Source organism: Anas acuta, chromosome 5 (assembly GCF_963932015.1).
Source record: "Anas acuta chromosome 5, bAnaAcu1.1, whole genome shotgun sequence".
In the NCBI taxonomy this organism is placed as follows: Eukaryota; Metazoa; Chordata; class Aves; order Anseriformes; family Anatidae; genus Anas; species Anas acuta.
In genome coordinates this window covers 8763276-8886216 of record NC_088983.1, presented here as the reverse complement: position 1 = coordinate 8886216, position 122941 = coordinate 8763276, and the positions used below count along the sequence as shown (strand labels likewise).

The 122941-nt window shown below is 45.2% G+C and overlaps 2 protein-coding genes across 9 annotated transcripts; both read right to left on the bottom strand.

The window, feature by feature from the left end:
• Positions 1–5315: 5315 nt before the first annotated feature.
• On the bottom strand, positions 5316–13613 carry CDCA4 (cell division cycle associated 4). Of its 7 annotated transcripts, none has more exons than XM_068682580.1 (4): positions 13102–13613; positions 9633–9713; positions 7440–7730; positions 5316–7305 (listed from the first exon to the last, which is right to left on the bottom strand). In XM_068682580.1, exons 2-4 carry the CDS (start codon positions 9669–9671, stop codon positions 6550–6552), a joined length of 1086 nt encoding a protein of 361 aa, XP_068538681.1. In that variant the 5' UTR covers positions 9672–9713; positions 13102–13613; the 3' UTR covers positions 5316–6549. The 7 variants fall into 7 exon arrangements, with proteins under 7 accessions (XP_068538681.1, XP_068538683.1, XP_068538684.1 ...); XM_068682582.1 differs by having other exon boundaries at positions 7440–7633; positions 13102–13146; XM_068682583.1 differs by having other exon boundaries at positions 7440–7630; positions 13102–13118.
• A 12771-nt stretch (positions 13614–26384) lies between these two features.
• Positions 26385–109414, bottom strand: GPR132 (G protein-coupled receptor 132). 2 transcript variants are annotated; one of them, XM_068682562.1, is made up of 2 exons: positions 109032–109414; positions 26385–28721 (listed from the first exon to the last, which is right to left on the bottom strand). In XM_068682562.1, exon 2 carries the CDS (start codon positions 28693–28695, stop codon positions 27589–27591), a length of 1107 nt encoding a protein of 368 aa, XP_068538663.1. In that variant the 5' UTR covers positions 28696–28721; positions 109032–109414; the 3' UTR covers positions 26385–27588. The 2 variants fall into 2 exon arrangements, with proteins under 2 accessions (XP_068538663.1, XP_068538662.1); XM_068682561.1 differs by lacking the exon at positions 109032–109414 and adding an exon at positions 43190–43642.
• Positions 109415–122941: the final 13527 nt, after the last annotated feature.

Here is a 122941-nt window from a genome sequence, read left to right as displayed (position 1 = left end):
GCGCACTTTTACCCCTTTTTCTTTACCCCCCCCCCCCCTTCGTGCCCTGCTGCCCCCGCTCCCCCTGAAGCTCTCGGCCCTGTGGGGTCAGTTTTGTCACCCATTTCGGGTTTTTTTCACCACAAAAGGGCACTCGTGCCTCCTCCAGCTGTGTTTTTTGGGGAAAGTCAGTTCGGTCTCGTAGGCGCCCTGAGGAGGCTGACATGGCCTGGGTCCAGCCCGTGGCTCTGGGTTTACAGCCCCCAACCTCCACAGAAGCGACAGCGGTTGTTGGCAGAGGTTTCTGTCACTTTTTCCGCTTGTGTGAAATGTCAACAGGAGGATTCACGCAAGAGCACTGGAACCCAGCTCGGTGACTGCTCCATCCCACACAACTCGTGCCCCGAGCCAGAGCACGGTGCTGCCTCACCGGCTCCCAGAAACCGGAGCTTTTGCCTCAAATTGTAGAGCTTGCTTGAGAAAACCCTTACTTCCTCAAGAGATACCATGCTCTACCAGTCCTTAATGCTCTCCCACATCTTCTAACAGTCCTAAATGCTCTCCCATTTTGCTTTAAACTAACCTAGAGGCAAACAGGAGACCCAGCGATATGAATTTTTTATGATTAAAACACGGTCTTTCAGTCTGACTCGCAGTCACCATCGCACGCCAGGATACCATCCTCACACACAGCGTTTTTGCTTTTGCAGCGAATTTCGCATGAACCAGAAAAAACACACCCAGGATCTCTATATAACTCATCCGAAAGGACTACTGGGGGTCTGCTGCTTCTACTTACCTTAGCACCAGGCAGCTAGACAAGACAACAGTTCCAGGAACACAGGAACTACTGAAGACTGGTTTCTTATGGATTTATGTCTGTGATTAATTGACTCTGTGTCTAAGGTACTTAAAAAATGTCTCTCTGCCTTATCTGGATTACTGGATGTCAGTACAGTACACGATTTCTTGTGCTCTTTCACGTGCGCACTTGTAAAAAATAGTTTTCTAAACATACAGCAAAATCCAGTTTAATTAGCTATTCTGAAGCTGAACGGCAGAACAATCATGCTATGTCACACTCCCACAGGAAAATGGGGAAGAAGAGTGCCTTGTTAGTTTTACCACCTCCTTTGAAGCCTCTATGAACTAGTAACTAATCCTACACTTACTCAAAATTAAAAAAAAAAAAAAAAAAAACATGATCCCAGATAGAAATTTTTGTTTGAAAACACATTATTGAAAATTTGTCTGAGTTTTAAGTTAACCATTATTCTGTTTTGCCACAAGAAGCCTGATTAACAACAAAAGGTGCTTTCTCTCCATACCTTTCAAAGCAACCAGAGGCACAGAAGCAAACCACATTACTGGGCTTCAATTAAAAACATAACCATTCAAAAATTTAATCCTAAACTTCAGTCAACTCACAGTAAATAAATAATTAAATCCACCTGGTACTCGTCTCACATTTCTCTCAAACACACAGAAGTGAATTTGTTGTAAGCACTGCTTTTCTCCTCTGAGCGTTAAACTCTTTTGGTGTTTCTTCAAACAAGATAACCTACTCTTCCTTAGAGTCTCATTTTGGAAATTTGCACAACCGGAGACCAAAATTACATTTTCTTGATCTCCAAAACTTGTCTGTCAGGGGCACATGAGAATTACAATGCACGGTTCCCTTCTCGTAACACTTTACTGCTGCAGTACTTCCTTGCCACTTCTCACATGCTCCTAGGGGACTTCCAAATAGAGCAGACATGTGGATACAATTTCTTTTTAATTCTGTTTTTGCAAGAAGTCATGTAATCACCTGTATCTTCAATTATTCTTCCCTAAAAAGATGACAGTTGAAATTACTGAATGTTTTCCCTGCAGTGGGAAGTTGCCCCTAGCTATATATTTTCTTGTTGACAAGTTGGTCTTGCATCAACATTTACCACAATAATTCTTCAGATCATAAAACACTCATTTTTAGGAGAATCTTAGTTAAGTAAAGGAGTAGCTGTATTTTTTTTATTATTTTTTTTTTTTAAAAAACCTACCATACGAACTTAACAAAATCATGTCAAATAATGAAATTTTAGTATTTTTCACCATCCATAAAAAAGAGACAAGTCACTACATGCAACTTAAGTATATCTTCTTTGACAACTTGAATTATTAATGGATTTCATCTCTTCATGGAACGTTCTTGACAAAATAACAAAAAATTATTTTAATTGTCAGTTTTGCAAGAGACACCAAAAGGAGTTGGGATAATCCTTGCAAGACCTTGTTGTTGAATGAACCAAAGTGACAAAAATACATTTATTTGGTGTTTAAAATGTATATATTTCTTTGCTATGGAGTCTTAAAGCTAATTTGTTTTTGTACTTTTAGTATTAATCATGTTTCACATAGTGCGAAATCACACTCATTTAGGAATTGATGAGTAATCAAAAGTTGTCATCATCGGTAATGTTTTTTTTGCATATGGGACTATACATCCTAGTCCTGAGCCATAAACATACTTTCACTTTGAACAGAACTCACTTTTGAAAGCGTTTCTGTCTCATGCTGTTGTCAGCAAATAAAAGGATTTTTTTTTTTTCACACTGGCTTTTGCAAAGGTTGTTTGGTTATATGGGAATATAAATTAAGCTGCAAAACTGTAAAGCAGTCATACACTCCAATCAATACCCTGAGACACGAGACATCCGTAATGGACTGATAATTACAGTATGAAACTGTATCATCAGTCAATTTACAATAATGTTTTTTAAAATGTCTGCTACACCAGTCCAGACATACCTGAGACTTCAAAAATCGACCAAGGACAGCCTCAAGCACAGGTAAAAAGCAGACTCCTGTGAGAATCCCCAACCTGCTAAAGGATGAAAGCCAGTCACAACCCCTCATTGCGGTACCTTTGAGACAGTTTGGAAAGGTGTTTTTCATCCAAATAAATGATTCCCTCCTTGTTTAACAGATTTATCCTTTATGCAAATACGGCTACATTCATAGCGCTAGGCAACATCTTGCGCTACAAAAACTCACATAGAGCTGTGGATGAGAAAAGGGTTCAAATAAAAATCAATATATTAAAAGGAAAGCAATAAGCAGACATGCCTTCAAGTACACAAGCCATCCTTAACTCAGCCTGGATTCACACTTTTGCCTTTGCTGAATGCCCAAACTCCAGAGCCCCCATCCACGTGTTCTGGACTTTACTGCAAAAGAAGAGAAACAAAACCACAGGCACAGAAGCAGAGGGGACAGATATTCAAGGTTACCTGAGAACGAAGCAGACTGGGGGTTAGCTGTGTTTGAAGGTACTTTCTTCTGTGCGAATCTAAAGCTGAGTTATGTCATTCAGACCAACAGCTTAGTTTCAGATGCAGTGCTGACTGCTGTACAAGTTCTGTGACTCTCTTCCCCAGGAACACATAAAAGAGGCCACAAGAAATGGTAGCAGAACCTTATAGAAGCTGTAACAGAGGTTAATTTTTTTTCCCTTTACGTGCCAAAATTCAGAAAATTGCCATCAGCAAATACCGTACATCCCCGTTTCACAATTCACACACACAAAAAAAATCAACACCTTACAGGCACTATCCTTTCTAATCTCTCTCTGTATCACAGAGGAACATAGAAGGGAATAATATTGTATTAACCTTTAACTGATGCATATTCAACTATGACCTCTTTGGACTAGCAAAGGAATGACAATACAAGCTAGAAAGTTATTTTTTATAGAAGTGAAGCTACCCCAAACGAGCAGCAGAATTTGTGTGAGGCACTGCAAAAAAGCAGCAGGGAGATATGCAGGTTGTACGCTGACTTGCAGTCAGAGCAGCTCCGCGTACACATCTGCAGAGTGACTGTGCAAGTTTCAGCAATACAAATTCTTATACCTGCTGAACACTTGAGCCAAGACATCAGACGTGTAAGAGCACATACGTTTTGGCACAAGTTTTAAGAACATAATAAAACAGGATATATATTCCTGTTTAAATACTTAACTACATAAATGCATACTTGCCTAATACCCTTCCAGTTAAGCCAAGTAGTCTCTACAAATTATTCTGAGCTGGGCATGGCTTCCCCAGTAAAGGAATGTTCCTGTCTAGATGTTTGGTGTGATCACGCACACACATACACAGTGCAACAGTTATGAACGAATTGTAGTAACTCCTACCTTTAACAGGAAGGCTGAAGCACACTGAGGAGCATCTTAAATATCTACACTTGAAGCTTCCCATTTAACAAAAATGTGAGGGGGAAGGGGAACACTCAGTTGTTCAAACCTAGGGGTTTTGAACCATCACTGTTCAGAGCAGCTTTTGGGCAATTTCCCAGAGGTACAGAAGGTATTTGTTCCACTCACCACTAATGTTCCATTTAGAAGACTTGGAAACTGCCTGGCTACTTTACCCTAAGGCAGCTGCTGTCCATTTCAATGCATCTATCCACACACAAAAAAGCATCAGGCAAATTTTCCTGCTGACTTATAACTTCGGAAGGAATCTCTGACACTAACACTGCCAGATAAAACAGACTATTATTTCACCATGAGGTATGACAGTTTGCATCCTCCTGAATTATGACAGGGTACTAGCACACCTTCCAGCAATTGGTGATGTCCTATTGTTTTCCAGTAATACTTTGTGTTTCTTTGGTCTAGCCATATTATAAGGACTGAAATTGCAAGTGTCTATATAGTGTTTCACACTCTAATACAGTTAGTTAATCAACTATCAAGGAAGCAATTCTTAACTACTACAGCAAATATGGATTAATATGTATTCAACTATCAAGTTTAAGTAATTTATCAAAATAATGTTGCTTTTCCCCAGATCAGATGCTTCTGAAGCACTTTTGAAATCATAAGCTCAGCGTTTGCCTTTTGTGGAGGTGATGCTGGAACATCCTTAACATCTCCCCAGAAGGGGAGGAGTGTTTGAGAACCTGGAAGAGGTGGTGTGTAGTAATTAAAGTCACTTGCAGGAAAGCACTGTCTGTCGGACACAGAAACGTACTCTTTTCATGTTCAGTGACTTGCTTGATTCAAGTCTATGGAAAACAAAGTTACTGGAGGCTATCTTCCCCTCACGCAGCCAACACTAAAACATTCCAGAAACCAAGCAATCTTCCCCCTGCCTACCTCCCTGCTAGCTCAGGCCTCTTCCCCAGCATGAGCTTGGAGGTACATTTTTTTGGGGGGTGTAACATCATCATACACTGTACTTCTTCTACCCTCCCTCCCACTCCCCCCCAAAAAAAAAAGTCTCATAGGAATACACTTAATTATACACACTCCAGAATAAATGTGAGTACTTGAAGAAAAGAACACCATCCCATGTTGTATTATCTTTTGTTATTAAAAAAAAGGCAAGAGGAAACCCTTGGTAAGAGTGGAGCATACTAATTATGACAAGACATCAAGACATACCAGTTGAGATTTGAAGGCCGCTAGTAACACTTTTTGTAGTAATTAGTGCAAGATAGTTATCCCATATAAACAAATATTTGATGGTAGACTTCAGTGATAAACAATTCACTTGATGACATTTACATATAAATACACATAAATAAAAACCTAGGTAATTTAGGTTTGCAGTTAACAAAAAATACGGTCTGAAATGAATTAAATTTAATTGTATCTAGTTGGATCAGAGCTCTTCCTCTAATGATACTCAAGTATATGGGGTATAAAAAGCGTAATTGTACAATTCTCAATTTAGTAAAGTACTACTCTATAAAAACAGATTCATGAAAACAGCTCTTACATTTTAATGTAAAGTATAAAATCGTATATTTACATTTACATACACTTTACTGAACTACATTGGGTAGCTCACAGTAAAAAAGCATCCCTTTTTGAAAACCTTTTAAAAAATACATCAACTGCAGTTATGATCAAAAGTTGCTAAGTTAGCAGCTGACATAACATCTGTAGTAAAAATATATTTTAGGAAAATACCTGGAAAAATCTAAACACCAATAAACACTTTAAAACTATTTTTAAAGTAAAAATTGTAGCAAAACCCAGAATAAGCTAGCTAGAATAACAAGAACCATTGCATACTGCTCTTTAAGAGCCATGTAGCAACTTAGATCAGAAGCAGCAGATATAGTAGGAGTTATGTCCTGTAACAAAGTAGAAACTAGAGGAGAATAGGAAAACAGCTGACCAACTTCTCTCTCTATTTATTACCATTTTCACTGGGAGAAGGGTAAGAAGGAGGGATTCTCTCATCTCTCCTTTCAGTGAGCATGTCCTCCATCAAAGGCTAAAGCAAATTGGTAAAAGGAACCCAATTTTGAAAGCCTTGGACCCCATACTTAACCATTTACTGTATGTACTTACAGTTCAGTGGACAAGAAATTGGATTATTACACTACAAGTTGCAGGTTAACTTTAAGAGTTAACACTATTTTGCAATATGAAGTGCTTTTTTAATATATATATCTATATAATATATAGATATTTGTAAAATACACGTGCAGATTTGATAGAGCAAACTATGGAAATAGCTTTCCTTGAGTCTTTTTTCCATTAACACATTTCTCTCTCCTACACAAGGAGTTTCAGGATTCAACAAGGATTTCCACAATATGATCAAGCTCGTTAAGATCAGATTTACAATTAGAGCTAGAAGTTGTAGTTGTTGGAGAAGAAAATGATTCTAGCCCATCACAGTGTCCCATTTTCGTGTTGCTCATCATGCCTGTTAACATAGTATCAAGATCATAGTAAGAGTTGTCAACTTCTGAAAAGAGGTCTTCCACCGAATTAGGAGTTTTGTTCTCCAGTGTCTCAAATATTTGATCTAATGATTTTTGAAAGTTTCCTTTGTTTTCCTGTGGATTCTCCATTTCCCACACATTACTTGGCAGGTTTCTCGGAGCTTGCACTGAAGAGGCTGTTGACATCGTTTCTGAACTATCTTGTGCCTGGTCGCCCTCAAAGTCTTTACTGAAAGTACTGTAACCTGGAACATGCTTTCCCTCAGCTTGTTCCCTAGATGAGCGACAGAGGATATCTGTTGAAACAAGACGATCCACAGATGCCTGGCCTGTGCTCTGCGTATTTATCATCTGCCAAGTCCCATCTTGGGTCATTTCCTCTTGGATCTGGCGTACCGTGTTGGCTATAAGTACCGAACGACAAAGGTTAGGTTCAACCAGCATGTGACACAGCTGAAGTTTAACCAAGGACATATCTAAAAGTGACTGTCGCTGAAGATTGTATGAAGGAATAGCCTTAATACCAGCCAGAGTTCCTTCAATATCTTCTTCGCCATCGAAACATTTTCTCTTTAATCCTCGCACAAACATTGTGTCCTGTTAAAATAAATAAATAAAAAACCCGTTGTACAACATAAACAGCTCAAAAGGAGGAAAAAAGAGACTTAAAACAGAAAACTGAAATTCGAACAGCAAGTTCTTTGAAGATATAAACATCAGAATTGTCATACCAGGTTATAGAATGGCCAGTGTGGTACAACAGGGGTCAGGAACATATGGACTGGATCCCAAAGACGATATTCGGGAACCAGGGGTGAGCAGGTCCACGAGTCATGGCTTCGGAGAGTGGCATCTGAGAGAGGCAGAGGCTCCCAGCTCCTGGTTCCCATTAAGTTCCAAACTTGATGGAAGTCAGGAGCCACTGCTTCGCACAGAAGCGAACATCTCAACGGCTGTTTTTCACCTAGCAGAGAGGCAGCTTCTCCTCGCTCCTCCTGAGTTTCTACTGGCATGATTAACCTCTAATTTTGGAAATAAAAATACAACCTGGCACACCATCTTTGAAAGATTTGACCCCTGGAGAACACCAACATGCCTAACAGCAACATTTAAAAGAAAAAACATATATCATGGACAGCATATTTGAAAAGGTTAGGTTACTTTGGCTACTTGGAGTGTAACATCTCCATTTGTTCCATATAACTTCAGACATTCAACTGAGGTGTCTATAGCAGTCTTTCAGGTTCCCTTACTTGAGTGAGTAACTGAACAGTGCAATTCCAATGCGAATTGTGCAATTCCAGTAAAGACAGGCAGAGTCATCCTCCGTATGGGATGTACTTCTTTCCCAGCTGACTAACAGAAAACAAAACTCCTGTATTCCTATTTTAGGTTCACCAGCTAAAAGTAAGTGGGGTGCATGAAGGCTTCGGATTATTTCCACCCAAAAAAATCACTTGCTGAATTAGCCAAGGTATGAATCTCAAGCACTAGCCTCCGGATCTTCATCTGAATTGCATTCACTTTTACAATAGTGCCCCACGCGAGTGAAGTATTACAGCTGATCTCTTGAAATACCTTTCTTTTTTTTTGTAAATACAATGGATGTTGTTTCTTTTATTCTTATAAAAGCTAGGATGCAAATGAAAGCTAATACCTAATCTTTACATTTATGCACATTTTATGTCCTTTCCAAGTCTTCTGCCCTTATGGTTCCTCTTTTTGGGGATTTTTAATGTAGTGACCTGATCAGAATGACGTTTTTCAGCTCAAAGCCGATAAAGCCCAATTAGTATTGCAATGTCTTTTATTCCACTTCTCTTGGTAAGCCCAAACCTCTGTCTCACTTTTTTGGTTGCTACTGAATGGTTCCCATATTTTCAGAGAGATCTCTTTCAGAGTCAGTAAAAATCCAAAGTGCAACTACATTATTCCTTTCATCCTACATTACAAAGTTATCTGCCCTGAAAACCTGGGAATAACACTGTAGCTACATAAACACTGACCCTGTATCACACTTCTTACACTGCTGTCTGTATCTGTGAATTAACCTTGTGTTGGATTTGATGACTCTGAGAAACTTCTTTCCACTGAAGGTACAAAATTCTGTATTATGATTTCTCCAGAGACTATAACACAGAATATAGGAACTTCATCTTAAGGCCATGTTTAACTGATTTCTTAAAAGCTATTAGAGGACTATCAATACATTAAATGTTTTTGAAGCTCTTTGCAAAAAATGTTTCCTATAACTTAACATAGCTGCATTATTCCCATTAAAAACAACCCAAGTTTCTACTTTTAGATATTCCTTCAAACCTTTAGACTTTTAGATATTCCTTCAAACTTCACAGCTGGGGATACACCACTTAATTTTTCATACACATTTGTATGTACACATACACACCCTATGTGAAACAACCTCCAGGAGACATCTTTGGGAACCGACATTCACACAGGGTTAATTATGTTATTAAGCTTTACACATTCTGTGCAGAGTTTAAAGCTTCTTTTTATTTGAACTTCTTCTCTTGTAAAGAATAATTAGAACTTCAATGGAACATTAACCTGGTTTTCAACCATATACTGTTTGGCATTTAGATACCTTCTAAGGCAATTCTAAGGTTATTCAATAGAATAACTGAATATATCACAAAACTTGAAAACATAGATATATCACACACACATGCACTCAAGTGGAGAAGACAAAGCAAAAAGAGAAAAAAACTTACATGGATTCTTAAATATTTCACGGATTTCATTGTAACGTTCCTTTTTAAAAATAAATAAATAAATAAATAAAGTATTTACTTCTAGTCAGTATCTTACACCATAAAAACCAGGTTCTTTGTCACCCTATTTCTGAGTCCACTCAGAATACTAGAGGATTACTGTTTCACGTTAAGGAGCAAAAAGCTACGTACCAGTAATTGTGCTTGATGTAGTCCTTCCTCTTCTCCCATGCTACTGAGCAAGAGTCCATACAGTAACAGTTAGGGCAGCACCTACCAAGTACCAGGAAGCAAGGCGTCAGGCAAGTACAGAAGATGCACAGCCAAACAGTTCCCCATGTCAGAAACTTGCACACCCCATCTTTCAATTGCTTCAGTATCTCTATCCTCACGGTATTTCTAGAAATTTGGATTAAATGCAATTTACAGGCAGAGTACAAAGGTGATCTGTGAACAATACATGCAAAATCTGCGACAGGAGAAGGAAACTGCCAATTTAAGTCCAAGTCCTAGGCTATCATCCCGACCTTTGGACCAGCCTCTCCCTTATCCCTGTACCGATGCCATTGAAAGAGCAAACAATATCTTCAGCCATCATCTAAAAGCTTAAGCGTTCAGAAAAACTGGAAGAAAGTTTATAACAAAAGCATACAGTTTACACATTTGTTGTAGAAAACCATACATCTCTTTAGCAGCTACAGAAAAAGAGTATGTGAGCACAAACATAAAACTGAAACACAGCAAAGAAGGTAGGATTTTCCTTTAGCAGTAACACAGAAACTTTATGACTCAGATTTACTTTGTAAGATGACAATAATGAAAGCAATTACAGTAATGAAATTATTTGAGCTATAAAGGCTGAGTTTTCAAAAGACATCCAAGGCAAAACAAGTTCCGATATACCAAATACAACTATCAAGTACGTGCAATAATTCCTTTAATTACTAAAACCAAAAAGAATGTTGTTTCAATCGGCTACAAAAACCCTGTAAGACAAAATATGAATACAACTCAGATACTCTTCTAGACATGTCTGTACTGCACAAGACACTTCAGTGTCTGCAGCTGAAGTACATACCTAGAAAAAAATAAGTTAACTGGACGCATATGCACGTCTTTCTTTGTTTTCTGTTGTGGTTGGTAATTAAAGGTTTTAGAAAACCACTTGCTCTGAAAATTGGGGAGAGGGGAGATGGTTGACAAAGGCCTTTTTCTGGCAGAAAAAAAGCATTTATTTTTCTCCAGAAACTGCATACTTATTAAAACACCACATCAAAAAAGCCACCTTAAACACTCTCGAGCCAAAACCTTTTGACTCAATCCCAAAATATTCAGACTAAAATGCTGTCCTGCCATACAAACTGTATTTCAACCAACTAATTCTCTTTCACAGACTGAGCTCACACCAACAGCCAAGACAGGGTCATGAGGCATCTCAACTACCACTCCAGTGACAGAGATTGAGTAAGTATTCCTTATTTCTACCAAACACCTGATTATGCTATTAAAGTTCTGAAGTTTTTGCTCCCGGGGTATACTCTCAGCCCTTTCTATAAAAGAAGTACACTAAGAGCCTGTGAGCATTTGAATCCCTAAACCCCTGCCAGACACACTTTTGGCTCACGGTAGGTGACATGGGTGTAAACTTTCTTACAGAACAACAAACGTGCAGGTAAAGATGATGCAGTCATGGGAACAATAAACAAAGGAGGTTTTCCAGAGCTATTTTGGATACGTGACAATTTTTAAGGAAGCACCTTTCTCCGTTTGCCTCTCAGAATAGTAGACTGACCCAGGGGGAGACTGCTGATGGGAGCACACAAGTAAAAGAACCATTATCATCATATCCACAAACTAAAAGACACGGGAGACGCTGGCAGACCAGTCCAGTCTGTAATCTATTAACATACTGAAGAAGGAAGGAGTTTTCCCATGCAACGTGAGTGTGTGATTCTAGGTTCTTCCCTAGAGCAATAAACAAACCACGTGGAACTTCTGTTAGCATAAAAATATTAACGAATTTGGCCATCAAAGCAACTGTTTCTTCAGATTCTATTAACTTGTCATATCAGTGTGTCTCAGAACAATAAAATAAAGAAATACTTTTACAGCCATTATCAGATTCAATTAAAACATTACAAATAAACGACCTCTCCCAGACTTCTCTGGGCAATCACCAACAACTACTCATCTCAAGAGAACGCTAACTTTAAAACCTAATTAATACAAATGTTAAGCATGTTTCTCTCTGTTAATTTATTTATTAATGTACTCAAAAGGTTCAAGCTGCTGTGTAAAACTTCTTGGTACATGACTGCAAGATTGCTGCTGCTTTTGAGGCAAAGCATTCAAAATCCCCCACTAATTTTAAGCAGCCTTTGCCTCTGTCCAAGAGGCAGTACCTGGACTAGCTGTATCGTCTCCCTTCTGCTGCTGCTAACCGAGTGCCACGAGCCCAAACCTAGCGTGTCAAAACCTTAACTGTTGTTTGAAACAGCTGCATGAAAGAAGTTGTCAAGGAGACAACAGCTATCCGTAAAATAACAGTCTGAAAACAAGGGGATTTGCATGGGATTCTTTTTCTTTTTTGGAATAGTAGCACGGTATTATGCAATTCACTAAAAATGTTGCTTCGGAGATTATGACAAATTCCTGGTCTGTTTTACAAATAAGGTGCCTGAAATTTGATCCAGCTCCTACTAGAGCATCAGCTTACATACTCCAGATCCACATTCTATTCAAATTCAGGTAGCAAATGCTGCAAAACACATATTCAGGTGGTTAAAAACGAGGCATTTGGTTAAAAAAAAAAAAAGGCGTTTGCTAACAGTTGGGCTTACAGAGAAGATATGAAGGAGATCCTAGCGCTGCTTGTCCGTGGGTGGAAGCAGACTAGGACTAGCTAAGCCAAGTGCTGGAGGTTTAAGCAAGGCAATTTTTTTTTTCCCTTTTTTTTTTTACTGATACGAAGATAGGCATTGTACCTTCCCCTTGGCACCAAATTTTAGGATTCAGTCCCCCGAATTCAAAACCGCCCTTCGCCAACAGCCGTGGCAAGGCACCAAAACCGCGCATAAAGCTGAGGAGCAGAAGAAAAGCCAAGCTCCGGCCTCCCCGGGGCGCAGATGGCGGCGCCTGGCTCTGAGGGAGGGCTGCCAGGGCCAGCACCGGGGACAAAGACCCGAGCACGGCAGCCCCCGGAGGGCTCGGGGGGCAGCTCGCCAGCCCCCGGGGGGCTGCGGGAAGGGAGGCGAGGAGAAGCCAGGAGGCTGAGGGAAGGAGGGAGGGAGAGGGAGGGAAGGAGGAGGCAGGGGGCTGGCACCGGCGGCGAGAGGCGGGACCGGCGGGGCGGGGAGCGAGCCCCGGGCTGAGGCAGGGGCCGGGCGGAGGAGGGGGGAAGCGGGCACCGCGCGGCTCCTCAGGGCCCGGCCCGGTCCCGGTCGCGGTTCGCTCCCCGCCCGTCACCGAGCGGCCGCCAACGGCCGTTCCCGCCCGCCCCGCGCAGCCGCCATTTTGAAGCGGCTCCGTCCCCCGCCGCCTCCCGCCCACAGCGGCTCCGCGCACAGGGCTCGGCCCCCAGCGGAGCCCCCTGAGGGAAGCTCAGGCAGCCCTACGGCCCCACAGCCCGGTTCAGCTCGGTTCCCCACACACACACACTCACCACCCCGCCGCCGGTGCCGTGACCGCCGCCTTCCAGCGCAGGAAGCCCGGCTCCCGCCTCAGCCACGGCTCCGCGCTGGAGGGAGCGGGCGGAGCCCAACACGGAGCCCAGCCCCGCCCCCCTCCCGCCCGCCATCTTAGTGTCGGAGCCCACAAAGGCGCCCGGGGCGGGCCTGCCCCCCCCTCCATCCACCCCCGTTGCCATGGCGGCCGGCCCTCAGAGGGGTGGCGGCGGAGGAGCCCCCCTCAGGGTCGCGGGGGTGCCCCGAGCCCGCTGGCTCCGTGAGCAAGGCTCGTGGCATTTCCTGCCCGGGCTGTGAGGCCGCTTCCTTTGGGGGTTTAAGGAGGGGATAAAAAGTCCCCGCTGCCCCCAAAAGCTGCGGCCTCCGCCCCGAGCCCGCCGGGCTTGGCCGCCTCAGCTCGGCGCTGCCTCACAGCTGCAAGCACTTAGCGTGTCCCCAGCGCTGCGGGGCGGCTGGCGGGGGGGAGGCCGGCTGGTCCCGGCTCCAGCTGCTGCCTCCGGCACACACACAGCCCCTGCTGGCCCCGGGGTGGAAGCAGGAGAGCGGGGGGGGAGCGCAAACTGAGCCCGGAGGGCAAGGCTGGGAGACAACAGAGGGCTGGAGCCGCATATGAGACAGCCACAGCAAATAGGGTTTGCATAGCGAAGTGAGATCAGGTTTTGGGGTGAGACAACCGACTTTTTCTAGATTAGCTGCAATGAATTCAAATAGGTAATCTCACAGCAAATCCTGCACGAACCCTGAGCCTCTCTGGAGTTCCTGCAGGATCAGTGCTAGGAAAGTACTACAGAGGCAATAGCATCATCTATATAGTAAGGTCCACAAGTCCCCTCTCCTTACTTTCTTTTTCCCTCTTAGCTACAGTCTTGACATTCTTTTCCCCCATAAACTATTCAGTGAAACACATGAAGAAGCAGTGAAACGAAATGAGGTTGCTCAAGAACACTACAATCATTACAGTTTCTGATTGACCTGTTGTTTAATCAGAAAATTGTTAAGGGTTCTCAACACTGTCTTTGAAAAAAAAAAAAATTGAAAAAAAATGAGAAAACTGGGTTCTTAGTCGGGGTATGACAAGACTTGATTATTCTCAGGAGAAAAAAAAAAAAACAACTCTCACATCTCATGTATGTGAGAAACAAAACTTGACAAGTCAAAATTGAAAAATCTGGACAAACTGATGTAAAACAACACAGCCCAAAGTATTTACTAGAAAGCAAACAATCTCTGATGGGGCTTAAATAACGTTATAAAGAAAATAATTGAATTATAACCACAATGTGATAAAGGGAATGATCAAATTTTAACTACATGCTCAGGTTTTCATCCACCTACTGTTTTCAGTAAATGAAATTTTAACACCAGGCTGAAGAAGAACAGGTGAAAAGATGTTTCCTAAACAGGCATTTATATCTTGAGAAATTTATCCCAGCACATGAAACCTTTGCAGATAAGGTAATCTGCAAGCAAAAGCAGAACTGATGCCTAAGTTATGAGTTCTGGAGACAAAGCACAGAGCAAAACCAGAAGAGAAATGTCTGCAGAGCAATCTGGTAGGGGAAACTGGAATTAGAACAACAACTGCATTAAAAAAAAAAAAAAAAAAAGGAGGGGGAGAATTATTTTACAGGTCTGGAATGGCAGGAGACTTTAAAATCAAAAGGTATTTAGCATATGTGCTCAAAGCTGCTGGAGAAATGAGATGTTGCACCTGGTGAGAGGCTGCAGAGCGACCTGCTTGCTGGTGTGATGACTAACGCAGACGACAGGGAGGAAAATGATGCAAACCAGCTCAGCAGATCTCTTCTAGGAAGGTGGATTGGCAGCCGGCAGAAACTTTGGAGTGGTGGTCATGGGGGGGTGTAAAAGCACCGGCAGACTAATGGAAGTGTAACCACCACAGAGGAAATGATGGAATGGGGACGGTGCTCTTTTTGTGTGAAAGCAGCAGGTTTGACAGGAGCAGGCATCGCCTCAGACTCTCCCAGCAGGGCCTAGGTGCAGATCTGGCCTTAGCATGGCTGTTTTTTTTATTTTAGTTTGGGATTGCCTGCCTGAGAGCAGGAGGGCTGGCTCACAAGGAGCTGCTACCCTGACCCCCTTCCCTTAGCAGGGCATCAAGTAGTTGTGCTCAGCACGTATGGGGGACAGACCCGGCTTCCCTCTGCGTGAGCTGCGTGCGTGCACAGGCTCCAGCCATGCCTCTGCCCCCGTGGCCGAGCAGCTGCGGCTGCCAGAGAGCCCTGCTGGCAACTGGCCCTGGCTCTCCCCAGCCTGCCAGCTCTGTCGGAGAGCCGGCTCTCCCGGGAGCCGCCAGCCTGCCTCTTCCTCTGGCGCTGGCTGGTACCGGGTGGCGTGACCTGCGTGCCACGCTCGCTCGTCTGGAGGCAGCCGCTACCCGCTGCCTCCCTCCCAGCCCCCTTCCTTCCTCCCCTCCTGGAGCAAGCCCGTGCTGGGCTGCGCTTGATGCCTCCGAGCTCTGCTGCTCCTTTCTGAGAGCCACCCAGCCCCTGCTGAGCTGGCCAGACTTTCACACGTCGGCGGTGACGGGAAGGCTGGTTTAGGGTTGGACAGTGTTTATAAAACCGCAGAAATTAATAGGAACTCCATGGCTGAGAGCAGGGCTGAAACTGTGCTTTTCAAAGACAAAAAAAAAAAAAAAAAAAAAAAAAAAAAAAAAAAAAAAAAAAAAAAAAAAAAGCTTGATTCCCAGCTTATTTGTGCAGTTTTGAGCTGTGTAAAGGATCTCAGTCCACGATATTTCCACATCACGAACACATATAAAAAAGGTGGTTTTAAAAGAGTTTTAAAGGGCCGATGCAGTTAACAATTACGTAGGTGATTAAGAAACAGAAATATATGTAGGGTGAAGGTCCTTGCTGGCTGTCGGGTCACCGCACCAGCATTATTTCTAGCCCATGGAAAGGCCCCCCCGAGGGACTGTTTCATCTGCTCTGATAGGCACTGTCCCTCACTAGGTGTTTGTACGAGGCTTAGCACTGGGTTTCTCAACCAGCTGGTTGCAAGCCCTCAGATAAAGAGGTTAGGAAAATTAGTCAGGAGGTTGCTTAAGCTCTGAAACAAATAGTTTCAGAGAGATAGGACTGAGCACTGCCTCAGCACCGATTCTGCACTGACAACAAGGCATTTTCCACTACGCTCTGCTGCGTGTCTGCGGCGTTTTCTGTCTCTCTTTGAGGGCCCCGGGGGCTCTGAAGCTGGGCGAATAGTTTAGAGCAGGAAAATGTGTGCTCGCGCTGTGCTGCCACTGCCGTGAGCCAAGCAGACGTGAGTCAGCCCTGGCCTGGAAGCCGCGTGGCTGTCGTCAGAGCAGCGCTGTGCTCCGGCTAGCGAGTGCTGTGGAGAGGCAAGGTGTGGGAGCTCAAGCTCCGTGCTGTACCGGCACGGCCGCGTGTTTGGGGAGAGTTTTGGCTGTGATCCGGCTGCTTCAGAGCAGGGACGGCGCCTGCTTGCCTCTGCCTGCTGAAGACGATGTGGACGTGCTCCGAGCCTGTATTGTTTTTCTCGTAATTAGCGTTTGATTAAAGCACCTAAGTTATGTTTGTCTTTTTAATTTGGCTCGGGAGCAGGGCAGGAGGCCCAGCTGTAATGTGCCATTTCCTTTAAGTCCAACCTGGCAGATTCTGTCCACCTTTGAAATGAGCAGCGTTATGAAACAGTCCTGAGTGCTTCTGCAGACGAGCACATTCCTGCAGCAGAGCACTGCCTAAAAATCCAGGAGCAGATGGAAGGAAGGCTAAAGGAGGTAATTAAGTGTGGCTGCTCCCTAAGAAGTAAGCCTGTTGTAGCAGCTCAGCTGGGCCCTGCAAGCCAGAGACAGGATGCAACCTCGTCACACGCAGCCTGCAGTCACAGCACACGGAATTTAGGAGAAAGTGTTTTTGTATTAATGCAGCGTGTTAACGTGCAGACCACAAAGTGTCGCTGAAAGTTCAGCAAGGACGAGCTTCTTCAGGGCCCTGAGCCTGGGAAGGCTGTTAGCCCTAGTTGTAGGGGGGGTAGAACAAAGGGCAGCAGGCATCTGGTGCCTGTAAAACAAACCACCGAGTTCACAGGGAGTGAGGAGGAGGAGGAGGAGGAGAATATTCCTGAGCTGTGCATTTGTGGGCTAAACGTGGCTTCATGCTGGATGGCAGGGACACTGGCTTCAAGTGTTAGCGGCTCACAAGATGAGAAGAGCAGTCAGCACTCATCACACCCGCTGATGCACGCACCAGCTCATGAACGTCTGAATGTGGCAGCAGTTTTCTGACAGCGTTGGCTCAGCTGTTGAGTGACTGAAGAGCTGGAGTAGACAGGTGACGGGAGGGAGGGTGCACTGGCAGTGCTAGCGAAAGCCATTCCGAGGCAGAAGTTTGTCTGCCTCAGGTCACCAGCTTCAGGCCTTTGGTTTTAGGGCTGTAGGTATCAGATCTATCTGCTAGGAGGCCACTAGGGATTAGGGGTGATTTGAGCTAAGAAGTGAGCAGAGAATGAACATGTTCTGGCTGAGAAACCCCATGTGCTAAAACCACCACCACAGTTTATCAGCTAGTAGCTTTATGGAACTGATAATAAACTGGTAAGAAGAGGAATTAATATGTTTAGACTGCAGGAAGTGTAGTAGAGATACAGGACACAGGAAAGCAGATGGGCTTGTACTAGTCTGCAGACCCTTTTAGCCTGCTTTGCTAACTTGTGTTGGAGTCAAGGACCCTTCAGACACAACTATAGGAGTTACAGATCATCAGTTTCCTCTGCTGGTCAAAAAGGCCTGAAAGAACAAGTGCCTTCGTATTACAGTATCCGCCAGTGGTCCTCAGCCACCAGGATGTGACAAAATAAAAATATAAATAATGTTTCCAAGCAAGATTTGCATCTGTCAGCGGATTCAGAGGAAGTGTTCTCAGTGGTGGTGATATACAAAACTACAAAAACTGAAGGGACTACAAACTGTGCTTGAGAAGTCCCAGCCATGAAAACACAAATAATGCATATGTGCACTGGCAGGCGGGGGACAGGAACTGGTATGAGGCTTCATGGTGGTGGTAGGACGTCTGTGGTAGAAACAAAGTGCAGACAATACAAAATTTAGTTCAGACTTGCAAAGCGATACAGTATCAGTAATACTGCAATAGAAAACTCTAGTGGCAAAGCTCAGTGCTCTGTACCAAACGGCAGGAGTCTCCAAGTTAGGCAGGGGCAGTCGGCAAAGATGGGTTTTAAAGTGCTGAACATTGTTTGGGGTTTTACTTTAAGTGTCTAAGCCCTCTTCTGGATCATCATGGGAGCTCTGTGCCATGTTTATAAGGGACAAGCTAGTTTTGTTGTTGTACAAGTGTTACGTTAGAAAGATTTTCTAACAACTGAAGGAACACACCTATTTGCTTCATAACGGGGATTTTCTTTTAAACACACAGCTTGGACACCTGAATGCCATGTTGTCTGGTGCCGCTTAAATATGTGTTCCATACCTAAGCATAAATACCATAGGGTATGACAGTTGCTATAGCAACTAAGCATCTACTATTAAATAGCACCCACAAGCTCATAAAACATGTGCAGCCTGTCACTACACAAGGTATTCCTGTCTTTGCAGCAAGCTAAGTACCATATTTTCTTCTCGGGAGTTAGTCTGCTTCTGATGATGTGTTTGTGCTGTGCATACGAAGATCTTTTCTTCTTCACCAGCTCTACCTCCCTTTGAAAACTGCAGATACTGTAAGAACAAAATAGCCTGAAGCGGTTGCAAGCTGAAGAAGTTAATGAATAATTCCTTTTTCGTATATCCTTGAACATACGTTAGAGTATAGCTTTGAGATCTTTTGGTCTGTATGTGAGGCTTATACCTTTGCTGTTCTGCATCTTTTGATTTCGCAGTGTTTTTGTCCTAAAATCAGCCTTTTTGAAGGCATTGTGCTGTTTCGAGAAGTTGTGTCCCTGAAAATTACAGTATTAACTGGAAACAAATTTCTGCAGTAGTGGCAAACTGGGGAGTTATAATTTGTAAGCATGGATAAAGCTAACACATTTCTTTTAGAATATCTAGCCAGTTGTTTGTTTCTAATTTTTCTTTATAGCTGTGAAGAATTTGGACCATGAAAACTAGGGGAGGGAAGTAGAAAAAAAAAATCAAAACACTGAGTTTCTTCCACAGTCACTTAATTGTGCCAGCTGAGACTTCAGCAACAAACTGTTGACAGCATTAGTTGTTTTACATTTTCCAAAACAGAAACGGGATTTTCCTCTGACCCACCACTTCTGATAAGGAAAATAGAATTTGGCATAGGTAAGAGAACAGTGGATAAGCTGGTGTGGAAATAACAGTTTATCTGCAAGTGAAATTGGCCCTGTGTGCTCCCTGGAAGAGTAAATGAAGGCAGTGGTAGCATATTGGAGTGCTTGGATTGTTTCCAAATTTTGTTTTAGAGTCTGATGAATTGATAGGTTAAACTGTAAAAGATGCCATATCCACAAGCTACTGCTGATGTTGATTTGATGGTGACTTATCCGAATTACAGTCCATATGAAAAAATATGTTGTAAATATATGTGTCCAAAGACAGCAATTATAGTTCAGGGAGGGTATCTGAAAATAAGCATAAAAAGTAGATAAACTAGGGCATGAAATGTACTATTAAAAAGTAATATATTTTTTTCCCCTTAAGGGAAGGATTGTTAATGCCTGTCTGACTTATCTGGTTAAAGGGTTAACCCAATTAGGAGCGTGAGCATGAACATAGATAACAGGCTGTGAGCGAGCCTCATTCTCTGCTCTGGGTCCTGTGCCTTGATGGGATGACAGCCTTGGCTTCTGTGGCAATGAAGGAATGTTAACTCGTGTCTCCTGCTGCTCTACCGGTGGCCAGCGGTTTCCCAGCAATCATTTCAAAATGCCTGATGTTAGCAGAAGAATAACTGTTTAATTGGCCTTACTTAATGTGACTAACAAATAGCACCGAGGGCCAATGGACTTGTGATAAAGTCACGGGAGCTGCAGCGAGTAGAAGCAGGACAATGTGAGAGGGGTTTGCCCAGGCAGGGAGGCCGAGAGGGGCTCCTGGAAGAATTATGTAGTATTTGCGTGGTGTTTAGATGCTGCAGTGCCTGGCTCAACTGAATGCCTGGGGTGGTTTCCCCGTCACTGACATCCTCTCCAGGAAATCACGGGCAGATCCTGGCGAGCTCCGGCACCCTCAACATTTTATTGCGTGAAACAAGGGAACTGGCTCTGTCGTTTCCTCTGCATGACTTTTCTTGTTTGTTTTCAGTTCTGTTTTATGCTTCTTGGTTTTCTTTCTGTTCACAGGCACCATTTGAAAAAGGTTGTGTGTTTCTGCCGTAGCTGGGTAAACATCGTAACCCAACCTTGCGTCTGCTTCAACAGCTATCTGCGTGACGAGCCTGGAAGCACACAGGCACAGACACTCATGTGTACGGAGTGGTTTACCTAGCAGCACGAAGTCTTAAAAATTTATGATTACAGGCTGAGAGCTTGAGAGAATGTTTTTTTTCCTCCCACCGTGAAGTCCAGGACGGCAGGAGGACAGATAGGCTAGAGTCTGGTGCCCTCTTGTGCCTACTTTGAACTCCGGGAATCCCGTGCTTTAAAAGGATCAGGGCTTGAATTACATTGGAAAACACATTATATTTATCCAGAACAGAGACTGGAAGTACAGGAAAAAAAAGGAGAATTAACCTCTCAGTGCCATTTCTGAACTCAGAAACTTCTGCTGCATGGTTCATAATAGAGGCAGTGCACTCACGATCTGTATTTGACTATGGGTTGACAATTTGAGCGATGCATTGCTTTCGTAAAAGCTTTTCTTCATATTAGTCAATTAGACATACGATACTGAAACGCAGACAAATCAGGATTATACGTTAATATTGTTTCACATGATGTAAGCATACACACAGGCTACTTTTCTACATCAGAAAATGTTTCCTCCAAATCCTGGAAGTTTAAAGTCAAAAAAACTTCAGATGCACATTCTGTTATCCACAACCTTCAGGGCAAGAGGGCTGGTTTCAGAGCTTTGGTTTAACTTTGTGTGGAGTTATTTTTAATGGTTTTTAGTATCTCCAGAGAAAATTATGGTTTTCTGGAATTTTTCCTTGTACAGTGTTATTTCTCATCATGGAATTTGACTAAGAAGAGGTTCTGGTATCTGAAACTGAATGATAAGAAAACAAAAATACAAAGATTTAATGTTTCTGGAGTGACTGGTCCTTGGATAAAGCACGCAGGGCCCACAGCCTCTCATTAGAGAAGGCCCCTTGCTGAGCTCTGGGATCACACTTCTCTGAATTCTGCTTTTGTGGAGCACTGAAGTTACCTGCTCACACTCTGTTCTCCCCAGATCTCTTCTATTATTACATTACAGTCTTTCTGTATCTCCTTCACACTCCAGTGTACAAAGAAAGTTCCCAGTCACCTCTTTTCGTTTCTGACAATAACTTCAGATTCATGCTAGAATCTCCTGCCTTTTGTTGGTGTGCCATTCCCACAGTATGTGAAGAAAGCAAGAAGTAGGTCAAAATCCCGAGTTCCCTTGTCATTTAATAAACATTTTTTTCTGCTTTTTTGCTGATAATGTGCATTCAGTCCTGAGATTAGCTTGAGACTTGTGTGTTATCTTTGGGACAGAGCTATTACTGCAAGTGGTGCAGGTAAGCACACCACTCCATCAAGAGCTGTGGACAATCAATTCTTATTGCCAAAATTCTATTTTGTTTAGGAAAGATTTGAAAAAAAAAAAAGAATTAGAGATATACAGGAACCATAAATGCAGCTAAATGGAAAATTACAGTATTTTCTTTAATACCCTATCCAATGTCCTTTATCCAACATATTGTCAAGTCACTGATAAATGTCAAACATACAATAATAAAAACTACCTGTAGTGGGTAGTATAAGCCCAGTATTGTCCTCAACAGTAATTAAGAAAGGGAGAAAGCTACCCTAAATTAATCAATAGGTAAATGACCGTGCTGTTGCCTCAAGTGTTTCAGGCTGTCAGAGACTCACCTACTCCAGAAATCTGGCATCAAGGAAGTGCTTCCCAACCTGCAAATTCTTTGCCAGAAAAAGAAGAGCTTGAGAAGTAGTGTCCACACGGACAGATCTCTAAGCACTGAGGATTTGAAAGATTATCACCAGCAGCCTGCTATGTGCAGAAGCTGCAACCACAAATGCTCTTAGCATTACTGGCTGATTTCAGTCCCGTACCCAGACAGATACCATGAGCCTCGTGAGCACTTGGCCTTAAGTATTTCCAGTCTAGAAGTCAATTCTCTGGATCTGTGTTGTTAATTTAATCTTACCTTCTGGAGGCAACAAAACTCCTCCAAACACTAAAATATCTCATTGGGGACCAATCCCAGTGAAATCCCCAAGGATCTAGTAACCGTGTCACTAGCAGGAGGCCCAAAGTTAAATAAGTTAAATGAAAGTCTGCTTTTTTTTTTTTTTTTTTTCTTTCCCCCCCTAGAGACCGGAATAAATAGAAACAAATAAAGTGCTTTGAAGCTGACCCTGAAAGTGCTGACTCAGTACAATTTGTGTTTCAGTAGCTGAAATTCGCCTCCACGCAGTTCAGTGCCCCGCTGCAGTATGCACGGAACATGCACACCACGCACACCTGCTCGCTCCTTCTAGCATCCCCTGCGAGGGGCCGTGCTTTAAACAGAGAAGACAGACAATGCTCAAGGGAAGAAGTGTTCCATTTTACAGATGGGGAACTGTGATTCAGACTGAAGAATTTATAAGTAACTTTCTGAACACCCAGGTATTTGCATACTTGTGCAGCACATCTGTGACTCTAGGGTTAGGAGGCTTTTCAGGACTTTGTATATCATACAACACTCTTCTCCCACAGTATCTCTTCTCTTTGATTCTTCACCTCCCTCAAGAAAGTATTTCAAGACAGACCTTTGAACATGCAGGGGATGCTTTGTGATCATGTATGGGCCCTGTTACAGACTGAAGCTGCCAAACAGGATGGATCATTTCACGGTGTACTAAGAAGTCTTTTTCTGCGGTTGCTCGCGTAGATGATATTAATATGATGTTCTGTGAAATTCTTACCACATAGCTTATCGTCCCTCCTCAGCAGACTTTTCATCTGCCTGAACGGCTGGTTTTTGCTTCATTATCTGTGAGCATTTCTTACAGGATGGAGTAAGAGTAAAACCCTAGAAGTTATCTGTAATCCAAATTACACTGAGTTTAGAGTCCTACTTTTTCTTACTAATTGCTTATGAGAACAGCGACTAGCAACTATTCTCAGGATATTAGTATTAGTCTAATTTGGGATAACAGATTTCTCTTTATTCTTCATTCTCCTTTTGCTTGAAAACCGCAGATTAGGAGGCCCTGCTGCATTCCTACTGCAAACAGAACACGAGGAGCGCCCTCTCCTGTGCAAAGCTTTGTCGTGCAGGGAACAAGGCGAAGTGCAGCAGGATGCAAAGATCCCAAAAGAGAGCAGAAGAGATGGAGAGGACTGGTAGGTGTGATATCCTCATCTCTAGACACTAGTCTCCGAGAACATGCTGGGAGATCCAGATCTGGGGATGCTGACACCTGAATGCTTCCCCTGAACACCAAAGGTGTTCAAAAAGTGATTACAGCTCTCCGATACAATCCCCCACCCTTATATGTTCCATGATTTTGGACTGGCTTGAAAACAAGACAGATATTCTAACCTAGGAGGAAAATTTGCCTTCAATTTGCTCTCTAGAGGATGTTTCCTAAAAGACCTATGCCACAGCATGACCTGTAGGAAGACAATATTCTCAAAAAGGAAAACTAAGATTCTTTGAAAGCTTGGTTCTGAGTTATGTTTCACCACTCAGCACCAAACAGAAATTCAGCATTGAGTTATACATGGTGGCAGGGACTGAATCAGAGCAGCTACAGGATCACCAGCTGCAGATGAAACTTTGTCATGCTCAGAGAGTCTGGGTTTATTCATAGCTGGGTTTGCATGTTTTGTAGAGGAAGTTCAACTGTTCTCTTGAGGCAAAATTTGCTACTGAGCATTCTGATTGCTTCTTAGACAGGAGTGGAGATTTCTGAGTGTAACCACAAGCAAAGACTTAGAAGTGCAGTATTTGCAATTAGTTTAAAATGATGAATAAACAAAAATATGTACTATCTGCAAAAACTAATTTGGCCAGCTTTAGTTGATAGTCAGAAATTATTCACTTTATGCTTCACAGTCATACTTAAAATGATCAGCAATCCACTTATCTCCTAGGTACTCTAAGAATGGCTGAGACACATGTAAAAATAAAATAATATTTTTTTTATTATCTCTGGTGAAAGTGACATGACCTGAAGGAACGGCATGGAGCTGGGTCAGGGGAGGGTCAGGCTGCGGGTTAGGGAAAGGTTCTGCACCCAGAGGATGGTTGGGAACTGGGACGGGCTCCCCAGGGTGGTGGTCACAGCACCGAGCCTGACAGAGCTCAAGAAACACTTGGACACCACTCTCAGACATGGTTATTTTTTGTGTGGTGCTGTGTGGAGCCAGGAGTTGGACTCGATGATCCTCATGGGTCTCTTCCAACTCTGGATGTTCTGTGATTCTGTGATTCTATGGTCCTACGTCTCTGTGGAAACCTGTCTGTCTAAAGATGAAGTTAGGAAGCACAGCCTAGGTTTGGTTCTGTACTCTCTCCAAGTCATCTTATAGCTTAAGATGAGTTGAGAAAGCTGGCAGGTTACCGGGGGCAGATCCAAACAGCTTGGTTGAGAACTGCAGGTAAGATGTAGTAGGTGAATTGTTCTTCACAGAGTGAAGCGATCCCTGCAGGCTCACTGGTGTTTGCCTTCCAGGAGGGAAAGATGAAAATATCCACACATTCAGTCAACCTTTCAGATCCGTTCTGATCCTAATAGTGTCCTTTGCTGGGTCTCCAGCCAGCATCCCAGTACTGAGGTTCTTCCTTTGCCCTATGGCATAATCAGATGCTGTGTGACAAAACGCTGAGATCACGCGCTTCAATTTATCACATTGGAACAGTCAGTACCTGATGGGATATTTTAACATGGAAATAGCATTTCTTGGTGTCTTCACTTAGCCATAAAACTGTTGTTCTACTTATAACTTCTAAAGAAGTTAGGATTTTGCAGTTTTCCTGTATGGATAAGTTGCTTGGTACCTGGCCCCTGTAATCCCTTCAGCATTCTGTCACAGAATAATTTAGGTTAGAAAGGACCGCTGGAGATTGTGTAGGTCATCTCTGAAGTTAGATCAGGCTGCAGAGGGGTTTATTTCAGAGCCTGGCTGGACACAGATGCTCCAAGGATTTTCATTAAGATGCACAATGATAAAGTGATTTGGAACAGCAAGTAAACTAGGCAAGGAAAAAGAATTACTGGAATTACTGTTGTTGCATCAGACCCTAATTCCTGTCCCCTGCTTCTGTGCCCCTGGACTCCAATATTGTTTGCTCTAAATACACTCACTTTTTATCAGAGAAAAAACATCAAAGAGAGATTTCTAAATTCATCAGGGTGAATATCTAATTTGCATCCATTTCAGCCAGTTCAGAAGTCTGTCTCTTTGGTTTCTTACAAATTCACTGCTGTTATTCATCAAAGTTTTACGGTCAGACTACGAAAATCCTGAGGTTGGTGCAGTTTGCATACGCATCTTCAGCGATAAACCAACACCACTGGGGCTGTTACGAGCAACGCCTGCTACCAATTTTTTTTTAGTAATGGAAAATCTGATTTGCAGCAAAGTTGTGGGTATTCAGCACTTCACAAATCTCTTCTTTACACCTTAGAAAGTTTGATCTCTAGGAAGCATATAGAAATAGAAAAGCACTATCTGTTAATTAACATCACAACAGAATTTCACATTTTTCCTAGAAACAATATTGTAGTCCATTCAGTACCATGTGAACAATTTTTGAGGACACAAACATTTCATAGAAAGATGCCAGAGGAGCCATTAAATAATACAAAAAATAAATATATCATAAATACAATAACTTGAGGCAATGCCATTTTGGCACAATGCTTCTTTCCAAAAGTGTGTAAGTATCAAGCATTAAGTACAGGAATATCTATGACAATTTAAAAACATTAACAAATATTTACATTAACCTTGTCTAATATTAGTTCAATTCAGCAATGTGGACATTAATGGCCTTTAAAAATATTACTGAAATACAACATTGCAGATAAAGCAGAATGACACCGTGGAACACTTTAGAAACTTGTACTCAAATAAACATGCAATTGGTTCATGATCTTTTCCTGTTTTATTTTGATCACATACAAATATGAAGAAAGTGTTCAGTTAAATCTTGCCAGGTGGCAGGTTTATACAATTCTTATTTTGTAATTTCTGGTTTGAAGGCACAGGATACTGCCATCAGTAATTTATTCACAACAAAAGCAGAGGCAGTAACAACGAAATCTGTCCAGCATAGTCTCATTATGCACCACCAGCATGTCCAAGGCAGTCCCTCTCTATGTGCAAAAGGGACTACATTCTCCATGCTGCCACCCTTCATTTTTCTGTAAGGCTCTTACCTCTTGTATAGACTCCTACACACTGAGAAAAACAACAGATCAATACTGGGAGGGAAATGTTATCTTAGTCAGAAGTGAAACACAACTTCAACAAATGTTCAGAGATAGCATAAAAACAGTCCCCAATTCCACTTGGAAATTTATACATTTTCTATATACTTCAGTGCATTCCAGAATTTACAGCAAAACATGTAAAATCTACTAATTCTAAAATATTAAGCATTTGAAATGCACATTTATAAAAATGTCAGGACTGTGCCGTTTCTCAAGTAACACTGTAGTACTGTTGCTATGTGTTTTCAGGACATTATTTTGCCCTCAATTATATTCAGAATGTGCAAGGTAGATTAAGCTGCATACTTCTGCATTAGGAACATTTTCAAGGCTCTTATTGAAAGACTTCCTCATTTTTAATATTTTCCACTGGTTAACCGCAAACGTTAACAACGGTGCATGTGTATGAGAATCTAACATGTACCTTCTCGAGGACCAGTAATTTCAACCAGAAGAATGGGCCTTACATTGTTTTCCTAGGTACGGTGTTTCTTTTTTGTCCAACTCAGAAGATAAAACTGTCTCTAAGTTTGTGAACGGAGAAGAGTAGTTCCAAAAAAAATGAGCTTTTAAGACTTCAGTCTGAGTCACAGTAAATTTCATAGTTTATTCCACACGTCCTTCACAAAGCAAGGTTTGCATTGATGATAGTGGTGAGCAAACTTTATCGTAGGAGAGAAACATAAATAAGAAGCATCATTCCTGTAGAGTCCTCTAGGAGTTGCTGGCCCACGTAATGTAAAAAAACCTTCCTTCACACATCAGCCTGTAAATACTTGTGTGCTGCAGCAAGCAGCCTGCAGCTCAAGTTTGGAACTTCTTACATGCTGTCAGCAGCTAGGTGCAGCAGCGAACTGCTAGCTACCACCTTCTGGGTCTTTGCTGGTATAACAGGTCTTTTCAATGGGGGATGAATTTGCTCTTTCTTTGTTTTCTTCTCTTTGTACTCCTTCCTGCAATTCTTTTGATGTTTTCTGTCTGGTGCTCTCACTCTTATGACTAAGAGATGAGTTGAACCTGGATGAGTTCGACCTCCATCTTCTCAGAGTCCTTAAAATGTCTTTTCTGACGTTTTCACTAACCAGCACGTAAATAATTGGATCGGCAACACTGTTTGCAGTGGATAAACACAGAAACACTGTAAAAACTGGGTATATGTCTTTTTCAAATGGACATGAGCAATCTGTATGAAGCAGAAAGTATACAGACCTTATTAAGAGTACCACATGGTAGGGAGAAAAGCAGATCAGGAAAATGACAATAATGGCAATTGCCAGATACTTCACTTTGGTCTTCTGGCGACAAGTCAAGCTGGTACTTATTTTTGTACTTTGGAAAATTTTGTAGTTTGTGAAAATGAGGATCATGAAAGGTATGGCGAATCCAAATAGGAATCTGGCAAAGCCGAAAGAAGCCAGTGTTTTGTCAAGGGGTAAAGTCTCAAAGCAGGTATCGTTATGTATACTCTTCATGTAAAATACTGGACTGTGGATTATTGTAACCACAGCAACGAGAAAGCATACGATTATGATTGCCTTTTTCCGTTCTCTTCTTCCCCTTGATTCCAGAGCGTACACCAATGCCACATAGCGATCCACAGAAATACAGCACAAAAGCAGAATGCTGATGTATATGTTGCAGAAAAAAATGAATCCTGTTATTTTACAAATCTGTTCACCCATGTACCATTTGTGCTCATTTTGCACATAGATAATCCAGAGAGGCAAGGTACTTAAATACATCAGCTCGCACAAAGATAAACTGAAAATGTAGATGGCAACTACTTTGTTCCTTTGGATTTGCATAAATGTAAGCAGAGAAGTTATGCAATTTGCTGGAAGGCCGACTGCAAAAACAAAGCTGTAAACAGCAATGAGAAGTGTCTTGCTGTCTTTGTAGGAAATGCCTTTGCAAATGGTGACATTATCCTTTTGAGCTTCGAGACAGTCTGTAGAATTTGCCATGATTTCTTTCCAGCTGTTTTTTTTTCCTGAGAATCAGAAAAGGCAAAATAGAAAGTTAACATTTGTATCACTTAGAGATGTGTCAGTAAAGGTTAAAGTCCCATAAGTGGTGTAAGGGCATCGCAGGGGAACAAATGGGATGCTTGTCTTGGGAAACCATCTAGGACAGGTGAGCTTTCCAAGACCTGCTACTATTCTGTAGTATCCCCTGGAAGCCAGGTTTGATTTAGTTCCAGGAAGAAGTGGCTTTCCTCACAAGGAATTTCTTGACTATAGCATGCCTAGTCACTAAAACAGGGGCTGGGGACTGACCTTAAACCAGGCTGCCTCATAAATAAGACATAAGAATCGAGCTGCTGATCAAATACTAAAGTTGCTTTGCAGAGGAAATTAACAGCATTAAGGGTATAAATCTCCAATCTTTTTTTTTTTTTTTTTTCAAACTCAGTAACAAAAATTGCAAACTGCTGAGATTTCAGATGGAGGCTGGTGGAAGAAGCTATCATTTCTGGTCAAATGGGACAACTATCTCAATTGGTTGAGGGCACTTAATGTATCAGAGACTACCCAGCATACAGGAACTAGAATCTGGATACTGGCATGCACTTCCACACTGTAATAAAGCACAGTGGTTCAGATCTAGATAATTCACACCTCTCTCAGTGAATAACTGTAGATGAGGAGCAAAAACTTGTAGTGCTATGTAACATTCACCATAGCAAGTCAGCAAAACTGCCTGTCACATCTGTTTGATACCTCTGGGAAACAACAGGAAATGTGTAGTGAAAGGAAGTAAACAAGATTGAAGAGAAGAATATGTATGCTTTTAAGAAACGGTGGTGAAGAAAATTAATGCTCCTTGAAAAGGAGTGGTTACAAAAACTCCACCTTTCCAAGGCAACCATACACAAGAGCAGACTTGGCATTTGGTTAGTGTTATGTAGTGCTAGGAGAAGCACTAATTGCAAAGTCACACGACTTCCACAAGGAAATCTACCAAATGAAGAGAGGAACATGGAGGTGAATGTGCTGTAATGGTGTTGTATTCTCTTAAAACTTGTACTTTCCTGTATTTATGAGTTGAAGTTGCCTGTGGTGCAAGACATTTAATAAGAAGAGATCTTGTCTGGCCTAATTTTTGGGCACTCAGGTGGACACCTGCTCCAGGGAACAGTCAGCTAACTGCCACGGTGAGATGTGTTGGTAGAGTTGAGTCCCTTCACACAGAGGTGGAGTATGAGCCTTCATCCTCACTGTGCACGAGCAATTTCTTTAACCTTGTGTTCATGCAGAGGAGAAAGTAGCTTGTGTCAGCCTATGAACATTTATTTTTTGTTGGTTTGGGCCAATCTCAAGCAGACATAGGGGGAAGCAGTTTGCTCCCAGGGCAGTGAGGACCTGCATTGTCTCCTACATCTCTGGGAGGGTGGGCGAGCTGGTGGGGCCGTTCCCTCCTCTCCCCGGGGCTGCATAAGCAGCTCTGCCTGAATGCCTAACAGAGCACCTATCATTCAAGATAGCCTGAGGGACATTCAGTCCCCAGACCTAGTTCAGTTAATGCAGATAAGGATGGTATGAGGAAATGGACGAAGGCTGCGTTAGGCTGCAAAATCCTCACAGCAGTGATGTGCTAGCCACAGCCATAAAGACCAAGTCCTCCTGGCCCATGCCAAAATGTGTTCATGTGCAGCAAGTACACAAACACAGTCAGAGCCCCAGTGACAGCAGCTTCGTATTGAAGATGCATTTCCAGTCTTGGTAAGCAAGCAGGTGGGGCAGTGGCAGCGGTACCTGCCATCCCCAGCAACAGTGGCACAGAAAGCTGTTCCTCAGGGTGACACTTGGAATGGGGATTCTGTAGACACAGGAACTGAGAAAGTGCTGCTGGTGTGGAAGAAGTACACTGTAGGGTGTGACCTGCTCAGTGTCTACCTTCCACTTCCCTCTGCGGCAAACCATGCTCCGCTTGCATGCTGAAACCTTTAGAGGTTAGCAGGCAGTGGTCACTGTGTTAGTCAGGCCACAATGCCTTGATCCAGCCAAGTGCCAGAGGGACACGTCTCCTCATCTGAGAGCTGGACCATCTGGTGTCCAATGGATATGTTCAGGTCTCTCTAGAAGGATCTGAAGCTTCCTTTAGTTTCAAATGTCCCAGCTTCAGGATGACTGAAGAAGAGGGTCCTCACTATTGTGTGGGGGGAAGACGGCACAGGACTCAGCAGGGCTGTTGCAATGTTTTCGAATTTGTTTCCTTTTTTTTTTTTTCTTTTTTTTTTTTTTTTTTTCTAGTAGTGAAAGTGTAGTCATAGCTGGTATTTATTTAGAAATGTGATAGTTGTGATAAGGAGTGACATTCATTTCTTTCTGCCTCTGGGCACCTGCCACCTTGGGTCAATGAGATGAGGCCTTCTGCAGGCCACCAACCAAACAGTGCTGGAGGAGGGATAAAGGCAGCGATTGATTTCTGGGTCAGCAGAGGTTCTGTGCCAGACCTCACCCAGAGCATGGCATAGGAGAGCTCGTCCTCTCCTCACGTCTGAGCGATGTGAGACCACCAGGAACCTGTGTAACACAAAGGTGCCTTGGAGACAGAGCTGTGAAGCACAGCAGGTGAATGAAACAGGTGATGGAGGCAGCAGCAGCTGAGGTGGGGACGTGGCAGAGTCGCACGCTGTCTCAGCCATGAGCAACAACACCGTAGCGCACAAAACCTCTCCGAGTGGTTGAAGGTGCACTCTCCTCCCCTCCCCCAGGGCTTCATGTGCTTCTTGGCCCTGTTTGTCTGCGAATTCTTCTTTTTGCACTGCCTACGCCTGTTGCTCGCCACTCGTTGTGCGAAGGCATGCTTCCCCCTGAGGTACCTGCCTCACCAGCAAGCAGCCAGCAATGGTGCAGAGCAGGAAGGAAGTGGTAGAAGCCATTCTGTAGACACATGTTCCCAAAGAGGACTTATTCTGTAGACACACAGTTCCCAATGTTTCTTTCGCTTGCCACCTTCCTTTGCCTCCTCCCTTCCTGCTCTGCTCCTCAGCTTCTCCAGGCCCAGCTCCTCAGGGCTTTTGGGCCTCTGGCCTCCTCCCGTGTCCCCCATGATGTCTGTGCACGTGTGCAGCACAAGAAAGGAGGGGATGGAGCAGCACAGGCCCATCAGCAGGGCTCTGCTGTGCGCTGCCACTGCTCCCAGCCTGCTGCTTCCTCTCTGCACCATGCTCTTCCTCAGGAAGGTCTGCGGGTGCTAGGGGGGGCAGGGAGAGGCATGGAGCCCATCCTCGTGCCTCCTCTCTGCATCAGCCAAGTGATGAGGGAGAGGCAAGGCCCTGCCTCCAGGCCATGTCTCCTTCCTGTGTGTCTGGCACCTGTGAGAGCCTCAGGAAGGAGATGCATGTGACTTTTTAATCTGCCTGCACCAGGTTGTTTTTTTTTTTTTCTTGTCTGTCAGTGCAGCACCTCAACCACAGGGACGATGCTGGGCTCAGGAGACCCTTGCCAGCTGCCAGCCGCAAAGTCTCAACCAACAAAGAGCGGTCATACGCATGAATTTACACTCAGGAAGAAAAAAACATGTGCCTGGTGCCTTTTGCAAAGGTCTGGCCTGTCAGCTCAGGAGCCTGGATCCTTCCCAGCAATAATGCTCCCGATCGCAGCCCCGTTCCAGGAAGGAGGAGGGGAGGGCACCCATTTGCTCCCCTTGCCCCCTGCCTTTCTCTTGGCTCTGGGCCCTATCCAGAGCAGTCTTCTGGCCCTGAGCTTGACAAGTCTCTACTCAGCTCACCAGGACTGGATAGGGTTTTTCCCCTCAAACTGCAGATCAGAAAGCAGCACTGAACAGGCAATTCATGAAAATTCTCCTTGTAATACTGACTCGCTAGAACTGAATGCATGTTATTATGCAGGCCTTTAGAGTCTGCTGTTTTCATGTCCTGCTCAGCCCAGAGGACTCGAAGTCCTGTCTTCGTCTATGGTGGCTGGGCTGCGATGGCAGAATCCCCACATCTCCCTAATGCAGCATTCACGATCCTACTGCTTTGTCTAAAGGAGCAGCTGGTAACCCGTGGGCACCTCACTGGGGGCAGCAGGCTAACCTGTTGAGCACAGCCTGTCCAAAGTAGCTGTCCCCTCCTTTCTGTGACAGCTCTGTTTCTGCTAGGGCTTACCAGCTACTGTTGGGTGTTAACATCAGATTATGACTGTGTTTTGCTTCAACAGCTCAACACATATTTAGCAGCATGCAGGAGCTTCTTGTTCCCTGAGGCTCACCGAGTAAGACTCAAACCTCAGTCAGCACATGCATGTTTATCACCTATAAAATATCTCATCTTCCTGGTTTGTTGACAGAACAGAGACAACACCTCTGGTAAGCACCTGAGCACAAATCACAGTAAGATGGGATAATCTACTACAAAATATTTGCTGAGAGCCTGCTCTATATTTACCCTCTTCCTTGGACATCTGCTCTTGGCCTGGGTAATACTCACAATATTGGGGAAGGTAGATCTATGGTAGGGCTTCTAATCTCACTGTGTTATGTTCCCACTTGTTAGACAAATAGGTAATTACATTTCTTGCTCCTAAAATGGAGTGCCTACCTGCTCTAATGTATTGAGATCTTACACAGAGAAAATCCTAGAAGAGGTCAGGGCATGTTGAGATGCTCAAGTAAAAAGGGTGTGGATGCGAAATCCAACTTTCTTGATGTGTGGTAAAAAAGCAGCAGAAATGCCCTGGAGGTCTTTAAAAGACATTTAGATTTAGAGCTTAATGATGAGGTTTAGTGGAGGACTTGTTAGTGTTAGGTCAGAGGTTGGACTAGGTGATCTTGGAGGTCTCTTCCAACCTGGATGATTCTGTGATTCTGTGATTCTGTCTTGCTGACAGCCTACCAAATGGGTCCATAAAACCTTCTTGACATTGCCTGCCCTTTTCTCCCTCTGTCCTTGATCCACTGCACTTAGCATCTCTTATGGCTGGCAGCCCAGCTTTACTGGGAGGAATGGAAAGGAGGAGTTCTTGGGCTTTCCTAGACAGTGGCAGATCTGAATTCAAACACTGCACTGATGTTTGATCTAGGAATCAGATGTCCCATCTTGTGGCTAGGGTCCAAAGCACGGTGCTATTGTGCAGGAGAGCCTGCGTGGTGGTCATCTGTCCTCTCACTTGCCCGGCATGAGAGAGCATTGAACTATCCTGCAGAGATGTCCCACACAGCTCGTGGGAGATGAGACCATGAACCTGGGATGCTGTGAGAATGTGGTTTCACATCACAGCCACATCAGAATAACAGCCTGACTGTCACCGATCTTTTCTTTGCCTTCTCCCTGACCAGTACATTGCCTGACCCTGCAGTGAACTCATGCAGAGTGGTAAGCTAGCAGAAAATGCGTCTCCTTTTCTATCTGGGTCAGTTGTCCGTCGGTTTGCCTTTTTGAATTGGCCTTCCAGGGTCACAGCAGCAGCTGGGCAGGCACAAGGGGATTAGCAGTAGCATGTGGCCAGGAGCAGAGCAGCCAGAAGCAGATGGAGGGAGAGGCTGTATTGAGAGCAGCTTAGCCTGAAAGTGAACTGCACCCTCCACCAACCTCCAGAGGTGCTGCTGGTCTCTCCTGACTATTTAGGGGCCTTTGCACCAAAAGTATCCCACCAGGCACCTGTGTGGATGCTGCAAGTCCTAAGTAAAGCACCTTGGGTAAGCAGTGCTTGTGGTCATTTGAGCCACATAGAAGACGGACAGCCACTCCAACCACATCACTTTTTTTTTTTGGTTTTACTTTGAAAACTTAACTGCTAAATCCTGAAGAACACGTGAGCTTTTGTGAGCCTGTTAACTTAGAGCTTATTGTTTCAGATTTAAAGATCCTCACTGGAGTCTGGTCCTGCATGAAGCAGAAAAGGGTCCTGAGAAGGGTCCTGAGAAGTGTGGAGACTTGATGAGCGTCACTGAGTGCTGCTGCTGCATATCCAGGCCAGTTGCATTAATATGTGATCTTCCCTGAAGATTCTGAAGTGTTTTTGCTAACGCTAGGTGTAAAGAGGGAAGTGAAAATGAGGGAGAAAGCAAAAGGCTTTATTTTGCAGTTGTCTGTTGTTATTAGCTGCTCATGTAAAACTTTTGATTTCCAACAAAGAAGTTAGAGCAATAAAATAACCATTATTAGGAAAGACATAAAAAGAAAATTTCAGATACAATTCAGGGGAGGTAGAAAAAAACACAATAGTTGAACACAGCACTGGTTGAAAACCTTTTGATTAATTCACCTGAGATACAGAAGGGCAGAAAAAAAAAAAAAAAAGAGACACAGTGAAAGCCCTAACATGAATACATGAATACAAGTATATCAGCAGAGCACATTATTTATATATTTTTCATTTTCAAATCATTTTCCAATCATCCTTCTATGCCAAGAATTATTGGAAGAGATGAGAATTTTGTGGGGCTTATTTGGAGATTAATAATAATAATAAAAAAATAAAGCTATCCTTGTAATGATTAGGATAAAAACAAACCAGCCCTTCACACCTCCCTTCCTGCCCCCAGTATTTGTGAAGGATATCAGCCCTCACTCATGTTTTAAAGTGTAAATCAGCCTTTAATGAAACAGGACCTGAGTTTCTCTTTGTTTTGTGTGCTTTCCTTAGTAGTATGCGGTACCATAACTATTTGACACAGTATTACAAAGATAATATTGGTCTGACCGCTCAAATCTAGTATTGTGAGTCATCAGTTCCTAAATATGGCAGACGTACCATCTACAATACTCATCACCAGCCACATCACTCCCATTCTGAATCTAGGCTTCTCTTTCTCACGCAGAAACTATGTTACCTGTCTCTTGAGTTTCCAGCCACTAGCTTTTGTGTCTGTTAGCTTTAATAGAAAGCAAGAAATTGTTGTGGATTAGTTGCTCTGCTGTTCTTGAAAGTAAACAATGTTTTTGCTATTTCTGTGCATAAAAAAAGGTTATGACCTATTAGCCCATTAAGTCAGTGATGATGATGATGATGATGATGATGATGATGATGATAATTATTATTATATTCCCTTCATTAGTAATAAAGAGACTAGTACATAAAGTCATTCCTTTCAGGCAGGCTCAGCATGTAAAGGAAAGGCAGCAGCAGCTCCACTTATTTACCCAGCAGACTGACCATTTTTAATGAAATACACAATGCAACGGGATTTGACACCATATAGTTTCAAAATAAAAAAAAAAAAAAAAAAAAAAAAAAAGGTACTTCAAAGCTAGAGGACTATATGAGGAATCCAGCCTGAGCGCAGCTCCATCTTACAACGGCTGCCTCCATCCTAGCTTAATGAAGGGGAAAGCATTCATGGGATTTGAATGCAGAGATAAATAAAAACTGTATGAGGCATTTTTAATACCAACTCATGAAAACCAAAACCATACAAAAGCCTTCCATGTGATTCCTGAAATATGAAACTGGCAATTTTTGTCCATTTGTTAGATTTCTATTTGAGTTTTGCCCTCTTTTGAGCATTCTCTGGCTGTTGTGGCCATGGAGAAGACTCTTATGAAACAAGAAATATCTCTATGCATCCTTCTGCTGAACCAACGCAAGGCATAGGCTTTGTTTTGATAATCAAATGTAGTCATCTGAAGTTTAGGTAGTTTTTTTGTGAGAAGTAAGCACTCCTACATCAGTGGTTGCAACAGTCTCCAACTGTGAGACACCAGACAGACAGCATTGTGGTGAAAGCAGATAATCTCTCTGTTCACTATTGCTGGTTAAAGCAGCTATGGAGCATTTGCAGACCACTGTCAGGAACCACAAATAGCTGCTGTGATGAAGCAGCAGAACCTTGAGATCAGTTATACAGTCTCAATAAATAACTTTATACTGCATATATAAGTGGTCATTAAAAAATAATAATATGTATATATATATATATTAAAGGAACATATTTGTCAGAAGAGAGAAGATCATCATCTGCCATTCAGGAGGAGCAACCATTTCTGATAAGAAAAAAGTGAAGAAAGCGTTTGATTTATTTTGTGATACAATGTTCATAGATGTGAACTCTTAGTAACCAGAGGTTTTAAATACGTGTATGTGGTCATTTGCCTAGATCCACACATCCACTTCCTTAAACATACTATTGTGCTAAAATAAGCAGCTGTGGGGACAATGAGGTGAACTGTCACGTAATTCAGGGTTGATGAATGACGTGGCTCGAAACTGCAATCCTTCCATAAAACGGGCATCTTATGTTCCTATTACACTGGCTGGTGAGGGACTGTAGATGAAAAAACAATGCCAGGCAGATAAGAGAGAAATGTAAAAATGAAAGCTTCAGCTACAGGGTTTAAAACTGCCTCAGTCAAGGTGGTAGGTAAAACTATATACATGTCATACATGGTAAAGGATGAAAGAGTAGATAGGGGAAATTCACAGCTGAAACACAGACTCCCAAGTCCCCCATATCAGTCGACTTTCTTTCCCCAGTCTCATGACTCTAAGGCCATGATTCATGATTTTGGGACTTTTGGTACTGGTGACTGAAAAAAGTTCTCCTTGAAAACATCAGAGAAATGATGTTGCCAACCAGATTTATTTTATTATACCTATCAGATTTTCTAGAAAATGTACCATGGTCAGAGGAACTGATTCATAATCAGGAGAGCCATCAGGAGCCTCAGAAATGCACTCATAAATTTGACGTCAAACTACAAAGCCAGTGATGTCAAAAGGTTGAGGGAAGCATAGATTTTGGAGCAGATGTGGTGAAAGTGAAGAGCTGAGAACAGCCCTGAGACTGGCAAGTTTTGTGCTGCTGTTTCATGCCCACTTTTTACCCCATACATGAAACCAGTAGGCACTCGTGCTTGATGCCTCCATAAAGCTAGCACAGCTATAACTGACAGCCTTAGGAGTGAAGGCTATTTAAATAAGGCTTCTGTTACTCGAGTGGCTTATCTAAAAAATTAACTGGCCAGACTTTCTGCTTAGTTCATGCCAAAATCATCAAGTCTTGGAAGAAAGAGTTGAGAGGGGGATTCCCATGCACAGCATCTCTGGAACCCCCTGGGGTGCTCCCAGATGTTCAAAACAACCAATCACCAGAAAATTTGTCACAGAGGGCTAACATGAAGATGAATACAGCTCTGGGTTCCCAAAAGAACTGGGGGATATCAGGGAGTTGGCCCTCCCTGGTGGTGTGGTGGCCGTGTGAGGCAGATTGTAACTGCTGCAGCCTGCCTTCAGCCCTCAGGCCTGAGCCTTCCTACTGCTGTGTTAACAACAGCAGGCACTGGAGATTTGGGATCACCCCACTGCTCTATCTTGTGGCCCAGGTGGCTGGTGGGGCCTACTTTCCAAGCCTTGGCACAAAGGTGCAGGCAAATCTTGGCTCTCTCCTCATAGCTCTTCAGTGATCTCTTCTTTGCTCATCCTTGTCTACTGACAGATCTGGGCCTCCTTCACATTTCTTGGGTGGGTACCCAAGAGATGCCACAAGAATAATGCCAACAGCTTGCTGTGCCACCACCCTCTTGCCCTTAATTTCTCCCCAGGAGCTCCTTAAGGACACCTTCCTCCTTCTGGGCCTCAGTCATCCAGGCCTTCAAACAGCAGACTCCTGCCAAACCTCCAACAACTCCAGTCAGCAAGAAGCATACCGAGACACAGAAAGGCCTGTGCTAGAGCCATTTTCACCTCAAACCACCAAGACTCTAAATCATCTCTGAGGCAGCAACTGTTCTGAAGCTGCTGGAGATTTCTGGAATGAGGCCATGTATATTTTCACCCTTCAGTATGTGCAGGCAGGTAGCCATGTGTGACACCTGGACCAACACAAGGCCTATATAACAGCCTTTAAGTCTGTGCCTGAGAAAGAGAAGGACAACAACAGTGACCTTGCAGCCAAGAGAGACACTCGTCCCAGCTGGGAGCAGCTGGGTTGAATCCTGTCCAAAGATGTGAACATTCAGTCCCATCAGCTCTCAGACAGGCAGGGCGATCAGTGTGGGAATGGCATAGCCATGCCTGTAGCTTGTGGTAGCCTGCAGCAGGCACCCAGCTGTGCTCCTGGACCCACAGAAGCTATGTGGCCCCTTGGGCTCTGCTGATGACACACATAAAGTGATGCTGTTGTAACAGAGACAGGTAGACGGCACGTGTTTTAGTGACGTGTATTTATCCTACCTTGTGGCAAGCTTCTTTGCTTTTTTTGTAAGATGGCTGTGGACTGCGGCTCACTGATGGCTCAATTTGTTTCCCTGTATCGGTTGTTCTTTTTTTTTATTAATGGCCAAGGGTTTTGTCCGACCACAGCTTGGTCTTGTGTGCTCTTGGCGTCACCACTGAGCCCTGGCCAGACTCTGTTCTCTATTACAGATCATGTCACATCCTGCCAGCCTGTGATCACCTGGTTGTGTCTGTCTCCATATGTGGCCTGTGCATTGCCATGGTTTGCTCTTGTCTTTTGCCATCCTGTGGTTGCTTTCCCCCCATCTATCCCAATACAATCAGTGGTTTGCAATCCACTGCTGACCCAGGAGAACCGCATCTGGTAACTTGTACCTCCTTTGCTGCTCAAGTTCCCATGGAAGCTAGAAGATGCTTGCTCGGGGGACAACAATGTCCACTGCCATCAGGCAGTGACACTTGCAGAGAATATTTATTCATAACCAAACACATCTCCTGGTCAAACAGAAATTCACAAGCTTCCCCCCTTCCTGCACTGACACCTCTATTGCAACAGTGACAGGCACAGGAATCACAGGTGTTCCCTGCAACCTGAAAATACAGCTGTCCCTCTCATCCCACTGAAATTCCACAGACCAACTGTGGTGTAACAGTGCTGAAAAGAGTCAGCGCAGAGAGGATGTCAGTAATAGGAAATACTCTCTGCCAGCAATAGGAAAACACAAAGATGCTGTTGAGCTTTGCCCTCGTGACATTATATTTTCTCTCTGCTGTGGGCAATTTACTAGTATTGGCATTGCCCTTGTGGATGTGTGCAGCAACCACTGCAATGTGGGAGCTGCACTGCTGCTGGTAGCGTCATCATTACTAAGAGGCTGCAGAGAAAGAACACAGTCCCAAATAATTTTGCAACCTTCCAGACTTAGGCTTACTGACAAATTGCTTGTTGCTGATAACTCTAGTTAGTTTTCATCGAAAATTGTTTTACTCTGGCTGAAGTGAATGCGGCTCAGCAGGTGGGATCTGCAAAGCCTTGTGAAAACCACATTGCCTTCTATTCTTGAAGCAATCCTATTTTTAACAGAACAGTTAAAGATGGTAGTTTTGAGTGCTCTGAACTCAGACATCAGTATTTCTTCCTCTTCCATTTACCCTGAAACTCATTTTCTTTGTTCCTTCTTGTTCTGTGATTCACTCTCAACTAATTGGAGAACTACTGTTTTCCTTTTTTGCCAGCCGGGTCACCTCCTATAGCACTAACTCATGTACCAGCAGCAGGGTTTTCCCCTTAAGACTTTAGTTATGCCAGTAAAAACTGTGACGCTCAAAGATTCCTCTTGGTAACCACGTGTCTCTGACGTGTCTGTGAGCCCACTCCTCTGTCTGCTAAATCTCCTGTTATGTCTTGTCCATATCCTCAGCAGACATCTCTTTCTCCCTTTGTACATCTACCACTGAGTATCTGATTCGTGGTTGGGACTCTTAGACTTTACACTGAAAGATATGTAAAAATCCCAGCTATTCCTCAGAGTATCCTTCCCTAGGGATATCAGAACCATGCATTATTTTCAGTGGACCCTGTTCTGCATTTCCCACTTCTCAGCCCTTTCCACTCCATTAAGACCCTGCTTGCCTATGCAATGATGCAACCCACATCACTTTCCAGATGTGAGACTGAGTACTCAACCCTTTGCCTTTACAGACTTCAGGTCCACTGCATGACATTCTTGGAGGATATTTTTGTCGCATGTTCCTTCCACCAACAGCATCAACCAGGTGTGAACTATAGATGTGTTTGATGGTGTGCATCTGCACTAAATACCCTGCTTTAAAAATAGCCTTGATACATGAAGAGAGATAAAATCAAAGTAACAATAAATTAAGAGCCAGATTCTGTTGAGCCTGACATGCCTTACAGAAAGCATCTGTAAAGTTGATGGGATTTCTGCCAGTATGATGGGATCCTTGACTACCTCCTCCTCCAGTGCTCCAATATATCCCCAGCACGGAAGGCAGCACTAAGCAAAACCTGTGTCCCTTGTATACGCTGCCCCCACGGAGTTGATTTAAAGCAGTGATTTTCACACAGTGAGGCACAGCCTACTGAGGAGGCAAGAGCATCTGGCAGAGGGATGTCAGGTAACCCCAGCCAGACCTGCATGAGACATTCACAGCAACCCTGGGGTGGTGAGGAGATATCCAGATGCTTTTGGCCAAGGAAAAAGGCTAAAAGAAAGACAACCTCAGGTGGAAATGGGACAATGACAACACAGATTAGTTTCAGCACTGAACTGCTTGCTGCTTTAGCTAATACACCCCATGTCACACTGAGAACACAGTGCATGTCAAGAAAAGGCAAGCAAAACCTGAGCTTGTGCTGAGCTCAGGCCAGATGTACAGGTACTAAGTCACAGAGAGCAACCACAGAAACCTGTCCTCGTGTTGCTGCAGCCGCCACTCCAGCCACGTTACCGCTGCATTGGGACCACAGCTATTAATGTAAGCCCTGTCGTGACCCTCACTGCAGCAGTAGTCTGCTTCCCCACTCCCAGCTCTGTCTGTTTTGGGAACCAGTGACCTATCTGCACTTTCATAGCCTCTTGTATGCAAAAATAAAGGAACCTGGCTAGGAATGTAAAATCATTCTGAATAAAACTGTGAAATTTCCATTTCAGCTCAGAAGAGATTTGTCAGGGCACCCAGAGATAGTCGAAACACTGTCCTTGAATCAGTGCTATTTGTGTGATCATGATGAGGCTGTAAACTCAGTGTCTGTCCAAGAGGCATGGGAAATGCTGAACCTGAAAGAGCCGTCTGCAGTTTCAGGCAGAAACCTCTACAGAAGAGGTGCTCAATTCATACTCTGACTATTTGTTTAAACGTAGTGTCCTGTGTACAAACCTATGGAGAGCTCCCCAGGAGAAAATAAGCCTGCCCATTGGCTGTTAAAGAGCAGAGTAATGAGGTTACTGGAAGTTGAAGAGCCACTTGTCTGAATGCAGAGATGGGTTTAATAGTATCACAGGAAAAGCAGGTTAAAACAGCTCAGGTGCACATCAGTCTTTGGCAGAGGAGCAAACTTTGTTTTAAAAGTTCCACGGGAGTTAGTATCTATAACCTATAGTGTTTTCTATTGCAACATAAATTGAAAATAAATAAATAAATATGGGGGAAGGTACCAGGTAGGTAAAAATCAACTAAGACCATATGAGAAACTAAATATGGGAAACAGTTCAGTTTGATTAGGGGAGCCTAGCTCTGGTGGGATGTTTACCCTTTGCTAAATTTCGTTTGATGTAAGAAAGAACCGTTCTGACCTTAGAATTTCTCAGAATTTCTCAAAACTAGGATCCTTTAAAGTCTCATACTGATTCATTCTGCCCATCTGCCAGTGTGATGCAACTGCTGTTACCAGTCTGTGACCGTCTCAGAAGACGTGTGGTCTCCTTAAAACTGTAGCTACTACACTGAGCAATGGCTATGCTGATTGCAAAAGCTTTTTATTTAAAAAGCCTTTTATTTAAAAGCAAGGTCTTGTGTTTGCAGAGGACAACACCGAGCACAGTCAAATAACTTTTGGTGTCTCAGAAAAACAAGGCAAATCCCAACATATTTGGTGGGAAAAAAAAATAAATCTCAACTTAGTCTTGGTATTTTTGCGTGCCAGTGATCAATAGTACTGTGTGAGCAGAAGATGAAGAAAAAAAAATAAAGCTTGTATATCCAAACAGGCACTATAGACCATCAGGCAAACATCATGATAAAATGTCTGTCTAGTTTTTCCAGCAGAGAGAGGATGAGAGGAAAGGCTTGGTGTGAATTCTCTAATAGTCTACCAAATGAAGTCTGGCAATGCCAATGGCATTGGCATTTTTAGAGTAGTTTAGTGTTCATGCCTCGTGCTTGCAGTGATCATCAGATCTAACCTTACAGCAACCTGCTTCTCCCAAAGTCTTTCAGTCTGAGTAATCACTGATGTCTGACTGGAACTGAAATCCTTTCGTAAGGAAAGAATATACTTTGTATAGGAAAGGGAATTTGCAAGGAAAGCAGATAGCAAAGAATCATAGTCATAGAATGTCCCGAGTTGGAAGAGACCCTCAAGGATGAATCAAAGATTCCTTCAACTGCCATGAGCTCTAACTAGCACAAACCCACCAGCACTTTATGCCTGCTACATCAATCACAAGGCATTTTAGATTGTGAAACATCAGTAGAGTCTATGATACTGAAGCACGAATATGTGGCATGGAAAAGCAGCAACTGAACCTGAATAAAGCCAAACACTGCTAAGCAGAACGAATGCCTTATCTCGGAGTTAGAAACCACTTACTTCTTTTTGTTCCCTGGCTGCTGCAGAGGAGATGATAAGGCACTCCAACTCGTGCCGCGCTCGCAGGCTGCTCTGTATGCACTTCAGGAAGTTGCCTGCAACACCACGTAGTCGTAAGTGTCATGAGCCAAAAGAAAATACGCTGCTGGTGACTTCCTCAGGGTACCAGTGTCACTTGTAGCTAGGTGCACAGTTATAGATAAGAGGGTGACTGGAATCCCCCAGCCTTGAATATTGTAGTCCTGTCATGACTTGAGAAGGACGTTGTAAAAAGGCATCTCTATTAACCACGTTGGGAAGATCCGCTCCTGAAAGTACACTGAAAGAGTGAGAAGAGGCAGAAGAAACTGTGTACTAATTACTGTAAGTAGAGGATATTCAGAAAGGGGAAAAAACAAATGGTCAGGACAGGAAAATGTGGCATTAGTAGGAAGGCAGAGGAATAAATAGCATTATGCTCGTGGGTCTATGAGTAAGCACAGCCCCCGGACTGGGGGCTATGACGTTTCTACTGATCAGAACACACAGCCTATCAGGGTTTCTACAACATTGCTGCAAATTCAAAGGTCTCAAAAGTCCTGTGAAGCGGTCTGCTCTCATGGATATCCCCCACATTGCCTTCAGACACTACATGGTGCCTGCACACAGCGCTGTTTTTGCACCATGGACTCTTGCACACACGAGCTGTGCATGGCTGCTGCCTTTCACAAGTTAGCAGCTAAGGAACCACAGCTGCAGTTTAGGACAGGGCTTGTGAGAAACGCCCTGCTGTCTTCCCCCCTGTGCCCAGCCAGGCAGCCCAGCACATTTTAGGGGTGTTTGAGCTGTTGCTCTTTGCCTCCAGCCTCTATTTAATCCATCCTTCTTGCCCTGTCAGAGAGGCTGTGAGATGCAGGAGGTAAATTTGGGGCACAATGGGCTGGCTGACGAAGGAAGCAGAGACTGACCAGTGCAGTCAGGAGAGCAGCTAAGAAAAAAAAAAATAACAAAGGAAGTAATTGTTTTCAAATTCAGTCACTTGTCGAGGGGTGAGAAGACATAAGTTCAGATCTTGTAACTTGCAAGCTGCATCTGTGACCAGGAGTTTCATCTCTTGGTGTCCAGTCCTGGGTGTGTGCCTCAGTTGTTGTGCCAATGTGCTATGGAGGGACAGGAGAGCAATGAACTGCCCCAAAGAGTTATCAGAGTTTCTGCATCATTGCTGCAAATTCAAAGGTTTTAAAAAGTCTTCTGGAGCAGCTTGAGCTTCCAGGCTTTGGCAGAGGAAGGGGATGTCTGCAATAGGTGTTTATTTCTTATTTGTAGAGTGGAGATAAACCCACCCTGGGCATTACATGTACAGTATATGTATTAGGTTAGGCATTTAGGTGGATGAGGAGCAGTATTACAGCCCAACAGAAGGGGGTGGTGATATCAGGGAAAGACCTTTCTGGTGCCAGTGGTGCTAGAAAAGACAGAGTACGCAAAAGATGAGATGGTGGTTTGAGCAACTTCAAGAAGAAACAGATTTGCAGGACAGTGAAGAGCATTGATAAGAAGGACTGTAGGGGCAAAAGCCTTATGTCAGGCTTTAAGTGACAGAGGAAGGAGAGATCAGTGTTACAATGCCAGCTTAGACCTCATTTCTGAGACCTGTTCCATGTGTCATGCCAGATAACGTGTGACCCTGAGCAGTTATAACCAGATTTATTAAATTTTCAAGCAACTTCCTGATCAACTTTCCCCCAACACCAGCTGTGGTGAGATGCTTGCAGCTCTCCCTGGGGGTCTGTCGGTGTTTGTAGGGTGTTGAGGGCTAAGGTAAGCCAGGGAGGAACTGGGTTACAACCAAGGGTGAGCAGATTACTGAATTTGCTTTTTATAGCTGTATCAAAAGTGACATATTTCCTCAGGAAAATAAAAGAAATGCTTGCTATGTACTTTCATTCTGGGGTGAAAAAGTAACTTTGGTTCGCTTCTGCCACAGAAGGTTTCTGGGAAAGGGTCTTCTTGTAAAAAGCACTTCACTCCCAGTGCCCAGGAGGAACTGGGGTAGAAGAGGCTGAGACCAGCCTGGGAGCCTCCGTCTGTGGAGGAGACTGGTGAAATCTGTATATGCACCAGCTCAGACTGGTTGGCACTGGATCCAGCCTGTGCATTGCTCCACACCCATGATTTCCACCTTGTCCTTCTCTGTGCAGATGCTAAACTCAAAGAAAGCCATGGAGAAGGCTGGGCACAGTGATTCTGAGATGGCCAAAGCTGATTTCTCTGTGTAGCTGACCACTCCTCATTCAGAGATGTGGGACAGGAGAGAGGAGAGTGCTCTCTGACCTGAAGAACTGGAAATTTCATGGGGACTGATGGGCTCCTCTGTGGTATTTGTGAGCACCAGGTCACAGCTCGCATTAGAGAGCAGTCAAACGTGCACTCAGATACCTGCCTGATCATGCTACCCGTTATGTATACGTGCTCACACTGACACAGGAGTGAGAATACCCAAATAGAGGCACATATGCATTTGCCAACTAGACACATTAAAAGTTGTGTGGTCCTCCATAGAGATATGGAAGATAACAACTCTCTGCGCCCCTTGATCTTCCACATGAGCCTGAAAACATTGCTATTTAGAGTCACTGCTGGTTCATGCCTCTGTCAGCGCTTGGCCCGAATCAACATCACCCATGATTATTGCCCTAGCAAGTTAGGGTCAGATGTCAAGATTTCACACTGGAAGATGCTTTCAAAAGCTTTTGACAGGATCTTCATTGACTGGAGATGAAAACACAGCTAGCACTTCCATGTGTGGCAAAAACAAATCAAACATTTCAAGTAAGTTTAGTCTGTATTCAGTAGAGATAATACAAGCAGTACGGTGATATAAATTTCGGCCTGCGTTATACTGTACTGATGCCATAGCCAGGCAGAAAAAAGATCAGATAAAGAACCATTTGTAGCAGAAGGCAGAAACCCTCTGGCCTCTTTCTAAATCTGATTGAAGTAAATGGAAACATTTCTTTGCACCTCAGGGAGTTTAAATAGAGCATTTTGAGCATGTTTCTTCCTACCTTTTAGTTTCTGGGTGCTGTTAAGGCAGGTACCATGTCTAAGCATGTTGAACTGCATATAAGGTGTCTTCATATCATCTTCATACTGGGGTATGCAGACTTTCAAAAAAATTAAGGAGAAAAGAGTCCAGCTTTGTGTTAGCTCACAGCTGCATAACACAGACCTTTCTTGGGATTTTTGCAGCACTATGTTAGAGAAAATGATTGTACACCATTGAGCAGAAAACAGAAATAAACATGGAAGTCTGGTGGGGTCCAATGTCTCTGAAGGACTCTCAGGCTGTTATTCACTCCCCTTTTTCATTTGGAAACTATTGAGAGAAGCTGGCAGAATACTTGGGGTTTCTCTGCTCCACAGCACATGAAAATATTCAGTGTTATCTTCCCCTGCTCATGACCAAAATAAAGAATAACAAGAACCTATGAATGGAGAAAACCTCAAATTCCCTGTCTATCCTACCTCCCCACAAAACTCTTGAGAACAGCCATAGCCAGAGCGGGGCTAAGGAGCACGAAGCAATGCTGAGCTCTCACCAAGAACACAGTGGAAATGCCTGTGAACAAGTCCCCCTGTGCAGGAATGTTACATAACTGTGTCTAATGAAGCAGTGCTGTTTTTTTCTTTTTTCTTTCTTTTTTTTTTTTTTTTTTCAGTTGATAACAGGATCGACCGCAGGTTGGATCCCTCAAACAAGATACCGTGGGATGAGCAGTGTAATGAAACCACAGCTCAGTTTCCTCCCAGAAACTGTCTGCATGCAGTCTTCCCCTTGCACATGTGGGACAGCTCCGTCCCACCTTTGCAAACAGGCCAGGTAAGTGGCGAAAGAACTAACGTGGCTTTCTGACTTCCCATGCACATCCAGCTCACAGCACACATCCTGCAGGGAGTACAGAACCCTTCTTGTAATGCTGCTGGAAGTGAAGTGCAGAAGTGTCAGCTGCTGAGATTTTCGGTGCACTGCCTTTTCTAAGCATTTCACTGCACTGTTGTAGGGCAGGATGCCAGTCAGATCACTTCTGGTTTATCAGGCTGTGTAATGACTGCACCCTGCTTCTGTGCTTTAAAGCTCTCCTGATTTTGATTCACCTGCTTTTGTGAATGACACGTATAAATTTGCCCTTCCACAGCTTTCACTGGCGCAGTGATGCACCGTGTGCCTAGGGGGTGGAAATCTGTAAGTCAAAGGTGTGACTGATCATGCTCTCTTCAAGCAGAAGTCTCTCACCCGGAGGAGCAAAGCCCTGTTTGGTTGCACAGTCCTGTGCCTTCAGGCACTGGAATTAACATCTACCCTGGCAAGAGCTCCCCGGCACTGTGCAGTTGATTGTCTCATGGTGCATTTTAGAGACCTTTAACTTACTTCTCCAGGGCAATAACAGATTTGTCTGTCATCAGAGCATCATCAGAGCATCAGTCTGCCTGTGGAGGTCCCCGAGACAAAGCGGGGTACATCACTACCTTAAATACAGCAACCTCCCCAACAGGTACTACTGCTGGTGGCTCACCCACAGCCCAGGCTGAAATTAGTGAGTGCTGTAGCAAGAATGGATTTGGCTCCTCATCCTCAGGCCTTACCGCCCATTCACATTATTATTTCATATGTCTCAAACCGCCACAACAAAAAGCAGCCAAAAACTATGAATAGATACAGATAGCAGGACAAGGCTACAGCCTGGACCACCGAGCTGCAGTGTAGGCTCAGCACTGCTGCTGGCTGCAGCCAATTGACAGACATGGCTGGCTTTTTTTTTTTTAAAGAAAACACCTCCTCATAGTAGGAAATTATAACACCCTCAGGGTGAAGAAAGTTACACTTGTCAGTGTGTGCAGGAAAAGGGTGCGGCTCAGAGAATATGCATGTGTGATTTTATTACTGAGGCAAAGAAGCAGCACCTGAACTTTGGTCAACCTTAGCAGCCACTGAGGGAAGAGCCAACTGCACGTCTACGACACGGTCTGAACTCCTGAGCAACCACATTTATCCTGCGGTGTAAATATGGAGAAATTCAGGCTGGTTTTGCACCTCCTGTTCACAGCACTGTAATTTCAAATATCACTTTGTTTTTCTTTTTCCTTGGAAGCCTTCCATGGAAGAGCCAAAAGCTGGTGAACTTGCAGTATTTCGGTACGCATCAAGGGATTTAGGAGTAGGTTGGACTTTATCTTCTGGCAACCCAAAGCCTGGTGCTGCTGCATGATGCTTTTTATTTTTCATTACTATATCTGGGGTTAATAGAAAAAAAGTGTCAATCGTGGAAACAGTGTCATAAAATTTGTCCTCTGGCTTGGAAACCCCAGGGACGTAAATGGCCCAAGGACAGAGAATCAGCACATGGAGCAGGTGCCTTGGACAAACCTGGGATGACAGAATCACAGCCAAACCCCACTCAAAGACCTCAGCCTTGTATCCAAAGAGCTTTTTCCTCCTGTTGTTCCTCTGCAACCAGCTTCAACAAGAGGTTCAACAGGCTTTGGTGTTGATGCTACATCAGCTCCTCCTTGCACCCTCAGGGAGCCTTGCTGCCAGCTCTCTGTGGCAAAGACCCCATCAAACCCCCTTGGGGAGCTGCAGTAAGTGATGTGGGGGTGAGGGGCTTTAGGAAGCTCATGTTCTGCCAGGGGAAATTGCCACAGAGCCGACCAGTGCCCGCGGTTTACCTCATCACATCTGTGCTAGGACTTCACTGCCGAGGGGCACCTTAGAGAAATGCCGCAGACAGGAAAGCAGGAAATGTTTTGCAGAGCAGAGATAACGCTGAAAATAGTAGTCGGCAAACGGTTTGATTTACTGATTGGCATGTGCAGGAGCTGCCATGTAAGCATCACAGGAAAAGGAAATGGGACGGAGGAGGAGTGGGAGGAAAAGGGCATGAGGACAACAAAATGGGTCGGCAGATTTAATCAAGCACGGGACTTCATGTTCTGGGTTTTCTCCTGACCATGATGCATTGTGCACCTCCGTGATCACATACAAATGCTGGGGATGCAAGTCCTGTGCTTGAAAGGAAATGCCTGCATTTATTTACCAAGATGGGCAACTTGCGTCATCTTGGGGTTCTACTGCACCAGAAACTCCCTTGTGTATATGGTTGGAAACACCCTGGGCATGATAGCCCTTATCTACAGCAAACCAGCCCCTGAGTCACAAATTGAACTTCGACACCTCTGTCGAAGTGGTTGAAGTGGTTTCAGAACTGGCATGTGAAGGTGGAGTTGCCCTCCCCTGCTCTGTTTCTCGGACTTTCTTAAAAGCTCCTTTTGCAAGAAGACCTCAGAGGTCTCCATGACCTCCCTGCAAGGCACATGGATATGGTCGAGGAGGCCCCAGCCATCCCAAAAACTGAGTATATGCAAGAAGAAGGTGCCACAACACTTCTCTTCTGCACAACCTTTTTTTTTTTTTTTTTAGCCTTTGCCAGGCATTTTGCACATATCCACCTGCACCCCCAGTGGGGAGCCCACAGAGCTTGCACAGGCTCTGCTTGTTTATTCATTTCGCTCTACCTTCCGTGTGTTGCTGGCTTCCACTGGGGAAACCGAGCTTCACGCGTGGTGATGATCTGGGTGCTGACAGCACTCTGCTGTGGCCAGGCCCTGAAACCACCTCCTGCACACAGCTACCTGTAGGTAGCTGCACACAGCTACCTATGACGCTCCTCTTGAGGCATCTTCTCTCGGCCTCGAGGGATGCTGGTAGGTGTGAGAGGCCCCTTTCAGCTTCTGCTGTTGTATTGTCACGAGTGACTTACTGTTTTGGGGAAAGGAAAGTGCCCAATTAAGATCTGACGTGCAGTTAAAGTGAGGGATTTAGTGGAGCACATATCTTGAAGTATTTTCTTTCAAGCAAATTCTCTGATAGAGTCAGAAATAATAAGCGTGTATTTCATTGAGATTTCTGGTTATGTACACACGCTAAGGGGAAAAAATCCAACCTTTATCCCCTTCCTTTCCCACCAGTTTTTCAGTTCCTTTTACTCCATCATAAAGATACAACAGTCAACAGAAAAATCCACTGGAAATCACCCTTGAAAATGCTGACTTCTGGAGTCTGGCACAATTTTTTTCAATATAAATAGATCTTCCTATAAATTTGTCTCCCTGAAGACACTTGGGATTTTGGCTCGTGTTCAGCAGTTTCCATTCCCTTAAACAATGAATTTACAGCTTTATCTTCCTAACATGGTTTCCATGCCTTACTTGGTGCTGGGATTGTATTTCTTGAAAATGTATTTGTGAAGCAACCGTGTTACACAGAAAGATTCTTTGCAGCGTTGCAAGGATCCCTTCCCTAGCCTTTTCTCCTAAGACTGTAGCAGCTTCAGTCACCACGTAAACAGAGTTTTTCGCAGAAAGACAAGTGGTGTAGCCTCACCTGGTGCTGGTGTGGTACAGAGGTATTTTAGCACATGGGGCTGGAGACGGGAAGTCTGCCTGCCCTGCAGTGCGTGGGAGCGACACCTGAGTTAGCTTTCTTAACATGAGTTTGCAAAGAGGAAGCTAAGCTCTGCATGCTCCAGGTTGCTCAGATGCGGAGCCCTTTTGCATTAAACTTTTGTGCAGGCAAATTCGCAAGACTCAGCATGCAGAGAAATGCAAATATCTGGTTATTCTCCACCAGCTTCGGTAGAGTATGTGGACAAAAAAATGGGAAGGAAACAGATGCAACTCAGTGCTGGACTGATCTTGTGGGCTTTTTCCATTAATCACGTCTTTGCACCTTTGTTTTCTCTATTTAGAGAGACAGCTGCTATGACTGCTTCTTTTGAAGAGATTTTGAGATGAAGTGGCAAAACCCCACCATATGAGACCCAGAAATTAGTACAAATTTTTATATATGTATATATATAGAGAGAGAGATCTAAGTGTAAAGGCAAGAAACTCAGAGAATTCTGCAGAAATCAATGCCAAGATTCCTGCTGACTGGACTGGATGAAGGTATCACAGGAGTGTCACCACTCAGATCCCAGCCGAAGAGAACTTCTTGCAGCAGAAAGGCAGGTTGCAGCCCAGCTGCAGATAAGCAGGTCAAAATAAAGCGCAGGCTTTATTGGGTATCTAGCATCAGGCTCCCAGTGCTAGATACCCAGGAAAGCACCACTACAAGCATACCCACAAAGCCTGACTTCCTTTTTGCTACCACAGCCCCTTTGTGTCCCATCACCTCGGGTGACATCACAGCACTTTTGGGAGCAGTGGGAAAGGGTTGTGAGGACAAAAGAAGAAGGAAAATCCAAAAATGATGCAGCTGCTTTGCTCTACTTTTTTTCAAGAGGCTTGTAATCACAGAGTGGTTTGGGTTGGATGGACCTTGGAGATCATCCAGTTCCACCTCCTGCCATGGGCAGGGACACCTCCCACCAGACCGGGTTGCCCAAAGCCCCATCCAGCCTGGCCTTGAACACCTCCAGGGATGGGGCATCCACAGCTTCTCTTGACAACCTGTTCCAGTACCTTGCTGCCCTCATAGTAAATTATTTCTTCCTTGTAATAGGAATCTTTTTTTTTTTTTTAAAGGGGTGAGGGGATAGGAAAGGGTAGGATAGGATAGGATGGGATAGGATAGGATATGGAATAGGATAAAAGATAGAATAGTTTTCTGCCATTTTAGTGGAAAGGATTTGGTCTGACAAATGCCAGAGATGGTACAAGGGTGGTTGGCAGCAAATTGTTTTGCTGGCTCAGCTGCCTGCAGCTTATGTCAGGTTGAAGAATGTGCTTCAAAGGCTTTGTAACTTGAGGTCTTATTTGTAGACCTAATCTATGGAGTTAGATCTGAGCCACTTCAGTAAGTAGACCTCTGCTGGAACAAAATCAGGATCTCCAGTGGCTGTTCCTATTAGCATGTGGCAGCAGCTTGAAAAAAAAAAAATGCAGTCTCGATCTGTTGGTTGATTGAATGGCAGCCTGGGATGTTTCTACTCATTTTGTTGCTCTGAAAGTTAATACAGACTGGATACCTGGCTGATGTCTCTAGAAAGCTTCTTCACAACCCAAAGGCTTAAAAGCAGGGGAAGAGAATAAAAGCTGGAATATTATTTATTATTAAAGGCATCCTCTGGTGTGTTGTAACAAATTATAAGTGTGTCATGGTGATCAAAAATTTTTTGCACCTATTCCTAGCAAAATATGTTTTCTCTTAGAATAATGTCTGTTATCTCCCTGTTAGAGGAGGGTGTTATTGAAAGCATCAGTGGACCGCAAAACAGTAAGTTATCATCTTATGTTGCCAAAATCCTTTTGAAAAATACTAGTACGGTGGTATTTACTTTTCAAAGTTTAATCCTTTATTTGGGAATGAAGAGAAGCAACCCCTTGTAGTTAATAACCTTATGAACCTCAATCAAAAAATCACATGAAAGGCTGGATTCAACTGTAACTTTATAAGGTGAATTATTACTTCACTGAATAAGTAATTTAAAATAGTCTTAAATGAAAAATCAGATTCTATCTGTTCTCAATCTTTTTTTTGGTAACCACCAGATTACAAATTGTCTCTGGTTCTAATAGGTTGTTCCGTGTCTGGTACATGAATTTCAGTTCACTTTATTTTAGCATATTTGAGGGGAGTATGTTTATTGTATAACTAAGGGGAATTTCCAGATGGAGAGGAGGGGTTAGTACTTATAAAGCTGGACTCTGAGCTTTTCTGCTAATCTCTCTCTCTTTTTTTTTTTTTTATATGAGAAGGAAAAAACAAAACAACAGTTCCCTTCTACTGATGCTTTTTCATCTGGCTGTGTAGGTGGTATGTTGAAATAATAGTTTGATGGAGATGAAAGGAAGTGAGAGTGCTCCGTATCTTCTATCAGCAAGGGGAATCCCAGCTCTTTAAAGAGCATGTGCAACTACACATGAGTAGTGTTATTACAGGGTTCAAAAGAAAAACCAGCCCAAACAACCTCCTTCTCCCCAGACCTTCCCTAGAACTCCAGTACGCATAAAAATGGGCCGGGTCCTTGTCTGGGGAGGTTTCTGCTGGCTTTGGAGTATGGCCTCTGGGCCTCACAAGCTGTTTCACCCCAATGCTCTGTGCTGAGTTCAACGATACCGTGCTGGGTTGAAGCATCTCTTGCAGAGAGATGCGTGGCCTCACTTTGGAGGTGCAAAGAATGGAGACTCCACCAGTCCCCCAGCGTGTTTGGTCACTTCCCATGATGTTTTGTCTCAGTTGTCATCCCTCAAATGTGCCTCCTTTATTCCAGTCCCAGGTTGTCTGGGCTCCACCGAAGCCAGGGCATCATTTATATGTAAGGAGTACACCTGTTTCATAGAAGAGGAGCAAAACTATTTCAGCCTTCTCACCTAAAGTAAACAAGTCTTTAGTTCCTGGTATGTTCTTCAAATGCGAATTCAAGGTACGAAAAAGGGCATAACTCTGGGAACCCATTTTTTAACATAAACACAGAAACCTAATATGAACACACCTTCTGCTTAGCCCACATCTAACCCACAATCTGTTTCCTTACTTAGTAATCATGCTTTTCAGCATCTGAGATTCCCAGAAAGCTTCAGCTGAGTCTCCCCATGTGCCCAGTGCTGAGCAGCAAAACACCTTTGGATTCAAAGGTGTGCATGGAGAAACCACGGTCACCTTTCCTAAGAGCCTCAGTAAGGGAGACCCATCCTGCTCACATCAATGGGTCCTTCCAGAAAATGCTACCGCAGCTGAGATTTACTTTCGATTTTTTATTGCCATCTTTTTCTTTAGTTCTTGTCATTCCCAGCTGGTGGGGAGTGCCTGTCTGTGCCTGCTGATTCCTACAAAGCTTTCGGTTGCTCTGGAGAAAAGGTGTGATGAAGAGGTGGGGGATGGAAGAGGGTGAGGCCTGCATCTCTCCCACCAAAAGCAGGACAACTACAAGGGAAATACATTTACATTTCAGAAGAAAAGCGACTGGGGAACAGACCCGGTGAGTGGGGAACTTGGCAGCCAGAAGGAAGTCCCAGTCCCTGGGCTATTTTTGTCCTTCAGCAGACAGCTGTGTCAGATCTAATGAAGATCCAACCCTGACAGCAGTGCCTGAAGCACAACTGCTGCCCGCCAAAGGTCACGCCAAAGGCCGAGCTGTGGTGATAGCTGGGACTCGAGAAAGGAGTTTTTGCTGTGCAAATATTTGTGCAATTAGCCTGCATGCAGTCACTGAAAGCTGAGAGGTGATTTAACGGGGATGAATAAAGACTAAAGCAAATAAAGGGCTGAAGAGCAGAGTGAGCCCTGAGCCTCACACGGGCGGGTGTTTGCTCTGGTCTCTGGGTTGGTGCAGGTAGTCCCTGATTTCCCTTTCAGATCGCTCTGAAGAATGCACACATGGGAGGCGTGCAGGTAACATAAAACAGTAAGAGTGTTTTATGGGGCTTTACTGGGGCCCAGCGGTCTGTCTAGCTCAAGATCCAGTCTCCAGCAGTGGCTAAATGCACTCTCAGAGGAAAAGCAGTATCATGGAGGCATCCTCTCCCCATAGCCTCTGCCTGACCTCACAGGTCTGCGGGTCAGAGTCTGTGTCAGCACTGATCTTTCCAACGCTATGCATGAAAGTGCAAAGATAAAATAATTTCTCTACAACCCTGACTAAATTTGTCAATGTATACATGCTCACAGGTGCAATTTCTCATGTTGTAGTGCTGTTCTGGGAGTGGTCATTCGTTTCTATTTGAAATCTCTTACTTCTCCAGTTTATTTCAGGGAGCAGCATCCAATGCCTTTTAAAACCCTGAATCCACCACATCTAGGCCAGAATCATTAAGGCTGAAACTCAGTTTGGAAACAAATCTTGCTGTTCTTTGAAAGATGCTTGGGAGCATTTGCCTTGGTCCCACCCTTAGCTCACAGGTGTTTGCATCTGACACTTCTATTCTCCTGTATTTGTCCAGTTCATCATCTCTACCTTTTAGTAGTGTGGACACAGTGTAAGCATTTCTTCACACTGAACCAGGTAAGATATCACAACATATCTATTAAGCGCACTAATCAATCAGACTGCTCATTGAAAATATTATTGCCCAGCACCTTGTGTATCAACCTCTCGAGATACTACCAAGCAGAAAAGTCCATCATCAGCCCCGTGTTATACATGTACATGACCTGTCTTCTTTCTGAATACAGATAGCAACTTTTTATTAAATTCTTTCCTTTATTATGTCACTATTAATTTTACTACCTTTCCCTTGTGACATTCCTGCACTATTGTTAAGCTTCTTGTGGTCTTAATAGATGATGATACACAATCTTTCTTTGCTCTGAGCTGTTTCTGGATAGTTTTAATTTCACTGACTCATTTCTCACATTTTGTTACTTCTATTTTATATTGATTGGTAGCTATTTCCCCCTTTCGCCTTTGTGGTAGATTGCTTTTCTATTTCCTATCGATTCCTTCACCTCATCGCTGAACCAGGATGAGATTTTTAGCATGTTATGCTTGTACACTTGTCTGACTTTTTGTCTATCTGATAAATTCTTCATCAGAGGATTCAACTTGCATTCAGATTTTTCTATCCACATTTTTTTTTCTACTGGTGAATCTGGATAATAACTTTTCTCAAGTTAGAGAACTTTTTAATGCAGAGTGGTTAGGGCACCTAATGCTTCAATTAATCAGGTCACAATTATGATAGTTGGTATTTAGAGAGTGACAAACTTTCCATTCAGTGAATATTTCACCGTGGTTTGCTGTAATGAGGCATCTCACCTTGGGAATAGCACTTGCTGTACCACCTCAATGCTGTTTTTCTTTCGCCTGCATGCATCACTAGCATATTTTGCCCATGCTGAAGCTCTCCATGAATACAGAACTTCTATTTCCACAAATCGGACAAGGGTTTAGTGAATAAGGGGTGAAGGAATAACTCTTTTTGATTTCCTCACTATGCCTGATGTCTGTAGCAGATCATTCTCCAGACACTCTTCCTCTTTCGCTCAGCATCTCTGTAAATCTGACTTCACAGCAACTCACAAGCTGATAGTGACGATATAGAGAACCACCACCCAGGAGGCCCTTCCTTATCAGCAGTTTTGTTACTGTGATTGGGAAAGTCATCTCACCAGGCTTCACAGGCATTAATTGCATCAAATTTCTTCACAAGTAACATAACTTCCTGTCTGCCTCAGTTGTTACTGAGCTTTCTAGCACTGATATAAATGATTGCAAGTTCTTTTTTTTTTTTTCCTCACTCAGCCTTGCTGAGTTGTTGTCTTTGAGTTGAGTTGCACGATGTTCATTTTCTCAGACGCTCTTTGGCGTTGTTAGTCTAACCACCTCTCTATTGCCTTCCGCTAAAAATAGGTGGGACCTATGCAACAGCCATTTTTTTTTCTATTCCTGATGTAAAACCTCTACCACAAATACAAAACACAAGCAAAAACAAACTATGTTGCCTCATACCTGTTGTGCTGCCTACCTACAGCTCATAATTTTACGATTCTGTGATTCCCAAATTGTTCTGCTTTGCCTTCATATGTCAGAATAGCAGTTAAAATCTTTTTTGTTGTGTTCAGGCTAGTGTTTCACGTCAGCTCTACTTGGATGAAAACAAGAAAGACCTGAATGCTCATGAGAAAACACTTAGTTTTAGGAGTTTCCATGATCAGTTCTGCTAATCTGTAGGCATTCACTTCTACAAGTGAGACTGACTCTAAACCACAGTTGGGTCACATACACCACTGTTACAGTAATTAATAGAAAATGAAACAACATTTACAATATCTGGCCCAAGGGAAGGCGCTTGTGAGACAAACTGTGATGTTGGGAGTGTCTTTCAAGAAGAGGAGAGAGAAAAGAGAGCAAGCCAGTAGCAGTGATTGAACACGGGTTTGAGAAAGGGAGAAACACTGTGAGCCAGTCAGCCTCCCATTTTGGGAGCTGCTGCAGTACATGGCAGGGCAATGTGGTAGCCACCAGCATGGTCCTGGCTCCTAGGTCCTGGATCCCATCCCATAGTGGGATGGCCAAGTCCACCCAGCACTTGCCCAGATTGAGGGACTGGCCTTTCTCCTGGCTGCAGAGGCTAATATGGGTGGAGGAAGGTAAAAATCTTGAGCCAAATGCAGGCGTCTTCTGCATAAAGGCGGAGGGCTGCCCAGGCAGGTGGCTGTTGCAATCCCACAACCCACAGCAGGGATGCTGCATCGGGTAGTGTGAGGAGGGTCGGATGGAGCCTCCTGGGAGCAGTGAGGGACATAAGGATGAAGGAGCCATCGTTGTGTCTGCTCTGGGAAGTCAGGACCTAGTGGAAGGTATTACAATCAGAGGAGGTGCAAAAAAGGGCAGGAAGAGTGGGCTAGTGTAGGGAGGGCAAGGGGACTTCTTCACCTGTGACATTTTGACTAGGAAGTCAGGGAAAAGGAACTTGTGCTAGTGAAGGCTGTTGCAGACAGCAGACATGAGAAATGTCCTAGAGTTTGGCATTGCTGTAAGCAAAGGCAGAAATTATCAAATCTGACTGCAGAGAAATAATAAGAAAGAAGAAGGAAAGGAGAAGGGATTTGGCATGGAGACATTGACAGGAATGGGATTAGTTCAAAAAGTAATTTTTATTACAGGAAAGTCAATATTTGAAATGGCTGTGGGACAAAGAAGACTTCAGAGTTACAGAGGTAACGGACTAACAGCACAGGTGAAAATATCCTCAAATAAGTTACTGTGAAAAGGAATAGGGACAAGTTTGCTGGGGGCGGGTGGGCTGGCAAATGGTGATGCTGCCACTACTGGTAAGGACTGCACAGATGACCTGTGGGACAGATACCAAAGGATTAAAATGTGGCTCCTGGAGCAGACAAGGCTGAAGGGAGGCTCTGGGTGGAGTCGGTGCGATCCGCCACTAGGGTTATGTTAGCTTTAGGGGCATGGAGAAGCTGATGGGCAGGAGACAAGTGGATGTGCAGGCAGTATCAGTTGTCCTGAGAGGTGAGGCATGAAGTCGCCGGTTTTCTGAAGTGAAATCTGGCAGCAAGAGAGCTCAGAATGACTGCCTGAAATGTGGAACGGGAGTGGAGAGCTGCTTTGGGGAGTTCAGGAGGAGAACCTGGATAACAGGGATTGGCAGAAGCTGTCAGATGAGAGTAGGGTCAGGTCAGCTCAGAGAAGAACGAAAAGAGAAATCTGTGGACCTTGTAGAAGACCCTTTTCATCCCAAGGGAGCCAAGAAGCTTTGGGGGAAATGGAGAGGGCAGAGATCTGAGAGAAGAAGCCCTTGGAGGAAAGGTTAATGAATATGAAAACTTCATAACCCAGAAGTTCAGCAACATAGAGGTGCGAGTTCACAGACAAAATCCTTCACACAAACTCTCTGTTGTCCATATGGGACAGGCTGAGGGATTGCTGTCAACCCAGGGATCCTACACCTCAGGACTGAGCAGGGACCCTGGACTTAGGACTAAACGGCACCTTTTGAAGACAATTTTTTCTACCCACTCTTCTCAGCTAAGTGAGGAGCATCCCGTAGATATCTCTCATGAGAAACACAAACCTCCGAGCGCCCACTCTGCTCCGTGAAGTCCCGGCAGCCCGGAGTGAGGAGGAGGACACCAGAGGTGCTGGGGTTGCTGCGGGGCTTTCCCACTGCCACCCAGCTTGGTGGTACCACGCTGCCTTCCCCCTGACTCAGAAAATTTCCTGGGACTGCCCTGAAAGTCCTCTCTTTGCAGACATCAAACTTGCTTCTTGTTGTTGTTGTTGCTTTGAATCAAACAGGAAGGGTTTCAAAATGAAAATGAAGCTCTCTAGCTCCTCTCTGCCTGTCTGCAGGACTGGGAAATAGAGCAAGTTGCTGGGAAAGCACACATCAGAAGGGAATCCTTTTACTGTCTGTCTGTCCATCTGTCTGCTGGCCAGTCGGACAGCCTGCCAGAGGTGCCCTCAGTAAGGAATCAGAGCTGATCCAGCCAGGGCCACCACCACCTGGTCACTGGATCCAGGCCCAAAAGGCCGCACAGGAGACATCCTGAAAGCAGCCCTGTTTTTTTTACAGGAAAGACAATTTTCACTTCTTACCCGGGGGCTGGAGGATAACCACCACAGCCCCTCTCAGGTGTGGGTGCCTGGGTTCCTCACAGACACACGTACTTGGTGCCACATGCCTGGGGAGCTCTGCCCAGCCAGCCCCAGGGAAGGAGGCCTCACGCCGGGCCAGGAGCAGCTCAACAGAGCTCCCTGCTGCTGATACCAAGCAGATTTTAATTTTCTACTTGGCTATTTACTAAAAAGAGGCCCTGCAGCTGTGGTGAGGAGCCCGTTCATGCTCGGTGCATGAGCACCGAGGCGGTGCTCATTTACATTTCGCCTGTGTTTTAGGCTGGCTGCCTCGATAAATATCTTCAAATGCTTTTTAGCCATGCAGAGCTCTTCTTGTTCTTACATGACTGAAAGGAGCTCACAACTTTTCATGCAGAGAGCTCAGAGGTGGCACAGAAAGGCCGTCACAATCTCCTCATCTGAAGGGAACCTTTCAAAGCTCATGCATTCACAGAGAGCTGCTTCTTATATATATATATATATATATATACATATATATATACATATATATATATATATATATATATTTTTTTTTTTTTCTGGGTCACTCTTTGTAAAACTATTTGAATTACTCAAGGGTAGAGAAAATTATCAAAGAGTTTGAAAGAGGCAAATTCAGACATGCCTCGGCTGTGCCGGCTGCACATCCAGCCTCTTTGCTCACAGAAGGAATTTAGCTGTTTCCATGTTGAAAAAATAATGTGACTAAGATGTAGTGCATTTGAATAATAAAGAAACCTAGTCTGGGCCCCACTGAGTGTTAAAAGCAAGACCCAGCTTGCAACATGTAGCCTCGAAGTATCTTGTACGTCTAACCGATAGATGATTTTTGGTCTGAACCTCTCAAAGCAGAGGAATTCAGGAAGGTCCCAGGCTGACTGTACCTAACAGCGGTCCTGCAGAAGGGATGTCACCTTCAGGACACGTCCCTTGACATGGGCACTGAACAAACCATCTGCTGTGACATGTCCAGAAGAAGCCACATCAGTAGGACAGGAAGAAAACTCTGTCCCATCTGCTGTTGGCTAAGGGAGCAGCGAACTGAGTACTCACGGGGAGGTGATGCTTCACATTCTGCAGAGCACAAAGTCCTGCTGGGCCCTGTGGACGCTTCATATCATGACCTGAGTGATGTATATATAACAGGAGGAACAAGGAATTCCCCTATGAAACGGGCAATGAAAGGCTGCAGAGCACTGTGTCTTTCTTAGTGCCTAACCTGTGCTGACAGTTAAATAGACATGGGCATGATTCTTCTCACTGAGGCTTCAATCCTTCCCCCTGCCCTCCTCCCCAGAGATGTAGCTCCCCTTGGATGCACCTGGGCATGGAAACTGCTCAGTCCTGCAGGGAAAGTGTCTGAGGCAGGGAGGCACTTGTGAGCTTTAGACCATGAAAGTGGAATGCAGAGAAAGGTTTCACATGCCTCCGTGGTCGTCATCTGAACCAATGATGAGAAAATTTGGGACAAGCACTGCCAGCTTTCAGACTTCGAGGCCATTTGTCATTCAAACCCTGGTGATTTGAAAATGATGGATAACACACAGACTCACTGCTTGGTTTGTTTACTTTTTTTCATTAGCATCTTGCAGAATGCCAAAACATAATGCACACAAACTTATAGCCAAAAAAAAAAAAAAAAAAAAAAGCTGTGAATGATGTAGGAGGCCACTTTAAGCTGCCATTAAAAGGCTTTGGGAGAGATGTTCAGCACTCCCAGGACAACAGTGAGAACATCTGAGCAATTGACACCGGTTGTACTGAAAGTATGGGCTGGTACAGCCTCCATTCCCAAGACTGGAAACTGTTCTTCCAGTCCAGGGACAAGCTTAAATTCACATCCATGCATCATCTTCCACTGGTTTGTCCTAGGAATTTCAATACTGAGCTGGTAGGTGCTCTTATCCCATCCAGGATTTTCTAGAGACTTTGTTTTCCCCTACTCAGTCCATATATTTTCCCCAAACCAGCAGCACTACCTACACACAGACACACACAAAAATAACAATAATCTTGCATCCCAAAAGCAAATCAACTTGTCAGGGTGCTTCCTGGGTATAAAATCTCTGGAGCAGTGACATTTAGGAGGCTGTGGATCTGCTGCTTTGCAGTGTCATGAAAATTTCATGCTCACTTGGCAAGGAAGTTGGTGAGTCAGGCAAATGAGCTCTCATGCTATCTCCCTGACCTGGATACCAACATGCACAGTTTCAGATTACTGTTGTGGGTGTTCAGCTCAGACAGAAAGAGAACCAAGTGTTTTTAGACCTTCAACATCTGAGGAGACTGAGCTGGAGATGTGAAACTGTACCCTTAAAGATTTTTGAAAATTCCCCGGTGCCCCTAAATTAGAGTGGCCTTACAGATGAATTTTTGAGTTCTAAGTGCAAAGACTCAAGTCACACACAAAGCATCCTTCTCAGAGTGTTTCGCTCTGGTGGGGGCTCACTCCTTCTGCTCCTGGCTGTTTCTGCGTCAGGCAGCAGCCCCGTCCCACAGCTGCACGCTTCTGCTCTGCAAAGTGTGGCTGGAGGTGGTAGACGAGTGGGATGGAAAAAAATGTCAACTTGTTGCTGAAGTTTTAAAGTATAAAATAAGCCAAGAGTGGGTAAAGTGGGGGAGAAGAAGGAAGTAAAGAGCCAGTAGACCGGGCAGACAAATCTAACCACAGTAAAATCCATTTATACTAAGTAAGAATCTGGACTCTTGAGTTGCTTACAGTTGTGTTACACCAGGTTTTCTGTATTTCCCTGCCTTGCTGCCATCCCTGCCTGTGACCTGACACTCCGATGCTTTTCTAAAAGGCCAGCCCAGCCACCTTACAGGTCTTGCTCGTCTGCTCAGCTCCTGCCAGCCCAGGGATGCTCCAGCCTGGCGCTGGAGGACTCGTACCGCCTCTCACCAGACGATGTCACGCTAATCCTGCGGATGCCCTGCAGCCCCGAGCTTATCTCCCAGCCACAGGCACTGCAGTGGAGGCTTTCGCCCTGCTGCATTAATGGTTTGTCGAGCTCTCCTTTATGTACCAGTCACGCAGCACAGAAGGTACCATTAAGGCTTTAAAATTTAATGAGCTCTAATAAAATCTCTCCCTGCGATATGCAACCTAAGCAAAGGCTATGCTGCAGGAAAGTCATACTCACGGTAGTATTTGCGTGTGCCTTCACATCTTTCCCTCCTCTATGTGTTAACTGTATATACACAATCACTTAAATAGCATTTCTGCAGCTTGGTGTAGTGCATTTATTGCAGGTTAACTCCATGAAGGCAGGTAGGGTCTAACTGATACTTTGAGCCTAACTTGACACAGGAGTGTCTGCCCTACCTAGCTGTAGGTAGTGCTGACATTCCTGACATGCTCCTGTACACAAACCAGCCTAAATTGTGCCTTGGCTGGGGAGATCATGCCTAACACTGCCTGATGATGTCCTGGCCTATGTAAACAAATAGGAAATCCAGCATCTTTCCTGGCTTGTTTAAAATTTCATCCTCTAAATTTACAGGGTCCATGGAAGTCTATAAATGGCTACATCCCTTGAGCATTTTTAAGCACATCAGTAATCTGCACTGACAACAGATGCCACTGGTTGCAGCCCTCTCCCAGCCTGGAAACCCAGCCTGAGCCTGCATTTCCTATGGTTCCCACGTCCTGGGAAAGTGTGTGAGCATCCAACTGATAGATCATCTGGAGTCTGGTCTCAAAGTCTCCTGCAGAAACTCTACCATGTTATATAAATAATTAAACATTCACTAGACCAGAGAGAGAAGTGGAAGATGGACTCTGCAGCCCCGTGAGGTCAGGACACTCACGGGTGTGATGTGGGAAAGTCAGGTTATAGGTTACTGCTCCACTGAACAGCTAACTAGCAGCACAAACTGGACCTGCTCCAACAGCAGAGGCTGAGACCCCCCCCTTCTCAAAACCAAGCAGAGTCTGCTTGTTTGGGCATGTCCCTGAGACAGGGGAGAGAGGAAATCAAGGGCCATCAAGAAATCATGGCAATCAAAGAGCTTGCAAAGTCTGCAAGCATCCTAACCACTGACACAACAAGAGCTGAGAGGGGTGGGGGAAGAACTGGGGCTACCTCACATGAAGCCTGAAACATGAGCTGGGGCAGAAGGGTCCTCCCAGCTCCACGTCTGCCTCCAGCCTTGGCCAAAGGCAGGTACTAGTGGAAGGGCAAAACCACAGGGTAAATCCTTAATGATACCTCCCCAGGATGTGCACCAGAAGGACTGACTTTCCCAAGTGGATGCAAACACCTGATCACTTCTCCTGGGCTCCCCATGGGGTATTCCATTGCCCCGGGTGGGCACAGCAGCTGTCTGCAGAGGTGCTGCTGTGCAGCACCAAGCACTGTGCGTGTCTGAAGCCTTCAGGCACTGCTGTAACACTGACGTGAGCGCTGGCTTTGGGCTGCACCCACGTAAGTGATATCAGCCTCTATTGCTTTTCTTTAACGTCATTGTTATGCAGAAGCCTCTGGGATGATTTTTTTTTTGTAGTCTCAGATCGCATTTGACCTATTTTGCAAAAGGAAAGGGCAAGAAGAAAAGTGCTTCTTTTTAAAAAAGTCTCTGAATAGTTAACTTTCATGCACCATCAAAGGATTTCTTACTTCCCTGCTCTGTTGCACCACTTTTAAAGTGGAGGCAAGGTGTGGAAAGAGTCAGTGTCTTTTATTAGCCCCTCTGGTATATTTGGACAGAAAGGCAAGCATCCAGGCCTTGACTGGGCTGAAAGAGAAAACTCCAGGCTAAGTTTAGGAGCTTCTATTTCAGACCTGAAAAATAGTAGGAGTCTCTCAATTTGTCCAGATCAGTAGTTGAGCTAATCAAAAATATTCCTTTCCAGACCTTTCCCAAAAGGTACCCTCAGATCACCCCAGCTATCAGCAAGACCCAACTGAAGTGAGTGGAGCTGCACAGATGGTAAAACTCAGTAATAGAGGGAAGACCAAAGCCCAGATGGAGACTCCTCATTAGGCAGGTTTTTAAGAACCTTTAAGCATGTTTTCTGTTCCTCTGACTTAAAGTCAAGCTCTGTGCTTAATGCATTAAAAGTCAGAATAACTTAGCTTTGGAAGCCCTAGAGACTTCAGGGAGAAGTTGTTTGACCTTCTTGTGTCTCAATCCATCCAGAAAATGAGAGTGAAAAATAAACAGCACCTCATTAAAAAAGAAATAGATAGTGTGACTGACCTGAGATTGCTTTGGTAAATAAATTACGAAGCCATAAAAATGTTTGTGGAGCTTCTCTGTCCATATGAAGCAACACCCACTTGAGGGACTCTTGCTGCACATCACACTGGGGGTGACACAGAGTAATTGCCGAAGAGCTGTTACCATTACCTACCTGTCAAGCACCCATATATTTTTCCCAGTCTCAAGGAGAAAATATGAATCAGTGACAAGAGGTCCTGATAAACACCAAAAGAGAAAGATTTACCCATGAGTTTTCCCAGCTGTTCTTGCCACATGAGAGTAGCCCAAGCCCAAGTTTATTCCCATTTCCTTCTCCAAACCCAACGGACTCATCTTGATTGTTTGCCTGTCCTGAACATCCAGATGCTGCTTTCACCACTGCTTGCTGGGATGCCCCCCATTTCCCTGGAAATAACATTTTCTGGGGGAGTAAGGTACAAAATAGGCAGGGGCTGCTGGGAGAAGTGTCAGAGGGGTGATCTGGGATCTCAGAGACTGAAACAACCAGCCAAGCAAGAAGCTCTGATGCCAATACGAGCTGGTTTAGATGCTGAGATGACAGAAATGCTCTGAGAGAAGGTCAGTGCCTCAGTTTCTCTGCCAAATCTGAACACAGAGTGGAAAAGTCCCATAGCTGAAAAAACAAAAAATGCCTCTGGAAATGTATTTGTAGGGACTTCAAGGGAAAGTTAAAAATATCTCTAGTACTTATGAATAACATCCTGGCTCTTGAGAAAGTGAGCAAAGCTCTTCCCTGGACTCCCACAAAGCCCAGGTTTCACCAGGGGTGTTTGCAGTGGATTTGCTACACCCCTCAGTTGTTGTGTCCCTACTTGGTTCCTCAGGATGTCATAAAAGAGACTTTCCTGACACTGGTGTAATTTTTAGAAGATAACAGGTGGCAATTTACACCAATGTAACAGGATTCAAAGTGGAGAGACACATGTACATCATGTAGCCAGGCGAAGCATCATCTCCTGCCACCGCACTGCTTCAGTAGCAGGCCAAATGCACAGGATCCAGTCAAAACCAGCAAACATCCAGTCCCTTTTCCAGTCCTGCAGGGATAACCTGTCCAAGACCCAACACCCTCACCCTGCCCATTCCCTCAGCCCTCTGTAGCCTCTGTCTTTGGGCACACAGCCTGCCATGGGCCGTGGAGGCCTAAGTACGGCCTAGACATTGTAAAGTTGCATTAACAAGGGTCCTGTGCTGTGTCCCATGGAAAGGTATCATGCCAATAGCCTGAAAAAACAGAAACCTTCCTGGCAGATCACGGTCCCTTTGAAGGGAAGATGCAAACTTGCTTTTCAGTCGTTGCAGAATCAGGGCTTAGCTAAGACACAACTGGCAAGGAAGGATGCAGCTTCTTGGCGTGGCCTATCTACACTGCCTTTAAATTCTTGTTTAATTAAAAAGAAGCAAGGAAAAAACCCCAAACCACAACAAGCACCACTTTTTATTGCTCCCCCTCTGCTTAATGAAGTCCTAAGGAGAACTGTAGAGACAAGACTCCTGAGCACGGCAGACCAGAGCTTATGGGTTGCATCCAGCCCGCTGCTGGCACTGCACACAGACAACTGCTGCAGCATACAGCCGCAAGAGATTCAGGTCACTTCTCCATGACTGCAAGGTATTTGGTACAGATAGTGGAGGTAAACAGCTGTGGCGCTTGCATTAGGCACCCGAATGCCCTTGGGCTTGTACAGGAGGTGTGATTTTGTGGGTTTTGTCAGCTCTTCTCCCTCCTGCTTGGCTGTGTGGAAAGCTCCATCGCCACCAGACATTGTAAGGTGAGGACAGAGTTTTGTCTTCATTTTAAATAGCTACATTATGCCTCTGAATGAGGAGCTCTTGGAAAGCATCAAAGTGGTAATCTCTGCTAGGCAGGATCATTTGAGGGGGATCACACTTACTATTTAATTTTACCATTTAGCGTTGCATAATGTGGTTCATCTTGAGACACAGATTTATTGAGAGAAGGGCAGTAAAAGCACAGCACTCCAGACAGAGAGGGCCAGTTATATCAGTTCCCTTTCTGTAGTACAGATATTCTGTTACAGTGCAGAGAAAGGAGCTGGTTGCTCAGGATGAGCTACAGCACTTTGCTGGCCTCCTGTCCAGGCAGCTCCTCCTGGGCCAGACCCCGCAGGCTCAGCAGGGTTTCTTGATGCTATCAGTGGCAACATGCCTGCAAACACCTCAGAGATACAAACCTTCTTGGCTAAGCCACCCGGGAGCCCTTGGAGTTACCCTAACACAGACTATTTTCCAGCTAGCATTTTTTGAGCTATCTGGATGACTTTATGGGCAGATATCCTCAGGCTTCTCCATGCTGAGCTATGTTTACCTGATGGGACATCCCAGAGAGTAAGGGGCTATTCGGTGTAAGTGGGGGCTCTGGACTGGCCATGACTTGGAAGTGTTGCATGCAGCTAAGCTCTGCACACTCCAGCAATGTAGTTAATGCAGTTAAAATCAATGGGCTGCGTTAATTTACCTCAGCTGAAGCCCTCAGTGCCGGCATTTCACATGGCTTTTCAGCACTGCCTTTAAACTCCATTAGTTCTAATGTTTAATTGCAAACAAACTGACTGATGGATCAGTTAAACAAAAATCAACTGTAAAGGGTCAAGGATTTAACCTGTCCTATCTCTATTACTCCCACACAGATCTCTCAGACCAGCTATTTGCATATGTTAAAATCTAATTTGAGTTGTTTAGTTGTTCATCACATAGAACTAGGTAGTTTTTTTTTTTTTTTTTTTTTTTTTTTTTAATGACAGATGTAACTTCAGGGCACTATTAAATTCTAATTAAAAATCAGTCGAAAGCACCCTTCTCTTAGTGTTTGCGCCTGCAGCAACACTTCCACTGTGGTATCAAAAGCTCAGTTCATTACTTCTTAATTAATTTTGCCTTGAGAAGCTCTAAGTTCTCAGAGGACCTGTAGGATTTTCAGAGAGTTGTCTACATAGCATTGGCTTGTACACAGCAACCACAGCCAAATGACATTCAGATCAGGAATTCTTGCCCATGTAATCCAATTTGGTACAATGGCAGCAGCCAGCCAGCCTTTGGGAAGCTGAAAGACCCTTGAAGCTCACAACACAGAGGATATCCTGCCTGGAGCTACTGATCTGGTGGGGATTTTCCCACCTCCCTATTCCCAGTGTGCATATTTTGCAGTTGAAAAGGCTGGTATATAGGTTGTTTGGATTTATTTAATTTTATTATTATTATTTATTTATTTTTTGGTGAAGAAGGTCATGATGAATTAACAAACCAAACTGGTTCCTGACCCCCAGGAAATCTTGTTTTCAAGTCCCTGAGTTGGCCAAGATTTCTTTTGCCTTGCCAGGCTCTGTGTAGCTCCTGAAGATGTGCACGTTCGTGTTCAAGATAAGAATCCTGCAACCATGATTTCTCATTGCAAATGATTCATTTCCTCTCTTGGCCTGGTTGTGCACACACGTGTGCGAGGGTGGTGAGCCGGGGACTGACCAGTGCCTGGAACAAAGAGAGGAAAAGAAAGGAAAGGGGTGGAGGAAAATAACCTGCCCAGTCCCCCAGGGATCATTTCTCACTGATCTAGGGCTTTTCACCTGAATAGTTTTTGTGATGGGCAGAGCATAAAGGGGCCCGAGGTGGCTTGAACATCCATGACTCCATAATACAGATTTGACAAGAGAGCATGAATTGTAAATGTCCTTGTGAGCCGGGCTGAGGCTGCACCTGTAACTGCTCTCCAAGCCAGGAGAAACTTGAGTGGTGCAAACTTTCTTCAGAAGCCTTTGTATCAAGCCTGGCTTGCAGAAGCAGACCCTGTAACTATCAAAGGCAATAGTTCAAATCCACCTTCATGTGTATCCAAGTCTTCTTGCTGCAAGGCACAGAGTTACATGGGTGTGATGGAGGGAGCCATGGAGGAAAAAAGTAGAAATGAGGAATGGGGAAGACTTAAAATGAGGTTTTAGGGCAGTGTCAGCTTTCTGATTTCCTCTTGGAGAAAATGCAAAGAAGAAAGGGAAGAAAATAAAAATAGAAGGAGAAGAAACCTTTGTAAATGGATAGGAAAAGGCATTTTGGACTCTTGTAGAGATGGTATATCCATCTACTCCAGGATCCCCCTCTTTTATCCACGGTATCCTGTCCTGTTCTTCAGCAACACTTCAAAAAAAAAATTTGGCTTTCCTTTTTTGATCCTGATTTGGGGGCAGAACAGTGGCTGCACATTTTATTCCTCTGCTGGGTATGGTGAGGGTGCTGATCAAGAAAGCAGACCGGCCATCTTAAGGGGGACCAGGTATGAATTGCCCACCCTGATGTCTCTTTTCAGAGCTGGTCCACATTGGAGCCAGCAGAAGCAGATGTCAGGTCTGAGCTCCTGAGACACATACCAGCACCTTCTTTGTTCCTAGAGGCTCATGTAAGCACAGGCTGTAGTGATGGATGGATATGGTCTCACTTATATCTTGCAGAGGCTGGGAGAGGTTGAAAATCTGCCCCAGGTTTGGTCCATATGATCTAGATCTTGGTGCTTCTGGTATGTCATACAGCATCAACACCCACCAGCTACCAGCTGAGACAACCATCCATTGGAGCCAAGAGAACTGCAGCCCAGCCTGGATCAGGGAGAGAAAACCATCTTCCTTGCTGTCCTGTCACTCCATCAACCTGATAGATGCTGTAGTTGCAGACATACTAAGGCAGTTTGTATGACTGGCCTTTGAGTACAGCCAGTGCCACATTTTGCTAACACAGTCATGTCAGTCCTAGGGAGAACAAGTTGAAGGACTCTTCAGTTTCCATTTTGAGGTTCCCTCTGTTTTGCCAACTTTTTGTTACTGAAAAGCAGTGGATCTGACTGTAATGTGCTCCAGAGATGCTTCCTTTCAAATGTCAAGGTCCTCAAGGGCTGTGGAGCTTGGATGGGAGAAGATGGTGGGAAGGGAGGGTTGGGTTCATCCATGAGATGTAGAAACAAAGCTGGCTTGGCTTTCCATGGAGAAAAGAACACAGCACAAATCTGTACCAAGGCTGTCGTGGCACAGAGATGGCATTTTTGGGGAGAAACAGGAAGGTCCTTGCCTACTCAGTGAGGCAGGGTGGGGCCATTTCTCTTGGTGTGCCCTGGGATCTCACAGCTGCCAGCAGCAGGACTACGAGGGGGTGCATGGAAAGGGTAGGAACAGAGTGAGAAAAGCCCAGAGGCTGCATAGCAAATGAACGTGAGCAGGCCCTGTAGGAGGGGAACCTGCCTCACACTTTTTATGCATAAATAGGCCAACTTACTGTGTTGTGCCTTCCCAGGCTGACTGTTTCCCCCCTGAACCCGCTCATGAAAGGAAAAATGTTGTCTGCTCCGGGAGCCTTGGAAGTTATTTGCCAGAATTTTGGGTGGGGAGGTGAGCAAGGCTGCAGGCTAATTTTAGCAGGAATCCCCTATACAGTTGAACCTACCCCTTTTTTCTCTTCCTGTCAAGAACACCTGGCTGCAGGGCTCTAGCTGCAGACAGTGCGAGACCTCCTGGCAGGGAAAGCAAGTCACTTGTGAAAGACTTCCTAAGGGAAATGCTTACATCCAGTGAGTTTTAACACACTGGAAAATGTACAAAAAGGAAAAATTCTTGTGTTGAACAGAGGACGGCCTGGATAAAAGAAGCATTCCCATCAGGCCCTTAGAGTTTACCTACTCACTTACACCGCCTTGCGTGGAGTGAGGCAACGCTGGCATCCTCCCAGCCTGTAAATCCTCACCTGCATCTGGGCAGAAACCATCGAGGAGCCTGAGCCCAGGGGTCCTTCTCCATCACCTCCCACTCCTCTTCCCTCCTCCCTTCCTCTCACCCCCCTGCCGCCCCTCCTGGCAGCTGGCATCAGGCAGAGCCTGGCCCTTGGAGTACGTGCCTCTGACCATCCTGCCTCCAAACCGTTTCAAAGCCGAGCACTTCTGCGCGCCGGGATTGCCAGGAGTGAGTTTCCAAGGAATTCGTTTGTCGTTACTTGCAAAATAAATGGAGGCTGATAAGCATCTGCATTCTGTTTCCATAAAAACCTATAGATGCTGTATCTGGTGTCTAAATAGTTTCTCACAAGAACGCACAAGTCACTCATTCTTCTCCATAAAAGCCGGAAAGGACTGCCTGGATCAGCTGCGGTGGTTAATGGTTGGGAGGGAGCCCTTTGCACTCCCATTATCAGCACTCACCATGAAGTGTTGGACAGGGAGGGCTCAGCGGCACAGCAGGAAAAGGGTTTCATATCTGGAAATAATCTTGCAGAAGTCTCTCCTAAGGCTGAAATTCTTGGCAAGAGTCTTTCGTTTGAATCCCCTGGGACAGCAAGGCAATGGACTCTCGTCCTTTGGTAGAACCCGGCAGGTTTTACGTATTTTTGAAAAGCAACTTTTTAATTTTTATTTTTTTTTACTTCCAAATTACAGGAACCATATAGATGCAAAACCAGCTAGCACTTTTATACAGCAAACATAAAGCAATATGTTCCATAAGAGATATTTTGGACAGTTCTTGCTCACATCTCCAGAGCACCTGGAGATCAGAGCTTTAGATGCTCAGTCACTGCTGAAGCCATTGTGATTTAGTTAGCCACTTAAATACTTTTTCAAATCAAGCCTGTGCTGCCTTTTCATGTATTAATGCATCTGTCCTCACAAAATCTGTATGAAGCATGACTCTGTTTCAAGGGTTGGTGAACACGGGCAGTGTAACTGATGGCCTTGTTTCCTGAAGAGCCTGGAGTAAATCACAACACTTTGAAAACCCCACCTTGCAATTTGTCCAAACTCCCGGAGAAGTCCGATAACTATCACCTTCATCTCCAGCCTCCAGACCTGGCCTTCACAGGGCAAAGCAGGCATCAGCTACAGCTTGTTAGGTCCAGTTGTCTATTAATTTTCTATTATTACCTATATTTTTTTCCATTATAAAAACGTCAGGCATTGGGGAGGGGAGGGTTGGGAAGACTTTTGTGCTTCAAATAGGGCTTCACAAAAGGCTAAAAAAATCCCACAGAACACCCAAGATAACATTGTCATCCGTAATATTAGTAACGTGCCCCAAATGGAAAGCATTCTTATTGTGAAACCCTCTGGTTGCTGTTTTGTTTGCTCCTTATTAAGAGTTAATAAACAAAACTGTTTGGGTTAATTTTGTCATGTGTACTGTGAGTTGCTAAGTAACATGGCTCCACTCTGCCTGAAGTCTGTGTAGTGAGACAACTGAGAGAGGCATTAAAGTGCTATAAAATAAATGGGATGGATCACGTTGGAGTGTACCAGCCCCTGCCTTGGCATGTGGAGCGTGGATTTTTTTTTTTCTTTCTTTCTTTGAGGTGGAGAAAAGCCAAAGACACAGAGTCCATCTGGTGTACAAAGGGCAGAGAGGAGGTCATGCTCTTGGCAGGTGGGAAGTTGGGCAGCTCTCTGTGGGACATGATGTCCGCAGGTCTCTGCCTATGTCTGAGGTCAGTGCCAGGCTGGGGGCAAGGAGAAGGAGGGCAGACACCAAAGGGCAAGGAGGACAGTGGGGAAATTCAGATTTCTGATCAGGCCAAGGGCTCAATATCTCTGGAAGGTCCTATGTCATGGATCATTGCAGCAGAGAAGGCACACAACATGCTGTACATGTGTTGTGATACAGGACTGCAGCCCTACCAGATTTCCCTGCTGCCTGCCAAATAAAAGATGCCCTAGGATGGCTTTTAGCTACCAGTATGCTTTCAAGAGCAGGGCTGGGAGCAGGGAAAAGCTGTATTAAATAGTGACAATGCAAGATGCTCAGAGCAGAAACCTCTCTGTCTTTGAGGGACTGGGGAAAGGCAGTGATTTTATCACAGCTCTCAGACAAATAGACTCCTCTTCAAAATGGTGACTACAACTGTCATACAAATGTAAATTGAGAATTGTTTTCTGCAGACAAGCACAAAAAGAGGTACTGTGTGTTAGGTCTAATTTCATACTGAAAGCAACTAGCAGAGAATGAGACACTTTTAATAGCAATAGAGGTGGAGCATGTTGCTGGGCTGGAAATTACTGGGGAACACTCTGAAAGCTTTTATCAGATCTGTTTTGTTTAGTTTGCAAGAATTGTTCAGCTTTTGGAGAAAACCTAATTTGGGTATGAGGATTCCAGTCTTTCAAAGGGGTGTTAGCAGCCGTGGAGTCTGTCTGGCTCAGTCTCCTCCTGGGACACGTTGCTCTCAAGAAAGAGGCGCTTGTATTTGGGCCCAAGACGCTAAAGAAAGGATCACAGACATGTTGCTTAGGACCATTTCTGTTACAGGACTAGAGGTGCAAATAATAGTAAAGCAAATCATTTTAGAAAATTCTTGCATTGGTCCATTTGTGTGGCGAGCCACAACTTTTGGGGTATGTCAGATTTGGGAATCATTATTTTGGTGCAAAGACTAGTGGTTTCAGGATGCAGATTTTCAAATGTGAAACTTTCTCTTGAATTCATTGACTTTAAATAGTAGCAATTATGCTGCAAATCAAGCAGAGCTTAGCGGAGAGGAGAGAGAAATGAAATCCCTGAACACTGATCAGTCAATGGCAGATGTTGGAGGAATGCGAACAGCGCAAGCTTCAAACTTTCAGATCTTTCCAGGTTTCTCAGAGCTAAACTACTACTTGTCAACATGAAAATATATATATATATATATATATATATATATATAAAATAAAAAATCAAACAAACAGAAAAAAAACAACAAACCAACAAAAAACTGCCAAACTGTCTGGTCTTTGCTGAAGTGTGGGTGGTAACTGCTGGGTTTGGCAATCTGATGATCTCTTCCAGGACATACCTAAAGCTTTTTCCTTCCAGCAGCCAGCCAGACATCCTCCAAGTGCCTGCAGACAAGCAAAGAGAAAGCTCCCAGCACCGTCTGGGGTCATGGTTAAAAGCACCAGGCTGGCAATTCCCAAGATCCTACCAAGAATGCTTTAAGGGTGGATGGAGCTCATTTACAGCTTCTTCAATCAAAAGGAGGGTACAGTGCATATCATAGGGCTTACGTGTGGAACACATATAGATCCTGCACATGCAGCCTATTTTATTTTGCCTGCAGTGCCTGACATAGTACTGTCTGACAATGAATCACGCCGATTCAAACAGCTCACAATGTGCCGCAGATTTAAACATGTAAGTGCCATTTCCTATTGTCCCCAGTCCAAGTGGTTGGTGGAACATCATGTTAAAATAATAGGGCTGCTATTAATAAAGCCGGCAGAGTCTGTATTTAGCCCTGCTACATGACAAAACACATCAGTGAGGCTGAAGTTCTCGTCTGCTGATACAGTGTTCAACAAAAAGCCAAACCCAGCCGTGCCAGAGCTGCTAACGTGCTTCCCAGACTCACTGGAGGCCCTGTAGAAACATGGAGACAAATAAGACAAGACAGAACAATGTGACTTAATGCAAACCAGGAACTGACTCCGCTTCTTATGAATGCTGTTGTGTGCATCACTGCTGATGGAAAACAGTCCAACCCACTGGCACTGTGTCAGCTGGTCACCGTATTTGTATGGAGTTTGCTGTGCCAAATGGATGAATGCTCAGGGTCCTTCCCCAAACCTCAGGAGGAGGGGAGATGGGAGACACCTCTTTTGAATAGGACTTTTTGAATAGGTTGAGACAGTGGAGTGTCGAGGTGAGGACAACGGACCTGCCACTTCCCAATGGGAGTAGGAAGTGTGAGTGACAAAATGCAGAGCAGATGAAGGATTATTTGAAGCTTGTTAGTCAACCAAAGGTGTCAGGTGGATTATAGATACTTCAGATTGCATGTTGTATGAGGATTTTAAAATTAATTGTATTCTGACCTGGGAGGGATGTTTGGTGCCATGGTTTGGATCTGTAAGGCTGAACTTCCCCAAAGAAACAGAAGATATTGACTGATGAACACTTTCTGGACCAGAGCAGGAACCAGAAAAAAAAAGCCTTGTTAGGAACCTGAGGACCAGATTCACTTTCCCTGTCTGTGAGGACTTAACTGAAGTACCTAATTACCATGGCTTCCTCCCAGGAGAGTTATTGGGAGACACCTAAACCACATCTGAGTTGTGCCCTGGGGAGGTGTTTCTCCTTCTGGGCTGACTTTTGGTGTTTGGCATTGGGTGAGATGAATCCAGGACAGAGCAGCATGTGAGCCCACACTGGGAAGGTTGATCTCCTCCTCTGGGGAATCCAGTCTCTTCCCTGGCATTTGTCTTCAGCTGCTTTTGGGCCTACCTGTATTTTCATTGCATCCTAGCCCTGCTTTTTGTTGACATTCCTCAACAGCCAACCTCCCTCCCAAAATGCCAACTCGAACACCAAACCTTTGAGATTCTAAAATTTCAGAATTATTTTTTCCTTCTCCACCCATCACAGAGAAAGCCAGCAGATGTCATATTCCTCTGGTTACTTGCTTCCTAAGAAAGAAAACCAACCTGCTAGCATTGCTGGTCTAACTGTCCACTCATCTTGGCTTTCCACTGAGGCGTTCCCTGCCCTGTTGTGCAGATAGGTCATGTAGGCAAAATTCCATTTAAAATAGGGTTTGAAAAATACTGTAAGTGACAGGTGGGCCTCTCAAGGGCCCTTCTGAACCCAGCTGAATTTCAATTCATTGAGAGAGAAGTTTCTGAGAAAACCAGAGAGAATTGAATGGTACTATGCTACATGGCACTTGGGTTGATATGGCAACAAAGGTTCTAAAAACGATGAAACGCAAATGATATTCCCAGATATAAAAATAGCTGTGTCAAGTTGTTATGGAAACTGTCAAGTAAACTGGGTTAAGAAAGGCAATCTTTTTCTGCTCTCTCTTGCCCAGGCTTTCTGAATCAATTTGTAGAACAGTACAAGAGGGAGGACCCATGAAAACTGGGCAATGTGTTGGTCAGAGTCCCTAACCATCCTCTTGAGAGGCCAGGACTTCAGAAGTGGTGCCATACTTGCTCCATTGCCTACGATACCCCAACTGAAGTAGAAACACAGTTTCACAAGAATCCCCTTCTTGAGACACAGGGAATGGTGCTCTGTGGAGACACTCTCATGATTTGAGGCAGGTGGGTAGATTGGAACGTGTTGCCCAGGGAAGTGGTGGAGTCACTGTCCCTGGGGGTGTTCAAGGTTAGACCTGGTGCTTAGGGACATGGGTTAGTGGGTGACATTGGTGATAGGGTGATGGTTGGACCAGATGATCTTGGAGGTCTCTTCCAACCTTAATGATTCTGTGATTCTATGGTTTTATTTTTCTGAAGGCCCAGAGCCAACACTTGGTGGGTGAATGCCAAAGGGAGTTGCAATCACAGCTGTGCATACAGTAAAGTGTTCTTGGGGCAGACAGGTGGAAGAATCCTCCATCATGGCTAGAAGTGTAGTTTAGTGGGCTTTGAAACCAATGTGCCACCTGTGAGTTGGAGAGGGCAATCAGGTATCCTTTGATGGGAATATGAAAAAGCTGGAAATCAAAGCAAAAATGTTGAATTGCACCTTGGGCACCAAGCTTCTGTCTTAAAGATATTCCAAGAACAGACAGACCCAAAACATTCGAAACTTCTCTGAAGGAGCCTTCTGTTCTTCAGCAGAGAGAGATTGCTTTGCCATCCTGTTTTCAACCCCAGTCCCTTTTGTGAGGTGCACAAAGGCACCGCTTAAATTAACCTCTCCTTCTGAGATGCCCACTGTGTTGCATTGTCAGATGGTGGCTATGAGATAATGCACTTGTTCTTGATTCATTTCAGGTCCTTAGGAATTTTCCAGCAATGAAATGCAACTTGATCACTTTGAAAGACATCAGGCAGGTAAATTAACCACTCACCCTATTAACGCTGCCCTGTTATTGTCGCTGCATCTGTTCAAGAACATAATTCAGGCAATATCCCTGTTTATGGTATGCACAGCCTTCTTATCTTTGTTTCCACCAATAGTTATCTGGCACCTATCCCTCTCAACGTGATCTAGATTAGAGTCAGAGGGAATGAGGCTGTTGAAAGGTTTTTCTTTCATATTTCCAAAGACTTGATAGCAAAGAGAATTTTAAACGGGTATTACTGCGCTGATGTATGGTGGGTATTCGATCCCTGTAAAAAGCTCTCTGTCATATATTTGCTTCACCTTTCTAGGGCTTAGCAGTCAGCATGCAGAGCTGTGCCACAAGGGGTTAGGGGAATATGCTTTGTTCTTGTGTATAAATAGATAGCTTTTAATAACGAGCATTCAAAAGTATGCAGAACCAAACAGGATGTTAAGACACAGTGATCCTTTTCCTCTGGAGCTGTGCAAAAGATAAATAAATAAATAAAAATCACACATATGGAGGAAAGAAAGTAAAATGCAGCAAGTTGGCTTGGTGCCAGTGTCACAAAAAGTGACCAAAAAAAAAAAAAAAGGAAAACTTCCCCCTTCTCTCTGGGACTTAATTTCTGCCTTTATCCCTTCAGTGAAGAAAAATTGCCGTTTGCTTTGCAAAAGAATAGCATGCATGCACAGTGGGGAAAGGCTGCGACCCAGGGGTTAAATGGTAAAAAACGGGCCCAGCAAATCATTTTTAAAAGCTGAATAAGCTGCACCGTGCTCATGCTGGGATGCAGCTCTTGTGGAGAAGGAGCTGACCCCGCACCATGCCAGGAAGCTAGTGCAGTGGGGTGGGTCGGAAAGGAGAGGTCTCCTCCCGCTTCTTGGTGCTTACTGGTGCAGTGAGATATTGTTAATGTCACGCTCCACCACCATGTGGCAGGCAGTGAAACCACAGCTGGTGGTGAGGAGGACACTCGTGTGGTCCAGATGAGGGGTGCAGGCATGGTGGCAAGTCCCTCTGCATGCCAGCTCTCCATCTGTCCTGGCCATGGCAATTGTAAAGTCCTCGGATGATGAACTGTTTCCCTCTGTGGGCCTCGGTATGGGCACAACTGGGGATGTTTCTGGCGGTGATCTCCAAGCCCTGTACTGTATAACTCATGGATAAGTAATAAAGAGAAAAGTGATAAGGAAGAGGATCAGACGCTGCGGAGATGGGCAGCAGTAAAAAGACCTGAGATGGATTAGTAATGCAAATATTTCTGCTGAGTGGTGAATGCTTCAGAAGGAAGGAGGAGAAGATAAAACAGAAAATGAATCGAGCACACAACTGGGAGAAGGAAAAGCTCCCAGTGAATGGCTCCCAGCCAAGAAAATAAGCAGGCAAAGAAAGGAAGAGTGATGTGCAGTCACAAGGGCTGCAGTGCAAGGTGCTCCATGGTGGCTTTTGTATGACAGAATTAGGGACCTGAAGATACCCACAAAAGAAACACCACTTTTTCCACTAGCTGGAAAATACAATGTCTGCTCTGTTCAGGTAGCTACAGCCCTGGCAGGGTGCAGGGGAATTATCTCTTCTCTCTGCCCCATTTCTAGGAGATTTCTGGTCACCCCAGTATGGATTTCAGAAGCTGGCATCTGTTACCTGTGTCCTGGTAGCAGGGGTTACTTTGGTCCTCTGCTGGCTGGTGGCACAGGAGCAGAGCTGCAGGAAAGGGACCATATTAAATAGCATGCCACCCCATGGAGGTTCAGACTGGAAAAGTGCTCTCAGGGGTAAGTCGTGATCATTATTGCAAGTACCTGCATGGTTGTGTCCTATGTTGGACACCGAGTCTCTGTATGCCAAGATTACAAGTCTCTATTTTGAAAGAGTCTCACACTCTGAGATTTATGCCTGACCATAAAAATGGGGAAGGTTGTTAGAATTTGTAACACATCTCTGAATGGAGACAACTAAGTGCAAAGCAGAAGCAGAACTACTGACTTGAAGAAAACATTCATGTTCCCTGTCTCTTTTTTAAAATCATTTTAGGGGAGACTTCAGTGGATGGGGGACTTGGTGACAAGTCCTCAGAAGTAATGCAGCTCTTTAGCAGCTTCTGGGGAAAAGAAAGAGACAAAACACCCCCTGCATCTCGGGGCACCGTGCAGTGATTTTCCAGTCCTCTCCAATTGCTTCACATCGCGTGGGCTGAGCAGCGATCGGGAGCTCTTACATTTTAATGCCAAGTTTCAGAAAGATCTTTCTCAACGTCTGCTCCACCTTTGTTTCCTCTTTTCTTTGTGGTTTGGGTCCACCCAGACTCAGAAGCCAAAGAAAAGTGGATGGGCTGATTCACTAGACTTTGCACTCGAACAGCTTCAGACATTTTTCATTCATTCCAATCCTCCTTGGCGGCATTTGTAACATTTTTGCTATTTTTTTTTTCCACAGCCTTACATGTATATACATTGCACCAGATTTCCACTATCAGATAGGGTAATAATCAGCATTAAAGAAGGAGTGTGCTTGTTCACGTCTTCCAGGTGATGTAAGACAGAAATGTAGCCCTCAGCTCAGCTCTCTGCAGCTCTGCAGCTGCTCAGACCGCCCGTGGCAACATCTCTCCTGTTCCCCGAGCCCTGTCCATTTCTTAATTTCATGTTCTTCCTGGTACTATTGTTTCTCCTTGAGATCAGGAAGCACGTCCCAGTTTCCTGTTGCTTTTATTCCCACTCAGCCCCTCTCAGTTCAGCCTCAGTTTAGCTTTTTATTTCTGAACTGAAGCTGTTATCGGGTAAGTTCTCAAGCATACTTTGTGGTCTTCACTGGGAATGTGGTCTGCTCTCCCAAAAGCCTTGAGACAGCTGGCTCTAGAGAGCAGACCCACAATGACTGCTGTTTTCTTGCCTGGTGGGAGTTAAAAATTCCTTATAAAATCCTCCTGGGAGATACAATACCTTTCAGGACTCTCCTCCCCTTTTTTCTTTTTCCCAACAGTGGAAATGCTTTACATACTTTGCAGATGTGTAAGGCTGTTACGTAAAACATCACATGAAGGCAAGGGCTCTTGCAAATAATAAAATTGCAGGCTAGTTGAAACCGGCCCCCTTATTTCATTTTCCTTAACGAAATGTAAATCTACACCCCCACAAACTATGCTTGCTTGGAGCAAAACAGTATTCCACATTCTGCAGCAGGGAGGGAGCCAGCCTCCTTGAGGGGCAGCTACCTGGCCACGCTCCTTCTCCACTGAGCTCGTGCTTCATTTCCACATGAGATCTGATCAGCCTGGGCATCGGCACGGGTGCTGGCAGAGGCACTGAGGTGAGGAAGTGGCTTGCCCATCCATAACTCATAGGGCAGTCTTCCTCGAGCATCTGCCCACCCCCGTGGGCTTTGCAGACGTGGGCTGGAAAGCACTCAGCCTGTTTTCCTGCAGGCACTCTTTCACGTGTCCAGGCAAACGTCCCACTGGGTGCACTAGTGATGGTGTGGGCAAGAGCACAAGGAAGAAGAGAGGGGCTCTGTCCAGCTGACATCCAGCCTGGACCTTCCCCATTTCAGCAGCCTGAACCTGGTGCCCTCTTCCCTCCCATTTCTCACCAGCGCTGTCCCACTGTCACACCAGATTTCTTTTCCTCTGCTCCATCCCAGCCTTCAATCTCAATCTGCAGTAACGGTAACAACCTTACCTACCACCCACCCAACATCCAAAAAAAAATAAAAATAAAGCAATCCAGGAGAAATACCTCAGTGGGCACCTCAAAATGAGGTGCCAAAGAGGTAAATGAGTCACAGGGCAGCCTGCAGTATGAGACATTTTTCCGAATGATGTCCTAAGAAATATGTCTAGCTTCAATCAAATTAATTGTCTATTATTCAATTAAAAATAAGGAAGTAGTGAATCTAAACCTTATTTAATTTATTTCTGTCATCAAACTATGTAATCTGCAGTATAATGAACCTGATGGGTTGTCTTCACATGAATAAAGAATTTTTCCTCAGGCCACCTACTCCAGTCATCACTGGGGGATGGGGAAATCTCAGACCCATTAACAAAGGAGAAGTCCAAAGGTGCTGCTCTGCAGATGGGACAGGACAATTCCCCATTGCTATTAAAGTGCCTTAACTGGAAAAGGCGCATTTTGGGTTGCAGAGGGATGAAATACCCCATTTTCCAAGAGCAACGGCTCCCTTTTCTTACATATCTTTTTCAAAAATCCATTTTTCCTCCTGTTCCCAGAGGTGGCTTATTGTATATGCAGTTGCTTCATAATTCACTGCCAAGGATCTGCAGTGTGGACGCGTGCTTGTGGAGAAACCCTTCCACTGAACACCAATGCTCCTGGGCTCCAGGTTGCTGCTCCCACCTCTAGACACCAGCTCAAGCCCAGACTCAGTTTCCCTGAAATCATGCTGCCTGAGGCAGTCTCAGAGAGCCTCATCTACCCTGTTTTGCCCCATGTCTCTATCAGCCAGGTCTCTATCCCCAGCAGAGTTAACGAATGTAATATATACTGCTTCTCCCTGCTTCCTGCACCTAAACACAGTGTTTCCAGTTCAATCCAAGAAGTTTAAGATCAACAAGCAGTTCATTAAATTGGACATGGAAAGGTACAGCCAGGAAGGATAAGGAAAGCCTGTGTGGAGACGTTACACCAGGGACCTCCCGGTGGTTCAGATGCTGGTGGTGGCTGCACTATTTCTGCACTGATGCAGTGCAAGAACAGGTGGCCAAGGGGCACCGGACCAAAAGTCTCTCCTTCATTTTGATCTCCCTTCCAAGCCTAACCTTCAGTTCTCACATGTTCACACGAACATGCACATGCAGATCTCATTATATACATGGTTTCCCTGCCATTGCCCCCTGCCTGTACTGTGGGCCATCCCGTGGCACAGACTCTGTTTTGTGGAAGCTGTTGGGCCAAAAAAGTGATCCAAAGACCTTCAGGATGCTAAAGTGAAGCCGCAGCACTGACAGAGTCCCTGGCGTGACAGCCACAGCCTTTGCAGGGATCCGTGCTCTCTTCTCCTTTCCTTAGCCTTATATAATGTTACTGTTCAGCTGCAGCTAATGTGACACCAGGTCCTTTGTGTGACTGCACGGCTTTTGCGCATCAGCCAAAATGCAATGCTAAACCAATCAGGATAATAAGCAGCCAACTGTTCGCGTGGTTTCTGGAAGGGGCTTGTATAATATTTCCTGAGTTGTTCCCTGCACCAACCCTGCCTGGTGTCAGCGGTGAGAACCAACATTTTCGGTGGGATATTTTGGCAAGGGGAAGCAGGATCTGGGGTGATTCAGAAGCTCCCTCTTCCTAGGCAAGGCGTTCCGGTGGGACTCAAAAGCTCCTGTCCTAGGCAGGAGCCTCCTCTGCCACGGTGGCTCCCAGAAGGGTGGATCCCTGCCCTGCTTCCCCCTGCACCTTCAGGACAAGCTCAGCCTGACGCAGCAAGGGCTGTAGGAGGAACCGGCTTTTCTTGTCCCTGACCCAAAAATAAAACAGAAATAATGCAGAACAGAAAAAAAAAAAAAAGGAGGTGTGAAGGGGTTGCTCGTGAGGCCAAGTTCCAAGCCTGAGAAGTGAGGTCAGAGCGAGCAGTCAGAAATTCAAGGAGCAGATGATAAATTGGCTGATGCTTCTTTAAATCAACGTCCAGTTCCCAGCCAGCTCTCCGGCATCCGAAGCGCTGTGCAAATAAAGATAACGTGACACGGCATCCTGTTAGGAAGCTCACTAATTGGTCGAGGAGCAGTGGGGATGAAACTCTGCGAAAGGGTTTTTGGGCTGGGAAGACCATCAGCAGAGGCAGCCTGTGCTGTGGATATGGGACCATGGCTCCCCTTGCTGAAGGTGCAGGGTTTGGCTGCTGTTAGGGCACACACCTGGACCTGACTGCGCATTTGTTGCATGGCCAAAGGGAGGCACAGATGCACCACTGGGGTTTGTGGCAACTGCAGGAGGTAAAGGGGCACCTCTGGGTGCAGAACAGCCCCTTTTTTGGAGACTGCCAGTGTCCAAGGATGAAAGTTTTAAGTCGCATATCCAATAAACTGTTCCCCAGCTACAGTACCTGATTGCACCACCAGCCCTGCACCAAGACTAACCCCCGGACTCCAGCACCCCAAGCAGCAAGTTGGGTAAGATTTCAGCTGTGCAATGCCGGATCATTGCTGCTTGTTTCCAGCTTGGAGTGACTGTGACTTCCTGCTCTAGCAATCACCTGACTATTGCAATTTTGGTCTAAAGCATATGACTCTGGTTATCTTATCTGAATTAAGCCATCTATTACAAAATTTACATTTTTTTTTGGTACGGTCTAGAAAACCATGTTGTTGACTGGGTATGACTTGGCGCCTTTCTTGATAGAAACTTGTCTCCTAGTTGCCCGGTGGGAAATATACATTACCAGTAAGCCAGCATGACATATCTAATTCTGATCCCTGAGTACAGCATATTAAAATGCTATTTTTACATCCCAAATTATATTTCATTATGCAGTCAGTTACAATTTTGACAGTAGCAGTGTGCAGAATACATTTCATATGCTAACTAAAACAGACTTTTTTGCTAATTTGCTGAAAAAATATTATGGTATATCCAGGACATAATGTTTCTGGAGTGAAAGGAACTGCAGCATCAGGGATGTAGTCTGTGATCTTTCCTTTGGGTGCCGATTGTAATTGTATGCTCCTCTCGAGATGAAATGACAGACACATCACTCAGTATCAGAATCATAGAGTCCGTATTAGGATCCCACTATCATTAGGGTTGGAAAAGACCTCCAAAAAAGATCTGGTCCAATCATCCCCCTATCACCAATGTCACCCACTAAACCACGTCCCTAAGCACCATGTCTAACCTTTACTTAAACACCCCCAGGGATGGTGACTCCACCACCTCCCTGGGCAACCCATCCCAATGCCTGACTGCTCTTTCTCAGAAGAAATTTCTCCTAATTTCCAACCTGAATTACTGAATTACTAAAGAAACTCCCCATTTCAATAAATTTATCTTTCAAGAATTTATACACAACTCTGTAAACATATTTGCTTATCTGGCTTTCAACAGAAAAGCAGTTTGCTAATTTAATGGTTATTGTCATAAAGGACGAAGCTTTTCTATACAGCTTTTAAAATTCCCAAGTATTTTTTTCAAGAAAGAGAAGGAAAGGTGAACCTGGTTTTATAGATTACTCTAAACCATACTGAAAACCCTTCAGTCTGTTGAGGTGCATTTGGGGTTTAGAACGGGGCCAGAGAATAGACCATTTCTCCTAATATGCATCATCAAATATGAAACATGGCATTAGCATTTTTTGGGGAGCCAGTCTCATGGCTGGTCACCACACCACTGGGTTTGGGCAACCATAGGGCTTGCTGTGGCAGCAGGCAGGTGACTTGTCATTGCCTCCTACTTTATTCTGCTGCTTTCTGTGCATCAGCCAGCTCAGCTGAAAGGGGGCATAGCCTGCACCTGGATCCAGCACGAGGTGCTTCCGACCAGCCTCAGGGACAAAACCAGCAGCCAGGTTGTGATTCAGGTCCCTCCCAGACTAAAGGCAGCCAGGCAGGAGCCTGCGTGCCTGCACCAAGCAGCTCATTCCGTGTCCTCTCCCAGCTCACTCCTGCTCCTGTTTCTCAAGCAGCATTCACTCACCGATCAATACAGCAGAGTAGATCAAACAGAGATTGCTCTGTTTAAAAACTATTTGTGTGCTTTTATATGCCTAACAGGGATGGTGTGCACCATGCAGGGAATGTCAGGAATAAAACAATGCTCAGAGGACACTGAAGCCCCAGGTCCCCTCTGTCCAAGGTCTACACAGGAGCCCAGAGGCTCCTGCTCCCCAGGCACCAGCACAGCACTGATCGCCAGCACTGCATTCATTTTGGCTCATGTCAGGCCAGCAACACACGATAAGAGATAATTAGTGATTAAATTGCAACCTTTTATCTTGCTCACTTCCTTGTAGGCTACCTATGTTGTCAACGAGCATTCAGGACAAGCTGAACAAATATGTTTGCTTTCATCCGCAACAAAACTCTGGGAGAAGCAGCTTCCCAGTCCTGCGGCGGCTTCGGCTCAGCAGCCCCTGGGACGCTCCCGGTGAGAAGTTCTGCAGGAAATGGATGCACACCCAGATTATCTGCTCGATCCGAGCTGCACAGCAGCAGAGGGCAGCAGCTCAACGTGATGCTTCCTCCACCGCAGGCGACTTCTTTTCGGTCTCACAGCAGCTTTTCCTACTGCTTTTTGCAGCCTCCAGGGAGGTATGCGTGCCATTAACGTCAGTCACGCTGTTTTAAATGAATCCAAATGTCCTCTGCAGGAAAGGAGGAGTACCTTGCCCGTGCCCCAGCCTCCTGGGAGGCACCCATGGGTGGTGGGTAGTGTGGGGTGCAGGCAGGTGACACCGCTGTGGGTGACTTGGTGCCTCCCCATCAGCCCAGGAGGTGGAGGTGGCACAGGGGCTTTAAGGCACCATGTGGGATGTGTAGGGTGGAGTGAACATCCTGGGAACCGAGTGGGAAGAGCCAGACTGGCTGTTGTTGCCTGCTAGGCTCTTCTTTGTGATGGATTTGGATCCCACAGGAGAGGTCTGCAGGCTGTCTATACAGTGCAATGCAGGCTCTCAGCAAAACCTACGTGGTGGCCAGCCAGTGCTGGCTTCTGCAGAGCCTTGTCCTGAATGTCAGTCTTTGGAAACAAAACCAATTCCTGCCCTATTCAAGAGTAGTTTCTGATATAGCACAGAGACCCAGACCTTGCCTCAGCAGTATTAAAAAAATGATTTGCAATACTCTTTCTTGTGGACACTACAAGATTGACCCTAATGCCAAAGGCTCTTCAGACATAGCTTAACCACAAAAAAACTGGCAGCGGCGCAAAAATGAGATTCCCTCCATCAGTATCAAAAGCGCCTTCAGAGGCTTCAGAAACCTCAGCAAAGAGAAGGGAAATAAATCATGGAAACCTATGATGAACCCCACCCTGGAAATACCAGCATACACGCTGCTGGGGCAGAGCGCAATAAAGCCCATGCACATGCAGCAACATGGCAGGCGGGTGCTCACAGCCACATTTTACACAATCCACTGCAGGTATGTGAGTTATTGCCTAGTGCCCTCCTTCCTCTCCGAGACACATTCAAAGAGCTGCACAAACATGTTGAGGGAGCTGCAGGTTATATCTTTACCTGCTTTGGCAAGCTCGGCTCAGCCATGTGCCGGGTGAAAGCTCTGCCCCGCAGCAGGTCCCGGGAGCTACAGCTGGCCCAGGTTTGTGTATGCCGGCGTGTGGACTTGTTTCCCAATGCCACAGCTCTCTCCCATCCCTCCTCGCTTCCTGCGAGGCCGTCATGCGTGGTGGCCCCCAGAACCTCCCACCAGACCTTGGTCCTCCCTGCCCACTGCCATCCGAGGGAGCAAATGTAAGAGGAAGGAGAAGACCACCGTGCTGGGGTGCCTCCTTCTCCCTGCTGCTGGGGAACACTCTGTGACAGCCCCATCCTGGTGACAAACTGCCCTGTGCTGCAGTTCCCTCTGCAGGCTGGCTTGTAAACTTTGCATCCAGATTTTCCATCTTGGGCCACTTGCACCGCACACAGAAACGCAGCATTTATTTTTAACCTAAAGGGAGTCACCCAGGGTAGGGTTTCACACAGAGACCCTCGGAGCATTCAGGCTGGATCAGATTTTTAAAGATGTTAGCACATTATAAATCAACACATTCCCAGTCTGCTTTCTTCACCTCTGATAAAAGAGAAGGTCCAGCCAGCACCATGAGGTTCCAGACAGAGTTTAAATACCATCAGGATTTGTTAAAATATGTTTTTTGCAACGTCTAAAACACAAGAAGTAAGTGGGTTCCCATCAGCCTGATTGGCTCGAGGTGGTTCTTGTCCACTTCTTGGCCTGGAAACAGGGATGGGTACATCCTTGTGTACCTGTGCACAGACAGACCACTCAAACTGGCATGGACAAGACTTAGCTCTGGACACCAAGCCCTAAACATACTAAAATCAACAGAAAGTTATTGGGTGATGCCAGGCAAGCTTTTCCTCCCTTTGCAGGAGAACATCACCACTCTGCCTCATCTCAGAAGACCCTGGGACAGGGGATATGGCTGAGTGCATGCAGTGGCTCTCTGGCAGGCATTCCAGTTCCTATCTGTCTCACCAGGAGTGCAGATGTGCAGAAAAATGTCCCTGAACAAGTCACTACTGACACCACAAGTATTTCAGAACCTGATGGGACAGACAGACAGCTGTTCAAGCAGGGTGGTATCCCAATCCAGAGGCTGAAAGGGCTGGGGTCTGTGTCTGATTTTTCCTTTTTGCCTCTAATAACAGCAGCGAAAGTTCTCAGCAGTTCAGTGGGCGAAGGCAAGGACAGACACTCAGCTAGCACCATAATAACAATAAAGGTGGCCCTGGTGCTAACAGGGTTCTGAGGTTTTCCTCAAAGCCCTTCAACTAAGTCAAAGACAGCCCGTGTGCTCTGTGCTATTGCTTTTATAACTGCTCCCAAGGCCTGCTGTGTGTCTACAGCAGAGCGCTTCCTGCAGACAGAAGACTGCTGCAGGCAAGGAGGAAGGGTTTGGAGCTTGAAGTGAGAACAAGATGTGAAGTAACACCTCGGTGGGCAGCCGAGGAGCCCCCAGAGCCGAGGCCTGGCTCTGGGTCCCTGTCCATGGGCCTGGTGGCCGGGATCTCCCCGCTGCTGGAGCCACGCGTGGCACAGGCCTGCAGCAAAGCCGTGTGGGCAGCCTGTGCTGCTGCGATGACTTCAAGGACAGCCTTGGGAGAGAAAACCAGCAGACCCAGCTGCCACCAGTGCTTATCAGAGCTGGCAAACGTACTGATCATAAGGATTTAAAGAGGAGGATTTGGAATTAACCGTCTGTTAATAATCCCCGGGCATTACCTGTTGCTTGCTCTGTAGATGGCAGCACAAGGAAACCAACCAACTTGGTGAAGGCAGGGCAGGGCGAGTGCATAGGTCTGTCATGAACAGGGTCAGCGGAGGGAGTTACTCCACCTGAGACTTGAACCACTTTCAATTTTTAACAGCAATGGGTTAGGAAAACAAGCAAGACGCCACGGCTACAAACAAGTAGTAAAAGTAACCTGCAAAGAAAGAGAGGCCCTATGTCATGTAGAGATCGCTTTCAGCTCAGAAGAAAAACCCCTATGGTTACCACAGAACTGCAGATCAAGAGAAGAAAGCCACCTGAATGGGTTTATTAACTGCCTGTGTTCTTTTGGGCACAAACCTGACCTTTATGCTGTGTTTGAATAGCAAATAGGGACTTGTCTCGATCCCCAAATGTTTCTGCAAAAAAAAGGCTGGTATGGCAAAATTTATCAAAACACAACATGTTCTAAAGCGCTTGGAATTTCCATTTGAAAAATGTGGGTAGCTAATAGTTCCCGATCACCTCCTCCTTGTATCTACCCTGAAATCTTTTGGTTGCATTGCGATAAAGCTCGGCTTTGCAGTTTAAAAGCATAAATACGCCCTCCTGAAGAAATACAGGGCTTTTGTTTTCCCTTGCGTAAGGCACATTTGAGAGGGAGCCTGGAGGGACCTTCATCTCGTGAACTCCCAGGGCTGCTATTTCTGAGCACCGATTTCCTACTTGGGATGTAGATCTTGACCTCCGTGCCCCTAGCCGACTGGTTTGCATAAACAAAAGAGCATCGCAAAGAAGTCAGAGCCGGATGTACCTACAGCAAATAAATCTCTTCCTCTCTGACAAACACAGAATGAATTGACCTCTTGCACGTCATGTCTGCTCGTCTGACCAAAGCTGTCAGTCACAACTTTCCCTCTGGAAGCCTTAGATGAGACAAGGGATAAAGTGGACATAAAAGTGACATCAGTAAAATTAAAACAATGAATGACAGGATTTCCTCTACCATCTCCATTACTTGATTCCTACAAGTTTTCCAATCACTGCTGGTCAAATCCCAGCCGGTGTCCGTGTGCATTTGATTCATCTGAAGCAAATAAACCACCGCCTGTCGCTCTCTCTGTGACCCAGCCCCATTTTTGCATTCATTTTCTGGAAACAGTCCAGTGAACAAGTTCACCAGCAAGAACACTTGGGTCGGAGTGAATTTTAAAGCAAACATCTGGGATCTCTGCAAACAGGAAACCCACACTTCTGGGCTGGAAACATTTCTAGCCAGAAACTGGGTGCTTGGGCCATGAGATCCCTGGAAGACGCCCTGTAATCCACATGCCCAGTCAAACCCTTGCAGTTCTCCTCAAATTTCAGATGGTGAATCCTAGAAGTGCAACGCAAGGAGACATACCACGAATTACGACAGGAATTATTGCATCGTGAGTCATGGGAAATGAATCTGTGAGCACTGGACACTGCTCCTGGATAATTTTGCTATGTCTGGGCTATGGGGGAGGTGAACGCCAGATTTCCTTTCTGATGGGGTCTTCCCCATGGGCAGGGGGGACATGTGCATGGCCAGCCCTTGTCCCCGCACAGATATGGGGCTCAGCAGGAGAGTGCTTGTTGGTCCCACACCAGCTCTGTGAGCAACATTGCAGATGCATTCATTGAGTGGATGTTATATAGTGCAAGGTACTTGCTCAGCTTTGCAATGAGATGTGACAAAACGTCACAGACAATTCCCTCCCAGTAAGATTCTCAGCCCCAGAGTCACACAGAGCCATATTTTCTGGTCTACACCAGCTGACCCTATTGGACTAGCACATGTTTATGGCAGCTAAGACTTTGGCCCAGTTACCCAAGGAGACTGTATATATGAATATCAATCATAAAGCTGCTAGGAAGATTGTCAGTTTGCAGGGTCAATGCACAGGGCAGCCCATACTGAGAAGCACCCATGGGTCATGAAATAGAGGCGTGGGAAGAGACGGAAGCTGCACATTGCACTGAAAACAAGTGCTCCCCTTCAGATATAGGCCAGATGAGGTAATGGGACCATGTCACAGCCTTCCAGGCACCCGTGAGATGTGAAATTACAGGGTAACCTCCTTGCCATGGACACACCACAAGACCAACCACCCTCTGAGAAAGCCTCCTTCCAGCCTGTCCTGGGAATGGGTGCTGAGGCAGCTGCCACTGCAGAGAGGATCATGGTGGGGTCTGCCTAGGACCCTTGCCAATCCCTTTGGTATCGATCTGATCCAAGGGGTGCAGAGATGTAAGGCTGGGCTCCTGGGTGTATTCAGTTCTCATGTCTGGACTGACCTACTGTGCTGGTGTAAATCCAGGCTAATTTGGGCATTTCATGTGGGAATGATGCCTGGAATGCACATCTGTATCATTTTTGTCTTTTTTTTTAAAAGCCCTGTCAGATTCCAGGCTTGTGAAGAAATATCGTGTCGGGCAGGAAAGCTCAGCAACTATCAGCCAAAGCAAAGTGAGGGGCAGTTGCTGCTGGGAGATGCTGAATTTTCTCTGGTTTTGGAGAGGAGCTCAGAGCAGACTGGAGAAAAAGGGCCCTTTCTCAGAGCAGACTGGAGAAAAAGGGCCCTTTCTCAGAGCTTTGTCTGGGAACCCTTGCATGAAGCTCCTCAGCTCACATCTGAAAACCTCTGTGCCTGCCTCTGGAAAGGATGTGCTTTTCCATGTAAAAAGGACTGTGGTTCAAATTAGAAGGCAATGGGGCAAGTTCATTCCTAGTGTTACCAGTTGCTGTATACCTAAGAGAAATGCAACCTATGCACGTATTTCCACTTTGTCCCTTCTCCCCGTGCTTCGAGGGCTAACAGCTTTCCTTTGGAAATGGGGTGCATAAAGCAAATCAAGGCTGTAGTCCCTGTGGTGCCCAACATCTTTCTCCAGGATGTTCAAGAAGGAGAAGGGGGCAGGTTGTGGTTGAGCTGGTCACAGACCTTCCCTCCACATTGGATGTGGAAGCATGAATCTTAGCCCCACGTTGGGGCTGGTGGGGAGCAGAGCCAGGTGTTGCATGCAGATGGCCCACAGGCTGTGGTCTGGGCCCTGAGAAGGTCCCGGCGTGTCCTTTGCATTTCATCCTGATCTCACGCCTGTCCTCCAGCCCTGCTTGGACTTGTTGGAATGAGGAGTACGAGGGGAAGAGGAAGATGAAGGCAAAAATGTGAAGGAATAACGAAGGCTCCACCCTAATTCCAGCTCAGCTATGTCAGCAGCCTTCCATTTTCATGGATCTCAAAAATAAAAATTCCTTCCACCATAATGTGGGGTTTCTGATGCAATGCTGTGGCTGAAAGAAATGAAGTCTCCTTGTTCCCCCATTTGATCAGTCCAGTGCTCCGATGAAAGCTTCCTCCAGCAGCTGCGAGCACTGGGTAATGCTTCAGATGGCAGGGAAGTGTTTCATTTATTTGTTCATTAGTTTGGATGTTGTTTTAAGGGAAGCACAGCCTCTTGTTCTGCTACCCCAGCGGCAAAGTCCCTGTACTGGCCTCAGGTTTACGCTGTCAGAAACACTTGCAGTGTACACCCTCAGGCACCACGCATTTATCTGCACAACATGTCTGTGGGAAGGGAAGTGCTGTTACTCTGTAAAAAAAATAAATTAGCTTAGAGCGGCCGACACGCAGGCTCAGAACCCCAGAAGGACTTAAAGAAAAATTAAAGGGAGGTGAGGACCAAGCCTGCATGATTTTCCCAAGGGTGGCACAGGTTGGACAAGAATCCAGACAGCCTGGTGGTCCCTAGAAGATGTGCTAGACCCCAGACCCACCTCTCATTGTGGCCAGACCCCCGAGAAGGGCAGCAGGCTGGCAGGCAGGCTGGCCAGCCGTCCTCCCCTGTATCTGAGGATGCAGCTCAGCGAGTATCATATCACTCCAAACTAGAAATCACATTTGTTTGCTGAGTTCCCAAGATAAAGCAGCATATAATATCTCAGTAATTTTCCATCCATCCATTCAGTCTCATACACTCAGCATTTACTATCAACTTTACTGTCTCTTCCAATGCAAACAGCCCCACAGAGCAGCCTTTATCTTCGCTTCCTTATCTCCAGGCTTCCAGGCTGGGGGAGCCCTCTGGAAAAAATGAGATTTTTCTCAAAGAGCGGCATGATTGCAGGCAGCTCACTCCAGATAGGTCCTACTACTTCTCTTTCTTGTGGTGGGGAGGCAAGCACGCTAGGATCCCATTATTTAAGTGGAATACTTAAACGGCTGAGAAAAAGAAATCATGTCTCTGCTGGAAGTGTGGGAAATTTGCATGACTCCAGCAAGCAGAAACCACGGGAGATGTGTGGTCCAACAAAATGGACCCTTCTCTGTGTTAGCTGGTGTTTATTCTGAGCAGAACTAATTGAGAGCATTTTTTCTTTTGCTGATCAGATGCTCCCTTCTTGACTGTTATGCACTCCTGTAACCAGAATGCAAGAGAACACCTCACTTTTTTTTTTTTTTTTTTTTTTTAAGATAAAACTAGACTCCAAGGTACATGGGCCTGGAAATATTGCTGGAAGATGCATGGAAATGGAGCAGAGGCTCCTCTGGACCATTGCTGGTGGCAATGAGGGCTCAGGGAGGGCGGCAGGTACTGCCCACAGTGAATGCTTGGAGGAGGCTTGGTGGAGGCAAAGGTCGTAGCATGGAACTTGGGCTGATCTACATGCTGGAAATTGTATCAAGCACTCTACCCACTTAGTTCAGTTTCTTTTAAAAGTCATTAAAAGGTATTCAGAGAAGCTGAAAGAAGCCTTGACTTGAAAGAGGAAGTGTGGATTGAAATCCTAAATGCTTTCAGTATGCTAAGTCCACATGTGAAGCATGATTTAAACTGAGATATGTGTTGCCTAACTCAAATGCTTGTAGGGACAGTTACATTAACCTTTTTGGCACTGGAGAGAAGATCACATCCCACTAATACCAGCCCTAAACAGCAAAACACATGCCAGTTGAAAAGTTAACACGCAACTGGCAGTATCTCTGTTTTCAATCCAGACAGTGCCAAGATACTCTTTTCTTATGAAGATTTGATCCAGCTCAATTTAGCAAAAAAAAATAAATAAATCAGTTCCCCGAGTCTGAATCCTAGCATTTGGCAAGCTGCACGCTGGCGAGCACATTTCTCTAAGCAGGACACGTCTTGTTCATTGGAAAAGCTTAAAAACCAACACCTCGGGGTGCATTATTGCAGGAACTTTTCATCACGAGGGAGCAGTTTCCTGAAATCACACAGTGAAAAGGGTGTGGGAAGGCAAAGAGCTTTTCTTCGATTGTACCCCGGTGAAAATGTCTCCTGCAGAATCAGGATTACTTACTCACAGGCTAGACTTAGGCTACCTCCCTCCTGTTCTTGTGGGCATGCAAAGCCATGAAGCACAAGTGAAATTTGGAGTGCCTTGAGGTCAAGGGAAGCGAGCCACCTGGTACCCTGCTGGGGAGGACACTTTGACCAGCTCCTATCTTCGGAAAGGCCGTGATTAAGCAGAGCTCGAAGGCTGAGTACATCCTCAAGGTCTACGGGGAGGCAGGACCTCAGGGATCGGATCCTGTGGAAGCAGAACTGCCATAATACGACGCGGAGAGGTGCTATATAAATATGTCGTTTCCAGTGATTCACTCTTCCCACAGATTCTTGTCTGTGCCATGTTTCTATTAGTGTTATAAGCAATTTGTGGGTGAGACGGTGTTTTACCAAGGACAGTTATCTGTGATTCAACACTTTCTCCCATCCTGGCAGTTGGAGAACGTGTAGAAGAGTCTTTTGGATATGAGACACGTTTCGTAGTTCCTCCATATGCTGGAGGGTGCGACTGCAGAATTCTCACTTCCCCGACCCAAACCTTTTTGCTTATGTGCAGCATGGCTCTGCTGGAAGCTCCAGCCGAAGCTCAGGTGGTGGCTGCCGGGTGCTGCACACAAAAGTGCCCCAGTTTGCACCCTTGCAAGAGCAGGGATCAGGCTAACGCGTATTTGCAAACTCATCTTCACTCCCTATCACCCCCCACACAGTTTTTGGGGGAGAAAACGTCCCCGTTGCTTGTCCCCTGTTCCCAAAGCAGAACTATGGAAATTGCCTGCCTGCGACACTCCCGATGAAGCTGTTGCTCTGAACAAGTACAGACAGACAGAGCGATTGCTATAGCAACAGAAGTTATGTGTGAAAGCCCTGGGAACGGTTCCTCCTCCTCCTCCCCCACCCATTCAGGTTCCTTTTCAGATTTTTCTCCTTTTTTTTTTTTTTTTTTCCAGGTGCCAGTATCAATTCATTCCCAGGGCTGACACCTTGGGAGATGCTTTGAAAACAGCCTGTCAGGTTATGACAACGTGCCACCAACGACTGCGGTGGCAGGCCAACCTTGTGGAGCAGCATCCTGGAAAAAAGCATCCTGCTGGGTCCAGGGAAAGGCTTCGTAAGGTGAATTGAAAGAGACCTGATAGTGGGAGGGTTGCAGCTTGCATGTAGGACCTCAAGGGCATATCCCAAATACGCTCCTGATCAAATCTGCGCTGAACTATTTACTTTCTGAGGTGCTAAGTCAACAGATGTGCATCAAAACAAATTAAAACCATTTAACATCAAGCTGCTAATGGTTAGAACCGCACAAAATAATGCAGGTTATTAACCCCATAATAAGGAGCTCATTAAAATGTGAACTACCAATTAGGTTACTTAGGAGAAACACAAGCACCAGGAAAACCACTGAAAATTTGCCAGTTGCCGTGCGTAACGCACCGTGAAGACCAGTGGCCGGGGAGAAGCTCCCAGCTGGTGCAAACTGGAGGAGTTGCCAAGGGCTGCAGCACAACCAAACCATCCTAAACCGGGAGAAGATCACGTTCAAACACCTTATGGGGTCAGCTCAGGCCCTGAGGAGGAGCAGGTTGTGGAGTGAGTGCTGGGAGGCTCAGCGGTGTTTGGTGATACAGACACCAGTGCTGCCATTCGCTTCTGAGTTCAGGTTAGCCCTTGTGGGACACTGAGCTTGACTTGGCCAGCAGTGCTCTCCGCGGTCAGGAGGGGTGTGTTAAATGCCTTCTGAACACCACTTTCAGCCCAGAACTTAGCAGAAGTGCTTTATGTGTAGGATCTGGCCAGAGGGACGTCTAACGGGATGACTAACAGCAGCATGACCTTGCATGTTGGCATCCTCAGACTGCTTTGGAGGAGACTTCTACTGCTCAAGCCGTGCCCCGCATTATACTATTTCACACAGCTTCGGGGGTTTAGCTTATTCTCTCCAGGTTCTATCATTTTTATGTCATCTGGAGGGAGCTGGCGGCTTCCCAGAGCTTGCTTTGCTTTATATATAAGAAAAAAAATATTTTCTCCAACACACTCAAAATGGCATGTGCAGAGGAGACGTTCAAGCTTTATATTTTGCTGCTTAAAAACAGCACAGTAACATGCCTGTGTTGAGATCCCCACTTCCCAAATGGCTTCCTTCTTGCTTTCCCCACTCACACTGAAGTTGATTTCAGATATCTCCAGAGAAGCTGAAAAGTAGAAAACGCGCTGCCTGGCAGACAAGCTGAAGGCATATAGAAATAGAGACAAAAAAGTGGATCAGCAGATCTGCTTTATTTGAGCATTTAACTCTCAGAAACCCTGACTTTTATGAGATGTGTGGCCCCAAACAGGCTTTTAGAGATATCAAAACTGGGAGAGAGATTTAAAGGTTTATGGCTTAAGAAATAAGTTTTTAAAAATGTCAGAATTTACCTGTGAATTTCACACTGGTCAGCTCAGCTGATGCCAAAAAGGAAATCTGAGGCAGACAGTGCTCCTATAAAGAATATTTATTGCCTTGAGGGCACCAGGAAAGTGGAAAGGGAAAATGGGGTGGCATTACAGAGCAGAGGGATAAGGAGGAAGATCTCAGTTCTTATATTCCCACTTCTGGTCATTTGATGGCCAGAAGTGGGAATATAAGAACTGGTGCTTTCTTTCATCTCCCTCGTACTTGTGTCCTTCCCCGAAAGGCAGGAGCTGGCTTCCTCAGAGCAGCAGACACCTCTCCAGGTGGGAGAAGGAAGAGGTAGGATGCTCCAGGGACTGTTGGGGTGGTGCCAAGGTGCATGAGGAGGGGTCTGTGATGGGCATGCTGTCCTAAAGCACTCGGAGAGCACCCAAAAGGGGCTCCTGCACTCAGGGAAGGAACTGGCATTGACCCTGGGAGGACAGCAGCTGTGATAAACCCCATTTGTTGCACAGCTGAAGCACTATATCTTGGTCTTGCATAACAGGGACCACACGACACTGGGACATCCTTTGCAGTCAATCTCAGTGACCCAGCTTTCTGGATGAGGTCCATTTCATCGAGTGCATCATCTCCCATGTTTGACAACCCCCCTCTTTACCCGTGTTTCAGTTTCACCAGCCTTTACATTCTTGTTCAATCCTTCTGATTTTATCAAAGTAGTCAGTTACGATCCATGTTTTCTGTTAAATCATTAACTATAGGCAAGTCAGGATATATCCCAGCCTGGATTGCTGCAAGTTTATATCATGCTGCCTATCACTGGAGTGAGCTCAGCTGGGAAAGTGGCTTTTGTTGTGCTGAAACTGTTCCCACAGCTGGCACACTTTACTGAGATTTGGGAGCCCAATTTCTGCCTCTGCTTTTCCAGTTTGCAATCCCTATCATGAGCCCTGCTCTGTCTCAGCATCTGTCCCAAAGACACCCTGAATAAATGAACCCAGGGTGAGAGAGGATACACTGGAGATTAGTAGCTGCCCCATCCCAAAATGTTACTGGTCTCTGACAGACCCCCCACAACGTCCCATGGGGAACATCAGGGTGTAGAAAACAGACCACACAAGGGACCGCCAGTGTGTGGTGACTCCAGGCAAGTACAAAGCTCTGGCGACGCAGTAATTTACACGGGGACATGAGAGAGCTGTGTGTGCACTTCTTTTTGATACAGTTAGACTGGCACTTCAAGGGGAGGAATTATGCGAGCCTATCAGTAATGTCCTCACACAGCCCAAGGTGAACATTTGGAAGTCATTTAATAGGCAAAACTTCTTTGAACAGGCAGCAAATCAGGGTCATCTCATTCAACAAAATCACAGAGAACAGCAGAAGCATTAAATCAGTCGAGTCATGTGTTTACAGTGAATAAATTAAACAGCAGCATTGTTGAGGCCAGAAAGATTTGTTTCAATGCTTTGAATTTAGCTCTGTTTTCAGAGCCTCTTAAAAATGGTAAATTATTTTCTTCTACTCCACTGGTCTTACAGAAAATCAGTCTCTCCTACCGTGACTTTACAAAGGGTGTTTGCCTTAAAGATTGAGTAGGGACAGGACCTGTCCTCTTTCATCTTCCCCAAGTTGTTAACTTTTATACATATGCCTTAAAGAGGACAGAAACGGAGATAAACCTTTACTAGCATTGTTCAGGAAAGCATTCAAAAGATGTTAACTGTATTTTAAACTAGAACTTTGCTATAATTTCAGCTGGTATAGACTGACATATTTCCAAATTTGTAATGGACTGATGCCAGTTGGTATCAGCTGGCCACAGCATAAGATGTTGAAACCAATTGGAAAAACTCATCTGCAGCATCTTAAAAGTAGCAGATGGGAGCAGCAGAGACTCCAGGAAGATACTTCATTTAGGACATTCTGAAAACAAAATATATTATACTATAAAGTGGAAAGAGGTGTATTAATTTGAATCTGTATGTTATGAGCTGTAATTGCAATTTAAATCTCATAAATCTCTGCGTGCCTCAACACTCACTGTCAAGGTCTTTGGGGGCAAATGAGGGGAAAGTGAATGGTGCTTTGCCACGTGCGCTTAGGGAAAACAAACTTTATATGAGCCAACAGAAATGCTCACCCCTGGAAGGATTTGGTTTTGCAACTCAACTGCTGACCGCAAGAATCTGTTGAAAATGTAGACATTCAGAGAGCTAACAAGGAGAAATTAGTATTCAGTGGCCACAGACATTATGCCTGTCGAATAGATGGTTCACTCTTAGCTGTCCCATCTGCCTGGGGAGTACAAGCTGGAGACCTTTGCCCAGCTGGACTTTGTCTTGCCTTTGGTTTACATGAGAGCTCAGTCTGCAGGTTTGTTGGAGATCCAATACACATCCAGTGCTGTTTGTAGAACAGACACTATGAGAAGATGACACAGACAAACATGGGAAAAATGTCTGCTTTCTCACTCTCCTTGGCAGCAGGTTTAAGAGCACAGTGCATGTTTTGTAGTGATTCAACATTTGACTACTTAAAAAAAATCAATATTTCCAACTCTATTTCCCGTATGTCTTTTTATTTCTTTAAAGAAGCTGCAGCCGTGAGAACCTTACTGTACAGACTGGAATAATCTACAAATGCAAAGAAAAAATGTATTTTTTGTTATAAAATATGAGATTGTTATTGCTGCAGTTTATGAAGGAGGATTAAGTCAGTCTCAATGAAAAATTCAGATGGGGCATAATGTTAAAAGATACTTTGTCAATGGAAGTAATGTTGAGGTAGCTCAAAGTTTGGCACAGCTTCTCCAGCTTGACAGAAAATCTCATGCTTTATAAATATACCATCATTTCTGCTCAGTGAGCTCATCACAGTACTTATCCAAAACCCATGGTCCTCATTGTGCTCTGTGTCAGGTCACCTGTCAGGCTGCTAACAGGAACAGAAAGTGACATGTATAGGATATAAATTGAAAGAGGCACATCAGCATTGCCAAGAACTCCTGGTTTGCAGACACTGAGACCTCTCTTTCCATCCCATTTATTAAAATAAATTCATGCTGGATGGCTAAGAATACACTGAAATTGTGAAGTTTTAAACTGTCTTTCCTTATTAGCTTCTGTGAGCGGATGGAGGGGAATTAATCTCATAAATGTCTACAACTCAGTCACCACCGAAGGCTGAGTGTGTGGGCACAGCAGACACCTAGGCATGTACTTTGGGCTTCTATTTATGGACTTCAAAGCTATATAGGACCTTACAGGATTGTTTTGGGTGGAAGGACCTAGGTCCCTATCAGGCTATTTCCTTGTGACTGTATAAACAGCAGGAGAGTTGATGGATAAGCTGAGCCTGACAGGTGCAGGTACAGGTATATGTGAACCCCTTTGCACCTCTGCAGAGATTTTTTCCTTTGCAGGTAGTCCTGCTGTGAAAGGCTCTCCAACAAGAAGGGTTAATTGCCCTGATTGTTTGGAAACTATCTATTTCCAACGCTCCTATAATGACTAAGGCAGGGCTGCAAGAAGAATTGCTCTGCAGAGTTGTCTTTCCAATGACTGTGGTGCCTAATATGGATTAAGCTGAGGTTGTATGAGATGACTAAAGGCCTGGTTGTGGCCCTAGGTGTCCTCAGACACTTTGAAGAACAAGCCAAAATAACCCAGCCGGGCAGCAGACTCACTACTATCACAGCACTGACTCAGTCCCATGGCACGTGAACATTGTGTTCTTAGCCTTAGATAGGTAAAAAAATAGTAAGCAGCAAATCATATGCATTATGTACAACAGAACGACTGCTTTATACCGTCTTGTTTTTATTTCCTCAGGAAAACGATGACAATTAAAGGCAAGAAGGAAGATCATAAATTTGAAATATGACAAAGGGATAACTGCTCACCTGAATAGGAAGTTTTAAATACTCTATCACTGACTCACCATGATTTGGAAAATGGTATATCTTACACTTTTAGTCTAGCTTGCAAAATGTGGAACAGATATATTATGAATTAAAACTGACTTGCATTGCAATTAGTACACAATCTGATCAATTACCTACATTAGTTTTACATATATGTTACCCACTCATGGCCTAGATGAACAGCTAGTTCTGGGAGCCATTCTATGAAAATGAACAAATGATCTTCGACCTTACATTCAACCTCAATAAACTCTCCATCACAAGGCTTGGTCTCCTGATAAGCCATTCAGTCCTTGCCCACACCTAGACATACATATATGCTTCTATAAACCATAGAGACAGTCCCATGTAATATCTAGTTAGCGATGCTACATAACACTAGTTTTCTGTAGTAATCTTGCTCTGCATAAGAGAGTACAACAGGACAGATGTCAAGCTGAAATTAATATGAATAACAATAATGTATATTTTAGCAGAATCCTCAATCAAGATCAGGTATTCAATTGTGCTGGAGACTGTATGTCTTAATATTGTCTGTTCTCCAGCTCCCTCCATTTTTTAGTAGATAAAATAGAAAAGTGGAGAAAGGTTACATTATTCTTATCTACTGGCAGGGAACTGGAGAACATAAGGGTAGGAGGTTTAAATAACTTGGGCTCAGGAATTCTGGGCTAGAACTGGGAACTGACCCTAGACTACTTGCCCTACCACCTCAGCCACCAGCCTGCACTTCCTCTCATTTAGTAAAACTGAACTGGAGTGTGATTTGAAGATTAGACAACATAACATTTCCTTTGAAAATATAATATTCATTTTTGGTCCTTGATTACTAGTCCCAAATCCAACAATTGTTCACATATCTGTTTATTCCCTTCACGATTGTTTCTTTGAAACAATACTTATGTAAGCACCACATTGTCCAGTCAGAATAGCAATCCTGGAGCCTTGAGATGCCCCTTAAAAGCTATTTTCAACAACTCACAGTTGTCGTACTTGCATGGCCTCTCCCTGTTAACCATGCTCAAAATACAACTAACTCGCAGCTAGCATTTGAGAAAGACAGTGCCTTTCTGTGGCTACTGTGCAGCCAAAACATGCTTCTGAAACCAGTACAGTAACCAGAGATGAGCAGATCCCAAATATTTTGATAGACACAGCCCCATAAAACATCAAGTTAGAAACTCGGCAGCCCACAGACACCCATGACTTCAGCGGCTGCTTCAACCTGTATCTAAGCAGCAACCCACATGAGTCAAGTGGTGGGAGTGAATTTCTCATTCCCTTCCTTCAGAGCTTCCGTTAGTGTTGCTACAGCCACTGTTACAGGCACTCAAGTGATGCTGTATGATTATAATGTGCTGTCACTGTCCCAAACATGTAGGCGGATTTCGTATCGCTTAGATTACAAGTAGTGAAAGCCTTTCCACCAAGAATTGCCAGGAATTCCTCAGTCTGCTGTGAGCTGCGCAGCCTGAGCAGAGAGGTGAAGAGCTGCCACTTCTGATGGAGATCAGATAAGAATGAGGTGTGTCTCTACTGGGTGCAAATTCAAGAGCAGAGAGCCTGCTGCAAACACATCCTGCCATAGGCTCCTGAAAGCCCCACATTGATAAAGACTGAGAGATGGCTTATGCTAAAGAGAAGAATAATGTGGCAGGTTGGATAGATGGACCATGTACTTTTTATGGTTGCTGGATCATACCCTGTACTGTGAATCCCAGCCAGAAGCTGGTGGGCAGTCAACACAGAAAAATGGAGGCAGTGATAGAAAGTATGGTGCAGCTGTTTTGTAAGGTGACCACTGAGATTCCCAACAGGGCACTTCATCTTTTCCCAGGTAGAGTGTTATCCACAAAGGAAGGAGAGACAACAAGAGATGACAGATAAGGCTAGGATTCAAGAATAAGGTTAATCTGTCTGTGGTGAGAATCTCAATGAAGTTGTGATCAAACAAGACTTCAGTCCTTGAGGTATGGAAATGGAGGGTAGCTTTTTTTCCAGTTCCCACATTGGAGAAGCAAGGTACTACCACAGGGATATCTAGAAGGAGGTGAGCCCCATGTGAATTAGTCCCCAAGAAAGGGAAATAAGTAAAACTGCTGCAATGGATATTTACAGTCTTTGTGCTGAGGATTGGGCATCTGCATGTGATAATTTGTATCCTTTTCTTCGTCTACCACAGATTTGAGTTGCCCCATCTCTGGTTGCACACACGTGGACTGGTCTAATGCCAAGCCACTGGGATGTCCCACCTTTTTCTGCAGCTACTTTACTTCTACTCACAGTGACACCCTTTCCTTGTATGTTGATTTTCCTTTCATTTTCATCTCTACTGGTACATTGTTGAAAATTAGTTGTGTAAGTATGCTCTGAATTTGGAGTCAGCCAGTGGACCACTTCGTGAAGGTGAAGAACCAATCCCAAAACCAAAGCCATTTGTTTATAGGGAGGCTTTAAAGACTATTCTTCTGGACAGCAGTGTCTCTTTAGAGCCAGTTCTACTAGATGTCTTGTCAAGTCTTCAGATCATTGCTCTCTTTCCTTGTTTGAGTGTGGCCCTGTGTGTGTGTAGCCCCACCATTGCTAACTGATGAGCCCTGGTTCTCCCTCCCACTCAGCAGCATTCTTTCATGGGAAGGTTTGTCTCTATATCAGACTATACCTTGCTGCCTCCCTTTTTTTCTAGGCTATGTGTGTGTTTATTTCCTTTGATCTTCATAGTAAATAGGTCATCCCTTCCACCCTCGTCTATACCAGTTAATCTATAACATTACCTGTTTGCCTGTACTCTTTTCAGCAGGCCCTGCCCTAAGTGGTATTCTATTAGCACTTCAAAAGTGGATGGATCCATTTTTTTTTTTAATGAATTGTCAGTTGTAGATTTCCATGAACATTTTCATCCAGGGGCCTTTTCTGAATGAATTACTGCTCTCCATAGCCTCTGGCTTACTGTTTTCACCTCTCTTCAGTGAGAGTTGTTATCCCGTGGATGTTTCTGCTCTCATGTTTGTTTAATTTCTTGTTATTCCCACTATGTTCCTTTCTTCATTTATTGAAATCCCTTTAGGATGGTGCTTCTAAATGATTTGCAATTCTCACTCCAGCTGGGTGTTATCTTTAAATTTGATTGACATATTTTTCTACCCCTTCCTCAGTGCTACTGCAGATGAATATAACGTCCAACTCAGCAGGAGTTCCCAAGGAGCCCAAGTGAACGTGGCAATATTTACAAGCATACTCAACTTTCTATTGAAAGGGCAGATTTTAATCTCTTTCATTGTTATTCTCTGTATCCACCCTACATCTTTCTTGTTCAGTTTTGGGTCCAGTCCAACCACTGTTAAAGTCAACCGTGTCTGCATGGTATCCTTTAGGGATGGATCAGGAATAATACGTCTGAAGAAACTGAATAAAATAACTTATTGAAATCAAGAGCTCTTTGCAGGAGAGCTGCTTGTACAACCAGTTGTCTTGTCAGTGAATGAAACCCTTAAAGGCAAATTTACTGAGTGACTCAAGGGACTGCATCCCCCCTCTCCTCCCACCAGCATGGCCCACTATGGCTTATATTCTAGCCCACATGATGGAGAAGTAGCTGCTTATTCTTCACTCCCCTCACCCAGCACACACACCCTGTGGTTTTCCTCCTCCCATCAACATTGTATAATCCAGCTGTAGAGTCTTCCACTTGGATGCAACTGCTTTTCTTAATATGATCTGTCTTTGTGTGTGGTACATTTCTGTTTTGTTCTTCTTGCAGAGCATCTAATAATAATTTCTGATTATTAGAGACCAAGTTTCACCTGAAAATGATATAAAGTTAATTGATCTGTAATTCCCATTTTGGAAGAGAAGCATAAAGTTTTCCCTCTGTCAGTCATCAGGGGCTTCCTCAGTTCTTCAGGAGCAGTTAATATAATGGATAATGGGCCTAAGAGTTTTTCAGCTAATTCCTTTAATACCCTTGGGTATGTACCATCTGTCCCTCTGTGCTGATTTGAATACATTCCTCTCTTCATATTTCTTTGCTGTTTCTTTAATGATTTTGGTAACTTTTAGTTCTTAGTCTCTTGGCTTTCATCTGATCGTTTTTTACACACACTCTTTGCAGAGGAAATTCAGAGATCTGAAATAGGTGATAAATTTGTCAGCCAATTCATGCTCACTGTATTAATGGCAGAAATGAAATCACTTCTAAAACTCACATTTCATGAAGAAGCATTGACTCTTAGAAGTCTGAACTGCAGCTCCTATCTATCACCCTACACAAGCAAAGCCGTATCTGCAGAACATTTTCTGCTACTTGATAGGTCCCATGAAAGACAATTTTCTTTAAGACAGTACATTTAAGTCTTGTCTACTCTTAATACTGGTAGCAAATTCTGCCTTCTTCATATCACACCTTATTTTCTCTCTCTCTAAGTATATTTATCTGACCCTGCCTACATCCTTCAGGTACTTGTAGACTCATGTCTGCTATTTTCTTATCTCTTCTCCAGCTCATATCTAAGCATCACTTAATCTTCATAAATCAAACCCACACCAAGTGATCTGATCATGTCGCTACCCTTCTTTGAGGCCTCTGATTTTACAGTGTTTAGTAATGGGATGCCAAGAAATTAGCAGCAACCTTCCAGCTGTATCTAAGCCAGGTTGGTTAGTGCGATGCCCACTGAGAATGGCACGGGCCTTTTGCAATGCAAGCTGGCTGCCAGAAGTTGCATGTAAGCTATCTGCCTATATAACCTCTGAGCCTTTCCTTACATGGCTGTTTCTGAGTGTCCTTCAGGGTTGTTTTTTCCTGAGTGCCGGTAGCCTATATTATTCCAGTTTTATTATGTTATTTCCTGCCCACATTGCTAATCTCTGTAGGTGCCACAGGGTAATTTTTCTGTTCAATAACATTCAAAACTCCTCCCAATTTAGCATCATCACCATCTTGCTTAACTGTGTATTTCCCTTGCCTACACGTTTCTGAATTGTTTTCATTGTCCAACCTTTTCTTCTTTTTCCTCTATAGTCTTTTCAGAATATTCTTCCTTTAAAAAGACATCTATAGGATTTTCTTCTCATTTTTCTCTTTATATATATATTTATATATACATATATATTTATAAAATTTCTTCTGCTTTCTACATCTGCATGTTAGACATAATAGGTTTATAGTGGGCTACTTCTAATATGTATTCTCCTTGAAATAACTCCAGATATTGATGTGTCTCCCCACATGCTGAAAGATGCAATAAAATGTAAGTAAAATTCCTTAGCTGAAACAGAAAGTAGGCAGCACATCTACCAGGGCATGCTCCCAGGATGATTTCAGTTTGTGCTGGATGGAAATCATTGTCTGTACAAGCCACAGACATCCCAGCAAATATGGGGGGAACCCCCAGGCCTTTTGCATGACATTGGCAAGGGCACCCTCGAGCAGCAGGCATCTTGGATAGTCTTCAGGCCTCTTGAGAGGCTGCTTGCAGTGCCATGCAAGCATCAACTCTAAGTCCAGTTGTTACCTTCCCTTTACCCTGACTTTGGCAAATTGTTGTGCCATGGTCTCCAGCACTCAGCTCCCTTGGCACATCTTGCAAGGTGATGCCTGGATGTGGACTAGTCCATGCCTGTTGAAATGCTGGATGAGAGGCAGAGCACAAGGGGACGTTGGATAACTTCCCCAAGCCTTCAGGCTCCATAAAACTGACCACTTTTTTTTTTCTCCTGAAAAATCAAATAAATACAGAGACAATTAACAAAGGGCTGCATTAAAGCCTCTGCTTGCAGGAGAATGTGAAGATTTCAGTGATATCCTACTCCCTTGCTGGAGGAGGGATTAAGAGTGTTACAGGACAGTTTTACAAACCCTGGAGAGAATAAGTATCCAACGGAAATCTTTGGCAATCCCCTTCCCTTCCTCTTCTGGGTTGCACCCTGGCTTCTGGTAACACTTAGAACAAAACCACCACCTCTTGCTTATTTTGATGTGTTCTGTACTTTGCCCTGAACCCAAATGAAACATCAAAGATCTGGCGCTAGCACTTGCAAGTAAAAATAGCTCTAAAGCCAATATATTTAAGGCCCTTGAATGATATCACTGAAATAATTCATCCTAAGCCCATGAGAGGGGGAATGGTGTTGTTTGTTAAAGGAATGTGCATTGTGCTGATAGTGGGCAGTACTGACATGTAAAGAGCAATGAGTGATACTGCAAAACAAAGGGAAGGTGAGAAAAGGCGCATGAAGTCTGCATTGCACTGTCTTGTGAAAGAGGAGTAAAATACATCTAAGATAAACGCCAGTTTCAGGCTGCCTGTATTTTCATTTCCAGTCTGACCCTTCTCTTCCTTTCTTAGAAATTCAGATTTGGAAGTGTCTTTCTTGGTACATGAGAGTATGATGCTTGGTACATCTGTAGTACATGGGAGCATGGCTGTCTCTCTCCCAACACAGGACTGCAGTTTGTTTATTACTCTCCAGGACTCATGTATTCTCTTGTCTTGTGCTCATTTTTGAAGCAATATAAATCAAGATTATGAAAGCATCAGTCACATTCCTTTTATATGTTTTTTTGTTTTTTTTTTTTTTTTTAAATCAGCATTTTGTCTCTGCATTGCTCTGTATTTGAATAAAAAATAAATAAATCCATGCTTTCTGATCTCTGTCACTACAAACCTCTGCCTTAAATTCCCCTGCTTCCCAGGTAAATAAAGTTTTCTCTTTCCATCTTCTAGTAAAGAGGTAAATGCAGCTTTGCAGTCGTTATTCCTTAGTGCATTTATATATGCAGTTCCTCACTGAGCTCCAGGAACTTGGACAAAGACAGCTCAAGCCATTGCAATAGCATTACCAGGTGGGATTTTCTGGAAGAGATCAGGGTAAGTCTTATCTTCCTCTCATCTGATGTTTTTCAGCAAATGGTTCCCAAATGCAAAATTTCCAATTAGTTTTTCTCAAATACCATCCAGGGGCACCGCAGGGTATTCCACAGACTCCTGCCCATCTTGATAGGCAATTTATGAAATCTCCTGAATTGCAAAGGAGGCTCTCCGTTATAGGATGGCACTCGCAAGAGGTTGGAAAGTATACTCGCTTTTGAGTACAGACTCGCATCCTTCAAAGTCTGCTGCATAGAGAAACCCATTGGTGTCAGTGTATCCTCATGGCTCACCAGTGAGGAACATGCACATGGCCATATGGAGTAGAGGTAGGTTTCAAACCAGTACCTCTGAGCAGCCCCGTTAGCTGGGCCCAGAGAGCAGAAGAAAGCATTTTATTGGGTCAAAAAATGCCAAATGCAGAGGGACAAATGCTGGAGGCTGTGAAAAAAACAGACTTATGCCTTCAAGGCTGCTCTATTAACATGAGGGCTTGCTGCATTTATTTAAGCAGGATGAACAAGATAAAAAGAGCGTGTTGGTGTTGGATGCTGAGGCAGTGTTTAAGACATCCCTGACTCACAGCTCGCAAGCTGGGACTCGTTTTGCAAGTTCAGTCCGTGTTCAGATAGGATCAAGGACTGTCTCTGGGCTGGATTGCGAAGGAAGCAGAGTCTTGCCAAATATGCTCTGCCCACAGCACCGTCCAGACCCGTCAGATGATATTTCTTCTAATTTTACTAATGTATGCTTGGCCCCAATTCCATGCTACCTGAGGCTACAGCCGTAACAAAAACACGGCACACATGCTGTGGGTGGGAGCATGCAGCTGGTGGGAGTTGAGGCACGTGAAAACGAAAAACACAACCCTTTCTTAATTGCAGCACAGAAATCAAGAAATAATATTCTTCTGATTCCCTGCCTTCTCCCTCTTTCTGTGGCACACCCTCACCCATAGCCCCATCGGTTGCCAGAGAAGACAGCAGCAGGTTTTCTCCATACGTAGGTTGCTCCATACCCCGAGCAACACTCAGATTTTCAGGCAGAAGTGGGCTTGAATGCCACCCGCAGCTTGTGTTCAGGTGTGGCTCCTCTGCTAGGACCATCCCACACACCCACCTTGTGGGTCGGACCGGTTGGTGCGGTGCTGGTGGACTCACCTCAACCTGGGGGTGAAACCACCAGGCCGCTGTCCTGCCACGGTTCTGCAGGAGGTCCGTTCTGCGATGGAGTGAAAGAGCCCTCAGGAAACGCTCATCTCCCACCTGTGAGCTTCTTCTCTGAGGGGGGTGAGTTGCTTTGCAGGTCTGGACTGTGTGGAAATCTCAGTAAGCAGCTCATGGATTTTGGAAAGTTGGACTTATTTCGGGAGCCCCAAGTGTGCCACTATAACAATGCTGTTGTTTCACTGTTGAAAGGAGATGAAAACAGAGGCCCAAGAGAAGGAACTGGCTTGCTGGAGAAGAGAAAAGCTTCTGCTAACATCCATGGGACTTGGTAGTGAGGGGTCATGGGGAACCTTTTGGGTTCAACCCAGAAACTGGGTTAAACTCCAGTGCTGACCTAGGCCAGGAGTGCTGCCTCAGTGAGGGTCTCGCCCTGGGGCAGCATCCCTCCAGCCACCAGTACTGACCCCTCCTGAAAGGGAAGGGGCAGAGAGGAACTTCTTGACTTCACCCTTGTTTCTGCCCTTAGGAGCTGAACACAGTGATTAGGGGGTTACTCCACTGAAGAACCAGAACACCTTGAGGTACAAATATCATGCTGACCGCTGAAATCAGCCGGCCAGCACAGCTCCTGACCTCCCTGCCATGTCACCCCACTGACACGTACACCCAACATCACTTGTTAGGGGTCACCTTGATCACTAGTGGCTTTTCCCATTAGAATCCTTTGCAAAAAGAATCAGCATGGATTAAAGAAACCCATGGAAAGTGCTGAGAAGGCAGGTTTTATGCTGGGAAATTTGGGGTTCCTGTGGACTGGAGAAGTTTGAAACTTCTGACATTAGCCTAAATCCTTGTCCCCAGGCTTACAGTGAGCACTGCAGGCATTAGGAGTATTTTCAATCTAAAAACGTACCTTCATCACTTGTAGCATAACCTATTCTTGCTTGTTTCCAAAAACAGCATTTTGATTACTGGCAGCTTTTTTGCCAGTTGATGTTTAGCAACTCCACCTGCTGATGCCCACCCTGCAGGATGATTTGCAATGAAAGATGAGGCAAGAAATAGAAAATGGTCACTTCCTCCTTCCACTTCTTCTTCTGATTACCCACAGTGGGTATCTGTTAATGATCACTGGTTTTCCCCTGTTCTGTGCTGTGGTTTTTCTCAGATATCTTAAAAATATTTGCCGAAGCAATGCACTGTTGTATCAGAGTTTCTTTTCCTCACGCTCTCTGCAGGGACCTCCACCCCACTCTAGGCAAAGCACATGAGGTGCTAAGGCTTAAAATTTATGGAGCCTGATTTAAAAGCCAGGACGTCTCCTGGTCCCCAGGGAAGGGAAATGACCCTTGGCTTATTTTGCAGTCACTCCTTTTCAGAGAAGGAAGTGCTAATAAGAACTCACTTGAGACACAACAGCTTAGGACAAACGAAGGCCAAAAAGCAGCAGCGTAATTGCTGTGACTGGGAATAAAGAGGAGCCAAGGAGAACACGTGAGAAGTTTCCCTTGTGAGTGGTGCTCTGCAACTGATAGAAATCAGCAGTCACGCTCACGTCTGAGGCAGGAGCTGCTGAACACCCAGCGCTGCCCACGGGGGGCTGCTTCCCTTCCAAAAGCAGCCCCACCAAAACCAGCAGGAGTCAAATCCACAGCTGCAGTGGGAGAAAAGAGGCAGAAGGGAGAAGCAGCAATAGGAAAACGTATAAAAACCCACGTGGACACTGGTGGGAGTTGGAGGTGCAGAGAGAACCCAGCCCGCGGATACGTGATTGCTTGAGCCATCTGAGAACGGTGCTGAAACCTGGTCATGCTCACCCAGGGAGCCGAGAGGAAATCCGAGGTGGGATCTCAAAGCCTGGCATCCCCGTGCACGTGTTTGTCCCACCCTGTCCCCCTGCTTTTGAAGGCCCTCCTGCAGATATCCATATCTGCATACCGTCTTTCCCCTCTCTCCCGGAGGGCTCAGATTAGACTCCCAGCGGTCACCCATCATTCAGGTGAAATGGATCTGCTCCCCGAAAAGAAATCCTGACAGCACTTGGCTGGTGCTGTTGGTGCTCCAAAGGCACGCACCCAAATGGTGGCAGCCCCGTGGGGCAGCAGGCACACACAGCTCGCACCCAATGCGCGATGCTGCTGGCAGTCAGGAGGAGCCATTAGGTTGTCTTACCTGGCCTGGCAGCCACGCACAGATTTCACCCAGGTGTTGGGTCCAGTGACTTTGTTAGGCAGAGTATCTTGGTCCTCTCAAGACCGTGGGATCTCAGATAAAAGAGCGGGATGGATCAATCCTGCTGTTGCCCGATGTTCGTCAGCAGCAGAGGAGGGCTTGGGTGAGCGGTGCCTTGGTGACACCAGCAGTCAACCTGCAACCCACTGAGGCAGAGGAAGGCAGAGAGTCCATGTCCATGCTCTCTGAGCTGAGGAAAACACAGTTTGGGGCTTTGAAGCCTTGTAATCACTTTGACCCTCAGTAAGTGAGAGCCAAGAGGCAAAGGGGATGTGGCAACACTGCCATGTACAACTGTTACACCACTTTTCTTGTTGCACTTCCACTTAACTCGTTGCTCAAGGATGGCCCACAGCCCCCTGGCCAGGATTTCCCAGTGTTATACCAAAGTTCAGAGCAGTTGTGTATAAAATCCTCATTTGTAACTGTTAATAGTGTCCAGACAGTGCTCAAAGTGAAGAGAAGTAATTTCTTAATGAAAGATTTGATGCACAGAAAATGGTGCATGCCCTTTGAAAGCTATAAATAACTTTTTAAGAAAATCGGCTATCAGGCAGTAAATCTAGGAGCCCTGGACAATAAATGCTTTTGTGTTCCTCATTTATACGGCCTTATCTTGCCATTACATACTATAAAGCTTCAGAAGGGGATTTGCTGTCTTGTATGTCTGTAAACACACATTCCCACCAGGCCTTTCAGAGGAAGTGATGCCTCCCTGCAGTGTCCTCATCTTCCAAGTGAGGGAATGGCAGCTCTTAGCTTTTCCCCAGGAAGCAGTTCACCTTTCCTTTGCCAAAGACGTTCCCCCTTAGCCTCTAGCTGCTGGCAAACACCCCTGCTCGCATCCCAAGGGACACACACCACCAAGGGACAGGCTGCTCAGACCGAGTCCAGGAGGCAGAGCTGCTGAAACACAACCCTCTGCCTCTGCACCCTGCTTCGGTGAGTGCTCCGGAGAGCAACCTGCCAGCTTGGCTGCCCACGCGGAAGCTCCGTCCTGGGGAAATGACACCTGAGCATTTCCAGTAAGTGCTGCATCCTTTCACGGGCTGCTTCTGGGAACTCCCAGCTGAATCACCCAGCCCTCCGCAGGCGTGCGCGCACTTCCTGCTGCCTGTCTCTGGAGAAACCAATCTGTGTGCACCCTCCTGGAGCATGCGAGGTGCACGGGCGAGGCCAATCAGGCGGATATCAGCCAGACAGGAGAGCATTTTCAAGACTTCTTCAATCCACAGGACTTTCGCTGTCATGTTGTGAACTGGAAGCATCCTAAGACCTCAGAGGACAGTAGTAAGTGAATAAAAATATTCCGTTAGAATACACCTTTGGGAGAATAAATTCCCTGCTGTCTCCTATAGGAGCCACAAACTTGTATTACTCCAATTTTCTTATGAGAGAGCCACGTGAGCGACACCCACACTGAGGACAGTTGCACATGGCCTTCTTCTCCATAGTGCCCAGGAACAGGGCTTGGATTCAGAGGGAAGAGCACCCACCACACCATGCAGACCTGTTCCAGGTGGAATCACCCACCTGCAGCTATTAAGTCACTTCTCAACCTGCTGCCTGAGAAGCAAAAAGCATCCTGATCCTCTCCCCTGATCCTCTCCTCCCGATCCTCCCTCCACAAAGCTCCTTTTCCAGCTGCAGCCTCATGGTCCTCCTTTACACAACACACTGTCTTCGAAACCTTTTGCTGTCCTGGCACAAGCCATTCTTGTAACAAATGCAAGATTGCTTTCCTGATTGCACTTCACTCCACTTTCCACTCTTCTGGGAAGGCGTCAGACTTTCCTTGCCGTGACGCTGCATGGGAAGCACGGTTGGCACTGCTTCCCCAAGCAGTCGCCCAGCCTGTAGGTAGACCCGGCATTTCCTTGAGACAGAGAGCTTGCAGCTGGGCTCAGGCTTTCCAGACAGCGTTTGTCAGAGCACCTACAGTTTAAGCAAACAGGAATGTAGGGTCCAGGATGACTATCCCTGCCCGCGCTAGCCAAATTCTGCACATGTTCCCCAGTAAAATTCCCAAACGAGGTCAAGGCATTTAACTCATTATCATCACAGAGTTCCCCCCAGACCACAGGGTGTCCAGACAGATGACAAACACTATATCTAAGTAATATGGATCACCAAGATCCACTGCCGCAACACAGCTGCTTTGGATGGGAACATGGCACTTTTCCCAAGCCAGGGGTTACACAACCACTGCTTAGAAAGGAGGAAATCCACAGAACGTCTCCATGCGAAATCACAGCAGAAAATGAAGTACATTAAAACTGGGCTTAGCCAATGACACTCGGACTCCAGCATCTGGGATCATGGTGGCTGAAGTGACCACAGGCCACAGATTAAAATAGCTTTCTCTATGGGAGACTGGATGCTGGCAGCACCGTGGCCCCTACCAGCACCGAATTAGTCCTGGGCTGACCCAGGCTGACAGCACTTCCTGCAACTTCTGGATTGTCTTTGGACGCCTCTGCCAAGTTGCAGCTTGTTCCAAGCCTGCTGAGTTCATGCGACCTGAAAACATGCAGCTGGCTAAGAGCTGGCAGCATCAAAGGCAGGAGCCCGGCTGCCCATTTGCCAGCAAACACGTGGGCAGCTGCACAGGCCAGGCGTCGGGGATGGTGCAACCTTCACTCGGGTTAGCAGTCCCCATGCTTGTGGCAATGGCAGGGTCACACGGGGACAGAGGGGTGCTGTCCCCATCCCGGACAGCCCTGTGCGGGGTGGCTTTGATTGCGGAGCAGCTTGCATTCGAGCAAGCTCCAGCAACAGCAGCTGGCAGGGGGGATTCGCCCTCCGTTGCTCAAGCTGCTGCTGCGTGGGGCTGAGTCACAGCACCCAGCACCACAGCTGGGCAAACCAGGCTCCCCCAGGAGAGATGAGCTTGTGCCTCTTGGAAAAAGCACCGCCTGCCCTTCCCTGCTGCCCTTGGCCAAGCGTGTCCACGGGCACTGACTACAGCTGGATACTCCCCGTCCCTTGTGCAAGCTCCCCCCAAGCTGGGTGCAGATCCACTTAGAATTGCAACAAATGACAGATGCAGTTTGCAGATCAGGGAGGCCCTACAGGCACCGTATCCTGCCGTAGCGGGACACACGGACACATAAGGACACGAACAAGTGCTGCGGTCCCCGATGGGACTCGCGAGGCAGCGGGTCATGATGCTGGTGGAGCCAGCCAGCTGCCCGTGCCGGCAGTGCGGCACGCATTACAGGTGTTTCCTCAGCAGCACGGCTGCTGGGGCCGAGCTGGAGTTTTGAAGAAGAAAGCAAAGCCCTGGTGGAGTGTTTTTGTGCACGTGGAGGGTGTGCCGCGGAGCCAGAGTGTCTGGGACAGCCGCGGTCAGAGGAAGCCGCTGCGGCCGCTCGCGGAGGAGGAAGTCGGCGTCCCAAGGCTGGAGGCAGGGCGAGCGCTGATTTTTTCCCCCGGAGGTGGCGGGGGGGAGCTGGAGAAGGGAGCCCAGCCTAAGAAAAGTGCACGGAAGGAAGAGGCTCAGAGAGCGAGCTGCTGGTGCGACTGCAGCAGAGAGGGCTGGAGAGGAGCTTGTCCCCACGGCTTGTCCCAGCAGGGAGGAGGATGCAGGTTTTGTGGGATGTGGGAGAAAGGGCTGAGGTTTGGAGCTGGGGGGAGTGGAAGGAGCAGGGAAGACACGGCCGGGGGAGGTGGAGGAGTGCTTCCAAGTGGAAAAGGAGCCAGGAAGCAGAGACTGGAACCAGAGGGTGAAAAGTGGAGGAGGAGAGAGGGAAGATGTCACCAGGGACCAAGTGTCATCGTGCAGTGCTGCCACAAAGGCCCAGGCTGAGATGCGTGTGAGCTGGGAGGCATCCTGGAGCAGCCAAGGTGAATGAAAAACAAAATTTTGCCTTCGGGTATCTGCAGGAAACATGCAATCAGTCATACTTTGTATACCCATGGCTTCATTTCGCCATCATTTTTGTTTTGCTCAGTTAAAACCCTTAAGCTTTACCTGGCACCATACAGATCCAACAAAGGGGAGCACAAAAGCAGGCGAGGGGCATTTATTTATTTTTTTTCTGGAAAATCCCCACGTGTCTGTACACAAGCAGAGAGCAGACCGAAGTCACGCAGCCAGCAGCAGGCCAGAAATCTCCAGCAGTACATGGGGCAGGTCACCTGCATGTGCTGTAGGCATGTTCTTGCTGCGTGGAGAAGACATGCCAGAAAGCACTGGGGTACGTGGTCCCCAGGGCAACAGCACGTAGCCATGAAGCAAGGCCAGGGCAGGATTTCTAGGGCAGGAGGAGAGGTCTGATGTATTGCAGTCAGACAGTAAGGCTCCCCAAAGGGGTCGGAGTGGTGCTTGCTGGTTATGGGTTTTACTAGTCAGTTCTGCCAAACTAGACCCCAGTGCTTCCTGCCCAGCCCTGGGCTGAAAATTGTGTCTGTTGTTGGGTCCTAATGCCTATATCTCTTTGAATGTACCCTAGAGATGTCCTAATCAACAGGAGATTGAATAAACTCCTTACCCAACGGCAGAGCAGCATTTAGGAACAGCCCGCAGGGGAGCTGGCAGCATCCAGGGGCTTTGATCTCCAGCATGTGGCATCCCCTTGGTTTACTCTGGTTTGTCCTTGGCACTCATTGACACCAAGAGCCCTGCAAAAAGAATCTGATGCCCAGTAGGAGATGGCTGATGCTAAGGCTTGGTAGCATCAGGACAGATCTGCAGAGGCTTTGCATTTGGCTCAAAGTGAAGAGACTTCAGTGAAGAAATGTGTAAGAGAAGAATCCAGCCTTGTTGATGTGGTTCATAAATTGAGGGCTGCGGGCTGAGTTTCTCGTGTTGGCATCTGATGTGTGCCCAGAGGTTTGAAAACAAGCAGAGAGGCAGAGCCGAGCTGCCCAGGGCTTCATGTCTTGTGACAGAAGACTCCTGTGCCTAATAAATCATGAGATGTGGATGTGGCTGGGTCATTTGAACATCTCCTGTAGACAGTCTTTGTGTCAGCTGTGGTTCGGGTCATTTTGCAGTTTTCCCCTGCAAGCTAAGGAGGTTTCTCTCTTCTTAGTGTGGACACAAGTATTCACAAAGTTTTTTCTGAGTTTAGGGTAACTGAGAGCCCTCCTGTTCTGCCAACTGTTCATTGCCTATGGCCAAAATGATCAAAAGTTGATCTAGAGGGAAAAAAGGACAATATGAACACTCACAAATCCTGAACAGGGAAACTGCATGAAATAAAGCTACAGAATTGTAACTTTTTTTTTTTTTTTTTTAATTAGGTAGAGTTTTACTAGGGAGTGGTGTATATTGTGGCTATCACATACAGAATTTGTATGTATTACATACTTTTAAAATTATGTGGCAGTCTGTTGTGTGTTATTTTATGCCTGTCTGGGGTTTTTACCTTCAACAGCCCTGACAATTATGTCTGTCTAACACTTGCTAAACCATCCTGCACCATCAGAACTGTGGCCTGTGCAAAGAGAAAAGCTGAGGTCTGCAAAGAACAGTTTGTCACGTGAGATAACATGTAGCACCTGCATTACCCCAGCATATAGAACAGATACTGATTTTTCCTAAGAGCGTCTGTAATATCTGCTCTGAATACTGGCAGTCTGTGAGGGCAGACTCCCAGTGATATGGAGACACACCTTTGCACTGGGGTAGTTTGGAGTTGGTCATGGAAAGTGTCCAAAAGTGGCTTCCTGCGAATGAGGTCTTAATTCATCATTTCTGCTCCCGATGAGCTACAACTTAGGCATTTCTGGGTATCTGCTTGATTTTTAGATGTGACTTGGAGTATGTTAATAGCAATTATGAGTACCAAGAGCTTTGCAGGTTCTGTTGATTTGGATGGAAAAGCAAAGTAGATCCTGTTTTATTTCATGATTCAGACCCATAATTGGTGGTTTCAGTTCTGATGGCAAAATCACCATGGTAAAAGAGATTCAGGAATAGTAACTCTCTGTTCAGATTCCCAGCATGATCTTTATTGTCTGAGTTGTAGACCTGAAACTATTACAAAATAAAGAGAGAGAGAGAGAGAGAGAGAGAGAGAGAGAGAGAGAGAAAGAGAGAGAGAAAGAGAGAGACAGAGAAAGAGAGAAAGAGAGAAAGCAAGAAAGTAAGCAAGAAAGAAAGAAAGAAAGAATAGATCTGTATCTTTTTTCTTAGCAGACAGGAAATTTCTAGAGCACGACACACAATTACCCTACAACATGTATTCCTTTCTATAGGTAAAGAATTTCACTAGAACTTTCCATTCCAGGATGAAATATTTGTCACAGAACAAAATCTTGGCAAATATATATGTATATATACACATGCATGTATATATATATATATAAATATATAAATACACATGCACACATATATACTTACATACAAAGACACATACATATTTTCATGAGTTGGCCATTTCTCACTGCCAGAGCCTTCTGTTAGTGCTGGGTGCAGGTGTTTGCCTGCTAAAAATAGTATATGCATGATGTTCAGGCAACAGTTCTTATCAGCCCTGCCTGCCCGTGGCTGCTTCCCCCCAAGAATTACCAAGCTTTTACAGCCTACCTGAGCAGCTGAAAATAAAGACACAATTATGAAAACTCAAGCTGTCCAGCTTGGTTTTAGGAACATTTCTCCCTGCTTTCAGTCTGAAATCAGCGTTCCGTGAAGCAGGGAATTAAAATCTTACTGAGAATCTGGTAAAGGAAGAGGAATGCACTCAATACAGAGATCCAAAGGGAAATAAAGGTGTGTCTTGTGTTTCATCTCTAAGCATGAGATAAGAGCGTGGCCATGAAATACTTCAAATAGAGACACTATCAAAACCCAAACCATGTTTTCTCTTTCTGCAGCCTTTGTTCAGGGAATTTGCAAGGTCTAGAAATCAGAGTGATCCTGAATATATAGCAGGAGGGACCATCTGTATCTGAAGAGCCAATGCATGGGACCAGCAGTGAATACCTACATGTGCTGGAGACTTACAGATTTAAAAAATATTGACAGATTTTGTAAAGGTGCAATAGAGAACAGCAGAAACGAACAGTGAGCTACCCAAAGAGATTGGACTCAAGCTCTCAGAGCTTGGACTCAAGGGACCGAGGTGCAGGGCAGTGCAATGCCGGCAGCATTCTGGTGGCTTGAGCCCACTGCAGCAAGCTTGGTTTGACCCTCACCCACCCTTACCAGTTGCACCTTGCCAGTGAGAGTGCTTACAAACTGGAACAAAGTGGGATGGGAGCTGGCAGCATTTGCCTCTTTGGTCTGGCTGGAAGCTTTGCTGAAGCCTCAACGCAAGTTGCAGAGCTCAGCTCTGGGGTCACTGGATGAAATACCGTGACCTGTAACAGGCAGGAGGTCAGCCTAGGTGACCTAACTGCCCGTTTTGGCCTTAGGCTCTATGAATACTCCCGCAAGACCAACTGCCTTAATCCCTTACCAAAGAGATGCGGGGATACTTATCTTCTCTCGTAAGACTTTCCATCTCCATTACGGTGCACACTCTTAAGCAGCTCACGTTCACCCATATGGTCAAGCACATACTTTGCATTTGTCTTCTGCTCCAGTGTTAATGATCCTACCAGATGCACTCACATATGACTGCAGGAAATTCACCCAGCATGTGCAGTCATTTCGGAATAGTGCATCATGTAAGAGATACCGGCTTTTGGGGGGTTAGCGAGGGAGCTCGTATTGACTCATTCCAGCAAATTTCAGAGAACACAAGACAAAAAGGTGAATTCTCCTCTTTCTGGCAAAGTTTTCTGCCACCTACACAAATGTCTATTCAAACAAAGGATTTTCCCCCTCCTCAGATATCCTCAGACACTGAATTTGTACTATCTGATAACACACATTGCCATAGCAACAAACAGTGATGACCCAAACACAGGATTATGTGACTTCACTCAGAGTCGAGCAGAATATTAACAAGGATACTGATAGCTAATACTTTCCACTTCTGTGGCACCTCCCTGCAGAGGATTTCAGAGAGCTTTACGCACAGCATCCCCAATTTGCAGTTGGAGAAGTGAAGAAAAGAAGAAAGACCTATTCTGAGATCAAGGCAAGAGGCTGGGCTCAGAGTGCTCAGAAGGGAGGAAGAAGAGCGACCAAGACCAGGTCTTCTGGACTGCAAGCAGCACGTGGAGCTGTTAAGGTCCTGCTTTCCCCCATCCAAGAGAGCCGGTCTTTTTGGGATAACATGTCCACCGGGATGGTTCCTGTCCCCTCACTATGTTCTCTCATTCTGGACAAATACAGAGGGTCTTCCGGAGTCAAAAATAGCATTTTTAGGTCCAAATGCCTTCTGTTAGCATGCAATAGGCCTGCATAACCCCTCCCTATCTACCCACAGGCTGCTGAACCCATTGTGACCGGGCCCAAAGGCACGGAGGTTTCATTCATTCAAAGTGATTTATTATAGCTGATGTGAAGGCAGAGCTGGTTTACAAATACGAGGTGCCTGGCCTCAGACCTGAAATACATGAAATGCAAATCCTGGAGATTAAACTTCAGTGAAGAGATGGTAAGCAAGCAACTGCATGAACAAGCACCATGCAATGCCTCGCTGGAGCTGAGGGAGAGGGGAGAAATCCCAGTGTCTGAACTTATATCTCACTGACGGCAAGTTGAAAAGACTGTTGCATCTTCAGAAAGTCAAGGAGTCTTTTAATTTCAAAAGAAATTTAATGAAAACGATAAAAGGAAACACATCCCTATCTCTCCTTGCTCAGATAATTGGGTGTAAATACCAGCTTCTTTTCATGCATCAAACCTTTTATCTGTAATTAGAATTGGCTTCACCCAGAGTCACTGGTATCCCATGCAAAGAGAGTTCTGATGGTGTAATAAAATGCCATGTGATTATATATTTATTGCTACAATACATGTCAGAACACCTTCCAGAGATTTGTCTGGGTTTTGAGATGAAGCTCTGGAAGGCTGCTCTAAACTGAAGCCCAAGAACAGGTCCTTTGGCATGTCTCTGCAACACTGTGCTATCGTGGTTGTCTGCTCCCCGCGTTTGAAGAATGGGGGAATTTATTCAGCGGAGTATTTGGGCATGTGCTTACCTCCAAGTAGTGTAGAAAGTACCTTTAGAAACCAGAAAAAGTTAACCAAACACTCAAACCATGCTGAAATGACTTTAGTTTCTGGTCTGCTGGGAGTTTCAGGAAACCAGTAAAGGTTTGAAAAAGCAGATCAAATAAAACGGTTCTTGCAGCCCTAATAACCCATTTCATGTGGGACTACTTGAAGACTTCTTTTACAGGAAAGCAAAAGAATAATTCTGGGGGAAAGGGGCCAGTGTCAAAGAGGTCTTTGGCAGTGCTCGTGGGCCAAGGAAGCAGGGACAAGATGATGCCTTTGGCATAGCCCAGTCTGCACCTTCTCACCAGAAATAAACCTCCCATTGCCTTTTCTATTTTCTCCCTCGCATTTGAGTTTTTTTTTTTTTTCTCTTTATATCTTAGGTTACTCTCCCAGTCTTTTAGAGGGAACTAATAATATTCTGTGACAAAAGACCTAGCTGGGGATAGGGAGGAATTTCTGAGCAGCAGACCTCACTGGGGATTTGAGGCAATCCCATATCCAGTTGCCATCCCCGTTCAGGAAATGCTGTCTATGTGTAACAAAAAAAGGTGCAGTGCAAACCAGCTGAGCGTTAGAGTTCTAAGCAAGGTCATAAATTAACATCCACTATGAAAGAAAATACATGAACGCTGCTGTGGATGGTTATTGCACATCTCTACTGGAGAACAGCTGCAAAATCCCTGAACAGCTACTGGAGCCACAGTCTCCACTACCTAACTCAAAGACATTTTAGCTATGGCTTACATACCCTTTTGAGAATCAAGCTGAGCTTTGGGGAAAATAAATAAATAAATAATCAACAAAAGGAAACCAGATAAATAACCTTGCCCTGGAATTTGTGCTTGTGACTTCAGCAATCAGCCTGTCAAAAGAGAATTTTTTAGTGGCTCACAATAAGATATATTTGTAATTCTCAGAAGATGCAGCATCTTGATAGAATTTGTGGAACGTTTTATTGGTGATGGACAGCAAATTTCTTTTGTTATCCCTGTGGTTGGAATGAAGTGGACACGTTGCAGTGGACAATACATATCAGATCATACTTGTACCTGGGTACTGAGATATCTCCAAATCTTTAAGTAAATTAAGGGACAAAAACATATTGTGCACCAGTTTTTCTATTGTCTGTCACCCTCTTCCTATTAATGTTACCTTGAAAAAAAAAAGAAAAAAAAAAAAAAAAAAAAAACAGAAAATGTGTGGTGATTTTTTATCAGTTAATAAGCTACCTAGGAAGAGTGTAGGAAGAGTGGAGCAAAACTGGAGGGACAAAGAGCATCATCCAAACCAATTAAACCCAGCGGTTTTGACTTGGAAGCCAAAGTCGGAGAGGTGGAAGCCAAAAGCAAGCATCAGTGCATCCTGCTGAACTCTGGAGGAATAATCATAGCCTAAGCTGGTGGTAATGGCCTTGCAAACTTCCCCTGCTATTAGTGGCCCTGCTATAAGTAAGAGGCCTGTCTGGAAGCCCACGTGTATCTCTGTGTCTGAAGAAGCCCTCTTGATTCCTGGAGTGATGTTGGCCACATCCTCTTGGCCCTCATTCAGGGCTGGTGGTGGTTACCCCACCGCGTTAGGACCCTGCTGGCAGACCTGTCGCTCATTGTTTTCTTCAAATAAAAAGCAGGATGTGACGGGCTACATTTTGCCCTGAATTCTGTGGATAGGATGACTCAGAGACTGGGATAGTTCAAGGGGGGGAAATGAAACCAGGCCGTTTGCTTGCCGGGAGAAGGAAGGTCTCTGCAATAAGGAAGCTGATGCAATTAGCCCTTGCAGTTCGGGGAGCCTGGGTAACCCACGCTGGGCATGGAGGTGGCAGCCAGGCACTTCTCCTCGCTGCGTCACCGCTGACGTTCCTCGGTTAAGTCAAAGAAACACTGCTGGGGAAGTGAGTTTGATGCTTCCTGCAGGCAAGTATATATAGACCAGCCAGTGCCTCGTGCTGTGTCTAGGTCCCTTGCTGCACATGCATCAGCACGTCAGGGTGGAAGTTACACACAAGCACACGGGAGCTGTAATACAATGGACCTGTGTGACCCAGGGAGAGACCAGACCCTCAGATGTGTCCTTCCTCACCCTGTTGTGGTAGTGTCATGTGCATGTATTGCTTCTTCCCCCTCCTACAGAGCATGGCCACTTCCAAATCCAGGCACCTTCCAACCTCAAGGGCTCAGCTCCAGGCTGACCACCACGCACCAGGCTTCATTGCCATCACTTACATGATATGGTGTATCCCTTTTCCTGTGCCTTTGTGGGATGGAAGAGAAAGCAACTTTGGAAATCTCAGACCATTTGGACCTAATGAAAAGGAAGTGGTTTCTTTGCAAGTTATCTAAACCTTTAAGAAAAATTTGTAAGGACGGGGAACTATGGGAACAGGATGAGATTGGAATGAAAAAAAAAAAAAAGTTTCTAAAGAAAATGTTAAAAAGAGGAGGATAATCTCAAAATTCAGATTTTTTAAAATATTTTCATCATCTTCCTCAACCACTTGCATCCCCACTCCCCAACCCACACCTCTACACAGCACCTGTTTGTGTTTGGCTTAGCCAAAATTTTGGCAAATTCCACCTATCTTCACAAATAGCATCTGCCTCCCCAAAACTCCACGTCTGAATGAACTGGTCTGCACAGGAACCCCATCCAACTCCAGTACAAGTCAGCAGAAGGCTACATGCATTTCTCTTTCCTAAGGTGATTAATAAACCCGTTTTCTATCAAATCCTGCTGGGAATAGGGCCTAAGGGAAGGCTCAGATATGGGCCGGGCTGTAACATCGCTATTGCTCAGCAGGGAGGCTCGTCCCCAAGGTAACTCGCACTGGATAAGTTTGTTTGCCATAAAGGTAAACACTGCTATAGTAACCTGCCCTGTGCAGAACGGCCCATGCCAGCACATCTAATCATTTACTACACTCACAGAAGTAACTGCAGGGCAGATGTACCCAAACTGCCTAGAAATGACTCACTTTGGAGCTGCACATTGCTCAGCGCACGATATTTTTCAAAACTCATCCCACTCCGTCTCCACCTCCTTCTCTGTACTCAGGCCCAGACAGCCCCAGCTGCTCTCCAGCTCCTCATCTGGATGGTTTCTCTTTTCCTTGTCTTTCCCATTGTTTTTTGACCTAGCCCACAATTACTCCCAGTTTCATTCTTCTTGGTGTCTTCTGGTGAAGCAACCACCTTCTCCTCAGCCTCTAGAAAGGGCATCTGTGCCCACCCAGGACAAATATCCTCCAGACCCTTCTCCCAAGGTCTCCCTGCCTCTATGCCAGCACAACGTCTGTCCCCTCCTCACATCTCCTGGAAATCCTTGCCACAGGGTTTTGGAGAGGTCAGATGTTTTCATGGAGACGACGCGAGACTACAGTAGAAGAAATTATGGAGGGCTACCGAGCTACAGGTCCCATCCCAGAAATTAAGTATTCCATACAGTCCTAGAGGCTAGCAGCACTTCATCAACCTGCACAACTGCCATACAGAAGCACTACAACCAGTAGGTTGTGGCCAAGAAAGAGGTTTCTAGGCAAGATGGATCTGATGACTGAAATGGTACAACCCTCAAGTTTTGAAGATCTCCTTCACATCTCCCCTCCTCCCCTTGCAGAGCCAGCTCTCAACCCCAGAACTCAAGCTGGGTGACCCCTCCTTCATGCCACCCATACCCAGCCAACAAGGGAGAGAAAAAATGCTGAAGGAGAGGAATTCTCACAGCCTCTTGGGATGGTTTGGCCTGCCATAGGTCTGGACCCAGCTTATCCAGAGCTATCCTTTGTGGGCATGCTCTGCTGTTCCAAGCACTGCAGTGAGCACTGGGCTGTCCTGTCCACGCTGCTGTTCCTGTACTCATGCTCTCTTAATTTAGGAAGTTGATGACATTTCCTCTCCCACTGACCTTTACTTCTGCTGAAAATTCCTGCTGTAACAGGTCAGGAAGACTGAGATCTTTCAGATCTTTTTTTTTTTTTTTTTCAGGACCACCTTTGCTTTCATTCAGGCATCTCTCAAGAACAGTTAAGCCCTCGGGAAAGCTGTAGGGTCTGTGAATGTACCCAGCAGTAGGCACTTGCCTTTGCTTTTACCGATCATCTGACACAGCCAAAGTCTGTATAGCTCTCAAGTCAGCTTTTAAGTCATTTATCCACACACATCTATAAACCCAGTCCTCAGCCATTCAAATTAGGAGTGCAGGAGAGGCATCCAATTCCCTCCCTTCCTCGTGCAGACAAAAAGTATCACTGCACCTCATAAATAAAATACATGTTAGAAGTTTTCCTTGCATCAGGCACAGTAAACAAACGTATTCAGCCCTGTTTGTGCGAGGAGACTTATGTACCAATCAGTGCCGCAGGAAATCATGTTTATACCTGCACAGAAGTTGCTCAAGAACAGAACGTCCTTGTGAAACTATTCCCTCTGTCCCCTCCTTCTCTCCCCCAACCTGATGACGGCCAAGGCCTGGGAGAGCTGAAGCTATTTGGCCATGGGGTTGGAACTATACAAGTGCCACATGCCTGGATGCCACGGATCTGTTTGTTTAGTGGCTCTTTGCCCTCTTCTCATTCCTATTCCTTCCTGATTGTTCTCCTCCCCTCACATTTTCTCAGTCCAAGATTGCAATGAGGCACGTGTGTACCATCCTCTGGGAGGCCCCAGGGAGCAAAAAATGTCCCCTTGGTGAGGACAGGGAGCAGCACAGAGGGACGAGGAATGGGTGGAGGGGCTGGGCTCCTCTCCCACCCACCACCCGCTTGGCAGGGCAGCTAAGCTGGTGGCAGATG

Bases quoted from the DNA above. Each gene is read 5' to 3' on its own strand.
- GPR132 (XM_068682561.1), bottom strand. From the start codon at position 43,313: ATGACACTTACGACTACGTGGTGTTGCAGGCAACTTCCTGAAGTGCAT. The intron at 28,722-43,189 runs GTAAGTGGTTTC...TCTGATTCTCAG, and splicing joins CAGCCAGGGAACAAAAAGAA to GAAAAAAAAACAGCTGGAAA.
- CDCA4 (XM_068682580.1), bottom strand. From the start codon at position 9,671: ATGGGAGAAGAGGAAGGACTACATCAAGCACAATTACTG. The intron at 7,731-9,632 runs GTACGTAGCTTT...TTCCAAAATTAG, and splicing joins TACATCAAGCACAATTACTG to AGGTTAATCATGCCAGTAGA. The intron at 7,306-7,439 runs GTATGACAATTC...TTATTTTAACAG, and splicing joins ACTGGCCATTCTATAACCTG to GACACAATGTTTGTGCGAGG.